The sequence below is a fragment of the Electrophorus electricus genome, chromosome 1 (genome assembly GCF_013358815.1).
Source record: "Electrophorus electricus isolate fEleEle1 chromosome 1, fEleEle1.pri, whole genome shotgun sequence".
NCBI lineage: Eukaryota > Metazoa > Chordata > Actinopteri > Gymnotiformes > Gymnotidae > Electrophorus > Electrophorus electricus.
This window is the reverse complement of record NC_049535.1, coordinates 24206191-24346756: the sequence shown is the minus strand read 5'-3', so window position 1 is coordinate 24346756 and position 140566 is coordinate 24206191. Positions and strand designations below refer to the sequence as shown.

Genomic DNA, 140566 nt, shown 5'->3' with positions numbered 1-140566 from the left:
TCTCTCTCTCTATCTCTGTGTCTCCCGCTCTGTCTCTCTCTTTTGCACACTCTCTCTGTCTCGCTCGCGCTCTCTCGCTCTGGCTACATGATTTATTCACCAGCCCGTCTCCATCTCCAACCCCCCAACATACACATACATGCGCACACTCACTCACACGCGCGCGCACACACACCATACCCTGGGGAAGCACACTAGCGCACACACACACACACACACACACACACACACACACACACACACACACACACGCAGAGCCAGTCCAGGGTGTTTCCCCCCCCACAGCAGCCAGGCACACATCACGTCACATGCTTTCTCAGCTTTGGCTTCAGGGTTTTCATTAGCCAGTCTGGAGAATACATGCGTCCGCACATACTTGTGCACACACAGGCTGGATCTGCCTAACCAGAGCCAAACAAACCCACACGTGCACACGTGCACTGTGTCATATCATATACACACCCCTACACACATGTCACAAGTGGCTATATCTGGGATATGTACTGTTTGCATCTCATTATTGTAAATTGGCGTTTCAGGTCTGCGCACTCACACACGCTCACACATTCGCAGATGCAGGAGTGCACGCAGGCATGTCATTGCCACGTGCGACCATGCTGACGAGCTGCTTTGCGTGTCATTTGCCTGAGTGTGTGGGGCGGCCTCCACGCCCCTGAGCCTCTCCTCTCCGCTGGGAGACTCTCTCGCCATGCTTGCGTTTCCTCGTCTGTCCTGTCTCGGGGTGAATCCCGTGGATGGTGGCACATGGCACGGTTCCCAGTCCTCCGCTGAGTGGCCACGCTCCCGACGCTGTGATCGCACACTGGCACTGGGATAAGCCACTGCAACACTGCTCATGTGACGCACCGTACACTCACGGCTGGACATTTTTCGAGACTGGGTCCTATAGGGTCGATTTTTTACACATATTATTTGGAACTTTGTACGTTGTGGGCTTAAAATATGCAGGTCATTCGAGTCTATGTTAGCAGCTGGAGAGTGAAGGGTCTTATGGTGGATTCATTTCTTTTGACCTTCAGTAGAGTGGGGCAGACACAGTGGGCCTTCAGTAAGGTGGGCTGGTCTTCCTCACTCCTCAGGGGGAGAGCATGTTTCCTGCCTCCACACCAAATAAGAAATCTTTCAAAATACCGTTACATGACAATTTCTTTTCTGGTTGAAGAGGAACACCGTCTATACCGTGCGACTTTCTGTTAAGTTATTACATGAAAAACGATTACTATCTCTCTCACTTGCTCTCTTTCTCTCTCGCTCACAAATGCACACTTAACACACTGAACATCTCTGCCAATCCAGCATCTGTGGGCGCTCAGATATGTGACAGTAATGAATGGAGACATTTCCTGATGTTGCCCCCAGTGACAGGGATCTTGCCACAGCCTGAAGGAAGGGCGTATATATTTGAACACACAAAGCCCCCTTCCCTCGCTTCACACGCTCTCTTTTGAAAATGCCATCACACTTCAGTCAAAGTGAACACACCCTTTGATGGGAATAATGACAGCTGCAGAATCTGACTGACACATGCTCAGAAGATTGTGTGGGTGTTCCTTTTCAACTTGATGCATTCTTAACACTTACGTTTTTGAAAGCAATCGAAGCCTGCCCTGATTTTCTCAGTTATGGTTCATTGTTCACATTTAAACTGAGAGTTTGAAGAAACGTGCGCTGGCTCTGTCATATATGGTCATGCTAATACCTCTACTGTCCTCTCCTCATGCTAGATTTAAATCAGATAAGAAACATCTGACTATACAGTGGAGTAGAACCTCAAGCATGTTTAATAGAGGTTCTAATAGCTGTTAGCACAGAGCCTGCTGGCAACATCCTTCGGTCAGACCATGGCATCTCTGGAACGTGACTCTTCAGGGAAATGGCCAGGGATGATGTGTGGAGAGCAGTGTCAGTACAGAGCGACTAGTGGAGCAGAACATGGGAGTGGGGAGCTGTTGTGGAGCAGAGAGATGCACTGGGCTGCATCAGGTGATGGATGTGTCTACACAGTCAGGGATGTACTGGATGCAGGTCCAGTGTCCTGAAGTCCTCAGGATGAGACGATCCACTGGCATCATTGGTGTATGGGCACACACGTGTGTGTGTGTGTGTGTGTGTGTGTGTGTGTGAGTGTGTGTGTGTGTGTGTGTGTGTGTGTGTGTGTGTGTGTGTGTGAGTGTGTGTGTGTGTGTGTGTGTGTGTGTGTGTGAGTGTGAGTGTGTGTGTGTGTGTGTGTGTGTGTGTGTGTGTGTATGTGTGTGTGTGTGTGTGTGTGTGTGTGTATGTGTGTGTGTGTGTGTGTGTGTGTGTGTGTATGTGTGTGTGTGTGTGCTTGACTGTGAGTGTGTGTGTTGTAGCTGATTTTTGCTTGGGCAGTGTCTCTTCTGAGAGAGCATTTAGAGCATAAACATTATGGATTGTCCACAAGTGTCAGTCCCAGGACCAGGCTGAGAGTGGCCAGGGGGTGCCGTAGACCTCCTCAGCTCCTACCCCCTCTCCCCAGGCGCTGTGCCTGCATTGATCTGTGGTCTGCAAATAGACCACGATCAATATTTGGATTGGAGGGAGAGTATGTCTAGCCATTTCAGCGGTAGCCTGTCTCAGATGGAAACCTTATCACCAAACTCCTGTCCAGTGACCAGCACAGGATAGCAGATAGCAGAGAACACACAGTGGAACGTGTTTGTGTGTGTGTGTGTGTGTGTGTGAGTGTGTGTGTGTGTGTGTGTGTGTGTGTGTGTGTGTGTGTGTGTGTGTATAAAATATGTTAAATCTGTGTAAACAGTGACTGCTTTCATAGGAATCATATTATGAAGAAGACTGTCGTCTGCTCCCTTTGTCATTGCCTCTGGACTCTGTTATATGTCTACTGGCTGGAACAGTAAGTGAACACACACACACACACACACACACACACACACACACATTTTGCTTCTACTCGTTTAGCTCCCTCCATGCTTCACTATATCTACATACCCAGTGTAATTGACATTTTCCATTTGGCAGGTTCTATATCTCCTGCCTGCCGTTGCCGTGGTAACAATCTCTGGGTCTCAGCTGGTGAGTTCGAGCTGCCCCGTGGGCTGCCTGTCTCGTCACTCCTCCCTGCGAGCATGACAGCCGCCTTTTAAGGGCTATTTAATAAGGCAAATAATAAGGCTTGCCTGCATTAAATAAGGTGGCTTAATGATGAGCCAGGATCTAATTACTGTCCAGCCAATATCATGGTGCTGATATGGTACATTTATTATGCTCTGGTCTAGATAGACACTTGATATAATAGGTGTTTGGAGAGCCATAGAAGGAGCTTGAGCTACGTAGGTCTCAGATGAATGTGTTTTCTGGTGGACATAATCAGGCCAAAACACTGATAGTTAAACTGACATTTCAGTGTCAAAATCTGTACCTTTCTGATTTATTAGCACTTTGTGTAATCAAGTGAGTTTAGTTCAGTTCAGTCAATTTGTGTAGCAGTTTATATATATATATATATATATATATATATATATATATATATATATATATATATATATATAAAATACACACAAAGTTCTTGCACATATTGGGAATAAATAATCTATATATCAGTGTACAGGCACCACTTTCCATTTTCCTGCTTTGAGACTTCAATCAGGATTTGCTACAATTTTCCATTTACATGCTAACTTTTAAATAGTAATAGAAAAGCTCAAATATGCACTACTCTCTGTTTGGTAAACACAGGTAATATGGTTATGGCTGTTGCTGATATGAAAACATAGCTGATTATTCATTTCCAGTACCATTTCTCTTGGTATCGTCTTTGATATTAGCTGAATATTTCCTCCTATAAGAATGTATAGGTTATTCAGGAATAAGAAAAATATTTCAATTATTTTTACTAATGAAAATTCACTGAAATGAGTGTATCACGTCGGCTTTGAACCTGAAGAACTGTTTTACCTGCTCAAAAACAAGGGGCTGTGGATCTGCTGTTTGTACTGAGCACAGCCACAGATGAAGACTTAGGGCCGACATAAGAGCCTGTGAGTGAACAGCATCCTGCTTTCAGTCTGAGAGAAGATGATAAGTCATGATAAGTCTCTCTCTCTCTCTCTCTCTCTCTTCCCCCTCCTCCTTCTTTCTTTCACCCTTCTCTCCTTTCTCTCTCTCTTTCTGTCCAACGCTATAAGACTCCTTCTCTCTGAGTGAAGTCTCAGCGCTTCTCTCATAATTGTGTCCAAATTACTCTGAGCAGCCGCTAACCGATGAGACGGGCGTTGTCACGGTGACCTAATGTCTCTGTGGGTCTTCTCCACGGGACGGCTTTGACACGCAAATATAAAGGTCAGGGTTATAATTCATTTCTCCGAGACGAGGCGTGGCACACTGGGGTGAGGACAGGGCGAGGTCCTGCTACCTCGCCAGTCTGCCCGGCCCAGTCCGTGTGCCACGTCCTGCGCAGGGCGTGGCTTTCAGCACACCTGCACTCGGGAGTGAGATCATGCATGGTTGCTTCCTCACTGGCTCACTCGCTCAAACCAAGGGACCCATGTCCTCATGTCACCTGCCTGCGCCTCTGCTGTTCTGCCTGCTGGGGCTTTTCTTTTCTTTCTTTTTTTTTTGCGGTTGCCCTGGAACTCAGAAGTCAGAGCTGTGAGTAAAATAAACGCTGACTTACAAAGATGATTGAAGTGCTGACGGAACAAATTGCAAATGATCCATATTCTCAAACCTCATTTCTGCAGATTTGAGTAAGATCCAGATTTGAGTAAGATCCGATTGTCCTGCTTGGACACTTTTGTTCACATGCTTCACAAGAGCTTCATCTGCCAAGTTGTTGTCCAGACATTCTGCCCCTGTAATTACACACATTAAGACCTCATTGCTTTGCCAGAGGGCATTTCATTCAGGACACCCAAGTGGAGAAGGGCACCTCTTATTTTGTGAGTGATCACAATGAGAGAGCCTTTGCATGAAAATCTAACGTTACAGGGCACTCACTTTGTAAGTAATTTTGAATAGCACAGTAGATATTATTATTATTATTATTATTATTATTATTATTGCTCTAAGAAGCTAATGCTTTGCAGAAATATGGAGTGTTGGAGAGTGTTGGAAAATATGGAGCGTGGGATTCAACTGTAGGCACTAAAGAGCTTTGTGCATTTTTAATGGAGAAGAATTAGGAAGTCCTAAAGGTTTGTGCCTAGAGAAATGTCTTAAAATTAGGAGAAAATGCATGCAGTTCCAGAGCCCAGCCTTCTCTCCACACTGCCCCACCAGGGTTTGTCAGTACGTGCCTTCACCAACACCTTTCCACCCAACCTCCTACCTACATTATTATGACTGCTGCACTACTGACGGCCACATAACACGGCTGCAATCCGACACCCGCGTTAGTGCGCTGGCACCCGGACAGCTGTGCCGGAGCCCACTGTGGAATCTCAGCATTCGGAGTGGCCAGCGAGCCCTTGCCGGGGGCGTGTCTTTGGCGGACGTTGCCTGCCTGTCTGCGTCCTCTGCTGCCTCGCTCCGTACCCGGTAATTGGATAACATGCTTCACGATTGCTGAGGCATGAACTGCACAGTAGAGATAGAGGGAGAGAGAGAGAGAGAGAGAGAGAGAGAGAGAGAGAGAGAGAGAGAGAGGGAGAGAGCCAGTCAGACAGAGAGAGAGGCACAGGGAGCTAGTGGAGCTTCACTGCACTGGGTTTGTGGATAAAAATGGCTCCTCATTAGCTGGGGGCCTGCCCCAGCAGTCTGCTGTGGGTTTGCGAGTCCTCAAAGAGCCTTCTCTCTCCCGCCTTCTCTCCCTCCTTCTCTTCTCTCCTCTCTCTCCCCCTCCCTCTCTCTTTCTCTCTGTCTCTCTCTGTCTCTCTCTCTCTCTCTCTCTCTGTGAGTGTGTGTAACAGAGTTAGAGGAGAGGCACAGGAGGAAGCTGGCACTGGCCCCGAGGCTTTGCTGCGGCCATGTGCAATTATGGGCCGGAGTGCTCATCAGACGCGCAGCCCCTCTGTCAGGCTGCCCTCTGTAATAGTCACTTCTTTTTATGCAGCACCACCCCCCACTACCACCACCACCCGACAGTTCCTCCCAATGAAGACATCAAAGGTGGGGGACAGAGAAAAACAGACTCACACGGCCATGTGGGTATAGAGAGCCAGAAGCAGAGGAGAAAGTGTGTCCAGGTGAAAGTAAGAAAGGGGGCCATGGAAATAAGGGCTATTTGCAAATCGGTGCCACAGAGGTTGATGGTACTTATTTTCCTTCGGCCTCAGCGCTGGGAGAAGTTGCCTGTGAGCCACCTTCTCTTCTTTTAATCGTGGCTTTCGTTTCCAGGAGGTCAAGACGTTCGGCGAGGTCTCGCTCTAGGTCCCTTCCCCGTGGTTACCTTCGCCATCCTTTCCAGGGGAAGCGCCTGCAGAAGAGATGCAGGACACACAGAAGAGACGCGGGACATGCGGAAGAGACATGGTACACGCAGAGGAGACGCGGGACATGCAGAAGAGAGGTCGGACACGTGGAGGAGACGCGGTACACGTGGAAGTGATGCACGACATGCGGAAGAGACGCGGCACACACAGGAGTGATGTTGGGACATGCGGAAGAGTATGAAACCCGCCAAACTCCTGCTGCCCCTGTGACTCAGCCGCTTGCCTTTGCAAGTTGCGTTTGCAATATTTTTGAGGCCACACGCAGATAAACATTGGCTCGGCGACACTAGAGCTGTAAGCTCCTCCACCTCTGGCCCTCCACCCTGCCATGCTAATTAGACATGCACAAAAAAAAAGTCAAAAGCTGCATGACCTAATTGATTTTTTTTTTCGATCTTGTAATTACAGCGTTGTTCTAAAGCACGTTGACCCAGTGAAGAAACACAGATATGGAGTGAGTAGAAGGATGGAGTAGGTGGTGTAGTGGGAAGAGAGTGTGTGTTTGGGTGGGGGAGGGTGGGGGAGGGGGCAGGAGTCATTCTTATGCTGTTAAATTAAGCAAATTAAGGTCTAATTGCTTTGTCAGAAGGTTTCTCTTTCAGGCTGTGTTGTGTGTCTTCATTACGGAAGGGACGTCATACCCTTCCTCATCGGTTTTCTACTCAGATTAGAGCATTACAGGGCACTCAGTTTTAAGTATTGAATAACATTGTTATTATAACATTATTATCACATATGTAAAAGAGATCTGTTCTTTGCAGAAACTTTGAGACTTTTTACATATTTGATTACATACAGTGTTATCAGACATTAAGTGACACCCAGACTTACTCACAGTCTCACACACACACACACACACACACACACACACACACACACACACGTACACACACACGTACACACACACACACACACACACACACACACACACACACGTACACACACACACACACACACACACACACACACACACACATACACACACACACACACACACACACACACACACACACACACACACACACACACACACACAGGCACATACATAATTCCTCTGACACAGCACAAGTTGAACCAACACTGGTCTTTCTGTCAGAATTGTAGGCCTGCATGCCATAAAGGATCTGTTAATTAATAGTGTATGTTGTTGGTTTTGTATGTGTATAAACAACCGACAAACAAACAGCATATTGGAGGCTAAGGATGATGGAAGAATACAAGAAAGAAAGAAAGAAAGAAAGAGCTGAAGGAGAAAAGGCTGATAATCACTAACCCCCCCCCCAGTGCATTATTAGGTCAAATGAAGGCCAAAATTGAGCACTGACGTTAATCACCCTTTGCTCTCTGATATCTCTCTCTACTTCTCTCTCTCCCTTTATCCTTCTCAGTCTCCATTTATCTCACTCTCACTTACTCTTTCTCTCCCTCTTGTTCCCTACCTTCCTTTCTTGTTGTGTCTTTGTCCCTGTTTCCTCTCTCTCTCTCTCTCTCTCTCTCTCTCTCTCTCTCTCTCTCTCTTTCTCTCTCTCTCTCTTTCTCTCTCTCTCTCTCTCTCTCTCTCTCCCTGTTTCGTTTCTCTTCTTCCCTTCTTTTCCTCTTTCACCTCCATCACCTCGTTGCTAGACAACCAGTCCCTCCTCAGCCTCCCAATCAGTGTCTCTAGCACAGAAGCAGCATGGCCCTGCATGCTGAAATGGGACTTCATCAAGGCAACACACCCGCAGACACACACACACACACACACACACACACACACACACACACACACACATACCCCCACAGATAAACATACACGCACACAGGCACCCATACGCACACACATACACACACTCTCTTTGTCTTCCAAACCATGAGCCCTTTTTCTTTCTGAGAATGACTCACGTTACTGTCCTCTTCACCACCAAGGGAATCTGGGAGCTAATTAAAGCAAATGGGGCTTTAGCACAAATCTTTTTCTGGCTGAATTTTAAAGTTCAGCACTGAAACCAAAAGGCACAGAATCTCTGAAATGCATTACTATATAATCTAATGTAAAAAGATTTGCATTGTCAGAAGCATGGATCTCTCTCTCTCTCTATCTCTCTCTCTCTCTCTTTTTCACCCTCAGCTCCACCCTTCTCCTTCTATCTAATTTTTAGGTTATTAAGCTCTCTTGGCATCCTCTCAGCCTAAAAAGAATCATTGCCTAACCCCTCCTGATTGAGCCTTTAAAGGTTTAAAGCAAAGATCCAGGCAGAGGTGTGTGGGAGGAGGTTGTTCAGGCTCAGTGATACCCAGCTGGAAGGTTGGGCTTTTAATGACGCCTCTAATGAAGTGTGGAGGTACAAAGCCGCCCTGGGCGTCTTCTGGAAAGCACCAGGCTTTACCACTCAGTCCCACTGGATCAGCACACGGAACAAGGGCACATGTTTCCTCCAGCTCCAGTTCGTGCAGTGTGTCAGAGCAGCTCTTAACATGAAGCGTTAACACTTCAACTCTCACAAAACAGAATCAGCTGCCAGTGAAGAAAAAAATGTAGATTTTAAATTTAGATGCGAAAATGGTTGCCACACATATGTTTAGTCTCCATTATAAGCATGGGTCCCCACCATTAAGTATTCTCTCTAGGGAGTGTGTGTGTGTGTGTGTGTGTGTGTGTGTGTGTGTGTGTGTGTGTGTGTGTGTGCATGCACATGTGCTCATGCTGTTTCCCAGGGGTAGGATGATTGTGAGACTTTCCGCTAGGTCCCCAGAGTAAGCTGGTGGGCCGTTCACTTTCCTTACACACCTGAGCAGATGAGCTTTTTGTTGACTCTGCAGTGTAAGGTGTTTAGTGAAGAGACGCGTTTCAGGACAGAACTGGATCAGTGGTCTGCTATGAAGCTGACAGAAAGGCTGACAGAGAGGATGTGGTGTGTGTGTGTGTGTGTGTTTCCATGTGCATGCATGGGGAGGACTTGCTGTCTATTCTTCTTAATAACTGCAGGCAGAAAGTAAAAACACACACGCGCGCACGTACACACACATACGAATGCATGCACTCGCCCACACACATCCACACATACTTGCACGTATGCGCTTGCAAATGCACAGCAAACGCACAAACCCCACTTACCAGCAGTTCTCTCTCCCACTCTCTGCCTTTGTTTCATTTTCTCCTATCATGTTCTGTCACTCTCCATTTTCCATCTCTCTCCATCGCTTTCCATCTCTCCCTCCATCCCCCTCCCTCTCTCTCTCTCTCTCTCCTTCTCTCCCTCTCTCTGTGTGTCTGTGACGTTGGGCTGGCTCTTGAGGGAATGCTTTGCATGATTCATTGTGCTCCGTAGAACATGTGCCCTGCCTAAGCAAGCAGCAGCGCGGGAGACGACAAGCACCGTTACTGCCACGCCAGACCCGGAACATAGCAGAGATACTGGACCTGTCTCCAGTACACACACAGTACACACACACACACACACACACACACACACACACACACACACACACACACATGTGCCTACCCATTTCACAAGCATGAATTTCTCTTTCTGGCTTGTACTTAGTCCTTCTCTTGGTCCGTTGCCACTGAGTCACATTCTAGCTGGCTTAAAGTGCCTTGTACTGCTGCACTACCCTGTCTGTTCCATTAACTGTAGATCAGTCTGTCTCTCTGGTTTCTGCCTCTCTTCAGCCCTCTGCCTCCTCTGATGTGGTCTCCTCACGCTTCACTGCCATTGCATTGTTTTGGGCTTGGTTTGGTTTTTCCCTTCCCCCACTGTGATCACTGTGATAATAGGCAGTTCACGTGATGCTGTACTATTTAAAAATATTTTTATGGTCTAAAGAAGTTCTGATATTTCAGAAAAAAACAGGACTACAATTCAGAGAAAACTGCTGTCTTTAAAACCACTTCTGACATCTTACATTGTAATAATTTTTAGGAGATTACCAGAAAAATGCACATTTTCAGTCTAAATCTTGGTGTGGGGGTATGGGACTTTGTTACCAACATTTTGTTAATTTATTAATACAATAACTAAAGATATAGAGTAATTGCAATATGGAAATGGAAAATTAAATACAAATACAAACTTTGCATAAAACATTTTATTTTTGAAACCTTGTTGTTGTTGCTGTCACCTCTCTAAGATATCAATTAGCACAACTGTATCAAATTAAATACGACTGGTTTTATTGAAATATTTGCTGTGTCACTCAGTCACGAAGTATAACATGAAGTACTGCTCCTGGGTAGGTGTGTATAGGACAGTGCACTGAAGCAGGTAAATCACAGCGTGCAGTATGTGGACAGTGAGAATTTGTTACTTTAACTCTTTGTATTCTGTCACATTTCTGTCACATGCTGACTAGGTAAAGAAAATCTGCTTTTATTTATGGATATTTATATCTACATCGAGTAATCGATATGGGAATGTGCAGCTTTTTTATACATTATTGTGCTATTTTAAGGGAGCTTCAGAAAATTGGCAAATGAACACTTTGATTTGATGACTGAATTCAGCAGCTGCTGGTATTTCCCTGCAACGCTCTGCCAGGCCGGAGAGACAGCTTTTCCCAGGTGCTGTTTGTTTCAGAGGCTGTTTGCCTTCGGTCTGGTCTTCAGTAAGTAAGATACACACTCAGTGGGATTCAGGCCAGGTGATGGACTTGGTCCAGTGAATTAAATTTTTTGGCTCTCAAAAGCCCATATTTGCTTTTGCAGTATGTTTGGGGTCATTTTCCTGCTGTAAAATAAAACACTGCCCACTGGGGTTTGAGGCCTTGGGTTGGATATGTGCAATTAAGATGTTTTTGTTGTTATTGTTGTTGTTACACTTAAGAATTCAGCATTCTGCTGCCATCGTCGGTTCCATTGTGAATAAAGCCATAGCAGTCGGCACTGCCACGCCCACGTGCCCCTGGCACCATGTTTCACACGCCTCTGAGTTGGTTTATTACGGGCTTCTGTGATCCACCAGGCTGCTTGCTTTTGCTAAAGTCATAAGAGCGCTGTTACTTCTTAATGGCAAGTCACACGGTTGGTCTTGGTATGCCCAGCATTATGGCACTGTTTCTGTTCAGGTGTTCTGTTTTTCTCCTTCATGATGACCTGCTGTTCTGGCATTCTCACTTCTTTGGTCGTCATGTTGAGAGACAACAGGAAGAGACTTCACATGGGAAGGCCTTATCCAGAGTTCAAGCCGGTCTGTGGGTGAATTACCAGTGCAGTGACACACCACCAATAAGTACCCAATTATCCAGTGTTCCTAAAGTGAGACTCCTATATCTAAAAAGGTTAAATTCTTATAGTGTTCTCCCAGTATTGACATACACACATTCATATCAAAGCAGATAGTCTACAAGTTCAAGTTCAAGTTCAAGTTCAAGTTTGGTTTATTTGTCACATACATAGTCATACACAGTACAACACGCAGTGAAATGGTGGAGAGTGCTCTGTCCAAACTGAGGAAGAGAACCAGGGGTGCATAGAGAAAAAAAAATATATACAGATAAATATATATTCTATGTATGTACAAAAATATATTAACAATGTATGTACAACATATGTATATTATGATTATATACACAATGTACAATGTATATGGTTGAGTATATATGTACACAATCTACAGAATGTACAGATCCATTGTATAGTACCATATCTACAGTTGTTGTAACAGGTTAATTGAGTATAAATCTAAATCTATATATACAGATGTACAGATATACAGTCATGTTACGTGGTGGTGGTGGTGGTCCCCACAGTTTATCAGTTTCCCTGATTCAGGGCCCGAATGGCCTGTGGGAAGAAGCTCCTCTTCAGCCTCTCTGTCTTGGCCTTCAGGGAGCGGAAGCGCCTCCCTGACCTCAACAGAGAGAAGAGTCTATTGTTGGGATGGGTGGGGTCGTTCACAATTTTCCTGGCCTTGGTTTGGCACCGCTTGTAGTAGGTGGTCTGCAGGTCAGGAAGTTCCGAGTGAGTGATGCGCTCTGCTGAACGCACTACCCTTTGGAGTGCTTGTCTGTCCTGCTTGGTGCTATTTCCAAACCAGACTGTGATGTTCCCCGTGAGGATGCTCTCGATAGTGCAGGTGTAGAAGTTCCGCAGTACCTTGGAGGGCAGTCTGAAGTCCCTTAGGCGTCTGAGGTGGTAAAGACGCTGACGAGCCTTCTTTGCCAGGGAGCTGGTATGGCGGGACCAGGACAGGTCCTGCGAGATGTGAACACCAAGGTACCTGAAACTATCTACTCTCTCCACCGTGGTTCCACTGATCCTCACAGGTTGGTAGTGCCGCTCCTGCTTCTTGCTGCAATCCACGATCAGCTCCTTTGTCTTACTGACGTTTAGGAGGAGATTATTTTCCTGGCACCAGTTTTCCAGGTGTTTAATCTCCTCCAGGTAGGCCCTCTCATTGTTGTCCGAGATCAGGCCCATGACAACGGTGTCGTCAGCAAACTTGACAATGATGGTGGAGCTGGAAGTGGCTGTGCAGTTGTAGGTGTACAGTGAGTAGAGCAGGGGGCTTAGGACACAACCCTGAGGAGCTCCAGTGCTGAGGGTGAGGGTGGATGAGGCGCAGTTGCCCACCCGTACCGATTGTGGTCTGTCTGTTAGGAAGTTGGAGATCCAGTCGCACAGGGATGTATGCAGTCCTAGATCCTCCAACTTAGTAGTGAGTAGGGAGGGAATGATAGTGTTAAATGCTGAACTGTAGTCCCATAGTCATTGTTTTATTTAATTCCAAATCTGGAATAGAATAGAATCACTTTATTCACATTAAAAATACAATGAAATACAACATAATAGACCACAGAGCCAAAATAATGTATTTCTGAACAAAATACAAATGGACTATACCACATATAAACAGTCACACACACACACACACACACACACACACACACACACACACACACATACACACACGTGTATACCACATGTGTATACACCTATATACTTCTTGGCTGCTGAACAGAATTCTGTATGACATGCCATTTGAATCTGAGCACCTTTTGTTGAATTGTTTGCACTGTATGATGTGGTAGTGAAGCTGGTTAAGATGCCTGTGGCATAGTGGAAAAGGTGTGGATGGCTATGTGAATATATGGATGTGCTGGAGTCTCTGTCCCCATGCTTTGCTCCACCCTTCCCCCTTTGCCCTTCTTGTAGTCTCATGGCCATCTCCACCCTCCCTCCACCCCCTCTAGCTACAGTTTGCCGGATTCCTCCAGTCTGTAAGGGTCGGATGATTTTCACCTTCTGTTTCACCTTTGAAAATGGCTTCATATCAGCCCCAACCCCTTTCCCATCTTCCCCAACCATCTGTGCCACTGTGTGTGTGTGTGTGTGTGTGTGTGTGTGTGTGTGTGAGTGCACGCACACATTTCGTTTTGTCCACTGGTGAAGTTTAATAAATGTGCTGTCACTCACAGTGAAGTGTGTCAGATTGGCTGACTTGCTGTATGTGACAGAGGGAAAGAGTTCTGAATGATGCATCTCTGTAAGAGCAATGGGGAGAAGAACCCATAGCTGAGAAACTCATTTGTATGGCACTTACTGATCCATTTTTCTTTTAAATTCACATTGCATTTTACAATATACTGAATATTATGGTGTATGTGTGCATGTGTGCATGTGTGCATTTGTGTTTGTGTGGGGCTGACACCCACCCTCATCTCCTGTCCTCTACCCCATTCCACCCCTCAAACACACCCACCTTTCAGCCCCGGCCAGTTGCATTAGAAGCCGGTGTGATTACATTTGAGATGAGAGTGGGTGAGGTTGAGGGCATATGACTGCAGGTAGTGAATTATGCTGCCGTTACCCGCGCAGGCTGCAGCGGCTGTGTTCTGATCTGCGCCGCTGACCCAGGGGTCATGCAGTGGAAGAGCACATTTATCACTGTGATGCTGCAGGGAACAGAGGGGTAGGCCATGGCTGTTCGCACCACTAATCTACGCAGCTTCCTCCCTGAGCTCCTCCCTGAGTTCTTGCATCTCTGTGGTTTTTTTTCTCCTAAAATTATTACGTCATAACTAAGAGCTGTTGAAAACATCCCTGTGGGTGTCTATTGATACTCACCCTCCTCCATCACTGCATTTTTAGTCTCAGTTCCCTTTCTCTCTCTCTCTCTCTCTCTCTCTCTCTCGTTCATACCTTTGTGTGAGCCACGCTCTTCATCTTCATACACCTTCATCAGTCCAGACTAATGAATAAGAAATGGGGAGAAGAGGGACATTCAGACCACCTCGTCTCCCCTGGCAGCATATGAGACTATTGATTACAAGAATCAACACTGCACCCTCTCCGTCTGTCTGCAGTCTACCGCTAACATGGAATTATTGCCAGCGTACCTCCTCGAGTCGTTAAAACAGCAACGATGACAACGACGGACGAGCCCAGAAGGGGAGGGAGCGGTCGAGATCTGCGAGCACGAGCGAATGTGCTCGCGCACATGAGCCCAGACGTGTCCTGCGAGGTCGCCCACTCATGCTCTGCCGTGTTCCAGCACACAGTGCCTTTGCTGCAAGGCGGCGTGGGCTTTGGCCGACTTGCCTCTGAGCCAGGCTGCTGTCCCGTGAGATGGAGTGTGGGACGCGAGTGTGGGACGCGAGTGTAGGCGCTATGTGTATCTGGACGGCATTGCCTTAATACAGTAGGGCTGCCCACGTGTGCACACGCACACAGCTTTCACATTTGTTCAAACACTTTATGCCTCTTTGGGGAATAAAGATTTCAGCAGGAGATATTAGTCGGCCCTCTCATATGTCCATCTCCCTGGCCACCACTGTGATATTATGGTTTTCAAGTCTGAATTCAAACAGACAAAAACAAACCCCTCTTTTTCTATGCATGTGATGGGGAAGTGTTCAAAGCAGCAAGGGGTGCATCAGTGTTTGTAGTCAACTAAAATATGAATCAATATAAATAACATATTTAATTCCCATTACTAAGAGCTCTCTTGGCATTGATGACGTAAAGATTATATTTCTCTGAAAACGTAAATAGAGCAGTCAGAGGTTTATGATGCTACATATTGCTCTTTGCCTCCAGGGATCTGTGTGAATTTGAAAGAGGCAACTTCTCTCTTCAAGTGTACAGCAATTTAAGTGTTTTTGATTTAAAATGACATTATGCAGGCTACCTTTCACATGGCTCCACCTTTCCGATAATCATGGTATTCTTCCTCAGAGGAAGTTGAATTGTTTTCTTGAGAGCATGTTGCCACATTCCACCCTTGATTAACATGGTGCTGATGCTATGGGCAGTGAAATCAATCAGTGATTCTCATTTAATTTAACCGCAAAATGATATCATAGCACACCTCATATCGTCTGAATGAAGAATGGAAAGGTGCTTGTATGCACTTTCTCTTCAGTGGATTAAAAAGGCAGTTCTGATTGCCTCTATGGGGTTCTTATCTCCACTATTATACAAGCTCACTCACAGGGTTTTGATGAGAGGCAAACACTGGCTGTTACAGTTAATTGCTCATTTGAATCCGTAAAGGCAACCAATTATGCTTATGCGCATTGCAAATCTGATTAACCTCTCTGTACTGCTCCCCAAACACAATGAAGACCACAATGGTCTAATGCTTTCTTAACAAGCATACATACCAAGTGTGTGTGTGTTTCTGTGTGTATGGGTCTGTTTGTGTGTATGTGTGTGAACACATCAAAATCAAAGAAAAAAGAGATTGACAGAATAATACTGCTGTTGCATCTCTGATTCTTCATTTGATAGGGGAAGAATGATGAAGTATGGTAACTAATTGCATTGGTTCGATTTGTTCACACAATCAGCTTTGACAGATTCAGCTAAGAGATTAATCTTTCTCATCCTAGAGATTCATTTGCAGTGCATGTTTACAAAAGGCATTAGGGTTCATTTGAATTTCAGTAGCATATGACTATATGTGCAATGTAAATATTTTCCATGGTCTCCAGTAAAACATGCTTCCTTTTGCTTATTTTTATTATTTGACATGGCATGAGAATAGTCCTATGAGAACAGGAAACAGCGTGTCCAGTGGGGTGGAGTTTGTTGTTGTTGTTGTTGTTGTTGTTGGGTTGTTGTTGTTGGTGGTGGTGGTGGTGATGTTGTCTTTGGTGATTTGCCCCACTCCCTTTCCCAGGCAGCTCTTTCCTTCAGCCTCTGGGGAAATTAATCCAGGCCAGAGATGCCCAAGCCATTACGCTGATCTGCCACTCATAACACACAGACACACGCACGTACACACGCACGTACACACGCACGCATGCACACAACTAAATCACTGCCTCGGTGCGTGTCCGCTCCCTGGCCCAGTCGCTGTTGGCCTTTCCAATAAAAATCCTTCACGGACTGCTTAATGCCAGTGAATGATTTACTGTTGTGTTCCCAGTCCAGCCTTCACTTTCAGAATGAAAACTAAACCTCTATAGAATGTCATGTTCCTAAGGTAGATTTTTTTCAGCAAACTATGCAATTGCTGTTTGCTATATTTCGTACTCAAAATACACACACACACACACACACACACACACACACACACACACACACACACACACACACACACACACATACACACACACACCACCTTTTTTAACAGAAATTTCATCCTGAGCCATGCCTTTCCCCAGACGTTGATACAAGTCTAATTATGGTGAGCTTGGGTGACCTCTGACCTTATGCCTCCAGGCCAAACATTATGAGCTCTTGTCTTCACAGACAGATCCCATGCAGCACCCCTTTTACTCCTTTCAGGCCTGCTGCTGACCTTTGTCAGCAGTGAGATTCCCCACTCAAGCTGGTGCGTGTGGAGGCTGCACCTCTCGCTCTTCCTGTCTCTCACGGCGTCGTTTAAGCGCCGCTGCCCCATTGCGGCTCACGCCTCCGAGCTGCAGATGCAATAGCGATGAATTATGGATCTGAATCACCACGACAGGCAAGATTAATTACCATAAACCATGATTAGCCCTCCTTCACAGGGGGCACGGTGCATCTGTACGTATGCCATCGCCGCACGCGCTGAGTAATTGTGTTTTGCCGCTGTCGTTTTAATGCTTATCCATATGCAGATGTCATAGGGGCAGAGTGTTACTTAATTGGCCTCCTGAAGACCTGTCATCGGCTTCTTATCTGCAAGGCCTTGTCCTTAAACTACCCAGAAACAATGCGGCATGCTTTCTCACACATCAGGTCAAATACAGCAGCCTGGCAGCCTGGCTGTCACTAGCAGGCGAGTGCTAATGAGAAAGAGTGATAATTCTTTAGTGACATCAGGTTTTGATACATTGCTTTTTTTAAATACTCGGCCTGAGCACAGTTCATATTTGTTTTGTTTTTTCCATGCAGTGTTAATGCTGCAAGCCATGGACATGGAGAACATAAAATTAAAACCTCCCAGAAATACTGAGTTGTGAGGGTAGGTATTGATTTTCAGATTCGAATGCATTACTGTAACCTGAATACACCACCACCGCCTAAATAACATCTCTAAACTGCATGATCCCAGCTACTTTGTTTACTTTCAAGTGACTCTAATTTTAGACTATGTGCTTGGGGAATTTAGATATTTGTATTCTGTACTCTTAAAATAGTCTCCACAAACTCAAACCCTAACACAGAAAATGTACATATTAAAAACATGTTTTAATTTGCAATTATTACTTGTTTGGAGACCATTGACAAATGATAGGCCTATGGGCCTAGTGCCAGCATAAAAAAGTATTGGGTGCCTTTGTTTGTGGCACATGATATAAATCCCCGAATAATCTAAGTTTTGACAGCAAACAAACGAACTAAAAGGTCATATTGAAATTTTATGAATTTTTGCATTTCAGTTGACATTGGAGGTGCAGTTGTCGAAAAAATGAATGCTGCACTTTGAAAAAGCTTACAGTATATTTCATTTGTCTCCTTTTCCATATACACACAAAATTTAAAGTTTTAAAATGTAATTTAATGTACTATATAGGCCTATCTGTAAATCATTAATAAAAAAAAAAACAGTAAAGGTGTAATGACTTTGGGTACATTTAAAATTTTTGAACCTAATATGCCTACACATTACATATTCCTTTGTGCTTTCAAGTTTTTTTCTGAAAAAAAAATCAACTCAAAAATATTAATTTTTAACATAGATTAAGAAATCTTAGCAAACCTGTTATGCCAAATTTTAGATATCAGATTTATGGATCTTAATTAATATTCATGTTTACATTTTTATGCATTTTTAGAATGTATTATTATTATTATTGTTTACATTTTTATGCCTTTTTAAAATTATTATTATTATTACTGTTGTTAAACAATATGGTCTTTGCTTTAACACTCCAGCGTTAACATTTGGAGGACTACATAATAATCAATGCGGAAAAATTGTAATTGCAAATTTGGTGGGTCCTAAAATGAACCCATTGATTTGTTTTACTTGTGCCCCCTGTTGGTGAATACATGTAAATTAAATATTTAAAAAAACAAGACACTGTAAACTGTAGTTGATACACTCCAAAACGAGTCAACGGCGTTTCATCTAAGGAAAACATATGCCGTTGTGACTGTCAACAAGTTAAAAGACAGGGGAGAGAGAGAGAGAGAGAGAGAGAGAGAGAGAGAGAGAGAGAGAGAGAGAGAGAGAGAGGTATCTAAAGGACTCGGTGCTGGTGGACTCCGCTACCATAGCAACGGTAAGGCGGAGCAAATGATTTTTAAGGCTTGTTTGTTAGTTAGGGTCACGTGACACGCCGCTGGGGAATGGGGCACTTCCTGTTTGCTGCTGAGACGTGAGCTGGTGTTGTCAGTTTCAACAAAATGGCTGCTGGAGCGCCGTAAACGAAAGCCCAGTAAACGCTTAACGTCAATGCAGAGTCATTTAAATGGACGCCTTGGAACTTCTTTCGCCTCAGAGTATCGGACGTCTGCTCGTGTGGACTGGTTTACATGTGTGTTAGGGAGCTGAACGCATGCTGAGAACGTTTCCATTTTTGCACTTTACAGCGAGCCGCGGTGGCATCGACTTTTTCGACATGAACACGTCATTCAAAAAGCTCAAACTGCCTGGTGTGTGTCAGTGTGGCTGACTAGCTGTATAGCTACACAAGCAAAACCCAAATGCTTTAGGCGATCCACAATATTCGTTTGCGCGCTCAAAAGCAAGCTGTCGTCTCCTTTCTTTGCACTGTTTATTTGTTTATTGTTTTATTTTATTGTCGGATGGTTTCACTTGCCTGCAAATGTCGAGGTAAATTCCTGAACTGGAAAGTCAAGCTAGCTATTGTATTGCAGTGCAAGCCCACTGCAAGCCAGTGTTTCAATCTGACTGCACCGTGAACTGCGTCCGAATATCTGATCTGTCTGTACGGGTATCGAGAACATCTCCGGGCAACAAATGCATCAGTGTGAACATAATATTGCCATTGAAAAATAAGGTAAGTTGTAAACTCCTAAAAACCTTTTGATGGGCGGGCTTTGGGCTTTAGAAGCCGCCAACCTGAACTGGAATGCGTCGTTTCTGAATTGTGTTGCGCTCCGATGTGTTTTTGCAGTCATCCACATTCTCAAATCGTAAAAAAAAAAAACCCTGCTATTTAACTGGCAGAAGTGTTTTTATTTAAAATGCATTCACACGTTTTATCCCTTTTGAACACAACTCTTTTTGGTAGAATAGTAAATCAACATTTCCTCTGTACATAGCTGTGTATCCTAAGGTAATCTTGATGCCTTCTTAATGACGGTAATATTAATATTTAGGTCTTCATTAGCTAAAAGGTCTAGTTTCCAACATTTTTCCTGTGTTTACCCCCTGAAATATTTGAGAATATCATGTGTCCCATGTGCTAACGAAACTGGCTGCACAGACCGATGTTCTGGTTGAATCTGTGTGAAAGAACCATGCTCCATTACCTTTCGGCATGGCACCACCACCCGAGTGTTCAGTGCTAAATCCAGGTACCTCTACTATTGTTAACTGAATGCATTTTTTTAAATGTCATACACTCGTAGCTCTGCCATGTTGCAGATTTTTTTTTTAATTTTTGTTTTACGGTCCCAAACGGATGGTGATTTTTTCAACCGGTTGGTTGCATGCTTCTAGGACGGCGCGTCGTTGCGGGGGGCACCCGTCGTTAAATAACAGGAGTGTTTCACGCCGAAGTGACTGCTGCTTATTCTTTAAGCCTGATGACATCTATCTCCTCACGTACCCGTTTGAAAGCAGAGTCGGATGGGCTAAAGGGGATTTCCATGGCTGCAAGGCACCGTTATTTGCGATCTTTGGGCCTCTCGTGCAAAGGAGGTTAGAATAAAAGGCGCAAATTTATTTGTGTATGTATGTATATATATGTGTGTGTGTGTATATGTATGTATGTGTGTGTGTGTATATATATATATATATATATATATATATATATATATATATATATATATATATATATATACACACACACACACACACACACATTTATCTATCTATTTATTTATTTATTTAACCCACAGCAAAAAATAAAAATCCCCGCTGGTAAAATGAGGATTCTGTGCACAGGTTCAGTCTGCTCATCTGAACTGTAGACTAATTTATGCGTCAGTGTATCCGTCTTCAGTACTGGCCGTAACCGATGTACAGATGCGCGATCATTTCGATATCTTTCAGTACTTGTAAATAAATGCTTAAAGCGACACTATACGTACTAGCAGAATATAGACCGTGACATCATCATATAGTAAAATGAAATTTGCATTTATAATTCAGATTAGCAGACCTGCTTGTGCGTGCGCACAAAACACCTTTTAATCACTAGATAAACTTAAGGTACATTGCAGAGAAGATGCATTACTTTTTATTGCAAAAACTCTTAAAACTATTTTCTCCATTAATCAAATTGATAGCTGTCTAATACTACATGCATGCGAGTATTGATTATCATTTTTTCTCCAGTATAGGCATTGCAGAGCATCACTAGTAACAGTTGGCTAATGTTGTGTTGAGATGTTGTCGGTGCCAGTCGCTTCCCTCTTACTCCCTTTTGTTAATTCTGACCTTATGTGGGAGTAACCAATGCTCATGGAAAGCCTTTTGTGATGTGCAGGATTGCTAATGTGCTTGCTTAGTGTTGAGTCTCCTGGCCTGGCGGTAAATTTGGCTCCCCTTGCTGGATCAGGGGCCCCCTGTTTGTGCCCCACCTTGTGAAAGAAACTGCATGTACTTTGAGACTGAAAGAGGCTATCGGGGACCTGAGAATGGGAGGCCGCATAATGCACAGATTTCCATGGTACTCTCTTTTGCTGTTCATGGCCTTGCAAGCTTTACTGTGGTCGCGTGTACCATGCAGCCAAATGCGTTTGAATGTGGCAGTGTGTTGAAGAGCAATGGATACTGTTGTCAAATCCAGCTAAAAAGAATGTAAAGCGTCATTGTAAGAATGCTTTTATTTAAATGTATTACCATTCTGTACTAATGGCTTTGTTTTATTTAATTACTGATCAGTAATTTATAATCAGTTTTCACATTAAAATATGAAGTTAAAGTTTTTCTGATTTGTAGGGCTTTTTTTTAAACTTGGCCGATTGGGTTAATGTGACGCTGATGACTATTGCGCTAACCCTTAACTGTTGTATGACAAATCATGTCAGTTTGGATCATACAGAAAGATGGTATTCCTATAATGTTTTACATTTACAGCATTTAGCTGTTGCTTTTATCCAAAAAAACCTTTTATGACTCAAAACAACTTAAGCAATTAAGGGCCTTGCTCAGGGGCCCAGCAGTGACAGTCTGGCAGTGGTGGGGCTTGAACTAGCAACCTAGTTCTAGTCAACTGCCTTAACCACTTGTCTACCACTGCCCTTTTTATGATAATTATAATGTTTGCAAAGCTTTGTCTAGTGACCAAACAGACCTTTACAGTCTATATTTTATACCAATAGAATCACATAGAGGTTATCCACATGATTGCAAAACATTTGCTACTTGCAGGCTCTACCCCATTATCTTAAGATATGCAAGTCATTCAGAAAAAGCAAGGTGTAGGCTAATGAGATGCTGTACATTACTGGAGTGTGCCTTGTCACATTGATTAACTAGGCTACTGAGCAATTATTTGCCAAAAATTACAAGTAAAAATATTAAGACATCAAATATAACAACTTAAAAAGTGTTGAGACATAAGCAGCACTTCTTTAGGCAGCTAGCACCTTTGCATTTTCAAGAAGAATACCACTTCAATCATATCTAAACACTGGCTGAAACTTACTCCTCTGACTTGAGAGTTCAGTTGACTGATGTTATAGAATCTATCCATTGGTGCATGTGATATAAACACATGGCAGATTTTCCCTAACTATAATGCAGACTATAAATTACATTTAACTATAAATTAGCTTGGACTGATATAAACAATTAAAAAAAAACCATGTGGGTGTGTACTCATGGTCTACTACATTAGATTTTTTTTTTTTTTTGGATATATGCTGTTTTGTAAAATGTCAGTTACAGATGCATGTAGTGAATCCAGAATACTGTTGAAGCTAAAAAGTCTGTCCTTTTGTACCTGTTAGGTTTGGCCCTTTTTTCCCCAATTCTTGCTCTGTTTTATTGGAACTTGAAGGAGTTGCTGAAATGAATGTGCTCTAAGGAAGATCAAATCCTTCACCTCCTCATGGACTAATCTCATGCTGAAGGAATGCCCTGACTCCATTAACCTTCATAGAAAGGCCTGTTTCAGTTTTTATATCGTCAGTCCCATTCACAGTTCACCTGCGAGTCCGCCCAGACGTGTCCTTTTTGGAACACGGCCTTTATCTCCGTTTCCTTATACAGCTCAGCCTCGCCGTCCCTCTGGCGCTTGAGCAGGGCTCGTCCTCATACATTTTAAATGACAGTGAGAAAAGACAGAACCCCACACCGCTAGTGTCAGAGATTAACATGTGCTCTTATTTTAGGGCAATTGTATCAGTGACATTGTAAATCTTCTGTAGAAGTGCCACCTGTGTCATCACCCATTTCCAACCTATAGTGGTTATTTGGCAAAACTGATGATTGCCATGAGATGTTTTAGAAGTAAATGAACATAACTTGGGACTTTACAAGAGAAAGCTACAGAAAAATGTCCAGTCTGCTCACCTTTTTTAAGATGTTTTGGTAATACAGAGAAATTCCAGCAGTCTGAAAGAGCAGGAATTTTCATGTGTCTTCTTCAACACGTACAACAATTATAGTGTGCTTCTTAATATAATTAAAATGCATTATTACCTAGATAGGCGCACATTTTTTTCAGAGTGTACAATTGCTTGGAGATTGCATGCTTTATTGTCATGTAGATTTTGCCTTCTTCACACGAGTTTGTTTTTGCTAAGTCCAGAGGCCTATGATATGTGAGTATGACAGGAGTCTTTATGGAGCATTTGTGTTTGTGTGATCTATTAAAGCAATAAGTTGTCGGCAAAGCTTGTGGAAGTGCTTTCATTAGCGGCTGCTGGAAGATTAAAGTCGGTGGGGCTGCTATGATGGTGAATCAATCAACATATGCTATTTTTAGCAGCTGACCGTATGAAAAAAATAAACATTGCTTGTTGGTTGTTGTCCTTCCATTTTACTGAACATGTAAATACTTAGCATAAAAGACTTGGCCATAAATACTTATCTAAATATAAATTCTTGTGCAATCTGTCATATTAATGGAATTCCAGACCCTTAAGTTCTTGCTTTGTTCTGCATCTTGCCCTTGCCTGTTTTCCTACCCTTCATGGTGTTTATGGGTGGTGAGGTAGGCAGAGAAGGGTTTGGGTCAGCCGAGGTTCCCTAGTCCGTCAGCTTCAGTCTTCTCAAATGGCTTGGGAGCAATGGCTTCCTAATGTGTATTGGTGTCGGATGGAGGGAAGAGTTCTTCCTGCGAGCGCTGTGCTTGCTAGTCCCCAGGCTCCCCAGGGTTCTCTGCAGTCTTGTTTGTATTGCAGCGCTGGCATTTTTGGCTTTGTGCCCAGAGAGTGTCTGCCCAATCCCCCCCGCCCACCTCGCCTCCATCTCGTGTGCTTACACAGTGCCCCTCCTCCCCTCTTCAGTCTCCACCCCTCACTAGTGGATGCGCTGCCGGTAGGAGGCTCCGCCCTTCTCTAATGTACGCACTGCTAGAAAGAATTCTGTTGAATGAAATAACTAAATAAATATATATTAAATAAATATATATATATATATATATATATATATATATATATATAATTAATTAATTAATTAATTAACTAAGTAATTAATTAATTAATTAATTAATTAATTAATTAATTATACACACTTCCAGGAAAATACCTAAGTAGGAGAAACCAGGAAATTCATTACTGTCCACAATAAAATTCTTTTTGGGCAGCCCTGAAGCTTTGGAGCTGCACATGTATGCGGCATGGAGATGGTTGCATGACTTTCGCAGCGCCATCTGCACATGGCCTGCGCAGCAAATCAAATAATTATTTTGGCCTCTGCAATTAGTTAATTGTGAAGGGCTCCAGTTAATGCCTTTAATTTACTAGTATCCTGCTGTATTAGAATCAAGCCTTGTTTGTTCCACACAGCACTATTCGTCAAATTGGTGTTCTTAAAAAAGTAATTTACATTGTGTGCTTACCAACCATTCAGCCACTGGGTTCCATTCAGTGTCCTGTAAGTGTTCATTCAGCCCAAACAGGTATTGGAGTTGTTTTCATAAATGGCGTAAATAAAAATTAAGTTTAGCTAAACCACTAATGTTTTCTCCCTAAGGGCACTGTGTTCTGTTTTTGACTGTTCCCTAGTTCACTGGCGACAAATCATCCGTCCATTCCGTTGCATGTCATCATAGCAACTATGCCATATGTTACAAATGAAACGGGCAATTTATTTGAATGCATAAGTGCACACATTCACGCTGCATGTGCCTTCTACAGAGTGCTTTCACCTTTTATCCAGCATTGATCAGATCAGTTCTTTCTGGTCCATGTGTGTGGCACGCAGGTTCATGTGTGTGACAGGCTGGTGCTGTGTGTACACAGTAGATTTTGTGTTTTGCAGATCAGACTGTGCAGGATTGGTTTAGGGTATATAGAGAGTAAAGGTGCACATACATGACTTTCACTGCATCTGCTCTTTTAATTCTCACTATTGCTGAAGTGTGGTCATTTCCAAATCACCAAGCCAAATGCTCCCCACTGCCCAGAGGTTCAGCCAAGATCCTAGGGCATTAGAACAATCATGTTTGAGTATGTGACTAATTTACTTGTGTGCAGTTTTTATCCGTTACCAAGTCAGCCAATGCAAGTTTTGATGACTGGACATTGTCGTCTGCTATGTGTATATGTATCAAATAAGATTTGGTTTGTTTCATTTGTTTCACAATAGTTGGCTCTGGAAAAAAAAAATTTCACTTGACCTCAGTATCCTGTTAATTTGTGGCTGACAGAATAAGAGATGTGGCCTGTTTGGTCTTAGGGTGGTTTCGAACAGACTTGTGGTTTTCTGTTTGGACTTTGGACTATATCGGCCATTTTCGCCATCTCTCATGAGTCCACTAGGAGCTGTTGCTTAGGCTAACCTTTTGATTTCTCATTGGTGACTATAGACTAACTTGTTCTGCTGTCTTCTCTCTTTAGTGCTGTGTTTTGGCTCTAGTCAAATATGTTTAGGCTTGTTTTTTGTTTTGTTTTTTTGCTGCTTTTGTTTGCAACATTGTGTCTCACTTTTCGGAGCTCTTAAAGGCTTCTTTCAAATAACATATGCTATAATGGCTGAAGTTCTGAAAGTGTCAGATGGGGTTAACAGGCTTAACAACCTTTTGTGTTTGTCCTTTTATGGCTGTGACTGGAAACGCTCCACATCCTGAAATCCTAAAGGCACGCCTAGGTCTCTTGCCAAGGGCTTCCTAAAGAGGGGCCAGGTATTCAGGGCTGGGAGGAGCACACCCTTGGCCAGACTGACATTGTGAACAGGACAGTCGTGGGGTGCTGGTGGGGATGACTGGACCGTGCACTTAAAGCCGGCTGATGCTGAAGGAACAGATCCAGGCTTTGCCAGTCATGTGAGCTTGGCATTCTTGCAAGTGACTAGTTAACTTCAATTCATATGTTTTCTATGTTTTGTGCATGCAGGCATGTGTGCGTGCATACTTTTATGTACTCTGTAGGCAGAGGTGTTTTGATGGTGGTGCAGAGGTTTTCTGCTCTATGATGGCCCGTTTCTCTGTACAAGACTGTCCTCTCGGAGCTCAGTCCGTTTCTCTTTATAATATAATATTGCAAAAAAAACAATCAAAAAACAAGTGGGCTTGGGTTTTTCTTACAAGCAATAGTTTGCTCTAAAAACGCTCTGAAATGTCTACTGATGATTACATTTCCTGCTAATAATGTCCTCTTAATTACTTTAACAAGTCATGTTAATTTCACTAATTTCTTGAAAACAGAACTGAACAACCTTTTAAGAATTCTAGTAGATTTTCAGTTTGGCAAATAATGCAGGATAATGGCAAACTAATGTCAGTGCTTCTTTCTTTCAGAAGTGGTGTAGAATAGGGCTTATTGGCCTGTTTTTATATCGATTGATGTAAATGATCATCACAGATCTGTACATTCTGCCCGCTGAATTTAAACCAGTCCACTCGTGAGTGCAGCATGTAGATGGGGAGGTGGGAGTACTGTGCTCTGTCCATCCCATAATGCTCATCGGCACAAAAAAGCTTAAAACAACGCTAATTACAGTAATTACTGTGTTGCCCATCATTCAATTAATGTAGTTATCCTCAGAAATATGTGACTACTATTGCAACCCAGGCTGTAATTCTAAATGCTTCAGGGTAAATATAGGCTATAATCTAAGCGTCCACTGTGCCTGGACATATTTAACCTGAACTTTCACAGTGATGATATTGTTTAGTTTTGCAGACGATCATTTTTAAGCTGGTTGTTATTTTGTTAAAATCATGCCATCGCCCAGGCTTGGTGTCCTGAGACAGAATTCCAATTTGTGTTATTGTTTTTCCCTCAGCCGAGAGACGAAGCAAGAAACACAAGAAGAGAACCATTTGATGGAAGAAAAGAAAAAGAAAAAGCAAGAAGAAAAGAAAAAAAAGGAAGCTGCTCAAAAAAAGGTGAGTAGTGTTTTCTTTTGACCCGGGCACCACTCCAGAACATTCTTCTCTTACCCTTCAGGGGAATTCCAGGCACCATTTCTAAGGCTGGTCCAGCTTATTACATGCCCAAGTAACCTTTATAATGAAAGGACTTGGTCTGAGCGAGGGAAATCGCCGAGCTGAAGGCAGTAAAGTGACCCCAAACGCTCCTAACTCCCTGTCAAAGACGTCTCCTAATTTGCTGTCAGCGTAGGTGAGAACACTGCCAGAAGGAAACTGGCTAACTGTACAGCACATGTTTGCAAATGGCGAAATGATGCTATTGTTAATGCTATTGCTTGTTTAATTTTTACATTGGACTGTTTATAGAATACCTCAGCCCGTTTTGATAAATTAATCAAATAAGACTTTTGCAAGGTTGTATTAATAGATTGACCTACATACACCGCCCTCATAATTTGTGAAATTCTAGTGGCTTGTTCTTTTTATGATTGTTTAGCAGGGTATTTAATATCCGGCTTCGCTGCAGCTGTAGTATATTGCATTTGTAGTCTATTGCAGGACACAAGCTGTATTTAATATAAAACAAGCTGTGTGAAACAAATGATATAAACTAAGTCTAATGATCACAATCTGCTGACACTGAAGGTCTCCAGCAGTATGGGCGTACCCTGCTGAGGGCTGGAGCTTGGTGAGGGAGTGTACTTGGTACATGTCCCGCCATGTGCAGTGAGTGTGTGCTATGACCGACAGATGGGGCATTTTCAGTATATGGGTACAAATGGAAACCTAGATACAGGCTACAAAAATGAGACAATACCTATACTCACCAAATACATAGAACTATAAATATAACCCCAGTTAATAAAAACACAACAACATTATCTACAATAACAAGCAGTAGTTGGATGTGTTTAATGTATCACATGTATTCGGATGGGCTGAAAATGCACTGCATGATTCCATGGAAACGGCCCTTTTGGCTTAAGTGGCGGAATCTTTGAAAGCAGCACCTTCACACCTGTTTGAACTTTTAACAAGTGAGAGCAGAAATGTAAATTAACAGAAATTATGTAGAACTTATTTGTTAAACATAAAATGATGTTATAATTGCTGCTTTCTATGCATAGTTGGCCATAGGTGCACAGCACTCATTGACCCTCCACTATATCTGACAGCATACAAATAAATAAATGACTGGTTCCATCAGCACCCCTTCAAATTGTAGATTCTCTGAGTGTTTGTGTGTTTTTTGTTTTTTTTCCTTCTTAGACTGTGTACTTACACTATGGCGGATGATTGTGTTGTGGTAAATGCCTCTAAATAGACAGTGATTTGTGATTGGTGCCCAGCCCGCTAATCTTCTTCTAATCTCTTTCTTCCCAGGCTGCTGAACAGAAAACCAAAGGTGAGTTATGGGCCTCGTGTCTAAACTCGTCACTGAATGGAACTCAAGTTTATTATGAATGCACAATGTTTTCATACAAGTAGACAAACAATTTTGGTGCAGTCAGTTGTATTACACCTCATTATTGCGAGTATGATTTAAGTCTATCTGCATCATGTTTATGGCTCATACACCTCCATTTGTGCAGCCAGCCTCTTGTCTGCCTTATGAACTTGGATACAACTACATTACCTAGTCATTAAGCAGTGTGTCTAACAGGACTTGGCAAAACAAACAGCCATTGCCCAAGGTCTGCTAGATGTTATTTGCAATGTATATAAAAATGACCCATCACTGCCACCTGGGCATCCCCACACCAGAGTAACACGTTAAGAGAATAAAAGGATTCACTGATTAAGCAAGAACCTTTTTCACATCTCAAATGGTTCAATCACCAGGGATGTCAGTCACCAGGGTACCGCCATCAGTAAGCCTTGCAAAGTGAAAGCAGTGCTGATACAAACTTGGGAGTTTGGTAATACAGGTTTTGCTATAAAGTTTCTTAGAATTTTGCCAGAAATACATTATGAGCAATGCCATAATGTGTGGTTGAAACTAGTTCCCGATCAGTCTGTATGAATTAGGTTACAGTCCTGTAGCCTCTTCCATATCATTGGAATTCTTGAACTTCGTTGTCATCACTGCAGGATCTCCTGTCCTGCAGTAACAGACTACAAAGTTCAAAGTTTATTTGTCACGTACATAGTCATACATGGTATAACTGGCAGTGAAATGCTTTTTGTAACACAAGGGTCAACAGGGTTAAGTTTAATGTTCACGCCGAAGGCTTTAATAAAACATATAGAACATTGACATTGCAGGCTCTTATGATCCTATATGGCCATTTGAGAACAGTTGATAGCTGCAGTTATACATAAGCATTCTATAATGTTTGCATATGATATCAAGCATGTATGAGTACTTTTTGTGTAATGGTTATAAAATAGAGACTTCAAACTAAAGTTTCTAACCTCTGACCTTGAAATTCATCCCCAGCGCTTCTCAGCTGGTGACTTTCTCACAAAGTCGGTACAAGTTGGTGGCGTGATGAGTAGGTGTAGGGATGTTTGGGAGGTCAGGTGTTGGAGGCAGCCTGTTGGTGGTTCTTATCTGGAGCATGGGACATCAAGCCCATCTGCTCTTCTCTCCCATGCACCCCAGCCCCCACCCATCAAGTGGGCGGAGCTCTTTTAAGAGTGCTGAGCACTTCCAGCCTGCACACTCATCTAATTGGGGCCTTGAAGAGCAGCAGCTCTCTGCCCTTCTCTCTGTCCCTGCATTTATCAACATATGATTCGGTGCAAAGAATTACAAGTGACTTTTGCTCGGGATGCATCTGGGGAATTGGCAGAATGAGGCCTAATCTGGTTTCACTTTGTTACTGTTCCTCAGGCCACACACAGACTGAGATGTTCATGATCAGGATTGGTTACTATTTCCACAATGTAATATATGTTTTTTGGGGGTTTTCCCTCTTTCTCTAGACTCTACAAACTGGGCACTGTTTGAATCTTTGATTAGTGCCTTGAGGACTTGAGAACTGCAATAACAGTTAACAAATCTCAGTCAGAGGGAGTATGTAGGCTGAGAGAAACAGAAGTAATTGCATCTGCATGCATACATCTGTGTGTGCGTGCTCACAGTCAGACTGGAAAGCAGGGTTGATAAGGCAGTGGGACTGTGCACTGCAGCAGTTTGATAGTGTAAGCCTACCCATCTCTCTTCTCCAGGGTGTCTTACAGGCCACACACACACACACAGAGCCTGCAATGAGTGCAGTTGGGATTTCACTAGGAAGTGTTTATGGCAACCCAGGAGGGTCTGTTGGTTGAGCAAGGGGGAAACCCCAGATGTGGATGGAAAGAGCCTGTAGGTGTGTGGGGCTGTGTAAACGGAGGGAGAGGGAGCGAGAGGCGGGTGTGGAGAACGAGGGTGTACCCGGCCTTCCTGTCTGCTTCATCTCACAGTTTTGGCAACCGCACTGCTCAAGGGGCCTTGTGCCACCTTCCTCTCATTCATCTCTTCTTTGTCTCTGTCTCATTTTCTCTTGCTTTCCTATTTCTAGCTTTTTTCCCCCCTCTTACTTTGTGTATCGGCTATGATGTTGAGCTTTCCATCTACCTTTTCTTGCTCATTCACCAAGCATTCAAGCTAGTTCAATACATTGCCTAGTTATTAATAGTAGAGATCTGAGAGATATAGTTTTCTGAGTGCTGGTAATGGAATAGCATCATATTCAGCTGCCATTTATGTAAGCGCACACATGAACACACACACACACACACACACACACACACACACATATGTCAAATGGATGCTCTGTAGTAGCTCTCCCTGTTGCATGCTTGGATGGCTGAAGTGACTTATCCAGTCAGTGCTATAATCTGGCCTTCTCTAGTGTTGATTAGACATCAGCAGAACCACATCTGGATTGTGCTTACTGCAGCTGTTTTTGTTTTTTGTATGCCAAGCCATAAGGAGCTCACAACACACCTTTTTTCTTTTTCCTTTGCTTTTTATTTTTGTTGGCTCATTGCAACATTTCCAGTTGAAGATTAGGCTACAGAGAAGGCTAGTGCACAAATGCACACAACCAACATTCTCTGACGGCAGTGGAGAGAGGGAGAGAGACACACACAGACAGCCTGGTGGCACTGAACACGAGGTGCCGGTACTTTGCTGTCGCCCCTTGGCAGGCAGGTTAGAGGCCGTCCCCTGGGAGCCCCGCCCAGCCGGGGCTCTGGCGCACCTGTGCTAGCCCCTCCTACCCCTGCTCCACAGCCAAAAGCTGTGGCTAAATAAATTGGACACACAATGTTCAAGTAACCACTGAAAGCATCAATACCAAAATATAATGTGATTATGTTAGTAATACTCATAAGTGACAAGTGGGGACTCAGTGAATGTGTGCATAAAGTGTAAAGCTTTACTATTAAATCATTATTATAATGATTATAGATGTCCAGACTTGCCTGTCTGTTCCTCTTTGCCTGCCTTCTTTGTCTTCTGGAGGCTTTTAATAAAGTGTGCAGTCAGTCACAAAACCAGGAGCCACCATCAAATATCATCCATTGTCAAAAATGGCCATGAACCACTCCATGTCAAAACTGGCAGCACAAAGCAGCCAAAGGTAATGGTGCTGGTCGCATGATGATGACTGTTAAATACAGAAGGTAAAAAGCAGCTTGAATGATATGATAAATGCATGTGCAATTCTTCTTTCTGTGCTCGAGTTTCATATGCACTCATGAATGGGTTATTTACACACGCAAAATAATAAAACTTGCAGATTTATTTTTAACATAAAAGTGACCCCATACATTTGTTTGCCTGTGAACACCTGACAATGCTGTGAACAATGCTTCCTGTCCACAGCGCCCAGCCAGCTCCTCGCGTACCACACAGATCTTCTCTTGGAGTCCGGTTGTTCTTTAGTGTGACAGGGTGGAGCAGTTGCCTCCTCGCTTGTCCAGGGCACGGTAGCAGGTCGAGGCCTGAGGGGATTGGCCCTGGTGCTACGGCAATGCGTCAGCTTTGTGGCGTCAGCCCGGACTTTGGAAAGCTCAGCCTCTTTCAGCTCCTCTCTGGGAGCCCAACAGCCCTATCCTGCTTCCCATCCTGCCTGCACTGGCTCACCTGATTTGACTCTCCAAGGTTCTGCTAACAAGCAGGGTCGGGGCCTCTAGACCCGGTGCAGGGCGGTGGGGCCCTGTGTAGTAGACTGAAAGTGAAGACCTGAAAAACACGATCAGTTTGATTCTGTGCAGAGGCAATAAACCTTGTATGTACACACACCATACACATACGTTGCATATGATATCCATTTCCTGAGAGAGAGAGGGAGGTTCGTACATCCATCGGCATCCTCTCATAAAGAGGGTTATAAAAGATTACGCTGTTTCAGAGCTGCACCACTGTGATTTTAATAACGGATTAATTTGCCTTTTCACATGCGGTTAATTACACCAAGCGGTTTGCAGTGGCTCTCATAAATTGTGGCCCAATCGGAGGAGATTTATCTGCCTGTGCCAGTAGGACTGCAGATGAAGAATCTTTTCTACATTTTACACCAAGTCCCTGCTTCTCTTCTTCCACCCAGCTGTGTAGGCTGCCTTTGTTTCAGCAGAACAGTCAGAACAGTATGAGAACAGGACTTGCACATCAGTAGCCCAGTTTAAGTATAGGTTTGTATGATCTCCCATACTGTTTACCTTGCTGACTTTGGCTACTTTTTGATATCTTATGGTTTTGACTTTTTTTTTTTTTTTTTTTTTTTTTTTTTTTTTTTTTATATTTACTGTTATTTTGTCATTTGACATTTTTGTTTTGTGTGCTTGCTGGTGTGATTTGGATTATGGATTCATTTTGGAGGAGTCCAGGCAATTTTAACACTAGCCAAACTGTTGAGTTGCCCGTAGCTTAGCATTAGCATACTATTGGCATACCTAGCCAGTTGAAAACTCTGGGGAGTGGTCTAGCTTGTCCGACCTCAATACTATCTGTGCATTCGTCATGGAAATGTGTCTTTAGGGCAGTGAGGTCATGAGTCGTATAGAAGCATTAGAGTTAAGCTAGTAAGGCGGTTAAGCATGTGTATATTTGGTACAGCGATTTTGTCTGTGTGTAAGCAGCAGGAGATGACGTGGGAGGACTGACACTATGTGGATTAGTATAACCACCTTTATTCCATGCAGTCTGTGTGTCTGCTTGGTGTTCTGGGCGTGCACGTGTGTATGCGTGTTTATTAGCATCTCTGGGCAGAGAGGCAGAGTTACCATCTTTCATCTCTCACCTAACGTCAGCGGTTTCCTGTGGACTGCGCTCGTGTGCAAGGGAACCCTGCTCACCGACAAGCCCTCAGCTCCCATCAGCAAAACAGCCAAAGGAGAAAGCTGGTATATTTAGCCCATTTCCCTATAAAGTCCTATGAGCTAGTGGAATGGGAAGGAGAGAGAGAGGCAGGCATTGTGCCCAGCAAAGCAGGGCATGCGAGCACAGGGAAGGTGGAATCTGCTTCTGTCAGCACGCTCTCTCGTCTTACTCATCTGCCCAGTTTGTCCTCCTCAGAGCCAGCCTGGGCTAAGTCCCCCTTCTGAGCATCAGACCTGCCCTAGCTCACAGCATGGCATGCCTGCTTCAGCTCTCTGGCCCAAATTCGAGGCTTATGTAAGATATTCAAGCCACTGTGCTGTGGCCTTGCTTTACATGTAGGTCACATTGAATGTAGTTTGAAAGTCATGAAATGATGGTGTGTACGGCTGCGTTTAATGGTTTACCATGGTTACGCTAAATGCTAGCATGTCAGTTGGCCACTAAAATGTGCTGAAATTTATTGCTGTAACGTTTTTTTAGTGAATGGAAACAGAATCTGAGAAACGCATTCTTCAGTGTATCAACAAATATTCAGAAGGGGGAGTTAATGGAGGGCTGCTGTGATGAGAATCTCACGCATTACTCCCACGAGTGCTCCCATGAGGCCACTCCCCTCTGCTGCTCCAATTTCACATTGAGAGCTGGTTCCTGTCTGGGGCCCTTTCATCTCTCTTTCTGTCTCTCTTTCTCCCACTCCCCACCTCTGCTGCACACCCCCGAGAAACGTCAGCCTTTAAATACAGCCGCGTATTTAAGCTGCGCTAATTAAGTGCTTCACTCATCTCATCCCTCTGAGGCTCAAGCTGAAGCTGGAAAGGCTGTGTGCATGAGGGGGAAATCCTTGCAACTCTTGCCCACGAAGGCCACTTCCAAAATGGGATCAGGAAGCCATGGAGTCTGGCCAATAGTAGTGCGTCGATCTCGGATGTGCGCACACCCCAGAGGCGGGTTTCATGACTCAGACCTCGGGACCACTGAGCATACACACACCTGCATGGCGACTTCTGTACCTGCAGATGGACGAGCCGAGGCCGTTCGGCAGTGTAGCTTTGGCCACTGCTGCTTTCGTATGTGGTTGATTTTAGTAATGGAAAGCTCTAGGATAAATCTGAGCATCTGGGACGTGGGTCCTCATACTCCAGGGGTATGCTGATGGCCACTGGGTCATGCCAGAGATTCTCTGCTTGCCGTGCAAAGATGAATACAGGTGTGAGGCGCACTGGGTCTGTTCACATTGAGGAAACTCTTATCTTAGAAAATGAGGTACAGCATGCCCATGGGTCCTTAAAAAGTCTTCATTTGTCTGAAATTGTACAAACTTTAAGGCATTAATAAGTCTTAAATTGTCTTAACTTTGAAATTGCGTGGTTTAAATTTTTTTTTTTTGCTTTAGACATGCATTTTTGCGCTCGAAAATTTGCCCATTCAAATTGCTAAAACTAAATTCCTGTGACTAACACAGTAGTGTCAGGTGTCCAATCAATGATTGTAAATCTGAAAACTGGCTATTGAAAATGACAAATGACAATCTACATTTTGATATAATAAGAGATTTGTGGCGCAAGTTTTGTTTCTGTACTTGTTGGTGAATAAAAAAAAATCCCATGCGCTTTGCTGCAGCCGGAGAAGATGCATGAAATTGATCGTGTGTCCAGCTAGTACATCACCAGTAGAGAGGTTTACTCAGTCAACTGACATTGCTAAGACATTTTAAAAACCACAACTTATTACCATGACTTATTAATATTTCTACATTGGAAACATGACATTTTTGTTAAAGACTTTGGATATATTGTCAAAGTCTAACAAAAAGTATCTGTTCCTCAGTGGCTATGTTTATAATATTTATTTAAGAGCTATTGAATTTTAATCAAATTGATTTTGAATCACTGCAAATTTGATCTTAAGTTACATGTGAAGTAACATTTAAAAAAAGACTTGGGGATGCCTGCAGGCACCCTGATGGTTTCTATTTCTGTTGCTGCGCAGTACGGAGCAGTAATGTGTCAGTGATGTGTCAGTGATCTGACAGTTGGATGTGGTAAATGGATCTTTTTTTCTGTACTGTCTGTTATAGTGTGGACTGGTACAGCTGGGGAGTAATTAGACATGTGGGAAAGACTTTTAAATGATCATTTTAACCTCTCGGCTGCCTCTGTGAATTTTAAATTCACAGGAGATCCAGAAATTGTTGTATGGATAAATTATTGTAACTGTTGCTGTTAACGAAAGAAATCCTGTTGAAATAGTTGAGTTCTAAGTTAATTGGACCCAAAGACCAAGAGTTCTTCCAGTTTCCTAAGTAATAAAAGCTAAAATTAACTGTCAGATGAATGTCGGGTAGAATCAGATTACTCATAAATCAAGCACTCTTGTGTTGTTGTTTTTTTTGTTTTGTTTTGTTTTTTTTGGTCGGTCCTGCATTATATTGTATTCCTAAGCCAAAATGTTTTTCCCCCTTCTGTCATGTTATTACTCCATAATGTTACATTGCATTAGCTCAAATATGTGTGTGCAGTGACAAGCGGGTCTGTTTGGTGATGTGTTTATGTTCCAAGCAAGTGGCAGATGCTCAACTCTGATGAGCTTTGGGAGATCTGTAAGTGGAGAAGGAAAACAACAACAAAAGGCTGCAGGCTTGTATGCATCTCCATAGCAACAGGCGTAATGTGGGACCCAGGGAAGCAGAAGGCACTGGTGTAAGTGGCACTCTAAGGGATACATTCACACTGTGGCTGGTGGTTGCAGGCCCATTAGCGTCACTGCACACAGGTTTGCTGGTGGGATCCTTGGAACGTATGCATATATTTCTGAGAATGTGGTTGGATTTTTGATAAATATTGATGTGATATTAGTTAAGTTATAGACTAGATGGGCTAGAAGAGAGCGCAGTATATCATTATTATTTTAAAGCTCTGCCCTGGATGGCAATGACGGCCTTTGCTCAGGACGGCTGGATTTCTTTTTCCTATTTGAAATGAAGGAATTTTTGTTTGTATGGGTGGGTAGGATGTAGTCATTTGCTGTATAAAACCACTGTAAGGTGCTTCTCTTGCTGTACACTGCAAACTCACTTTCTTACCTCTCAAACCGCTTAAATCGGCTTGGGCTGAGCTAATCGTTATCAGTTGTCCAGTCTGAAACGTAACGGCGTGATCTGGGCCATGCTGCTGGCCGTCTGAGACAGCCCTGACGTAGCCCTGACAAAGTGCTTCTTAAATTAGATGCAGTCTGCCACCCATTTTCCCCGTGCCCCCCCCCACCCTTTTTTTTTAAACACTCCCGCTTATTTCATTATTTATTTTTTCCTTCAACATTTTCATTTAATGTTTGTCCATGTCGGTTTTCTACAGACTCCGAAGAAGACACAGGCTTTCAGCACACCCCGCTCTTTAGTGCCTCCAGCACTTGGCTTTCCTTTTTTTTTTTTTTTTTTTTTGCAGCTCTCCCTGCCTGTCTGTGCAAATCATGTCAGTGTCTGTAGGATCGCGCCACGCTCAGCTCCATCGCGCTCAGCACGCCCTCCTCTCCAGATCAGCCCATTAAAGAGTGCCTTGATTTTCTCAGCTCTTAACTTGCAGACAGGAGCCCTGTTCTTTGCAAGAAACGGCATTTAAAAATAAACCTCAGCAATTAAAGTGTTTCTATCTGAATGGTTCTAATAATAGCATAATTGTTAGGGAATTTGTTTTGTGTGTTTATATTTGGGCATTTGTGTGCGTGCGCATGTGCAGCTGGATTCACACACACCCCCTCTTCAAGGATTTAGCGCTTCCCCCTCAAACCTCCCCCCACTAATGCTGCCCTGTGATTGGCGGAGCACACATGCCACGCAAGCTTCTCGAAGGTTCTTGGTAGGAAATCTCGGGTTTGTTAGCGCTGCGCCAGCACAGCCTGCGCAGAAGTGGGAGAGGGAGAGGGGAGGGCTCCATTAGACACACAGAGAATCAGGCCAGTATTAAGGCATTAAGGACGCTTTCTGCTTCCTGTAACTCATCCATAATCAACAGGAACAATGGACCCACTGAGACAGATGAATGTAAGGGAGAGACAGAGACAGACACAGAGAGAGAGGGGGAGAGAGAGAAACCCTGTGTCTGCAGGACGCCCCTCCCTCAGCTGGCTTCCCTATGACTGTGGCAGGCAGCCTGAGCTGGAATTAATGTGCGATTGTCGTCACTGCCTCTAGCTTGTGCTGAGACAGCCTGCGCAGAGAATCCGCCATGCTGAAGGCAAAGGGGCCATGATTAGGGGAAGACTGCGTGCGTGTGCGGGCATGCATGCGTGTGCGAGAGGGAGAGAGGGGGATAGAGAGCAAGCGAGTGCACGCAAGAAGGAGGGAGAAAGGCAGAGTTCATGTTCGTGCATGAATCCATAAGATCCATCTGGAGGTGACTGCTCCAGAGTGGGCCCCTCTGCTGTTATATAACCGAGCTACTCATCGTCTCTCGTCGGCCAATGAGAGCGCGCCATGGGCTTCTGGATGGAAGGGTGCCTGTTATTAGTGCAGACCCACTGAGCTACTGTAAGTGTTCTGCTGGAGACGTCCCCTCGCCACTGTGTGGACTGCTCCATTGCTTAAATCCTTTTGTGATCATCTTCACCTTCCAACATCGTCACTTAGCTGGAATGTCTCCTTTTTGTCCCATCAGACACAAAATCATATAAGGTTCCCTTATAAAAATGAGACATGGCAACTTTCCTTTGGATGTGTGTGACCGAAAGAAAAAAAAGCCTTCCTAAATGTAAGTAAATCTCTGAAAAGAAGGCATGGACCCAGGGTCTCAAACACGCAGTTTGCATGGCACACCATTTCTCCAGCTTGAGGGGCATGACCCCGATATGTGTATTATATACTAGTTGATGCCCCAGGGCTCAGCAGGCAGGTCAGACACACCTTCATGTCTAATAATGTGATAGAAATGGTTCTATGACGCACTTGTGCCGTTTTTGGTTTCTGACAAAAGGGACTCCCATGAGCCTCCGTCATGCGAAGTTCTCAAGTGGGGGGGGGGGGGGGGAATTACTGCCTGCCGAAGGGGTGGTGTGGTTTCACCTGGGTGCAGCTGTGTGAGGGTCGGCCTTTACCATCCTCATTCCTCTACGGGCGGCGAGTGGCATGAGGCAAGGCTGTGGGGGCAGAGCAGACCTTCACCACCGTCCGTCTGCTGCTCTCTGCTGGTGTCCGAAATGCCTCTTTTCACCTGAGCTGAACCAGGTACGGGGAGGTTCTGGACTAGTAGGCAAGACATCTGTAAAGAGCTACTCCTCCATCCCCAGCCTTGCGCTCACGTGTTTTGTGCTTCACTTCCAGCCAAACCTTGACGATCTTTCTGTCTCCCTCCCCTTCTGACGTCTTCGTTCCGCAGTGCCAGACTCTGCCAAGCCCGGCCCCGCCCCTCCTCCCCCTGCCAACCCCAGCACCACCAACCCACCAGTGCCCTCCGCCAGCGGCAATGGCAGACGCGCCCCGTCCAGCACCCAGCAGCAGCAGCAGCAGCAGCAGCCGCCGCCGGCAGCCCCGCGCTACCCGCCCCGAGAGGTGCCCCCGCGTTTCCGTCAGCACGAGCACAAGCAGCTGCTGAAGAGAGGCCAGCCCCTGCCCGCCGGGAGCCTCACCGTGGCGCAGCCTTCGCCGGCCAGCCCCACGCCACAACCCTGCGCCAGCCAGACACACCCAGGTCAGCTTCCCCGCTCTTTCTTTCTCATGCACACGAGCGCGCACACACCGCTCAGACACACACCACGCACGCGCACACGCATGCCCTGGGTCCTTGGCAGCTTCCGCCAGCTGTGACGAGTTCAGCGTTCATGAAAGACACTGAGTTATCGTCACTGCATTTGTCCGCAACGGTGGTCTGCTTTTTTGCAGACTTCATTCAGATTGATGGTAGTTTCATGCCATTTTCCAGGCTGTTGCTCTACTGGCTGCAGTAATCTCGGGTATAAAAGAGGAGGTTTTGTTGTTGTACAGCCGCCTGTCTTGTTGGAATATTCAAAGCTTGTGTTTTCTGAGTGTAACTGGCCTCGAACATGAGACTAAGCGTGCTATAGCTGACTATAACTATACGTGAGCTAGCACGCTAAGTGTGAGCTTACATATGCAGCTTGCAATTACAGATCCTCCGTGGGCCTGGGCTGAGGAGAGATGCAGCCATGTACAACTCTACTGTTGCCCAAGTGAACTGTCAGGCATGTGCTCTCAGGCATGCCTGCCCATGTACTGTCCCCTGCCCATTTCTTTCTTTATTTTTATTGGTCCCTGGCTCGCCTCAGCAAGTGGACCATCCCACTGGAGGAGGGGCAGGGCTCGTTATGCACCTCTTCACTTCGCCCTAATGAGTGGCGCGTGTGTGACGGGAGGGTAGCATGAGCGCACTCAGCTGGCAGCGTTTGGTCCGCCCCCTTCACTTCACTCACCCTCTCTCTGCTGGTCAGAGTTTGCCTGGATACTGTGTTGTGATGCAGCACGTGTGCTGAGCTGTGATTCTGCTGGATATTACTTAACCGGCATCGGGTCCAGCATGTAACAAGAGCTCGCCACCAGCTGCGCGTGTTCCTTTTACAGAATGACACTGGAATCCAGCCCACAGTCCAGCCCACAGTCCAGCCCACAGTCCAGCCCACAGTCCAGCCCACAAACCTCATTCATTGTGGTAGCACACCCGTTCTCATGCTTGATCTCATGGTCTCTTCCTCTTTTTCTGTCATTTTCTTTGCATTTCTGTCTCTCACTTCTCTTCTCTTTTCATCGCATGGTTGCCCCAGTGCAGACCATGTCTAAGGTGAACCCTTGCTGACAATTCGCCACCATTCTGCTGCTCTGTTCTGACAGGAGATATTGTTTTTTAATTTTTTTTTTTGAGTACTCATAGCTAGGCTCAGTGTAAACAGTGTGTGCTCATTGAGATGCATCTCTCTATTCAGGAAGCGGAGTGTCTGTGTGTGTTTACACAGTCGTTTTGCTGAGCATGGCCTCTAGCACAGTGGAAAGTGCTGGGGCCCTTGGCTGGCTCTAGCGTGGGGATTATCACCTTATTATGGAGCCTCTGAGTAGCAGAGTCAAGACCTCGGTGCCGCAAACAGACAGGGGCACATTGCCTGCCAGCACACCCACATCCACGCTCTCGCTCGCCACTGCACACCCACATCCACGCTCTCGCTCGCCACTGCACACCCACATCCACGCTCTCGCTCGCCACTGCACACCCACATCCACGCTCTCACTCGCCCTTATACCCTTGCCCACCATGCACACCCATGCATGGCCTGCTGTGGCAGGACTGACACCGGTCTGACCACTGGGCTGGAGCTAGATGACAGGACGTTTTGTGCTGGTCATCTGCATAAAACGTGAACTTGCAACTCCAGAACCTGCGAGGGCGTTAATGTTTTATTTGTTTATTGGAAGCATACAAACTTTCAAGCCCAGAGAACTGCGGCGATCCACAGGGTGCCCCTGAGGTGAGCTGACTGTTTGCATGTGGTCAAAGGATGTAGCTCGCGGCACCGACTTGGCTCTGTAGAGGGGGAGATTTGATTTCACATTTGCTTCATCCAGCCTTTCACCCACCGCCAGTCAGAATCTGTACAGCTGCCGGCACTTTGGTTGGTGACAAACAAAGCATCCTTTGTTTCATGTCCTTTCACAGTCCGCACAGAGAAACGGAGCTGTTTAAGCGTGGGGGCGTGAGTTCGAGGTGCAGTGTGAGGTGTTGTGTTCTATTTAGAGCTTGCTCCTGACCCGGCGTGCTTCCACAGGAGACGCAGCCTTCCTCTGGAAATGCAGACAGTGTGCACACACCGCCGTGGCCTACTCACTGGTGAGGAGGATGTATACATAATCCTTCTCTGTGCCTTTAGTCCAGGGACCTGTCCATGGCGCCCCCTGCTGTTGGCTGCTAGTCCTGGCATCCGTATGGGCTGATGGACGTCATTTTCTGTGCCAGAGGGGCCTAGAGTCAGTGTGGTGCTAAACCATGAGCCAGAGGGTGGTTGTATAAGCCTTTCTATCCCACTGTTGCTGCTCCCTGGCCCCTCCTTCTTCACCCTAGCCCTGCTGAAACCACCAAACACCAGCATCAGGAGACCTCCTGCCCCTTCACACAGTGCTGCTATTGTGCTGTGCACCACTGTGTGGGGATGTGTGCACGCTCTGTGGGGCGGGTGATAGGGGAGTCTTGGTGTAGCAGGTGGTAAGGTGCAGTTCTCCAGGGCAGAGCTGCAGCCTCCTTAGGCAGCATAACTGAAGAGCGTGTTGGGCACAGCCAGATTTCAAATTAGCATGCCTAATGTTCCATGCAGATCTGAGCTCTTTGTCTAATCTCGTTGACAGGGGAAGTCAGCCAGGTTCTTAATCTTAACCTGTCCATACTTGCTGCTAATTTATTCTATATTGTTGTTTAATTTCTGCATTGCAGATGAGGTCATTTGCAATGCAGAATGCATAGGGACCACGATTGCAATAGGTCTTTGTGTTCTCCCTGTTTGTTTCTGTTTTTATTATAGCCACTGTATCTTATGAAGTGTTGGAATAATGTTTTATTAAAAAATACAACACCACTTTGGTCCAATAAAATCAGTCAGTCTTTGCAAACATTGAAACTGAGGATAAAAAGAAAATACTTTTTTTTTTTTCATTGCAAGGAACTGGATTTGGACAGATTTATTCTATTGCATTTTCATATTCTCTAAAAATATTATTGCATGATTTATTTTTTTTTTTTTTAAGATTTTTTTTTTAACGAACATATTGTAAAACCATGGTGCATGGCTGAAACTTTACCAGCACACAGCTGAGTGGTGTATGGCCCTTTCAGATATGTAAATTATTAGGACACTCAAAATGCAATATTTAAAGGAAGAGTTCATCCCCCCCCAGTTAAGAGGGTCCTCACCCTTTTGTCATATTCACCCCATTCTAAGATCTTATTGGATAATTTATAGATGCTTTAACCAGTTTTTACATCAACTAATTAAAATAAAACTACTACCCCATACCCAGTGAACTCCTTTTGGTGAAAAAAAAACATACAACACATTTATATTTACCCACACACCTTGCCTGACTGGGAGAGTAATGCTTCTCGTTATTACTTGATCAAGACCTTTTCAGAAAAAGTCTTCTATAATGCGAGTTTTTAGTTGTCTATCTTAGTAGTCAGTGTAGAACCAGGTGCTAACATAACCAAGGTCATGGGCTTGACTCCCATGGGAGAGCACACACCACCATTACTGCCACACTGATAAGTGTGTAAGCCAATCTAGATAAGAGTGTCTGCCAAATCATGCAAATGTAATGCTTGTGTCTTCTGCCTTGGCACTCAAGTGAATGACTATTATTGCAATAGTCATCTGTACGGTGACTACTTCTTGGATGTTTTCGTGCCCACAAAGCAAGTAACATTTACAAAGTTGCTATGTCAACATAGAAATACATTTGCTGAAGAGTGCGAATGTGAGGTAGATTCTGCTGTCACTTGCTTTGAGCTTGTGCCTTCCCTTTGACAAGTTATTCAGGGTTCCATACTGTACAGAGCACAGCTCGTCATTTGATTGAGAAGAATGAAAATAAACCCAACCAGCAGTGGTACCTTATGTTGCTGATCTCTGAACGAGCCAGCAACAGTAACTAAAAATGCCGGCACACATGTTTTACCAATGTGTTTTCCTGTTTTCAGACCACTCAAAAACTGTACCAGTTTGTCCCACCTCCAGCAAGCCTAAACTGTGATTCACTGAAAAGAGAAATGAGGGAATCGCAACAGGAGTATGTGGACCATTGGAAGGAGAAATAGACTGTTGTTGTTGTTGTTGTTGTTGTTGTTTTAATGGTCTTTTCTTGAAATATATGTTCTGAGGAAAATGACAAATCAATTGGCAAATAATTAGTGTAGATACAGGAATAAATGCAGCTGATTATGTTTCTCATCTTGAAATGGCATATATTGATTCTAGAATTGATATATAGAAAATGCCTATGATGCATCCAACAGGTATCAGATGTGATTTTGGTTGAACGTCCCTTTTAATGATGGTTCTCCAAATCATGGTCATCAGTACAAAGGGATATCTCAGTTACCAATGGGTTTCAAGTAGGGTCGTTAGTTATCCAATGAGAAAAAGGTACTGCGAGTCACCATGCAGCATGCTGTGCTCTCCTGAATCCAAGTCTTTTCTAGCTAAAATATGGAATTCAAGTTAATTAAGGCTGGTGAGAAAGCAGGTGTTAAAGTGCTATAAATCAGGGTGTCAAAAATAAATGAACCCCACTAGGTTTGGCTGGAGGAAACATGCTGATGGACAGCCACTTGGCACTTGGTAAATGAACTCTGTGCTTATTTCTGCACCGCTTGTTCAAAAACAACCTGCCCTGTAGCAGCAGCAAAAGTGAAAGTGGTGAAGCCTATCTATGCAGGAAAAGCTCTCAGGCTCAGAAATGTGCACTGCTTTGACCCTGGGACGTTCTGCCTGTACTATCTCGCCAGCTATGTGGAGCGGCCAGGGAACGGCGCCCCCATCTGGCAGCAGCTTGGAGCTGCCCCAGGGCAGCCCGCTGAGACCTGCTTTTGGGGATCACCGTGCCCCTCCACTCCCCTCCGTGGGGCAGACTCTGTCTGATGAGCCAGTGGGTCAGATTTTTTATTTTTTTTTTTCATTAAAGGTTTTGGGAAAAGGAAGAATGTGTTTAAATGGATAACTATGACTGTAAAGCTAGCTTTTATCTATGAGCACTACATTACTTGGACCTGAAATTAAAAGCTTACTGGGGGAAAAGGGCACTCTGGGTGTGTACAACACAATTTGTGCAACACAACTTTAACAAGAAATTTAAGTCCGTGTATATGATTTTTTAAAAAAAGAAAAGATTTTTGTCATTGGCTATTCATTGTTCACCATTAGAAATTTATTGAAAATAAAATCTGACCTGTTATATAGGAATTAAACTATTCTGCCAAAATCTGAGGCCAATAATTCCAATAAGTTATACAGGGCAATGGCTGTTATTAAAATAAAAATTAATAAATAAAACTAGATATCGCCATGTCTGCAGTAGGAAAGCAGTTAAAGCACCTGGAGACATGGTGAACCTGCCAAGAAGGGCCAGCAGGAAACTACTATGGAGGTTTTCACACCAGCCAGTTCACATCATGGTGAAATAATGATTACAAGTATTTGTCCTTGTAAATGCAGGCATTATGGAAGGCAAACAATAATACAATCAGTGCTGAGTAACCGAGTTTACTCCCTGTTCTTAATCCTGCCTTCTTATTATCCCATTTCCTCAGCATGTCAGAAAATATGTTAACAAAAATGCATCACCAGCTGCCGCACATTATGAAAATGTATTTTTTTCCTCTTTGAATAAATATGCTAAAATTGTAATGGTGTGTGGACAGTGGATAGATGCCTGATTGGACGAGAGGTCGAGAAGGCAGACTCTTGGTATTGGACATGTTTGGAATGGAGTCAACCTTCTTTTGCAAGTGAAAAAAAGAGAGAAACTGGAGCTGAGGTAATTTTAGTTTGCCGTCCATGTATTGAACCGTAGCAGTGCCCCTGATTTTAATCACTAATGGCTTTGATTACATCATTGCATCATGTTTGGGCAGAGAAAAGCTGCCATTGAGTTGGTGTATAATAAGGGCCTGTTTTCTGTGGATCTCAGCGTAGTGTGTGTATGAGTAGCTGGGATCATTTGTAAACAAAGCCATCCTTGATGTCTTGATGTTTGTGTTTTGTTTTGTTTTTTGTTTTTTAGGACACCCCATGTCCCCCCCACCCACCCCCCCCACACACACACAGAAGCTTGTGTGCTCCACAGAGACGTTTAGCTTTTGGCCACCTGCCCACATCCATGTGAGGCTCATTTAGTGTGTTTATCCTGTTTCCCATGTAAGCCCTGAAGTGTTCTTTCCTTTTTGAGGGTGGGGGGTGGGGGCGACAATTTTGTGAAATATGAATAAGAGAGTATGTTAGAGGCAAGGGAGGAAGGCAGAGCAGAATGAGCGTGTGCGCACGCAAGCATGTGCATGTGCTCGGGCATTCACATGTGTGAGCACATGCGTGTGCGTGTGCGTGCGTGCGTGCGCGCTGGGGGGGGGGGGGGGGGGGGGGGGGTGGTGTGTTTCTCATTCCAGTGCAGCCCAGCCCAGCCCACACTCCGAGACCGGGCTGCTTTTGTCTTTGTTCTTCTATTCATGGGGCTCCATTGTGTGTCGGAGTGCTAATTGCAGCTCGAGTGGTCTCGCCTAAACATCCAGTGACAGTCTGAAAGCATGAAAGGGCAGAGGAGCAGGGCTGGAAGAATTTTTCCCCCTCCGGTTTGTAGTCTCTCCTGCACTCTCTACTTCACCCGACACGCTCTCCATGCGCGCCTCCGCCTCCACCGCCGCCGCCTCACTGCTTCAGGAGCCCAGCAGGCTCTGGAGAAGGCAGGAGCGGGGGAACAGGGGTCAGACCCTGCTGGAGCCACATGGGGGGGAGCAGGGCGGGCGCTGGCACGCTCGGCTGCAGTTTCTTGGCAGCAGTTCAAAAGTGAGCGTCGCGTTGCCTTGCAAGCAGCAGACATATTGTATCAGGGATGGCTAGCACTCTACACGCAACCTAGATCTTCTGGGAGGATGGTCGGGCAGCTTCTGTCTTCAGGTACTTTTCCACTTCTTCGTCATCACCCCCTCCCACCCCAACCCCCGACAATAAGCTGCTTGTCGTTCCCTCTCTTCGCGCTGTGAGGCTGTTTCTGTTTATTTTGTACTCGAGGTATTCTGGCAACTGCAAATAAAATGCAAATCCAGGCGGTGGACTGGGTCGCATTGGGGGTTAAGGACATGGGTTTCCCGGGCTCTTTGATAAGTGCGTGTGAGAGAAGGACTGAGATGTTGATGGCAGCTTGGAGCTTTTTTGGCTTCGGTTCAGGTTTGATAAAATGGCGTCCTTTGCTGCGCAGCCATGCTCCAGAAGGACGGTGTTTGTGTAGGAAGCATGCTACCCTTCTCTCTCTCTCGCTCACTCTCTCCTTCTCTCGCACTCTTCGCTTGCTCTCGCCTGCGCTCCGTCTCTGGTTTTGTCTGATAGCTGGTTGAAAGTGGTTTCTGCAGCCTGGAGACTGCCTGCCAGGAGTGTAGGAAAGCTGTCGTTCTGCTCAAATCCGACACATCCTGAAGTGCGTCTGCGCATGCAAAGGTGCACAGAAACAAAAACAACAGCAGCGCCAGACACCGAGCTGGACCCATGCCAGTCAAGCTGGGCGGCCCTCGCCAAGTAATTAACATCCCTGAATCAGGGGCTCCATATGGGGCATTTATAATGCACCATTTCATTGCAAAATGTAACATTGAAATATTTCTTTGAATGGTATATTTTCTGGTCCCTCAGGCCAGCACAGAGGTAAAGCTCTGTGGTGATAGCAGTGGCTGCATCAGAACCAGCACTTAGAACCAGTAGTGCATTAGGACCTAGATGCCTTTTCTAAAGGCAACATACTACTAAATCATTTGGACATCATTGTTATAACAGTAAAGCAACTTTTTAAAATCTGTTTATTTTTTAGGTGTTTGATTACATTTGAAAAAGGTATAAAGTGATTGGCTGTGTGTATAACACCAATTTTGCATATCCTTTTCTATAAAAAAAAAAATACTGCAGATATCTTTTTAAATGATAGTATTTTTGTAATGCATGGTTCCTGACATGTAACTATGAGCAAAAAAAAAAGGGTCTACCAAATTCCTGAACATTTTATTCTATAATGACCTGAATAATAAAATAAAATTATTGACATCTTCAAAGAACGTAGAGTCATAATATGCACTGCCTGGCCAAAAAAAAAGGTCACACACACTAATATTTCGTTGGACCGCCTTTAGCTTTGATTACAGCATGCATTCGCTGTGGTAGCATTTCCACAAGCTTCTGCAATGTCACAACATTTATTTCTGTCTAGAGTTGCATTAATTTTTCCCCAAGATCTTCTATTGATGATGGGAGATTTGGACCACTGCACAAAGTCTTCTCCAGCACATCCCAAAGATTCTCAATGGGGTTCAGGTCTGGACACTTTTGTGGCCAATCCATGTGTGAAAATGATGTCTCACGCTCCCTGAACCACTCTTTCACAATTTGAGCCTGATGAATCCTGGCATTGTCATCTTGGAATATGCCCTTGCCATCAAGGAAGAAAAAATCCATTGATGGAATAACCTGGTTGTTCAGTATATTCAGGTAGTCAGCTGACCTCATTCTTCGGGCACATAACGTTGCTGAACCTAGACCTGACCAACTGCAGCATCCCCAGATCATAGCACTGCCTTGTATGGTAGGCACTAGGCATGATGGGTGCATCAGTTCAGCTGCCTCTCTTCTTAGCCTGATGCTCTCATCACTCTGGAACAGGGTAAATCTGGGCTCATCAGACCACATGACCTTCTTCCATTGCTCCAGAGTCCAATCTTTATGCTCCTTACTAAATTGAAGCTGTTTTTGCTGGTTAGCCTCACTGACAAGTGGTTTTCTTAACACAGTTGTTTAGACCCAATCCCTTAAGTTCCCTTCACATTGTATGTGTGGAAATGTTCTTACTTTCACTATTAAACATATACCTCTGTTCTACTGTTGTTTTTCTACGATTTGATTTCACCACACATTTAAGTGATCGCTGATCACGATCATACAAGATTTTTTTCCAACAACATTCCTTCCTCGAAGATGATGTTTCCCCACTGTCCTTCCACTTTTTAATAATGCGTTGGACAGTTCTTAACCTGATTTTAGTAGTTTCAGCAATCTCCTTAGATGTTTTCTCTGCTTGATGCATACCAATAATTTGACCCTTCTGAAACAGATTAACATATTTTCCACGACCACAGGATGTGCCTTTCGACATGGTTGTTTAACAAATAAGAAGCTACACACTGCATCAGTTAGGGTTAAATTACTTGTTGCCAGCTGAAACATAATCACCCATGCAGTAATTATCCAATGGGAGGCTCTTACCTATTTTCTTAGTTAAATCCAGGTGGTGACCTTTTTTTTTTTTTTTTTTGGCCAGGCAGTGTATATCCGATTATGTTTCACTCTTGTTTTAATGGGATGTGAGCTCCAGTTTTTATAAAATAATTTTTTTTTATTGTGTATAAAGAGCATGAATGCTTAAAAAAACAGCATTATGTTTCTTATTCCTTAAAATAGCACTGTTCTTCCAATTTTTTTCCATTTTGTCCTCCTCACTCTGTCTCTGTCTCTTCTCTCTTTACAGACCTGTCCCTACAGAGTGGCCAGGCAGTGCAGTATGAGAATTCCCACTGGGGGCATACACCCACCAATCGCAGTGCCACTATAGTCACAACCAGCAGCGGCTGGGATCCACTGATCATAGACGGAAGTGATACTGAGGCGTGGCCTTCCATTTCTCGCAACGAAAGCCACACCCCTGCAGGATGCCCCTCGGACACTGATAGTGTTGGTGACATCAGCAGCAGCACAAACAGCATGAGTATGGCCACAGGGGCCGGCCAGCAAGGCCACTTCCCCGCCAATCATCCAAGTAAAGCCAATACCAGCCACTCAGGAGGCCTCCTCTCCAGCCAGAGTGTGGTCAACAGAGGCTGGGGCTCTAGCCCATCTCCTGCCACAGGTGGAGAAGGGAAAAGTGATGGCAGTAATGTACCAATGGGAGCCAGGGCTTGGGGCTCCTCCAATTTTAACTTGAACTTGAATCCCAACGCCAACCCCTCAGCCTGGCCAGTCCTAGGACATGAAGGGACCGGCGTAGGTGGCAGCTCTGGAGGACCCAACCCCCCTCCTCCTAATCTTTGTAGCCCACCAGGTGCTCCACCCACCGGCACCAGCAGCAGTGGTAATATGGGTGGTGCCAATGGAACCTCTGTCAGTAACAATGGTAGTGGTGGCAGTGGCAGTGCGTGGGGGGGCATGGTCCCCGCTGACACCTCTGAGCCACACTCCTCCTCGTCCACGAACGTGTCTTTTAGCTCCGAACAGACCCTTAACACTGATGGACCAAATCACACTAAACAGGAGCCCGTGAGCCCTGGCCATGGCCTGCCTAACTGGAGCGTCACCCCTGTGGCCATGGGCTCCTTTGGCCAACCCTCAGCAGGAACTTCACAGGTCAATGGGGAGGAGGGATCCGTTTGGGGCAACGGAGATGCCAAGTCTGCCAGTGCCTCCAAGGACTCAGGTTGGGACTCGGGGAACAGCTGGGGGCAAGGAGCAGCTTCAGGCACTGCTGGCTGGGGACAGGCCTCATCCAGTTCGGACTGGGGCAAGCATTCTGGCAATGAGCCTAAGTGTTGGGAGTCTGCAGGCTCTCCAACTCAAGAGCAGCAGCTGAACTCCTGGGGCAGTGGGGCCAATGCCCCAGCCAGTGAAGGAAGCAGCGACAGCATGGATGGACATCCTCACAGAAGGGACCGCTCCTCAAGGGACATGGCCCCTCCTCTTCTGCCTGCCCAGGACATGGACCCGAGGGTCCTCTGCAACACTGGATGGGGGCAGACCCCTGTGCGTCAGCACACTGCTTGGGAGACGGAGGAAGCTGCTCGTTCGAACCGCAAGAATGATATTGGGACAGAAGCCTGGAGCTCATCCTCAAATGCACCTACAATGGGACCACCGCCCACTCCCAGCAATGCCAACCCAAATTCTGGCACTGCGTCCAGGCCCGATTCTGGGGGCAAGAGTGAGGGTCCCTGCCCTGCAGCTGCAGCTACATCAGGCTGGGGGACAGCCATGCCTGCATCCTCACAAACTGGGTCTGGATGGGGGGATACCACTAGCACCAAGAAAGTCCCCTCTGGTGGTGGGGGATGGGGTAACCCCCCCGCCTGGAGGCCATAGTGGCAACCTCCAAAAAGGTGGACAGTCCTGGGGCTCTGAAGAGAAGTCTCCCACCTGGGAAGATTCCCATTCCAAGGCTAAACCTCAGGGTTGGGGTGAGGGGCCTAAGCCATCCCATGGATGGGGGAGTGGAGCTGGAGGAGATGGTGGGGCTGGCAGTGAATGGGGTGATTCTGGAGAAGGGAAGAAGAATGGGCCATCCAGCTCATCTTGGGAAGGAGAGGGACCGGGCTGGAAAGAGGGCCACCGTGGTTGGGGAAATTCCACCTCAGGAGTCGGAGGAAACTGGGGAGATACACAGCGCTCCAGTGCCCCAGCACAGGGATGGAGCAACAAGCCTCAGGAGGGTGGCAGTGGCAATAGTGCAGGTGGGAGCATGGGTTCATGGGGAGGAGCTGGCTCCGTTAAACAGAGTGGCTCTGGCTGGACTGGAGGTAATGGGGGAGGAGCTAAGCATAATCACGTTGCAGAGCCCACAGGTTGGGAGGAGCCCTCCCCAACCTCCATCCGGCGCAAGATGGAAATTGACGATGGCACGTCAGCTTGGGGTGATCCAAACAGCTATAACAAGACTGTCAACCTCTGGGATAGGAACAATCCTGGAATGCAGAGTAAAACAGGCCCTGCAAATGCCAACAATCCTCCCAACAACCATCACCACCACACCCACCATAATCAGCCTCCTATGCCAGGCCACAGCCATGGAGGTCCAAATGCAGCCAATAACCACATCTCCCCTGACAATACAAGCCCACATCAAACTGTGACCACTCATAGCAGAGCCCCCATCATGAATCCGGGTAAGGGAATTGCTTTGTTTTCCATCCTGTACTAATTAGGCCTTTTGGAGCTCATTTGTGGAAAGGTTTTTCCTAATTTTACAATACAAGCTATTGAAGGGAAGTGGAGACAATGAGGGCAGATACAAACAGATTTTTGTGTCATCCAAGTAAACGATCTCACCACCTGTTTTCCCAAATCAACAGCATATTGGTACGGACGTCCGCAGACCACAAATAATCTGAGACAAAACCGATTGTAGAGATCTTGACTTTCTTTTTTAGCATTCCCTAAGCCCTGTTAACAGAAATTCTTATACCTGCTTTTGATTTGCACTATGACAAAAGCTATTTACCAAATGTTCCTCTTTCCCCATATGGAAAGCGATCCGTCCTTGTTCTCCCAGCAGTATATGTATGCATGTCTGACAGAGGTGTTTTATTATGGGTCGAATCAAAAATGCTGTTTACATATTCTCTACAAGAACAGTCATACATGGTGTGTTTGAGATGGAAGGAAGTGTGTAATTAGAGTTGGGTCGCCATCTGCGAGCAGTTACATAGAGCCTCAGCAGGGTGCTGGATAAGGTCCGACGCCCTCTGCTGTCTCCTGATCTTCAGCAACTCTGCCAAGCCAGACTGGACCTGGCATCCTGAGGGCTGCCTTTTAGGCCAGCTGGTGCCAAAAATTAAACAGGCATCATCTGCCGTATGCTTGGACTGCACTCGGCACTTTCTGCTGACAGTTCCATTTAAGCAGTAAGGTTTAGAGAAGGAATTTCTGAATAGTATACTCTACATCTTTGCAGGCCTAATGCTTTTAACTTGTTTCCTTTCAGAATTATTGATTTTGTCCTGTGACTTTAGAATGATTGGTTTTAATTATTGTGTGTTTGCATAAATGTAAGTAACCGTGAAACAAATCTAAAGGTTTTAACATTAAAAAACTTTTTGCGGGTCTGTTTGCATGTTGCAGGTTTCTGTGATGGCAGTGTTGAGTTAATGATTAAATAAAACAGTACATTGTTCTGCTTTTGTCACATGCCTCATGCAAAATACTGCCATCGTTGTCGGCCCACTGATCCAGAGTTCCGCTGTCTCTGTGCAGGATGGGGAGAGATGCCTAATGTCCACTCCAAGCCTGAGCCTTCGTGGGGAGAGCAGGCACCCCCTGCAGCCAATGTTGACAATGGAACATCAGCCTGGGGTAAACCCCTTGGAAGCTGTGGGGGCTGGGGTGAGAGCAGCCCTGAGGGCTATGGCCGGGGCAATGGGCCACCAGGACCTGCCCCCTGCAAGCCAGGTTTGCTTACATTGCCCGGCATGCTCACATGCTGTTTCAGCTGGTTTCTCACTACCTGATATTTACATGAATTTAGAAGTTTTATTGTACAATAGCTTAAATGGATACTGCCTATTTTGTAGTAGTAAGATATAAAAATGAACAAAGTTCATATGTCAGCATTTCTTGTCTTAAACCAGTCCTCTTCAATACTGTACAGTCAGCCCATTTCATTAGGCAGATAGGGTTCTACATTTTTTTAAATATACTGGCCTCTGCTGTTGAAGTGACAGTACTGCATGGTCTTACATTGCATTACTTTCTTGAACACAGATCTGGGTGAACCCTCACGTAACTCAAACATGATTCAAGTTGTTTACCTGAAAGGTTGCATCATTCTGAATCATGTTTGTTTAACTGTTTCTCTAGCCCCTAAATCTATGCAAGACGGCTGGGGAGGCGGTGAGGAAATAGGCCTGTCGGCTGGGCAGTGGGAGCAAGAGGAGGGCGACATGTGGAACAGCACTGCCTCTCAGGAGAGCAACTCATCCTGCAGCTCTTGGGGCAACCCGCCTAAGAAGGGCCCACAGAAGGTCAGTCGGAAGCCAGGAGAAGTGGTCGTCCTTCTGCATTCGCCACCTTTTGATGCCTGTTCTCGACTGTTCTTAACTGCCCTGTCTGTTCTCTTTTGCAGGGCAAGGTTCCTAACAAACAGGATGACGCCTGGGTGATGAACCGTCTCATCAAGCAACTCACAGACATGGGCTTCCCTGTGTGTATATCCCTTATTAAACGGTTCTAGTTTTTGTTTTCCTTCATCAACTGTAATGTTAGTAATGTACGAAGTAGGCTTTAGGATTGTCCTGTGTTAATCGTGGTTGACAAATTGTCATGGTGTGCAATTAATCGATCCTGGTGTTTGTTTCTTTGTTCTATGCGCACGTTGCTGTGTAGAGAGACCCTGCGGAGGAGGCTCTGAAGAGCAACAACATGAACCTGGACCAGGCCATGAGTATGTTCTACCACATTCAGCTCACAGCTGGGCTAGAATGAAGTTCCTGACCACTGGGAAGTGTAGTATGAAACTTTGCATTCGTTTCCATTGCAGGCGCCCTACTAGAGAAGAAGACCGAACTGGATAAGCGGGGGATGGGAATGTCTGACTACAACAACGGCCTCGTCAACAAACCGATGGGCTGCAGACCTTCGGTCATCTCCAAAGAATCCCCCTCAGACCGCCCCCCCCTTCCTGGATAAGGTAGTTGAAACATCTGCTTCTGCAGTGTTTGAGAATTAAATCTGACGCAGAGCTTTACATCAAACAGCTTGTTGAGCCTGTGAATCCTTCCTTGTCTTTTGTAGGATGGAGGACTAGCGGAAGATGCCCAAACCTCACCGTTTATGCCTTCTCCCAGCCTGAAGCTCCCACTGGGCGGAGCTGCCCTCCCTGGGCAGGGCCTCGGGGTCGCCATGCAAAACTTGAACAACAGACAGGTGGGTCAGGCAAAGGAGCAGTGGTAGCCATCTTGAAAAACATCTCCATTTCCATGGTGTGGGCCCACACCCACTTTGAATTGCCACGATATCTGAATAGTTCTATACAAATAAACTTACTTTGCCTCTCCTGTGTGTGCGTGTAGATGCAGAGTGGAATGTTTGGCAGTAGCGGAGCAGCACAAACCCGAGCCCTGCAGCAGCAGCCACCTCCTCAGCCGACAGTGCCGCCTCTCAACTCCTCCCAGCCTAGTCTACGCACTCAAGTGCCTCAGTTTCTCTCCCCTCAGGTGCCACACACACGCACGGGCAAACGCATGCACCAGCCCTTCCTTCCTGCAGCGTTCAGCTCAAACCTTTATCTAACACAACTGATTCCACTAGAAAATGCCTTCTCGGCTGCATGATTGGCTGGATCGTGTGCCAGATAAGGCAAGAATTGAACTTGCCGTGAACTTGGCAGTGAACAAAGAGTGTGTGATGACTGCTCCGGCACACCTGCTGACAAGTCCATTAAAAAAAAAAAAAAATCAGATACAATTTTTCAAGAATATCCTTCCTTCCATACACAAAGTATCTATACATATTTGCTGATTTATTTATTTTTTTTCTTGTATGTTAATACAGCATACATTATTCATCCTGAAATGACTAATTAAAACGTTTTACCATTAAAGGATGCATTGTGTGAACAGAACTCCCCCTGTTTTGCCTCCAGGTTCAAGCACAGCTCTTACAGTTTGCAGCAAAAAACATTGGTCTCAACCCTGCACTTTTAACCTCACCAATAAACCCTCAGCATATGACCCTGTTGAACCAACTCTACCAGCTGCAACTGGTGAGTTCCAGCAGGTGGCGGTACTGTACCCTCATGTCACTGCTATCTAACGTTAAGATCAGACAAGCAAGCTTCATATAACTGAGATACTTCCCCTCTCTTGCGGCTGACTGCAGTCTAGCGCTTCGTCAGCCTGGCCTTAGAGAGAGTTGCCTCTGATGTGGCCTTTTTTGTACGTGTTTGTGCAGGCGTACCAGCGTTTACAAATTCAGCAGCAAATGCTGCAGGCGCAGCGCAATGTTTCCGGCCCCATTCGACAACAGGAGCAGCAGGTGAGCTCATGTTCCGGCCCGTTCCTACTGGGCATGTACCCCGACACCCTGATGCATGATCCTTTGTGGCAATATTTATGTATAATGGTGGAACCATTTCAAGAAAATTACTGTACTTTTTAAAAAAAAAATGTACTCATTCAATGTCTGAACATTAGCAATGGCATCTAAGGGATGAGTTGTGTAGGAGCTAATGCTGTTCTCTAAATGCCATCTGGACACTCGCATGGTCCTGTCCTGCCTTGACGCTGTGTGTCTCTCTGCATAATTTGTGCTGGTCAGGTTGCACGTACAATCAATAACATGCAGCAGCAGATCCAGCAGCACCAGAGGCAGCTGGCCCAGGCCCTGCTCATGAAACAGCAGCAGCAGCAGCAGCAACAGGCCCCACCCCCCTCGCACCCCAGCCTGCACCCCGGCGCCGGCAAATCAGCCCTGGACACTTTCCCCACCCACCAACAGCCATCGGGCCTCTCCGTCTCCGACCTGCAGACCAAAGAGCCGCAGTCTTCACCCAACTCGTTCACCCCTTATGCTCTCGGTGAGTGCTGTCTCTGCCTCTCTCTCTCTCTCTCTTTCTCTCTCTCTTTTTCTCTCTCTCTCTCTCTCTCAATTTTTTTTATTTGTCCTGAGAGCTTCTCGCTGTTTGCCTGCCTAGCTGGACTGAACCCCAACATGAATGTAAGCTGCATGGAGGTGGGTGGCCTGTCCATGAAGGACTCTCCTCAGCCTCAGTCACGCCTGTCACAGTGGACGCACCCCAACTCCATGGAGAACCTCTCTGGCAACTCCTCCCCAATGGAGCCCAGCCTCAGCAAGCATGGTACAGCCATGTGCACGTTTTCCTTTTCTTGCCAAAGTATTGTTGCAAAGTCATCAAATGTGGTGCAGTTCAGCTGGCGCTGAGTGCCCTGACACAAAACGCATGATCCACGCTTGGCCCCATGCCTCAATACAAATTTTCTTGTGTGCCTCTCTCCATGTGCCATCCCTACAGGGCCTACCCTCGCACCCCCAGGTAAGCCCCCTCTAGACGACTCCTACAGCCCCTATAACCTGATCCCCAGCTCAGAGTCTCCTGCCAGTCCCCTTGTGCCATTGGACAACTGGGGCCAGGGAAAGAGCGCCAATGACAAGATCTCCAATGGGACCAACATCAACTGGCCGCCAGGTCAGTACCTGCTGCACGCAGTGGCCCTCAGCACCACCGGACACGTCTGAACTACGCCTGCTCGTGTTGTCCCAGGCGCTCTCTTCACTCTTTAATATGCCCACTTGTGAAACCCAACAGAGTTCTGCCCGGGAGTGCCCTGGAAAGGACTGCAGAACATCGACCCTGAAACGGACCCCAATGTGACCCCAGGAAGTGTTCCCAGCGGCCCAACCATCAACACCAACATTCAGGACGTGAACCGCTACCTGCTCCGGGACAGGAGCGGAGGTATGAGAACTCCTACATGCATGTCTTTCAACTGTACAACTGATACTGCCTTGAGGGATTTTGCCCACTTTTTAAAATTTTTATTTTGTATTAGTTTATATTAATTAGTAGTAATGCTAATAGCTAGGTTTGATTTTCTTCTGTGTAATAAAAGCTTTTATTATAAGCAGAATGAAGATATTATTTTGACTGAGCCAGTTTGGTTTCACTTATATTTTTGCTCCAGGGGAGGTTTTGCTGAGATTGTTTTGCGACATTTTTTTGTTCAACAGAGAAGTAATACTAGAAACCCTACACCGCACATTATGAAATATTTTTAAAAAACAGTCATCAGCATCACGTTTTTCATTTATTGCCGTCTTTTCCGTTTCTCCTCCCTGCCCCCACTCGTATTCTTGCCTGCTTTGTTTTGGAACATGTCCCAGGCTTCTCCCCAACTTCCTGTATGAGTGAGACTGTGCCTTCCCCCAGTGATTGGCCAGTCAGTGGTTTCAGTAGGTCTTTTAGTCTGTCTTCCCCTGAGATGGACGACACAGCTCCCAGAATCCCCCACCCCGCCCTTTTCCTTAGTTACTAGCCCCACCTCCCCTTCACCTCTACCAGAAGTGAGCCTGTTCCATGCACTGTATCAAAGTAATTACCTTCAGCTGAGTGTGGCCCCTCTCCTGCTTTACATTCTCACCCCTAACGTTTCCCAGTGTTAGTGACACAGACTCCCGATGTGTGGCGTGGTAACCAGCACGCTGTGTGTGCAGTTGGATAGGTGAGGGTCGAGGGGAATTCTGTATTCAGTCACATCGGACCTTGTGTGCATTCCGGCCCTGGTAACTTCCTTCCTTGTTTATCACTTTGCTGTGAGATCGCCTTCACAAGTTACTGTGTATAGTTTCCGGAGTTTTGTTAAACCCACTCCACTACAGCGCTACATCACTCCGCGTTCACATGGATGTAGTGAGATGTATTCACACTCAGTCACCCACTCCACAGGCAAGTTGTCGGACATGAAGTCCACTTGGTCCCCTGGGCCCATTGCCCACACCCAGGCCTCTCTGTCCCACGACCTGTGGAAGGTGCCTCAGGGGCCGAGGAGCACGACAGCACCCAGCCGCCCTCCACCAGGCCTGACCAACACCAAGCCCTCCTCCACATGGGGGGGCAGCAGCCTGGGTCTGGTCCCCGGCTGGAGCAGCTCCTACTCCTCAGGTACTGCCGGGTGGAACTACTGCCCTGTGTGTCTCATCAGGTTTTTCTTTTGGTACCTGTGTGTGTCTGTGTGGGGTCGTGTTTTGTCTCACTCTGATGTGGAACATGTCTCTGTTTCCCTTATCTGTCTTGGAGTGGTGTGATATTGGATGATCTTTCTGGTAGCATTGGTCTTAATCCCTCTGATAAACCACATAGAAAATGGCACAGAAATGCTTCATTAAGCAGATTAAAACAGTCTTTCTCATTTCAGCAGCAAATTAACACATTTCAGCAGAACTGTTAGTTATCCGATTGGACCTTAGGAGATCTGATCGACAGTGTTATTGGTTGTTCAGTCTCCTTGCTAGCCTGGTGTTAAATGAAATCAACTCTCCAACCTATAGATTTAAGAAACCCTTTACCTTGTTAGTCCAAGTGTCAACATCCTAGCCATAGCTATTAAGCATTGCTTTACTGGCTAATGACTTCACCATCAACTAATGCCTACTACCTAATGCCAACAGATTCACCCAATCCATAGGCTAAACAGTACAGTAGGCTAAAGCTTTATGAAGCAGTGATTCTGATTCTTGATGTAGCGGCCAGACTGACAGGAGGGTCTTTATTGCTTTTTATTTATATCGTTAAATGGGTATCAAAGCCCTTGCACTTTGTGTGCTGCACTTTTATTTTAGCGTTGGCTTTTAATTCACTATTCAATCTAATTTTCATTGATTTTTACTTGAATGGATCTTATTCCAGTGTTCTTACCTATTTATTACCTTTCATTTTATCATTCTCTCTTACATAAAGCACTTTTTATACCTATGAGTATGTACTAAACAAATTAATCTGTCTTGCCTTACATGTCCGTCAACCTTTTGCTTATTTGTAAAATAGGTACCACATGGAGTACAGATAGCTCCACTAGGACCAGTAGCTGGCTGGTACTGAGGAACCTTACACCTCAGGTACAGGATTAACATACAAGTGCATAATAGAATAATAATTAACCTTCACATCTTTAAAAAGTGTGTGTGTCTGTGTGTGTTTGTCTAGATTGATGGTTCTACACTGCGGACGCTGTGTATGCAGCATGGACCGCTCATCACATTCCACCTGAACCTGACACAAGGCAACGCTGTGGTGCGCTACAGCTCCAAGGACGAGGCTGCCAAGGCCCAGAAGTCTCTGCACATGTGCGTGCTGCCCTGTTCTCTCTTACCCAGCTACTCTATGGTTGACCTGAGCAGCAAGCCAGCCTACTTGTAGCTAGTGATTTGGCTGTCTGTGTTTATATACGTAGATGCACAGATGAGTGAGAGTGACTGCTCACCTGCCTGATTTCACCCCAACGTTGTATTGCAGGTGCGTTCTGGGCAACACCACTATCCTCGCGGAATTTGCCGGAGAGGAGGAGGTGAACCGCTTCTTTGCACAGGGTCAGTCCCTCACGCCCACCACCAGCTGGCAGGCCAACCCTGGCACCAATCAGACACGGCTGGGGGGCGGAGCAGCTGCGACTTCGCACCCCATTAGCCACTGGAACAGCAGCAATCTGGCAGCAGGAGGCGGAGCTGGGGGCGGAGCGAAGGCGGGCAGTGAGCTGCTGTGGGGAGGCGTGCAGCAGTACTCCAGCCTGTGGGGACCGCCCAGCTCAGAAGATGGCAGAGTTGTGGGCAGCCCCACCCCAATCAATACGCTGCTTCCTGGAGACCTGCTGAGTGGAGAGTCCATGTAGTAGTGCAGAGCACTAAAGACAGACTAACCCTGGGGAAAGTTATGAATATTACAAATGAAAACAGGAATAAAAAAAACAACAACAACAACAAACTTGATAAAGAAAAAAGATTTAACACAGGAGCAAAACCAAGCAAATCATGTGGTGATAATCAGCATTAGTGGAGCTGTGAACCCAGAGACAGGAGGCCAGAGCAACGCCTTCCTCTTCTCCTTTTTATTTTGCATCATTTCATTGAACTTTTGTGTTACTTTTTTTGTGCCGCTTTGGTTGCAGTATTCTGTAAGACTTTTGGAGAAGAGAGAAGAATCCAGTGACTAAACAAAGGAAAGAAAACCTTTACTAATGAGCTTTCTCTTATAACTCCAAACTGTGCAAAAGTGTATTTTACTACAACTGAGACTAGCTGCCATTTTTACGAGTCCCCTGTCACTAGCCCCTGGTTCACACCCCAGCTACGCCAGGCGAGCTCCTCCCCTTCCCTGCCCCAAAGAAACAGATCATTCCACGCTGGCCCTTCCCTTTAGACTGCTCGCCATCTGTCTGTTGGAGCGGCGGGTTTGTTTTGCAGCACTAAACTAGCCTTAACCGCGTCCCGGGCCCGTCTCCCGGCCCAGCCTCCAGACACCGCCCTGGGCTTTGTAAAGACAAGTGTCCGGGAGATACGCAGCTTCCCGTGTCTGAGCCAATGGAGGGGGGAGGGGGGCGGCAACGTCCCGCGTTCGGCCCCGCGCACGTGCTCGCCGCTTCTTCCAGACCTCAGCCACCATCCCTGCACGCACGCCATGCCGTCGGAGAGAAGGGTGCCCGTTGGCACTCACTGAGGAGGCCAAGCGAGAGGCTGCGTCAACCACTGTCTTCAGATATTTGTAAAGAAACACTTGGGAATGTGCTGTGCAGAACAGACGGTCAAAAGAGCCCGCTTCCTTCATTCGTCCCATCAGCTTCGTGAGTGACCTCTAATCTTTTCGTGACCCCAATGGCTCCCTGGGGGAGTGGGGAGGAGGACGTCCTCCTCATGTTTGTCTGACGTGCAATATGCCACAGACTCTTCCGTCCATCGTTACACAGTGCTTATGCTGGTGACGTTCTCTTTTGTTTGTATGAGCTTGCTGGGAGAGGTGGGGGCGTAACTCAAAAACTGCTCTCCTCCCACATCCACTGAGTGCAAGACTAAGAGAAGGAGCTTCTCGTGGTGTGTAAGCACTTAGTGAAACGGTCACTAGCACTTCCTCAAAACACACGTGCGCACACACGTATACACACACACACACACACACACACACACACACACACACACAGAAGCATGCACGCAGAGTGGACACAAGGGGACACGGGCTTCAAACCAAATAAGATGTGTTTCTTGTAACCCAGTAGACAAGGTGCATTTTATGTTGTATTTGGTACAAAAGAACAGAACAAAGAGACGGGGTGGTTTATCATAGCACTTAGCGAGAGCATCAGGCTCTGACTTAAATGCCAACAAATCACATGGAGAGCCCAAACTGAAAAAAGCAAAGATAAAGCAATCTACACAGCTCTCCATGCTCTGTTTAAAACTCTAAGTGGATTTTTTTATTTGTCCCTCCATAGTCTGTGGACTTGGATGGACTTCATTAATGGTAGCAAATGAAGGGTAGTTTAAATGGAAAAAAAAACAACAAAAAAAAACAAAAAAAAAACCAAGACCGACCGATTTTGAAGCATTCACGTGTTTTCTTTGAACTATATATCAAAGTAAATATCACTGTTACAGTACTCCAGAATTGTTAGCCTTTTGGTGTGGAGAACAGTAGGCGTGTCCTGTCGTAACCTGGTAACGGATCCTGCGGGGCCCGTGCCTGGCCGCCCCGCCTTCCTGGAGAAGTGTGGCCGCTGAGTGCCTATCTGCTGGGGTGCCCCAGGTGCCCATGCTGACTCTGGCTCCGCCTCTAACGCCGCTGTGCCAGGCGGGGGCGCCAGTTGCCAGAGCAGATCAGGAACTGCCCGGCGCAGCGCGGCAGCTCCTCCGGAACTGGCCCATCAGTACTACTGCGCCAGCACTCGACCTCGTCTCAACTTCACTCTTAAAACTCTCTCTCTCCTCATGCAAAGATCACTTTAGCTGGAAGTGGACAAGATCGTCATTTTTATTGTTGGATGGATTTTGTTTTTCTTTTCATTGTTCTATTTTTTCCTCTGGAATTGCCAGTGTTGTTACTTTTATCAACATTGCTGTTGTTAATGATGTCGTTTGATGATATTTTGTGTTATTTTTTTTGTGTGTGCGTGTGTGCGCGCGTGCGTGTGTGTGGGTGTGTGTGTGTGTGTGTGTGGGTGCGCGCGCGTGTCCGCATGTGCGTGTCCATGCAGTGGTCTTTACGGTAGCTGCTCTCACCAGCCCCTTTCACTGCACATATGCAGAAACACTCGGAAGATGAGGTGCATCTACGCTTACATTGCATCAGCTCACGTTGCTATGCCACATCAGCTGCTCATGCTGATCCAGAATGACAGAAACTTTGTGATTATGAATGGACTGAGTTTAGGGGCAAACCGTACTGGAGTGGGGAACTGTAAGTGGAAGTGTCAGACATGCTCAGCCTGCCTCCTCCCTCTCCAACGCCCCCATCCCCCTTTTCTCTCCCACTCCATCCCTCCTCTGTCTCTCCCTCCCCCCGTTCCATTCTCTCTCTCCTCCCCGCATCCATCTCTGAACATGCACGTTCAGCCACTGTCCGGTGAGCAAGGCTGTAATTTCACTGATACAGAAGACAAAGGGCCGATAGCATAACTCTCTCTGCCACCTCTCGTCGCCCCAGTAATAAAAGCAAAAGGTAATGGACACTCAGCTCTCTTCTTCTATGCAAAGACTGACCGAGAGGTGCATGTTCATAGCAACTGAGTACGACCCACCATTTCCTCCTCTGCTTTCCTGCTTTTTGATCGAGCTCACCAGTTTCACCAGCTTCTTGTTACCGTGGCCTCCAATGTTCAAAGCGAGTTCATAACTGTCCAGCATGCCTGACCGCTTTCCTCATCAGGACCTTGTTTACTCTCTGAATGATCTCTTACACTATGTACATGCAATCTCAGGGCAGGCTCAGAGACATTATAGCTTACTTCATCTTTAGGAGGAGAGGGTTCACATCTTGATGTTTTAATGTTGAATGTCACTTGCTAATATTGAGAGATTTTAGAGTCCATGAAAGGCGTGCAGAGGGGTGGAGAGTTGTATTTCTTTTGCTGTGCATTTTTGGCTTTCTACTCTACTGTAACCTGTAATGCTCCACATACTACTTTTAAATGTTAAACACAAAAAAATCCACCCACTCGTTATTCATTAAGAAAGGAACAGATGTGCATGGTGATGGGGAGGTAGAATGCAGGCTGGCATCAAGCTATAGAGGTAGCACCTTGTCCCAGGTATGAGAAATTCACCTGGAAAGACTGCTGAGATCTAAACAGGGATTCCAGAACACTTGGGTGCACTGTAGATGGTTCATGTTGGGTACATCATCGTTTAAACCAAAAAAAAGAAGAAAAGAGAAAAAAAAATCATGTCTTTTTAATTTGTCTTGTATTTCTTAAAAGAATAGAACGTATAGTGCACTCCTGGCTGCAGCGTGCTTCTTTCTGTAAGCCTTTGATACCCCAAAGCAGTAGAAGGGTGACTGATGCTGTGCAGTTTTATCCTGACCCAGGTACAGGGTGCTAGAACAGAATAGTCTACAGGTCCAGGTCCAGAAGGGCAGGGGCATAAAAGTTGGTACATTTACATCATTTGGCAGACGTATTTGAATATTTATGAGTATGTGACTATGCTCAGTGAGAAACGCACCCGTGACATTGGTGTTGCTAGCACCTTGCTCTACCTGCATTACCAGGTGAGCTACAGGAGGAGTTGGTACCAAGTCTTAATAGGGACAAGGCCCTGAAAACACTTTTTTGTTTTCCTCAAACTCAAGCGACACTAGTAACAATCACTATTGCCTGCCTGTTTTTATTTGTTTTTAACACCCCTCTTAACTGCCTTGCTTTAAGATGTATGCGAAGCTACCAGAACACCAACCCAGCAGATCCCTCCACAGAAAGGCTCTCTTCCTGTGGCTTACCAACACGTGTCCTGTCCACCATGGACGGCCTGGGGTGTTTTAGGACTAAAGCTTCCTCTACCCAGCTTTCTCTGTAAGAAAGGTTATAATGTTACTTAAAAGTAGAAACAGACGGCTTCTCAATCATGTGTAAGAATGCAGTTCTTAGTTTGGGGTGGGGAGTGCAAAGAAAATCCAATCCTTTCAAAGGTCCTGGGTAGAATATGCACATGCTGGTTGATATACATGCACATGCCTATGTATGTATATAACTGGTTATCTCTCTTTCCACTTACCTTAAGTTACTCTTCCAGACCTGAATTTAAACCCCAACTCCTATGTCTTTCTCTGTGTACCCAGATAAAAAGTATAAACATATCAAAATTATACAAAATGAAAGAAATACAAATACTTGAATGATAAGAAGCGCCAATAATGTAATGTGAAACTTTTTGTAATAATTGTTTGTCATTCATACACTTCCAAGCTTTTTGATAACATCAGTTCAGAATGAACTATAAACAGTTGTTTGAGAAAAAAACAAAAAAAACAAACAAAAAAAACGCAAAGTGACATCTATTGTATGTGAGTGTTTGCACAAGACTGCGTGTACTGTATGATGGATGGATGACTGGGTTTGTTAATCTGTCTATGAGTGGGCAACTGTTGAAACAGGTATGTGTGTGGATACAGCGGGTTAGTTCCCACCTTTTGGTTTAATTCAGTATATGGAGTTTTTCTTTTCTTTTTTCTTTTTGCAAGTCAGTAGTGAGAAGTTATTAGCTTCTAGCGTTGCACTGAGTGTCTGCCTCCCCTCTTTCAGCTAATCGTACAACATAAAATACTGAGGGATAAGGTGACAATTCATGTGTTAATGTTTACTCAAGGATTTATTGAGGAAAAAATAATTTTATTTTTTTTCTTTTTCTAAATATGTAATATGATTATCTACCTTATAGTGGCTTTTATTGTGGAATAATCCATGAAAAAAGAAAAGGATTACTATGAGTATTGCACCATTTTTCCAGATTATAAACAGGAAAAAAAAAATGCAAAACACAAAAAATAATAATAATAACAATAATAAATAAATAAATAAATAAATAAAGTAGAAAAACAATGAAAACTGTGGCCATAGAGTGGTGTAGAGGGACTTGTAATCTTGTAAATGGAAAGACATCTAGAGAAGAATTTGTTACAAGAGGTGCCTACCTTTTTGGTTAAATTGCTTTTTTTATTTAGTTTTATTCTATATCTGTATCTTTTCTTTGAAAGGCCACCAACAGTTTACAAGCATTTCATTTTTTTTCTGAAGTTCGAGGAAAAGGTAATTACTGTGGGAATGTTTAAAAAGAAAAAAAGAAAAAAAAACACGAAGGACAAATACTTCCATCATGAATAACAAACACACTTTACAGAATGAAGATTATTGTGCTACTTGCAGAACTCTGGGATCGATCAGTGTTGTCATGTTGTTTTTCACTTTTTTCTATGTTGTCAATGTTGATTTCATGGACTATTGAAGCCTGTATGTTTTTCCTTTTTGAGAAAAAAAAACATATAATTGCTCACTATCTTGCACACATGTGAAAAAGTGGATTATGTCTCAGGAAGGCAAGGGTTCCAGAGTACCAACTCCACGCCATTGTAATGTTCATTTTTATGAGGGGGAAAAAAAGGATTAAGAAAATTAAGCACTGAAGGTTATGGATTTCAGAAGAAGAAACGTACCTTTGTTTCTAAATCCGTAGCAGTTACATATTTACCAAATAATGGACTCTAAATGAACTTTAAAAAATGGAGTGCTTTATATATAAATCTATATATTAAAATTGCTTTACATTTTAAACAAAATGATCAATGATTTTGATTGTTCAGAAGACAGTGAAATAACATACAAATGCTGTATGTTTTAATCTTTATTGTATTTTCTTACATGAGGTCCCTTCCTGTTGGAATCAGGAGCATTGTGCATTACTATTTCTTTCCTTTCTGTCATTCTCTCTCTTGTGGCAGGTATTACGCAAGGAAAATGTATACAAGCATTTCTGCATCAATTTGAAGGATTGAAAGATAGCTGGTTTTGTGAGGATCATGATCTATGCACAAGTGGGGTGTAAGGGTGTGTAAAACCTGTGACCCATGTCTCATGGGCTGTGGGAAGTTATTTTTGGGGTGTCCTTCCATTGTACTCTTAAATTTGTTGCCTCCTTCCCCCACCTGCCCCATACCTATTCCTATCTCCATTTTTTAATTAATCTTATATTACAGTACTTTGCCATGCTGTGTATTCCTAAACCAATGAGCGTCTCATTCTAAAGCACTGTGGGTTTTTTGTAGCCCGTGACGGGGGTCTCTGTGTTTTATCTTTTGTGTGTGTTTGTATGTTAGGGTGAGGGTGGGAAGAGGGATGGGATTGCTTTTGCCTTTTGATTTACAATATTAAGGAAAATGCCTGTACTGAGATTTTAAAATGTCAGTGGCTTTTAATGTGTTTTTTTTTTTTTCCTCTTTCTCTCTCCTCATACTAGAATGTGATTGTTGATGACATGCACCGAAAAAAATGTTTCATGAACTATGGAGCTTCTTTCAAACTATTAAATTGCTTTTTTTCTTGGCTGTAAGAAGTTGGTTGTGGACGTGTTAAGAGGTTCTTAATTACACAGTTTATAGAATTTGAAGTTATATTTAAATGCTTTGAAGACAAAGTATTTAGATGGTCTCAAAAGGTTATTTTGTGTATTTTAGTAACTCCAAAAGCATTAACAGAAGATAAATAATTAAACTCTTGAAATGACAAAAGACCATCTGTACATTTAAGCATATTTAAAGTTACATGCATACATATACAGAATTTTATAAATCCTTTTAATTAAAATATATATCATTTTTTTAATATAATGGACAATACTATTGTATTAATCTTTAACAATCAAAACAGTTAATTTACAGAGTTTGGTGCTGGCAGGCCTCTTTAAAGTCCTTTAAAATACCTACAAAGGAAATAACAAGGATTCTGAGTAAACTTACAAGGTAGAGCAGGCATTCTGATTTAACCCTTGCTGATGTGCATCTGAATTTGACTTTATTTTTCTAGGAACTGTATATAATGAATCAGATGTTTCACTAGAAACAGTAAACAGGATTCTTTGCTGGTAGATGGACCAGGGTCCACAGGATGCATTTTTAAATATGAAAAGCCATTTAGGGTTCAGTGACGTAGAAATGCTCCATCATTTCCAAAGTCCAATATAATCTGGCACAAACATTCACTTTTTAAAATTATAGCAAGGGAGCTAGCCCTACTCTTATTCACCAGAGTAAGACTGGAATTGAACTGTACTGTACGATCCAGGTGGACATCCCTGGTTTAAAGTTTATTACCTGATCTACCGCAGAAAGGCAGGAGAATAGGACCACTGCTGCTGGGATGGTTTAAATCAGTGAGGAATGGCGGAAGCATGAGCAGTGCCCATCTGTATCTGGAAGAGGTTCATCTCAAAGATTTATAGCAAATTAAAGTTGGCCTTCGGACAAGATAAGTAACGAAAAAACCATACAGATTATATACAGTTGTGTTCAAAAATAATAGTAGGGTGTTTAAAAAAGTAAAGCTCAAAATTCTTATAATAGCTTTTATTTTCATACACACAAATGCATTGAGAACATTGCACATTCTATTCCAAATCAAAACATGAATTAAAATTCATCAAATGTTATTACTTTACAGAAAGTGAAGAAAGGGGAATATTAGGCTGTTCAAAAAAATAGCCGTGTCTGCATTTTACAAACTCACACGTTTACTGTACAAACTGAAAAATGCTTGAATAGTAAGTTTTCCTGTGAATCACTAAACTAATATTTAGTTGTATAACCACTGTTTCTGAGAACTGTTTCACATCTGTGTTGCATGGAGTCTACCAACTTCTGGCCCATGTGAACATGTATTCCAACTCAGGACGACTGGACTACATTCCACAATTTATCTGCATTGCTTGGTTTTGCCAAGCATTTTTGATGTTACCCCACAAGTTTTCTATCAGATTAAGGTCCGGAGATTGGGATGACCACTCCGTAAAGTTAATCTTCTTGGTCTGGAACCAAGATGAAATGCTTAAGGGCATTTCATCTTCAGCATGATTTAACAAGAATATGCAATAAATAGGCCTGACACCATAGTATGAGAAACACCCTCGCTTCATGATGCTTGCCATGCTTCACCATGCTTCACTGTCTTCACAGTGTACTTTGGCTTGAATTCAGTGTCTGTGGGTGATCTGACAAACTGTCGGTGGCCCCTAGAACCAAAAAGAACAATCTTGCTTTCATCAGTCCCCAAAATGTTGCGCCATTTCTCTTTAGGCCAGTCGATGTGGTGTTTGGCAAATTGTAACCTCTTCAGCACGTCGTTTTTGCAGCAATGGGACTTTGTGGGGGCTTCTTGCCGATAGCTTGGCATCACATAGGCATCTTCTAATTGTTACAGTATTCACAGATAATTTTAGACCTTCTTTGATCTCCCTTATCATTTTCTGCACTTATTTATATGCTTTCCCCTCTCCAATCAACTTTTTAATCAAAGTACAGTTCTTCTGAAGAATATCTGGAACAGCTCGTTTTACTTTTAGAGAGAAATGCACTATAACCAGTATGCACAACATCTGCTGCTTTCATCCTATAATAGGGGCCACCTGTTTTTTCACAGAATGAACACACTGCTATTATTTTTGAACATGCCCCTTTTAGTTAATTATTCAGTTACACAGAATCAGCAGCATACATGTCATGACTGCTGGGTCTGTTGGTTTTTTATTACTCTACCACACCTACTAGTATATTTTTTGCCATATAGAAATATAATTTCTACCAAAAACAGTGATTGATCTAGTTAGTGATGTTGGGCTGTTATTATTTTTGAACACAACTGTACAATTCCTTTTTTTTTTTTTTTTTCCATTCTTTAATTGGCATGATCAGTAACCAGTTTCACTTGCGGTTAGTGCCAAATATTTTGGACTCCACATATCTAATCTGATAATGAAGAAAAATAAAACAAAACAAAAACCTTAATTAAATCCTACCATTAATTTTCCTGAGCGGAAGACACATTTTGGAATGACTGGGTGTCATAGTGATTAATTCAGAATTATACAGGCCAGTATTAGTACATTTTGGGATTAGAAATATAATGGTTATTGAATATGAATTCAAGTCACCCAGGAATGTTAATGGGTCCCATGATTTCAGGAGTTACATTTTGGTCCTCAGTTACAGAAACCACATCCTTATCACCTGCCAGATCAGATTTTTGATAGAGGTAGAAGGCAATTGGCCTAGCCTTTCCTAGGTTCAGCTCATATTGGATGGTTACTGATGGCTCTTCTATGCCTTGAACATACAGAATTTCATTAAATATTAGTTCAAAGTTTTAATGTATTTTTAAAGAATTACATTTTCTAAAATGAAAAAAAAACAAAACATAAACAAACTTTAAGCAAAAAGCAGCCATGTTTGAGTGTTGTATACACAATGTTCCATACAGTTTCCACAAAATCTTTGTCTTATACCAAAACTAAACCTCCATGGCCAGTTATTCCTTTTTTTTTTCCTTCAGTTGAATACTCATTTTTAATTGCTTATTATAGTAGGGAATTTAAAAATTCCAAAACATTTGTAGCTAGTTACTGCATATAACCAATCAGTATTTGAGAGAAGCTTCTTGAAACCATTTTTTGTTTGTTTACTCCACATAAAAAAACAAGTCTATAATCACTTATTTCACTTTAAGGGGCTAATCCTTGGTAATCCCAGGAATAAGTAATCATAAGTGAATTCAAAATGTAAAACTTTAGATGAAAGTGAAAATCATATAAATTATCAAATAACCCTTTTAGGATTTCAGTTTGAAGGTCAAGAAAGTCAGTGTGCTGCAATAAACCAACTTTTGACCAACAATTGAACCAATACACCCTTGGTCAAATAAATCCAATTGCATTCAGGCAAATATTTTCCTTCAAAAGTTGAGAGAACTCAAAAGGCTGCTCAGTCACCTTAACTTTTAAGCTGCTGTGACAATTATATGTTGAAGAACTCTAAGTTCATAAAATGTCATTTTCAAACATGTAGGCAACCGACAAGTTCCAAATTCTTGGTGAAAGTATTAACATACCTTAATGTTTGCTCCAGTAAAATCCAAATAAGGTGGTAAAGCAACATTGTGCTGTCAAATGTCCGTGAGGCCAAACCAAATGAACTTTTAACACAGTGAAGTTCACTGTGAGCAAGGAATGTGTATATTTGGGTTAAGTTACTCATGACAGCATTGGCAGTTACGTGGAACTTGGAAAACTCCAGTCACAGTGGGTACATTTGAAATAAAGATAAGCAAAAACAGACAAAACAAACGCAATGTAATTTTTTGGTGCACTTTATTGCATTTGTAGAGGAAATCTGTAATTTGTGGTGCCCTCTACTGGTGATGCATTCACAATCATCAAAATATGACTACTTATTTCATGCTTAACTATAGATGTTATATAGCCAACTCCAAAGAAAGTGATTCAGGCACCACTAAAGAAAGAAGGATGGAATGTAGTCAAGATAGCTTCATTAATACCAATCAGTTTGCTACATGTTCACATTGACATCCGCACTGGATATATTTTGAACATTTTAAGCCCTTTCTGAAAGATCAAAACCAGTATCAAGACTTTATGCAGTTCTAGATATTCCTAATTATGTGATTGTCTAAGCAGTACTCCAATCAGCTATGTATCAATATTTACTTTATGTTGACAATGCTTGACAATCTAAAATTAATATTTGTAATTCTAGATGACATTGCATGAAAATTAAGATGGGTAATTAAAAAACAACCAAGTCTAAAGTCCCCAGAGTTCCTCTGAGCATGAACTTTGGCCTTATGTAATAGCAAGAAAAATAGTTAATAGTTTTTATTTAAAAGAAAATACAAATTTAGAGTCTGCACACAATGGGAGTAGCAAAACCAGTTCCATATGACTGTTTAATTGCCCTACACTGTACCATCGCTAGAACATGCTGAATGTCTGTTTCTGGATCCAGTCCTTAGGATCCTCGAAACAGTCCACATTTCTTCTCCCTCTTCGCTCCTAGTATGCTTGAACTTAGCAATTAAGAATACTGAACACCTGGTACATGCTCACTGGGAGCCTGGTTGGAGTAAAAATGCAGTGCACTTTCAATAGTTTGTGAAACTCTGTGGTACATCATGTAGCAACCACAATGGCCATTTCTTTCCACTTCCCCAGTCGTTAGTCAATCATGTGTCAAACACTGCTGAAGTGCAGAGTCCAACAGGAGCTGTACTTACCTAATACTTAGGGGAGAGTGTAATCCTATAACAACTCAAAAACTTGGTGTTAATTAAACTAAGAGACATATTGCATATACATTTCTCTGTGATGAAATTATATATACACAGTACATACAACTTCTATGCACTTAATGGGCTCCAAAGTAGTACCTTATGTATTTACATGTGTCCATCATTTCACCTTCTTAAGAATGAAGAAAGAAAATAACAGACATTTGCCAGTGCAAGTAATTAACTATTCACCAAAATATTGACACAGACCTTTGTGTACTTACCATTGCACCTACAGTTGTGTTCAAAATAATAGCAATCCAATATGACTAACCAGATCAATCATTGTTTTTGGTAGAAATTATATTACTACATGGCAAATAATTTACCAGTAGGTGTAGTAGAGTCATAGAAAACCATCAGACCCAACATTCATGACATGCATGCTCCTGGGTTTGTGTAACTGAATAATTAATTGAAACAGGTTTGTTCAAAATATTAGCAGTGTGGAGTTCAATTAGTGAGGTCATTCATTTTGTGAAAAAACAGATGTCAATCAGGTGGCCCTTATTTAAGGATGAAGCCAACACCTGTGGTACATGCATTTCTCTCTGAAAACCTGAGAAAAATGGCTCCTTCCAGACATTGTTCAGAATAACAGCGTACTTTGATTAAAACATTGATTGGAGAGGGGAAAACGTATAAAGAAGTGCAGAAAATAATAGGCTGCTGGGATAAAATTATCTCCAATGCTTTAAAATAAGCAAAACCAGAGACCAAGGAGAAAATGGAAGACTACCATTTGAATGGAACGAAGAATAGACGGTAGAGGAATCACACAGTCTGAAGTTACCTGTGAGTACTGTGACAATTAGAAGACACCTGTGTGAAGCTAATCCATCAGCAAGAAGCCCCCACAAAGTCCCACTGTTTAAAAAAAAAAAAGACTTGTGCTGAAGAGGTTACAATTTGCCAAAGAACACATGGACTGGCCTAAAGAGAAATGGAGAAATGGAGAAACATTTTGTGGACTGATGAAAGTAAGACTGTTCTTTTTGGATCCAAGGGCCGCAGACCCCAAACACTGAATTCAAGCCACAGTACATTCGGAGGACAGTGAAGCATGGTGGTGCAGGCATCATGATATGGGAATGTTTCTCTTACTATGGTGTCAGGCCTATTTATCGCATACCAGGAATCATGGATCAGTCTGCATCTCTCAAAACACTTGAACAGGTCACATTTCCTTATGCTGAAGAGGAAATGCCCTTGAAATGGGTGTTTCAACAACGACCCCAAAAACACCAGTAAGCGAGCAGCATCTTGGTTCCAGACCAACAAAATTAAAGTTATGGAGTGGCCAGACCAATCCCCGGTCCTTAATCCGAGAGAAAGCTTGTGGGAGGGACATCAAAATGCTGTTTCTGAGGCAAAACCAAGAAATGCAGAGGAATTGTGGAAAGCTGTCAAATCATCCTGGGCTGGAATACCTGTTCACAGGTGCCAGAAGTTGGTCGACTCCATGCAACACAGATGTGAAGCAGTTCTCAAACAGTGGTTATACAACTAAATATTAGTTTAGTGATTCACAGCAATGCTAAATCCTAAATATCTTTCAGTTTATACAGTAAATATTTGAGTTTGTTAAGAAAAATTGTGAAAAAATGTTTTAAACAGCCCAATATTCATTTTTCTTCATTTTCTGTAAAGTAATTAAGAAATTTATATTTTTATTCATGTTTTGATTTAGAATATAATGTGCAGTGTTCCCAATGCATGGAAATAAAAACTATTATAAGGATTCTGAGCTTTACTCACGTTTTTAAACACACTGCTCTTATTTTGAACACAACTGTATGTGTGTAACTAACCTATCAAAACTCAAGACCACCTCTAACATTATCTGCCAAAAATAACCGAAAAGTTTAATATTGGGTTACCAAGCATTTGCAGCCCATATCAGGGGTGTATGAAACAAATGTGTTACAGTGGTAATTTAGCACTGAAGTGTTCTCTTGAACATGACTTGAACCCAAAAGCTAATACGTTATAAGCAAGGGAGGGAACAGCAAAAAGTGTGTAGTGACTCTCATAGCATACACTTTTACTAGTTATGTTCATTACCAAAGTAACTGATGGCACTCAAGCAAGACCTATCGCACTGACCTAACAAAAGCATTTGATGCAATTAAAAAAAGAATAAAGAGAATAAAGACTAAGGTGAAACCTGTGACAGCAGTGCTACTTAATACATCATGCTGATTTAATTAGAAGCTGAAAGAACAGCTAACAAACAGAATAAAAATGAAATGTTTCCTATTAAGTTACTGAACAAGCTGCAAGAATGTTTTAACGAACCAGCTAAGTGTCTGTTGGTGAAAGAATTTGTAAAAGGTGACCACCAAAATTATTCCAGTTTACTAAAATCGGATGAATGCAATCTGTTCTAGAATACCATTATGCAACTCCTGCTCAGAGATCAGCACTGGGCAGCCTTTGTTTTCTGACCAACTGAGAAGATACCTACTTCAAATACAGCTACTGTGTATTTGAACCTTGAAGCCTAAAACCGACAGCCATCTCTGAGAAAAAGACAATTCCATACAGTACATTTGACAATATGCACACTGTAGTGCTGTTACTCCTTGGAAACAAACGCAGAATAGGTTAGTTATAGAACTTCCCTAAAGTGAATATGAACAGGGGCCATCACCAAACTTGCTACAAGTTTGGGGACATTGGAATCCAACAGCCATAAAGGCTGTGAGGGCCCCCTGTATGGAATTAAAGAGAGAAAATTGGAGACTTGCCTCAGCCTGTACAGGGCACCAGTGAGACTCTACCTCAGCCGGTCCCATGGCATCGCTACAGGGAGAAGAGAGATCCTCAGTTTAGCACAACACGCACAGTCACTTACAGCCAAAGCACTGCTGTTTCAAATGACACCCCATTTTTCTCCACAGCCAAGTCAAACTCAACACTGTTAGATGGAATCTCACTGTGATTATGCACAAGGGTTTTCCCCTCTTCTCTAATGAATGTAGCTTTAGTAGTTTAGAGAAATTTCTCTTCAGTAACCACAGTAACATTGACTTTAATGGTGATAGGAGCCATCAAAATTCCAAAATGTCCTCTTTGACCTTGAATTTCTCCCTCCTTAAAATTAGGTTGTTTTCACAAGAAACCATTCACGGGGGCAGTGTATAACGAATGTGGCTGAATAGGTGAAGGTAGTAACAGAACTTCTGTTAACCTCTCCTGCAACACGGTATCACATCTATGACAAAATATACCTTGGAAACTGCATAGATCACTGCAATCATGCACTGGTTTTCAGTACAAACCTTTTTGGAGAGAGGTCCTTCCCTCTGTCATGAAGAAACAGTCTTAAGTTTTCAACATAGTTTATTACAATTTGCATAATCACAATACAGAGATGGTTCACATAACCTATTTGTGAGATTTCCTATGCAGATGACGATAAGCAGGCAAACAAAAACAGTGCTTGCTAACTGAAGCCCTCACCAAGCAAAGCTGGGGACATGAAGTCCAACAGCACCTAAAGGTGCTGTGAAGGCCTCACTCGTTTAGTACAGTAGTATATTTACAAAGACTTGCCTTGATAAAAGGTGCTGTACTGTTCACGTTACTCCAGCCGCTTCAAATTATTACGAACCATACTTACTAAACTTCACTTCTAAAAACCTAAACGGAACATAAGGGGAGGAAAAAAAGCCACACTGTATAACCGGCAACATCTCACAGGTCCAAATAAAAACCCTTATCCAAAATCGAAAGTCCCATGCGTAAACGAGTTGTTTTTTTCGTTTCCTCATTAGACGAGCTGAATAAAATTATTCTTAATGATTTGGCTTTTTTTAACAACACCACTAGATGAGAAAATGGTTGAATCACCAAACCTATTGAAGACCAGCAGTGGAGCTTCAATATCGGCCTCCCTGGGACATTACAGGAGGTCTCATGGCCATTGGTGGCCTTGGAGGGGCTCCCTGGTAAGGAGGAACCATAGGGGGGCCTTGGCCATATGGAGGCATCCCACCTGGCACATATCCAGGTACTGCTTGTGGTGGGGCGCCATATGGCCCTGAGAAAAAGAGCACAATCAGACAAGTATATCACATAGAACAAATGCTGACCAATATTCATCTTTTTTTTCTGATGAGATGAATGAATGATGAGGACTGAAAAAGTTGAGGCACTGTACCATGCACGGAATGCCTGACTGCTGGCTGCTGTGATGGAACGCCTTGCTGAGGTGGCACCACAGCACCCAGTGTTCCGACGGCAGGGGCGCTGATGTGGGCTTGCCCTGTACTCGCTAGCTTACACTGATAGCGAGAGAGCTGAGCGCGTAGCTCCTCCTAACACACACACACGCGCACACACGCACACACAACAGCGCAGACACAAAGAGCAGTTAGACATAACAGTGATTTTACCTCACTGTATATACACACTATCATTTAAGTTGAATATTGATAGTAACAATTTGTGACTGGTTACAGATAATATCAGATATACTTTGATTTGCGTTAAACAACAAAGAAAAAAATTCCACCAACACTTTAGTAGACAAAAATAAGCTCAGCATCACACTTACAACACACCTTAGCAACTATCCCAACAATTGCATTCTGGCCTTATTACTTACTTCAGAAGAACAGATTTTTACATCTGTGTACTTACCAGAGATATATCCTCATCAGGGTGCATCAACTTACTGCTTGCACTGGTAGTGGTGAGGGTGGCAGGCTTACTTGTGACAGGGGTGGCAGGTTTGGCCACGGTGCTGCCAGTGTTGGCAGCAGGGGCCGTGGGCTGGCTGTAGGCTGGGAATGTGGCTTTGGGAGCAGCAGAGGACGGGGCAGAAGGGCCCGCTACTGCCCCCGACACACCCTGCTGAGCCTGGACACATGCAGGATTCCAAATGAGCCATAAACATTGTGTGCAGAGCCACAAAGGCTTTGTTTTAACCCACTTATAATACTATAGCATTTTTGTCAATAAAATTAGGAAAGTCAACATATACTGTAGACATGCAGTCTCAAGCAACACAAATAAGGCAAGCATAGGCCCATCTTTCAGTGCCAATTATTTACACCAGTTACTCAATCTGGCTTTGGAGGGTCACACTGACCAACTGATAATTACTTTAGTTCATTGACAAGTTTCATTGCAGAAATAACACTCATTATGCAGTGCTGTGACCCTCTAGGACAGCACTTCAGTAGCTGGGATGTACAGCCTTACTGGGCATTCACTAATAAACAGCTTCAGAAAATACAGGCATGAGCACTACATTATGAGTGCTTCTCACTTATGACTGTAGAGGCATGTGAGAAAATTTAAACAACTCAGGAGCATATGCATCAGGTCAATGAAATGCTTGAAAGATTTTAAATTTGGAATGAGATCAACGCTTTAAAAGCCTTTAAACAAACACACACACACACACACACACACACACACACACACACACACACACACACACACACACATATATATATACACATATACATACATACATACATATATATATATATATATTCCCCCTGAAATTCAAATGGACCAGCTGAGAATATTTGCTGCATGCCATTAATAGTTTTGCAAAAAGCCTAGTTTCACTAGGTCAGCAGGCTGCTGCGTACTTGCGACAGCGGTTTAGAGGGTGCTGACAAAGTGTCCACACCGGAGGAGGCTGAGCTAGTGCTGGGAGCTCGAGTCCCCATCTGCAGCACGGAGAGAGAGAGCAAAGAGCAAAGTCCCTCAGCACAGCTCCATCATACACTCCACTGAGCTGCTCACTCCTACAAATCAGGTTATGCTTACAATATATAACCTTATGCGCTTTAAAAGTGGCCCTAGAAATATTAGCGATCAGTCAATACGTTAATCTTACACTGTAAGTCTCAGCGGTTTTCATCGCAAATTTAGATGACAAGCTAACTAAACAATTCATCTAATAAAATAACGTACTGTAATCTTGCAATAACCCATGATAGACTAATGTGGGTGCCATTAATATCAGATTGCTAGGGTGGTTTAACGTGAAGGACAGGAAGGGCCACGCGCACCTGTCCTGCACTGGGGAACAAGGGCTTGGTTACAGCAGGCTGTGGGGTGGCCACTGTGGCTGCAGGTGTGGCTGCTCGGGGCATTATGCCTGGGGCTGTGGCTGCAGGAGCCTGAGGCAGGTGGTTCACCCCCGGACGATGACCCATAGGAGGAGGCATGCCTGTCAGAGGCAGCAAATGATTAGCTGCATCTTCCACAACCGGTAAATTCATGTACACACTATACAATGGTCAATGGTGAGGCTGCTTTACCTGGTGGCATGCCTGGCATCATCGGAGGCATTCCTGGTCCAGGCGGCATCATCCCACCCATTGCCATCATACTGTGTTTAAACAGCAATAGCATCAGTACTTCACATTACATGACACAGCCATGGGCAACTATAGTAGGGCCTCAAAATTCTCACCCGGGTGGCATTCCAGGCATGACCGGTGGCATCCCTGGCATCATAGGAGGCACGCCAGGCATCATCGGAGGCATTCCTGAAAGGAAAAAAAAAAGAAAAAAAAAGACTGAACCATGTCAAAGGCATGTATTAAAATCTTTCTAACGTTTATTTAAAATTAACTTTTCTGAATTACTTGTATAATGCATCACATGATAAAATGTTGCAAATAAATACAAGAGATAATGGTTTAACTACATTTAGCCATGTGTGATTCCTCAACTTTGAAAATCACTTCAGTGAATCATAACTTCTGTCAACCAGTTTAAATTACAGCTCACCCGAGTAGGTCCCAGGTGGTATCCCTGGTGCTGGAACTGGGGCCATACCAGGCTGTGTCATTGGAGCATAAGCAGCCTGGGGTTGTGCTGCTGGCTGCTGGAATGAGGGCCCTGCCTCTTCATCATCCTCCTCCTCATCTGAATCATCCTGGTTCTGCTTTTTTTTCTGGTTTTCTGTGACAAAAGAACAGTGTTGGGAAATTTCTCTTAACCAGAGAAATAGCGCAAAATATAAAAGGTGAGGAAGTCACTACAACAGACACTGAAATACCCTGTGTTTTTTGCTCAAGCACACGTCTCCTTTCTTCCATATCCTTCTCTGGAATACCCTCCATTCCATAAATTTCCAGTTCTATGTCTGTTCTCCCAGGTATTGCGTTGGGAACACCATCAATAGTTTCTTTGTGAACCTACGCACACACTCACACTCTTAAGATCAAGTCACTCAACCAATATGGAATGCACGGTTATAAAAAATGATCAAATCTCTCACCTGCATACAATGGATGGCCAGGCCTGGACCAGTGTACAGCTTCTTATGACATATGTGACATTTGAAGTGTTTCGCTTTTTGATGCTGAATGAGAATCTTTTCATCATCAAAATCCCTATTACAATACCTGTACATAGTAATTAAGGTTACGTTCGCTTGAAGCAAGATGGGCTAATTTAAGTTAGATCTGATAAGAGATTTATTAGGAAAAATGTGATCTTGTAGCTAGCTAATTACAATGTGCGGTGGCAAGAGTGTTAGGTATCGTATGAAGTACCTAGCAAGCAAACAAGCCAGCCATTTGATAGATATAAACTCTGTTAATTTCCGTGACAGAAAAAGCACGACTTGCCTTGCGTTAGTTAGCGTCAGTCCAGCAAGGTAAATAATCTCTCATAAAGCGAACACTGCTTTACTTTTTAGTTCTCCTAAAAATAACATTATTGTAGCTATATAATAAGAATAACACGCAATCTTATTGCGTAACTCGTACGGTAAATAAATTCATAATACTATCTAGCCAGCTGGAATTAGATTAGAATATTAGTGGCTAGCTAGCTAGCAAGTTATTAACCATTGTTGACAAGATTGTTAGCTTAGCTAACTAGTTAGCCCGCTAATACGACAAAACAAACATTTTCACTTAAAATACTGGAACAAAGATTAGTACTCTATTATTAAAGGATACCAACACCATGGCTTCATTTGCTTCTTCTTTTTCCTTCCCATGATTAAGCAGAGTACGTTTAAGTCTCAAAATCACCGAGAAGTAACTAACCTACTAGGTCAGTTAAACATTGACAACAGAAAATGGCGTAAATGTGAAACGCTGGCGTCGCTCATCCTGGAAATAGCTAGCTAACTAGCCAAGAGATGCAATACTGCCTCTAACAGGACCGGAGCATGTAGTGAAGAATTTACGGGGAAAAAAGTTTTAATTACCAACAGCATCTGAAACCTCCATATAAAATATATTTAAGATCTTTATTGTTGTTGTTGTTTTTAACTTTTCTACAGTACGTGTTTCTGTAACGTTCCTACATTTTGTCTACGTCGTGGTTGGAGATTAATATGTAGAACAGCATTTGTGTAAAGAAATTTACAGCAAGGATTTGGCCTAACCATAAACTGTGGACCTACACATATTTGCAGAAAAAGCTAAACGGTAGATTATGTATGCCACCATAGTTCTGTGATTCACACCCATCCCTTTACCCTGATTATATATATATATATATATATATATATATATATATATATATATATATATATATATATATATATATATATATATATATTTTAATATATCATGCAATTGCAGGTTTGATAACTTATTACAGCTCAAAAATGCTAAATCACCACCACATTGATAGGTACACAACTGAATATTATGTACATCGTCAGTGCATGTGTGTGTGTGCGCTTAGTACTATCTTAAATTCTTAATAGCACATGGCTCTTAAATACAGCACCACTACAAAGCATCCTACTCTTAGTGCCTTAATTCAGACAAGATAAAAAAACATTATTTATTTGTTTTTATTAAGGCAAGCTTTCACAAACTTGCAAACGTTACGACCCTGTCTAGGTTGGGAAGTCGTAACGTAGGGTTTGAGTGCAAGAGTGGTAATAATGAATAATGGGATGCAAACCAGACAAACAGGTTGACAGCCAAGGTCAAGTGTATTTATAAGTTTTGGTGTTCAGATACAGAAATATACAAGAAACTGGTGCAATAGCTTCAGGAGTGGCCCAGGCCAACACAATAAAGAAAACCACACTAGTAACAAAAAGACAAGTGACTAAGCTAACAAAAAGAAACACACACTGACTACACTGGTATAAACAGAGATAAATCCGCAGCCACTACCCACCTCCAATGTGTAACTACTATATACAGGACAATATATACAAGACACAAATTAACCAGCAACCAAACCAATAAGGGACAAAACAAACCATAAATCAAGAGGAGAATCCAAGCAATCACAATAGACGAAGGGGGAGAGAAGAGAAGAAGAAGAAGAAGAAGAAGAAGAAGAAGAAGAAGAAGAGGGGACGAAAAACAAAACAAAACACCAATCTCTTCTCTAATTAACACTAAAATGAGCTGTCTTCCCTTCCTCTACCTTTTACATGGGCCCCAGCTCACTGGAAAACCTGGTACGGATCAGAATGGGGAAAACAAGAAAGTCAGAGGCAAAACCTGGAACACAGGGAAGACAAACACACATACAGTTGGATATAACACAAATTACCCAAAGCTTTTGCATTCAGTAATATTTACATATTGCAAAATACATATTTATAAAATATGTATAAATTACATTTTCTAAATTTTATTTTACACATCATTATGGGTTTACTACTACTCTACATGAAATTTACTCTACGTTCTATCATATCTTCCACAATTTTATCTTCTCTCAGGTCTGTTCCTCTTTTGCCTACATTTATGGTTTGATACAGAAATATAAAGCAAACAGATGAATATTCATAGTTCCAAGGCATGTAGACAATCACATGCTTCCATTGCTGATCTAAAATTTTATAGCTGCTGTAATTGAATTTTCTAAGTTTTTGCTAACTTTAACTGAGGGAATATTTGTAACCTCCAAATATTTGCTTTGATACTTTTTTAATGAGACATTTTTAATGATACATTTTACATACTGTATTAGGCCAATGTATGAAACCCATTCGTTGTGGTATAGTCCTTCTTTCACAAGGCCACTAGGTATTATGGAACCTTACTGATGTCACATTAGCACTTTTAACTCATTTTCACAGAGATTAATGTGCACACAGCACACAGAATGATAACATTCATTAATCTCATACAACCCTCCATAAAGGGCTATTCATTTCTATTCTCACACAGCATGCCACATATGAATAGCAGATTGAGAACACGAAATGTATAGTCTGTTTGCAAAAGTGCAGAAGACTTATTCAAATTTCCATAAAAACATAATTGTCAGGCAAGGACAAGTTTAATACGATATTAAAGAAGCAAGTCTCTGATCATTTAAAATTACATTAGTTGAGTGTATTCAAATGGTTTGTAACCTTTGAGTTACTATTAGAACAGACATAAGTTTGTGCAACATTTTCAGCATTAACCACAATCAGCATAAATGTATGCAAATGTATTTACTCTCTAGTAAACAATCCTAACAGCATTAGCTAACTGCTCAATGCCATATCATTTTAAAGCTAAACAATGTACCTCCAAAAGAACTGAGAACCACAAGATGAAACTTAAGACAAACAAAACAGGGAGGTAAAAATGTTTAAGGTCACTAAAGTTAACTTTTTTGTTGAAATTGCAAACCAATTATTTGTTTGACCCAGAGAATTTGTTTTTCCTGTAGGCTCCTTTAGATATCTTTAAAACACATATTAAGCATAGAAAAATACTTTGCAGAAACAAGTTACAATTTGTACATTCACATAACAAACACAAATCAGGAACTTCAATCTTCACATAAGAGTTTAAGTCTCATTCAGCAGAAATGTTTGGACAGTGGGTGTTTGTTTCATTTTATATAAGGTTTCAGCAGGCTTTGGGCACCCCCCCCCAATGAAAAAAAAATCTCTGTAAGGGTGATGTATGATAGAATAATCACACAAGAAATACACGGTTACATGTACATGTACAACATAGGGGAAATGCACATACAGTTAGAGAAAACTGTTTTAATAAACAGATATTGCAGGTAATTGGGAAATTTTTTTTTTAATGTAGCTGCCAATATCAAAGGAATTTTCTCTTAATAAATACTTCCACACTTCCATTAAAACCAAACTGACTCCATCTATTCCACTGTAATATAAAACCAGAAAAGCACAGTATGCAATGTGGATTTGCTTTCCATTCTTTGAGTACTTTTCGATAACTACATTGCTCAGGGATCCTCTTTGTTTGTTCCAAAGGCTTTACCAAACCTACTTGGCTTATTCTTTATATGAGAAGTAGGTTTCTAAGGTCTGCCCCATTTCTTCCTTCTTCTCACAGTTCCTGGCTGCTGTGTCTGTTAGCCCACTCCCAGAGCTTTCTTCATATTTTCATAGACTACATAGGAGATGCTGACAGCAGGAATGACCTTAAGGAAGTTGGGGGCAATGCCACGGTAGAGACCTGGTACACCCTCATGGGAGACTATATACTTGAACTGACCCAACATGGACAGCTGTGGAGCACCCTCTATGGAGGCTGGGGAGTATCAAGTACATAATGAGAACCTGGTTAATCACCAATGATGCATTTTTCATACTTAAAGATCCAATCCAGGTCAATATTATGCTGAAACACACAAGAAGATAAAAATAACAGTATTGTACAAATGATTTTTCATTACATAAAATCAGTCATCCATCAGTATTGTCCAACTTTCTGGCCCTTACTCACCCTGGGCTTGCATACGAGTGCGGATGAGGGACAGTGGATAACTGGCTAGCTGACCACAGGTGCTTGACACAGTGCCACAGGCGAGCAGCACCAAAACCCCAGGGTCAGCTGAACCTGTACAGTACTGCTGCAACCATGCATTCTTCAGAGTCTGGGCAGAGAAAGAGAGAGAGAGAAAGAGAGTGCGAGAGAGAGAGAGAGAGAGAGAGAGAGAGAGAGAGAGAGAGAAAGGGGAAGGAAAAAAGCGATAGAAAGATACTTATCAGCTGGCAATTGAAAGAGACTAAATGGCACAGACGCAAATACTCATGCACTGACCCAGTACCCACTCCAAAAGGCAATTAGCAGAAAAAACATGAGATAACATCTCCTAACAATGTTTTAAAGACATTTTCACACATAGACAGCTAGATCGATACCTCATAGACAGCTAGATCGATGCCAGCATAAGGAATGATGCCCAGTGTGTTGGGCACATAGCCTCTATAGAAGGCCAGAACCCCTTCTTTACGCAGCATCTGCCTGGCGCAGTCTATTGTCCCTGAGTACTGCCCTGTCTTGCGTAGAGTAAGACGCGTCTTCAGCACCTAGGAGAGTAGAACGGATAGCAGGCAGAAAGAGTTCGGCAGCAAAAGCAATATGCAAAGGAACAAAAAGAGTGTGGGGGGGAAAAAAAGCAAATATTTCAGTCAGTCAGGAGAGGAGAAAATGGAAGGATAGTAAATAAATGAGAGAAGAGGAAAGCAAGCAGATGAGAGACTGCAAAGGTGGAACAGGATGCTAATTTGGAACAAAGGAAATAACGTCCTGCTGCTCTTAACATCTCTAAATGAATGGCCTTGATTGTGATTATATCTCACTGCTCCACTGCTGCACCACAAGAAGTTCATTTTCACCACACAGACTGACAGGTACCAGAGAGTGAGTCTGCCCCTTGTGAATCAAATAAAACTCCTCAAGATTCACAGGAGCTACCAGAAACTCCCAGATCTTCACTAACTGCTAATCAAACAGCTCTATGTACCTGACAGTAAGCTCTTACTGTTAAAGTTTAAATAAAGTCTTAAATCTTGAAATAGAAAATAGATTTTAAAAATTAAGTTGTTTTCATGGTGGCCAAGATGACTTTCTAAGCTCAAACCTAAGGTGCAGTTTGATGACCAGTTCATGCTTTGGGGGAGCATGAGATGCTTCCTGAAGGTAGCAGATGTTTTCACAGCTAGAAACTAATGATATCTGTTTCATATGTGTGAGACCATTAACTGAAACCCTTAAGGGGGAAAGGGGCAAAAATAAAAACCTAATCAAGCAAATGTGCATTTTTTATATTCTGGTATGGCATTCCAGTTGCTAGTCACAAGTACATTTGATTAAGTTTTTTTAAAACTGCAAATTTGTCTTGGTTATTCTTGCTGCATAAAGTATGTTAACATGTGTATTGATTGAGCACTGTAGGACAATTAAAATACATGGCTCCATGTATTTTATCCATGTATAAAACGCCATAATACACCAATACATTATTGAAAAACAATAACCTAACCCTACATTCTCACTCTCACCTCCATGGGGTAGATGATGGTTTGAGCAGTGGCTCCAGCCAGTGAGCCAGCAACAAACCTCTCCTGCACCCTCAGTGTGCCCCCTTCTTTACAGCCTCGAATCACCCACTTTATCTGCAGACATGAGGTGGACAAGAAATGGATATGACATGGAGGTGAGGACAGTAGTGGAGATGGAAAGTAGCACCTTATGTCAAAAAGAAATGTCCACCCACTGGTGTACCTAATTTTTAGGTGCTAAGCTAACTCCTAAAGGGGAGGAGTTCACTGCACACCACTGCGTGCTGTGCAGGTCAGGTGAAATGAAGGAGCTAGGTACAGACATGAGTAGAGTGAGTTGTCTTACCTGTTCATAGGCCATGAACTTTATGGCAGACTCGGGAGCGATTTTTAATACATTTATGCCATTGCCTCTCCATAAGGACCTGACGCCGCCTTCCCGCACCATTCCACGCAGTCCAGTCCATAAGCTAAAACCACCCGAGCCATGAACCTGCAGGAACAAGGCAGGGCCAGGTTTTCCAAAAGTACTGGAACAAAGGTCACTGAATTGGTAGAGTAAGTATCAGACTGAACACTCTCTCTGTCTCACACACATTTAAGATGATTGTAGCATTACAATGGAAAACCTGGCCCAGTTCAATACTCTTTTATTCAAATACAATAGCGCTCTCTCGACTGAACACGAGCGCAAGTGAAACATTTTTATTGGCAAACTCTCCAAACCATCAGTAAAAATGATAGGACTGTGACCATATGGTCTGACTATACCTGAAGAAAAACCTTGAGTCTATCTAGCGGGGCAGTTCCTGTTCTGGACACAACTCCCGCTATTGCTCCAGCAACCAGCTGCCTCCAGACCAACCCTGTCCTCCGCTCCCACTCAGAAAACTCATCCGGCACAGTCAGCTGTTCTCCAATATCAAGCATCTACAGCAACATTCATCGCAGTATAATAATGGGGTTCTCTTCACCCTGAAGATTCAAATAACAAGACTGTCCTTGAATTTCAGAAACTGACCAATGAGTGCTTCCAGTAGTGGGCGATGTCCTCCATTTTGTGGAAAGGGTTAAACAGGAAATGGTCTCGCCATTCATTCCAGTCAATTGTCATGGTGCCATCCCTGTCTATACTGGATAATAGCAGAGCAAATAAAGGGTGAATAATGTCTTGCCCACTTTATATGAAAACCTTATCTTGATGAAAAAAATAGAAAAAGGCCAAATTAACAAAAGTTAAAAGGCTTTATGTGCCTCCTCTCTCTGATGACTAACCTTTGCAGTATCCTACAGGCCTCCTCAAAAGATACCTTCACACCTAAGGTGTACAAGGACTGCTGGATTTCCCCCACATCTATGTGACCTGAATTATCATAAAATATACTGAAAGTTCTGCATAAAAGTTGATAAAATTGACAAAGTACTAAAGAACAAAATACAGATCCCAACCCAGCATTTGAACTGCTCCATAAGTGGATAACAAAAATACAGCTAGTAGAAAGCATTCATTATTTTATTGATTTTGCAGGTATGCATGTGAGTACATTTTTAAAATATATGGTGGATATTGATTTGTTCAGAGAGAAATCCAGAAAACAGGGTGCCTTATAATGTTAAATATGGGGTGCCTTATAATGTTAAATAAACCTATGCTGTGGTTTAGAATTATGGCTTGTTCTATCAGTCTCATCACAGAGTACCATTATTTAGTGAGAGCAGACTGATATGTGTGCAGACAGTGCACAGACCATCGTTGTTACGGTCCAAGCTGCAGAACATGTGCCTCAGCTCCTTCTCATGGTTGCGCAGATACCGGCTGAATTCCTCAAAGTCCAGCTGTCCATCTCGATTGGTATCACTCACACGCACTATCTGAAGAAATGAGAGCCAGGTGAGACAGGAGTTAGAAGCAGTGAATGCTGTGAAACTGGAGAAATAAGCAGTGAAGCCCTGGATAAGTATTAAAGACTGTGAGACAAGAGTGAGAAACAGTGAAGGCTTGGAGACAAGAGTGAGAAGCAGTGAAGGATGGGAGACTGGAGGGAGAAACAGTGTATTCTATTAGACATTACATATTTCATATGAAATTCATTTTAATTATTTTTTTTTGCATGTGTTCACAGTATATTTTTCTTCTATAGGTTAAAGTATCCAAATGCATGATAACCGTCACAATCAATGTATCATTAGATTCTTCATTCATCAGTTTGAGTTTTTAATCAATGAACCGGGTCTTTGTTATCAGGGTGCACACTTCTGTTTCTGCATGTTACCTGTAATAACAGATAGCCTGGAACAGTCATGTCAATGTTTACCTCAATCATTTTAGCAATGCTTAGAATTTAAGCATTTAAGTTTTAGAATTTAATAACTGAATTTCAGGTTCCTGAAAGCCTCTGTGCTGTGTGCCTGTAAGGCCTCTTCACTGTATTCCTGTAAGGTCTCTGTGCTGTGTGCCTGTAAGGCCTCTTCACTGTATTCCTGTAAGGTCTCTGTGCTGTGTGCCTGTAAGGCCTCTTCACTGTATTCCTGTAAGGTCTCTGTGTTCTGTGCCTGTAAGGCCTCTTCACTGTATTCCTGTAAGGTCTCTGTGTTCTGTGCCGTATATGTCGCTATACTGTTTGAGTGTGAGATTGTTAAAAAAAGGAAAAGAGAGTGAATGTGAGGAAAGTAGAGACAGTGTCAGACTGGAGTGATTCTATTAATAGCCCGTAGTGTTTAGGAAGTGACCCTATAGTGTAAGATGCTAAATCAAAAATCTTTTTTTTTTAAAAAGAAAAGGTTGCTTAAGGAATAAGTAGCTTCCTCAGAAGATTTTAAAAACAGATCAACAGCCTCCAAACTCCAGTAAAATTTGCATGGCAGTGGCAGTCAGTGAAACTGCAAAACAGGATATAAGGTGAAGCCTGAATAGCTTTAGTCTCTAAAACATTAGGACACCTCTGAATTATTAAGACAGGTCAATTACCTGATTTAGAATAAAACATCAGGTAGCGTTCCCACGGAAGTTGCACTTTCAGAAATGACGTAAAACTTGTTAACGTGATACTGAAACATGTGCTCTCCTCCCTATGTGACATTTAAAATAGCACTGGGGTCACATGATAAGGCTGCGGGTAGCCTACATCGCGACACAAACTGTGTCAAGAAGAGTTGCCACTTTAATAACCCCTAAAAGGAAGACATCATCACCACCACCACCACCCCAAAAAAAGAAGGACATACGAGGTACGGAGGTACGGAGATATAACACTACAACACACAAAATTAAAACCATAAGTTAATTAGCTAGCTAATATTGCTGACGAATCTGATCTTGAAATCCGTCATATAAATTCATATTTTACTCACTAAACTTACCACTTACTTACATTGTTTAAGTCTAGCAGTGTAGAGAAGGCATGAAATTCATATTTTCTACTCTTTGAAAGGAAAGGATGTGCTGACCACTGACAACCAATGAAATACAAATATTTGTTTCGGCATGTATGTGAACATACTGACAATGTAAAGTAATATTAATCAATGGAAAACAACTACTGGTTCACTACAAAAGTAACGTTATGACAAACAGGTGTCAGTCCAGGCGTTCCATCGAACGGAGGACAGCGAGCTGAACCACCGGACTGTCCGGCCTAAAACCGGACGTCTAGTGTCAACTAATAAAAGGCCTAATTACATATGGATTACTTGTCATTGATAACCTTTAGACCCCCTTTGACTTTCATTTGACGTTCTCGATGGACTAATACAGTTTTGAGATTGGATCTAGACACTGATAATGGTGATCACGAACCAAAGATCTTTTTTTTTCTTCTTCTTTTCCTTTTTGAGCTTGAGTTCTAATGACGTATTGATGCAGCCCTTTTCTACAAGTATAAATGATAACTGGGATTATGTAATGTAGTATTCTTACGGATCTGCATTGCTTACCTCCTCTACGTCACTTTGAACGACACCCCAAGCATCCAGTCCAGCACGAAGTTCGTTTATGTCTATTCTACCATCTTTATTTAAATCCAGTTGATCGAACAGTTCGGCCCATCGTTTTTCTCGCTCTGGTTCAGACACGTCGTTATCTTGACAGCGAGCTCGGGTCCATTCAAAAGGGAAGCGAGAGCCTGCTTCACCCATGTGAAAACGGGAGTTCCACAAGTTATGCTACAAACGGGCAATATCACTTTTCACGAATCGAGGCTGGTACAGTCTATTAAACTAAGCGGGACGGTGTCATGCCACCTCAACTCACCTCAAGAGGATTTACGTTTGGGTTCCGTCACCAACGATTGCGCACTTCACCTGTCAGCGTTCCCTTATAATATTCCTCGGAAGTGCACCAACTAAAATCCAGTACAGTGACCTGCCGCAGAGAAATTGCACTGCTGAGATCTTTAATCCTGTTGGCATGGGCAAAACTCTGTGCCAGTGTAAATGTGCGCCTCTATGTGTAATATTAATGCCTGTATCCGTTACAGCGACTCTTGCCGAAGATGCTTAATATCCTATTTTTAATTCCTAGGAGTTATCTTCGTCCTGTCGTTGCTTGCGTGTGTATCCAGAACGAGCACAAGGACTATGCCCCGTTTACCACGTATCGTGCATGGATAAATCATCACCTGTGCTTATAGGAGAGGTGGGGGGGGGGGGGTAACCTACTCAGTCATGCACAATTTCAGGAACCTGTTTGACTGGACACTTCACCTATGAGTACACGCTACCCTGTAAGCGTTCTATTTCCCTTAGCTCTGCATCATGCCGGCTTGAAATAACTGTAATTGAGAGTTTGGATAAATTCTGTAAATACGTTTTGTTTAAAATGAGGATTATTTCCAATTATTTCAAAAAGCTCAAAGAGTTGTCATTAGGCTATACTAATCACAAATTCAATTCGAGGTGGGCGCATTTCCACTGGGTTATAGTGAAGTGCATTACAGGCCTACTGAATAAGTTTCTCTCATATCACCATTAATGTGTATTCAAATATATGAAAGCTAACCCAATATCACCTAGCCTCCAGAAACTGTATACACTTTATAACTTTATAATATGTATTTGAAGGTAAATCTTTAATTCTGTCTCCTAATACACAATTAGGAGACACAATAAAGTGGCGAGTGGTAATTTATGGGTTAATCAAAAGCAACAATGCCCGCTTTGATACTAGCGCATTAGTTATTATTAGAATGGACTATATATGACGTAGATCCACTGTGCAGTGATGAAACGACTGGAAACTAATGAATCAGCACTTGTAGGATTGGACAAGATTAAGGACGAGGGATTTTGCTATGACCCTTCACAACCCATCTAAAGCAGTCAAATAATCATATTTTTACGGAGATAATTAAAATCTGACTAAGATGTGTAAGTTTAAGACTTTTAAGGTAAGCATGTTAGCACCTTATTTTGTTAACAAGTGGGATTTACTATGCTATGCTATATATATATATATATATATATATATATATATATATATATATATATATATATATACACACACACACACACACACACACACACACACACACACACACACACACACACACACTGTATATAAAATACAATATTCTGGCAACCCAGAAATCTTTACAGAACTCAGTGAGGCAGGAAAGATGTCAATTTCATTTGCTTTTTGCTTTTTGAAGACAACACTGAAAATAAGCATGAATTGAACATGGCATTACAGATGGTGTTACGGATCTTGTAGAGCATCTTGCAGATGCCTTTGGGTTGCAGACTTCAGTCATTTTATATATGTATGTATGTATGTGTGTATATAAATTATATATATATATTTATATTTTTTTTAAAATCATTTTGGAATATAGACATTTTAGTTCCCTGAAATGGTTCTCTTCATATAAAAAGGGCTGGTATATAAGCCATCATAATATGGCTTATATACCATCAAATTAAAGCAATTTGAAATTTAACCTAATTTTCTTATTTCGTCTCAGGTACAGCATGTTCATGTACAGAACCAACAAATCAAAGACTTCATCATAATCTGTCATTCACACCCAGTCTGAAGTTCTGTTCTTAAAAGTCAAATCAAAGTCTTCATCAGCATTGTGTTTTGTAACAGTCAATCATTACCATTCTCTCTATTGTCTACATTTATCTCGATTATTTACCTATGCTCTTGTCCAAACATTCCTGTTATTTTTGACAGGGAAAAAACTCATATAGATATGCCGGTTTATTAGCCTGCTCGGAAGAACTTATACTATAATGGTTAAACAAGGCACAAAGAATGTCTTATGTCAAGTCCCCTGAAGCCCTGCCATAAATAGTAATAGAACAAAGTAAATGGCAGGGGATCAATGCCACTGCTAGTCTTGCAGCTCTGTCGAGTTATCGCTCAGGCAACTCAGCATTACACCACTCCAAAATGCAGCCTCCTCAAAAGCATAAAAGCATGATTTTACTACAGGACTTTGGCCAGGACTGTAAGCATGCTCAGTTCTGAGAAAGGGCAGAAAGACACAGCTGAGACCTTGAGTGGCTGCCAGGCAATGAAAGACAAATCTACTGAAGGTTTTGGCATATCACAAAAGACTTGGAGCAGAGTAATTTTGGGTGTCACATTCAATGTTAGATAATTGATTGTGCTACATGGAGCTGGCAGTAGTGAGAAAGACAAGCTTGGAGAAGCCTGTCATGTTTTATGTAGTGGGTTGTACCTGCAGGAATGGAAAACACCACTGTAAAGATACAATCCTTTGCCATTTTCTAATAGAAGGGTCAACAAGAATATTGAAGGGAGGGAGTTTTTGATGACATGAGTTAATCGGTATGTTTATGTCTTTGTCAGAACCAGCTCACACCTAAACAGCCTTTACAGTCTTACTTTTTTTTTTTTTTAATGTTAATATGAATTAGCTTAGATTTAACAATTTGCATGTTGAAGAAACCTCAAGAACCTCTAAAACAAATCATATTTCGTCTTCAGTGCTGTTAATTTCTCACCTATTTGATCTCTCTTTTGGACCACTGCTGTCTGATGTTGTCATGGTTACACTCTCAACACTTGCTGATAGATTGTTCATGGCACAGAAGGCAGCACTGCATAGTCGGCATTAATATGCCAAGACACACAAGGCGTAAAACCATCCCATGGTGTTACACAGAGGTGGCCAACTACTATGCAGTGCATTGTATTTGACTTCAGTGTATGCACAAGCAATCCCGGCTGGCACACCATATCAATAATTTTGAGCAGACAAGAAAAAAAAACTTGAACAGAGAACTGTCTGTATAAACATTCTTAAAATCTGACTACTTGCTATTAGAAAGTTTTTTGTTTTTCAGAAGCTAAGCAGGCAATTCTTCAAATATTGCACTGCACATGTATTCTTAAAAAGTTCGCAAGTTTTTAAAAATGACAATAACATGTCCTTTCTCCATGTAATTGGTGGGGAGCAGTTCCATTAATGAGCCTTATGTCCATGGTTTCAACATGTTGACTTAATGTAGTTGAACTGTGCCTAGATTTAGGTCAGTTTGGCCTAGTTCATTTTTTATTTGAATTCTATGTTTTTAATATGAATTCTATGTTTTCATTAGGAATTCTATGATTTACATAGTATTTCTCTTAACCCACATGAAGTCAGTCAACTACGACATGTTTGGTGTACAAATCTGGTTTCTTTAGGGTTGTATTTGAGCTATGAGGATAATGTAGACAAGTAAGGTATTCTTATGCTTAAGACTTAGTATTATGTAAACTGCAGACCAAAACTGCACTACCCTTTAAAGTACATATAGCTTGAAAAATGTAAAACAAATTCTTGTGGAGAAATGTCACCTCAAGGCTCATATAGTCTCATCAGCCTCTGACACAAAGTACTGTATTTCATTTTTTCATATTGCTGTCATAGAAAAATGATTAGAACCTTCCCTGTTAATGGAATAAGAAAAACTGAACAATTTGAAATGATGTTTATTTTTGACATAAATGTATATCACAGGCATAACAGTGTGATCTGGAAAAATATCAAACTGTTCACTAAGTACATTCCACAATGAAATGTATTCCTAAACATGATCATATGTCAAAAATAGGCACTCTGGATTTCTTGTGACCCATGTTGGTAGATCCCTGAGTTCATTGCTGTGCAGATAAAATCAGCTCTCCTTTCTCCCGTCAGCTCTCCCAATTTGGGGAAACACAACTCAGTGATTTCAACACAACTAAGACAACTCAGTCTTACATGGCCAAAGAAGAACCGAGGCAGAATTGATTTCTGCAAATCATACCTGTTTGCCTGCAGTCATACTCATTGCACTAAATCCCAGTGTGTTAAAGTGTGTAAAAATCCCAGTGTTTAAAAAATCAGGCAGTCTCATATGAAATTGTCAAGCCTCGGAGTTGTGCAATATTTTGACAAAATAGTGGAGTGGACGACTGTGGGGGCAGTTGTTCTCAGAGAACACTACATATAGCAGATCTGGAGCAAAGCAAGGAGTATTAATAGATACAGTCAAAATAGAACATTATATATATATATATATATATATATATAGATATAGATAGATAGATAGATAGATAGATAGATAGATGGATAGATAGATAGATAGATAGATAGATGATAGATAGATAGATAGATAGATAGATAGATAGATAGATAGATAGATAGATAGATAGATAGATAGATAGATAGATAGATAGATAGATAGATAGATAGATAGATAGATAGATAGAAAGAAAGAAAGAACCAGAACCTCAACAGAGATGCAATGATGCAAAGTATAGAACAGTCCAAGCAACTTTAAGTGGCTTACCTGCTACTTACACGTTTCACAGTGCTGTCTTGAATCTGGGGCTTGGAAGCAACAACCTGGCAATGATGAATACAGAGGACTGTGGTCAGACATGTATAAACACTATAACATGCTGAGAACAGTATTGCTAATTTGGTACCAGTGGTAAGGTGAGGGGGTCCAAAACCAGCCATTTCTCTGTTACTGTGTGGGACTGTGGTCCACCCAACGGCTCCCGAATCCTTACCCGCACCTCAAGGTGTCCTCCTGAAGGAGTTCGCCGTTTGAACACCTAATTAAAACAGAATAAAACATGAAACAAAAAACAATCATGTTTCCTATATCCTGACATCTCTTTATGTTCCCCTTTTCTATTAAATTAAAAGCATGAGTAACAAAATAATGGTGTAATTTTTATCAGACATAACCTCTACTAGCTGTCTGATCGCACACTCGCTCTCTAGGGAGTCCAACTTCAGCTCAGCAGAGCCAACCACTTTATCAGTCCTAAACAGAGTTCTATATATAAAAGGAGAGAGATAATTCCAAGTTTTAGTAATTTAATTTAGTGATTCAAAAGAACATTTTAATTGCAATTTGAACAAATATTTAAGACTGTAAATTTATTTCTAAAGTTAATAGGCTCATACAAAAATGAGGGACAAAAGAGCAGAACCCTCTTTAAAAACTTGAAGTAGACTTAATCTTTAACTATAAATCTGTGACACTAATGTTTGAATTTGGGCAATGTGGACTATAAAGATAAGGTTGGCAGTAAGAATTAGCTCCTTGCTACCTGAGTATGGATTTAACATGGGATGGATGCTCACCCTTTCTGAATGATCTCAAACTTGATGCCTTTAGACAGGACTCTCTTGAAGCCTCGGTGGCCACGCTTAATCTGAAGCACAAACTGCTCTCCAAAATCTTACGAAAGTACACAATGAGCAGCAAAAGGCATTTCATAGTCCTTCACACCCTACTTCACACAGTCTTAAGACAATGTTACATATAAGTGTCATCATACCCAAAATATTAATTTTAGTAGGTACATTCAATCATATCATCAGTCAAATGTCATTTGGCATTATAATGAATTATATTCTCATTTGGGCTCTTATGGGAATTACCTGGACTGCTGGAGCTTTTTACTGAATGAGTCTGATCCCTTTGAGCCTCCTCCTTTTGATGCATAGGTCACAACAGTTATCATATCCACTAAATCATATGAATATGAACTGAACAGTAACAGTAAAGGGAAAAACATACCAAACTAGGAAAAGCAAACTCGAAGCGCACACTGGTCTCTAAATCATTTAGGGAAATACCTGTTAAAATCAAATTGATTACAAATGACACACTTGTCAGAAAAAAAAAATCATTAAAACCAAAGTAACTGAGCAAGCAGACAAGTAATTGGCCTTAGTACCTCCAGGAACAGGTAAATTGATCCCTCTCACTATGGTCAACAGCATTTCACTTCTACTCAGCTCTGGTATAATCCTTTTGAAAAGGAAAATTAGAACCAGTTCAAGTCTGGTGGTTCCCACATCTCATGAACACAGCTAATTTTGTATTATTCTGCACTCTCTGTCTCTATCTATCTATCTATCTGTCTGTCTGTCTGTCTGTCTGTGCGTATGTGTGTGTGCGCGCATGCGTGTGTGTCTTTGATCCAGGGCAGATGAGAGAACTGAGGATGAGTCTCAGGATGGTAGCCTAGATGCACATTAGTCAAAGTCCACTTCTGTCAACCAGGCTCCACGATAACTGACTCATAGTTTTACATTTCTAACTGGCCATTCATATTAACACGTTAGTAATTTCTAATAAATAGCCAGTAATTTCTTATGAAAGTCATCATCTCCAAACATACTGGCACAACAAATCTATTCAAAACTATTTATGTTTCATACAGCTTAACTATGATGTATTTAAAACATTACCTAACTAAATGTAGAGAATTTGTCTAATTTAATCTCACTAATTGCATACAATTTATAAACTTTGTAATGTTTCTAAAAAATTTATGATCGCCATTGTCAGGTAGCTACAGACAACATATCCACAATACAGGTAAGCAAATCACATGCTTCCTGCTGATATGAACACAGTGTTGACAGCTGTCATGGAGACAGAACGTTACTAGATAATCTGGCCACAAGGGGGAAGCCAACACACTGGTACAGTGGCTTGGTTTCACCATGAGTAATGAATTTCTTTTTTTTGTTTTTTTTATCTTAAGACTGAGTCTATGTGTATCTTTGGTGTGTTGGCTTGTGTGTTGAACTTCTTACTTGAAGGTATTAAAGGCACGATCTTCCATATGAAACTTTGGGACTGGATATCCCTTGACCAGTGCTAACTTCAAAGCTTCAACATGACAGACACACTCTTCTGCAAGACTCTCAAATCTGAAAGAGAACGGCACACACTTTTAGATACTGGATATTTTAAAAAATATATCAAATTATGTACCTGCAATATACATTTACAGATCAGGATGAATGTTACTGACTTGGCTGTCTCTGTGATGTTACCCATATGGCTAAACTGCTGGCAGTATCGTCTGCACTTCTGTAGAGAAAGAACCAGATAACATCATTTTAGTTTAAAAAAGCTTAAAACGGTTCAAAAACCTTAAAAGACACAGCACTGCATAGATATTGTCATACTTGAATATATTTATTTTTAAATCTTTTAAACTACCCCTGACCCTGAAAATACTATAATTTGCAAATGTCTACACATTTTAAATCTAAATCTCGACCATGTGATATGGGCCTAAGAAATGTGCTTCTTGCGACCTCCTCTTGTTGGCGAAGAAACTCTATCAGCTGTTTGTACTGATGACTGGTGTCAAGGCAAAGAGAAGAGCTTTGTAAGGGTTCAGAAGGAAGTACACATTCCATGTCCAGATTGCAGGAGTTCTGAGAATACAGACAGAAATACACAGAAACATTGGCAAGGATAGACTGACTGTAAGTGGAATGCACTATGAGGTTCAGATTTATGCTATCTCAGATGCTATTTCTAGGTAACTGATATTCAAAAATGAAATTCATCTCATTTTATTCTACCAAATTACAAATCAGGCATGACCAGTGAGCTGTCCTTCCTAATAAACTTGTGACAACTGGAACAACATAAGACCCTATTAACAAACTGTTAGAACGCAAGTGCAGAAGCACTGTACATGTTGACATATGGATATCTAATTCATGTATCAGCCATCTTAATGCACTTTTAAAAAACAATGCTGTGAAATAATTTAGAGTTTATAGAGGGGTTTGAAAAGTATGACTAGTTTTCTATCCAAATTAAACTATTTATGTCTTCACAGTTGTCTATTTCCCAATGGAGATAGCTTATCATTGTTAATGTTTTTCCAGTCTTCAAAACATAATAGGATCAGCATGTATTGCCTCCTGGTCCGAGACAGTGGTGTGGTTTACTTGAAGTTCATCGCCAAATGAATCTGCAAAAGCCAGAGGAGTATGTAAAACAAGATGTTAATGTAACTGAGTCTTAATCATTAGGACAGGAGATGGAAAGCACATAAGTGTTTAATGGCCATAGTATATAAGGAGAAGACTAGTAGATAAAGAGGGGAGGAGAAACCATTTGCTCTTTACCGCTGTTTTTGGTCACAGCACGGAGCTCATCAGTGGACTGCAGGGAGTCATTCTGTTCTTCATCCAGCACACCCTCTGAAGGAGGGAAAAAATCAAAAAGGCCTGAAGGAGACAGAGAGCAATGTGGAGCATCAGGAAGGAAATGGAGAGCCGCTGGTCTCCATGCTGCTGCATTTCCCTCATACCGCTTTCTTTATTAGCTGCCCTCTGCCCTCCATGTTCCTCTGAGCACCCCACAGAGACCCTGTTCTAACTTCAAACATACTCAAAGTCCCTTTGCATAGAACTTCCCCTCGAGCTTAACACTTTGGTAATGTCAAGTGTGACCTTTACAGCTGTTGATACAGATACAACTGCCGATCAGGCCACCTACTGCAGGACTAAGGGCATAGCTTGCAAGCCATCTAAGAAACACCTGGATTTCTGTGAATCATATCAAAACCTTGATAGACATTTTTAATCACTTGATTTTGTATGTATAAGTAATTGCTAAGTCTTACCAGGAGGGGGCAGAAAGGAACGGACATCTTCAAATTCACTGTGCTTGGAAGCTTCCACAGTGGACTCTAATTTCTGAGAATGCTAAGAGAGAAACCAAGACCAGACAGACCATTAACTTGACTTATGACCTTCATTATTGACTTCATTGTTTTGCATGCCACTACAGTAATCCATCAGCAGTGCATGCTGCCTGGCTTTGCTGTGTCTGCTGAAGTTACGATGGCTGTTTGGCCTGATGGACCTCACAGGATTAACGGCTTTGACCCATATCCATGGCCCACTGCCTGGGGCGGGGACAGATGCACCAAGACGCCTGTTCAGTTCTCATGCCAAGTTGTATGTGTGCATGTTTGTGTTTGTGGGAAAAAGAAAAGGATAAAGAATACATGTGTGTTTGAGAGAGAAAGAAGAAGAGAGATGTACACAGGTGATACCTTCGCCATCATGCAGTAATGCTTGACCTGCTCTATGTCTCCTGTCTGTTTGGCTTGGACATCAGCCAACTTGTATTCCTTCTGTCTACTCAGCACCATCAGTGTGGTTTCTGAAGAACACAACCATACAAAAGTGTCCACTCAGTATTCATCTAGATTTGCTAACATAAATCTAAAAATGCCAAGACAATTAAATCTATATTACAGACTAATAAGTAACAACAAAATAAAAGGTAGAACTTGAGCACAGAACACTGTCATATACATCATCCATTCATTAACACTAATAAGAAACTGTAATTTACTTTGACCAGCATCATCTTCACACTTCACAAACCTTGCTCTGCACTATATGACTCAGCCAGCAGATCAATAGCTAATTCACTCCCAGCCTTTGGAAATGTGTAATCTATAGCCAACTATAAATCAACACCGACCAAAAGACATCACATTTACAGAGCTTCCCAATACATTTCATTACCAAACATACAATTAATCATTATAAGCTGTACTTTTCCATTTATGGGAATGAACAGTGGCATTCACTATAGTAAGGATTTTGTTACATGCACTTTGACATAAACTGGATTTATCCAAGAAGGCCCCTTGATTTCCCACAGGGATCTCCCCCACTCTTTTGAAGAGGGAGGGACATGTTACAAATACAAAAGAATTTTCTCTTCCATGCTGCACAATGGGTCTTCCTGCTCTCAATCTAATTTTTCTTTGTCTCTAATGGTAAACACTGATACACAGATTAAAATAAGACATTCTGTTTTTGCAAAGGTTTATTCATTCAATGTGGTAGAAGGCAAACAGGAGTTGAACAAACTGATCACAATGCCTGCACTCCTACCTGAGCATCCAAAGGTTGATTGAGAGGTTGCTGAATTAGGAATCGACAAAACATTGTGCTGATGTAGCTCATTTGTGTAGGAGGCTTCTGGTGATGGAGGTGTAGTCTCTCTGACAGCTAGGAAAACTAGCTCTGCTGGGTCACTTAGATGATCAAGTCCATTCTCTCCTGGAACCTCACACTCTTCTACCTGACAGTACAGTCACCTCTGAATAATAAACCAACCCCAAAACAGGTAGGAGGCTTATAGCTTATAGTATTTTTTGACATCTATTGTGGTTTTCATATGATTTCATTGCTGTCTCGTTCATCCTCCTATAACTGAAATGTCTTCCATACATAGAGATAATAACATAATATACATAGTGAAGAGTTTATTTACTAATAAACAAATTTATATTTGTTTATTTACAAATTTATAACATGACAAACGTACATCTGACCATATTCAGAGTTTGCCCCTAAGAAAAATGCATGGACCTCATTACCTTCAGTGTAGGCAGTGTATACTTAAATGGTGATTTAATTAAAATCATGAAAAAGAAGGTACCCCTAATCTTACCTCATTTAGTTTTATAATACAAGACTCATACATTGACATATGTATCAATGTATATCAATTTACTAATGCCTTTTTCAAAATATAAGGAGATTTAGTGCTTTGAATAGCCATTCATTTATTACAGAGTACATTTCTACACGAAACATATACACTTTCACAGTTTTATAGTACTTAAATCCACTGGCAGGCCAGTTTTTAGTACTGAAGTAACAAAGACAATATCTTCACTCCTGATAAAATGTATATCTATTATTACCATGCTGTATGATAGTAAATTCAGAGGTGGCCCAGGATAGTTTTGCCGCAGTTTCAGCAGTTCTTATTGTGCCTTTACCTCATCTGAGTAACTATAAAGTTTTGCAGTGCAGACAGCAGCCTCAGTACAGTCTAAAAATAGTCACAGGTTCAAAAATAAAACAATGCCTGAACAGCTAATCAAGTTCAGCATCTTCACGATTCACACTTCTAATCTCTATTCTTTATCTCAAGATGAAGGTTAGCTTTACACAACATGTAATTTTCTCTGGGGGAGAACATGCCAGCTCTTCCTTCCCTGCTATGAAAGACGTGAACGGTTTAATTTCCCTCATAATGATAGATGTAGGTGACATAGACAGCAGAGCTCTTGACATAAAAAGGCTTTACAGTAACAGAGATATTCTGTTAGATTCACCCGCAGGTAAACACCTGTACTGCTTATAACAGTGTTTAATCTTACAGCTGGCTATGCCACCTCAAAGCAGGAAGAGGAAGAATACAACACAAAGACATTATCGGGATGTGCAGAAAGCCAAACCATAAGGCTTCACGGCAAATTATCGGTGACACTGAAACTATTATGTAAATAAAGGAGATCATTATACGGGTTTAGATTCGATGTGAATTTAAAAACAATAACAATAGCTACGCAGTATTTTCTATCAGACATTATGCCTCATATTACCTGGTTGTCTTGAGATGATATCTCGATGAGGGGGCACCTAGATGAATCTTTACTCTCTGTCATGAAGCTTTCCTCAGAGAATTTTCAGATTTAGAATCAAGAGAAGTTAGGTTTACATGTAGTTCATTCATATTACATATATCCAACTAAAAATCGAAATTCGCCATGAGTAAATTATTTAAATTGAAGCTTGTTAGCGACCTTAAAATTAGGCAAATTCTGTGAGTGAAGTAATGGAACAACAGATAAGATAAACGAGACACCGCCGTGTATAGCTAAATTGTTTGCATTGTGGGGGGAAAAAAAATCTATTTTTACATACGTTTATGTTTTGGTATTATTCTTCTGTCAAGTCGATGTTCTCTTCCTGATTCCCGCTTTCTGTCGCCCAAGGTAACGGTAGCTGAGCGCGCATGACGCGACAAATTGCGTGGTCCAGAGGCCAAGTAGGCCAAGGTGAGATATGCTACTCATTAACATTATTATTGAAAGGTTTCATTATGTTTGTTGATGGTGCCGAAGACCTTTCTGGTATACCGTATATGAATATAGACCTATAATATATGTATATATACACAAAATAACGTATTAAAAATACAGTATTTTGATGCAATGCACATTATTGCATGAGGCTATATAACCTAGACTACTATATCTTTTTTGGCCTGTTCTGGAACGCTTGACATTGACCATATTGTATTCCCAGCTTAAATACACATCGTGTTAAGATAAAATAAAAATCACCAAATAAATATAGCCTTCAAATGCGGTTATGCTTGTTCTCTTCGAGCCTCTTTGTGCCTTTTTGCGTGCAGTGAAAGCAACTATTTATCAACATTCCTTGAGAAGATATCGTATCCGTCATTCAGAGTAACATGAGTTTTACCCCATTCTTAATTCTAAAACTACACTTGGACTCTATCTTATTTTAGCAGTTTCAGCCTAATAAAATTTTTTTTTTTTACAGTGTAAAAATCCCGTTGAAAACCAAGTCAAAACAGAATACTAAAAATGACATTTTGTAGATTGTGTATATGGGCAGAGGTGTCAAAGCAATAAATCAATAAGCTTGAAACAATAATAATTATACTAAATGACATTTTTTAGTGAAAATAGTACTACCAACTGCATATAAAACCAATTTCTGATGTTTACAATTGAAAATTACTAAAATAAAATTAACATTCATGTATTAATTTTTTACTATTTTTAAAATGTTAGTTCATAATTCACTAAGCTATGTATCCCCAACCAATAACCTAACTGAGGTCTTTATTTCTGTTCCATGTTCAGCTATTCAGAAAATGTGATTCCCCCCCTGCCCCCTTTCTGATTTCTGATTATGGAGTTTACATTAGCCTGTAGTATCAGAAACAAATGGAGAGAACTGTTGTTGATATGTACTTTCCAGCCATGTGTTTTTTTCCCCCCTTTGTTCACTCTCTGTCAGCATTGTTTTATGTTCAGATGACCTCTAGTAGTATGGCTATGGGAAGAGTTATGACTGTGTGCCTGCCATGCCAAAGGTCCTGCTTCCTTGTGTGTGTTCAAAGCCTTTCCTTTCTGTCTCATTGGTCAATAAAAACTGCCAATCATTTGCTGACTTTTAATGTACATGCTAATGAGTGGTTTGTGTGCTATATGTTCAAGATTTTGATGTGTTATAAAACCCTTGTAAAAATGGAGCCCAGGACCTCTAAACATTTCCTGCATCTCCATTTCATTTAAAAAAAACTCTGCTACTTGGATAGTAATGTCTGTAGAGTGACAAGCTTAACTTTTATCTGCTGTCTCTCTCGGAGTCTCTAGGCTTGTGTGCTGCTCAGTCCCTGTTAAATCTTGTCATCTTTGTTTATTGTTTTCAAGCTTTTCTGCTGCTGCCTGGAGTAGAAGGAATGGTTCTAATTTTAGGCGGTCACTGACATATGTGTCTATATGGGGTAGTAGGGAGGATTAGTGGTTAGAATATGCAGGAGGCTTACATTCCAAGAGTATGGTTTCCTCACTGCTCTGCTTGGTGGTTCACTCAAGCTGGCAAAGACCCAACACAACACACTACTGACCGGAGGTAGCATGAATGCTTTGTGCTGCAGCTAAAAAAAACCTTAGATATTTATCAGTTTGTTTTCACAGATTATGTTGCTCTAATGATTGGTCTAGGAACTTTGTTAGGTTTAAAGGTAAGGGGTGGACGGAAAGAGACCTTGGGATTCTTTGATTCTTTGTAAACTGCTGTGTTTACAAAAGTGGCCTGTAAAATCTGCAAGAATCACATCAGCCATTTGCAAACAAATTATGGTATAAAACTGGCACTTACATTCGTGCTCATGCTACTCTTATAATGTGTTATTTTGAGTGATGTGATCAGTGTCCCCCCCATAGTTGAAATAAAACCAACACCACTGTTTAGAGTATACATGGTACTTCATATTAAAAATAGATGTTCTAAATCAGTTTAAATGTGTAAGTTGTGTGAAAGGGACAATATATAAAAATGTTACCTTGTTTGAATTGTGGAATAAAATGGGCCATAATAAAAAAAATCTTTAAAGAACTTCATCCTTACATGCCCTAGTTGCTCATTGTGGAGACCCTACAACATTTCTGTAGGTTTTTCCCAGAGTCTTCATGAAGGAGAGAAAAAATGGATGGAGTGGAGGTCTGAATGATTTATGTATGATGCAAATGAATGGAGTGAGCTGACTAAATGTGAGAAAAGAGAGAAACTTTCAGAGATGGGGGGATTGTCTTTGAGAGGCAGACATATAGAAAGAGAAAGAGAGAATCTCTGGAAAATGGAGAGACAAATTGAGTGAGAAGTAACATAAATCAGTAACAGAGATTAAGGAAATGAAGATAAACTTGAGAAATGAAAATAACAAGAACATTGGAATGTGGGGTCTTAAAAGGCAATGCAAGAGTTGTGGCAAGATATGTAGCTTAAGCTCTATAAGAGTGAGGTTATTATGTGTTTGTAGCATAGACCTTGTCTCGGTCTAATGATGAACAGGGTTACTGAAAAAAGCTCTGTGTCCGTCTCTCACCACAAATTATGGAGCAGTCTTCAGTCAGGGCACATATCCCCTTCCCCTAAATCAGTCTCTTTTAGCATGTTTTGCCCCACCTTAGCTCCAATCAGGTCAATCCATTTGTTTAAGTCAGCCTGTAATTGGCTGATGACCCCACTGGCTGTTATGGCACATGGAAGATAATGAAGTTGGTTAAAGACTTTACCCTCTCGAAGGCAGGACAGACTCTAGGTCTATTTTAGCTCAATTCATGCACACTGCTAAACAACTGTAGATATTGTGATACTGCAATGAGCACTATGAATGTGGTTATTCTATTAATATAGCCATTGTGTTGGTAATTGGCTGAGGGTTCTGATTTCTTCCTTTTGTTCTTGCCATTCTCTAGTGGCTTGCACCTACTCACCATGTTGAAGACATTGCAAGCAGCTTGTTTGCAGTGTGGGAACAGCCCCTGTCACAGAGCCCCAAGACATGCCTCTTCATTCATTAAACGTGCTCCATATCTGTAGGCCTGCTTGCAGCTCATCCTCTCCACACCAAGGGGACCCTCAAGTGTTCCTCTAATTAGTTCCAGCATTCATTGCTTATTCGCTCAATCGGGTGTTACTGAATGCGTCTTAAGGTCCTGTTCTAGTTACACGCAACACTTGCTGGATCTTGTTTAGCAGTGCTTGCACCTCCTCAACTCCCCACGAATATGCACACATACATACACATACAGCCTGAGGAAGGGACACATTCTTGTAACTAATGTTTACTCTCCTGCTCTCTGTCTCTGAAGATCAGACAGATCGGTATGACAGATCGATTGGTATTGTTGGTTCCCGGGGTCAGCTTGTGGAACTACAGAATCAAATGTAATATATATGAACAATATCTCTGTGCACAAGGAACTGAGCCTTGTTTGCAGAAACCACAACATACGCAGTGAAAAAAAAAAAAGACAACGAAAAGCATTCAAAGTTCTAATTTAGATTTCTCATTTATTGACCTACTTTGATGCATATAGATTGAAACACATTTCAAATAATGAAAGAATACAAATGAATTGTAATTCCCAAGCACATGGGCTATTACAGCAGGCGATGAGCCATAACAGAAGACCACATTTCTCATTCATTGTTCGGCGAGTCAGCCTGATAAAACCCACCGACAGCAATGAATGTGAATCGGGACTCTGAGCTATGGGAATGGATGAAGTGTCTTTGGCTCCACTGGCAGTGGTGATGCCATTGGAGGCATTCCAGCGGCCATCTTGGCCAGCTCAGCGGCTAAGGGATTTTGCACATGTAATTGCTACAGCACGTGAAGCTGGGGTGGTAGGCGTGAGCTCGAGAGGCAGGGTACACTCAACACTCGATGGTTTCTCTCACTTCAAAACTCACCGACAGCGTTGAATGTTCACTGTGACTCGCCTGTGGCTGTTTTTTTTTTAAATATAGAAACTCAAACAAGCATGGGTAACCCAACAAAACGCAGGTTTAAATACAATTACTCACTCAAGCTCATCTTCAAGATGTGCAATTAAATTAAATGTCCATATTGTCACGTCACCTAGGACTAACATTGTCACAAAATTGATGTTGTGCAAAATTCAGTAGATGATGCTTAACTCTTGTGCACTAAACACAGGGTCCATGGCACTATTCTTTCATAGCATATCGAGTATTTACTCAATGTTTTTTCCAGTGCTGTACACCCGATCCTGCCTTGAGGCTGGAAGCTGTCGCCGCATGGTCGTATGTAAAGGGGCCCGAGCACGAAAATGTAGCATAAGCACTGTGGGGCCTATTATCTGATAGTGGGGGATGGGAGCGTGGGGGCAAGGGTGAGCAGGAATGGGAAGGGGGCATGCTGCTCTCTGCGGAGAAAGAGAAAAATGGAAGGGGGTGGAGGGAAGGAGGGCGGGAATGAGTGAGTCCAAAGGAGTGGAGGTGGAGAGTGCATGTCTGGGCGGGTGTGGGGGTGGGGGTACAGGGTGGTGTTGATCGATTCCAGGCTCTGCATTTCCAGACAGACTGAATGGCAAAGGTCAAAGGGCCTCATTTCCTATGAAAGAGGGGCTGTCTGGCAGTGACGCTTGTCCGTTTGTCTGTCTGCAGGATCAAAATGCGCACACGCACGCGCACGCACACACACACACACACACACGTGGACACACATATTGTTTATAAGAAACCTGAATCATTTAGCATGTATACACCCAAAGCAAGAACAGGTATTGCTGACGATTATATTGTCACTTATTATGCATGCAGTCGATCTGCATGAGGCTGATAAGTTACTCCTGACACCTTTGCTTTAAATGCCAGTGTGAGTTGTGGGCTAAGGGAGAGAAGTAACATGGAATTTCTGTTCTCATCCTTTGGCCTGGAGTAGACATGTTTGAGCTGCTCAATGTGCATGTATATCTCCAGCCGTTGCTGTAGTGGCTGAGCATAAGAGGGACAGGGGGACGGGGGAAGGGTCTCTCAGGAAGAATAAGACTACCGAGACAGTCCTCCCCCTCCACCTGGGACTTGAACTCATGACCCTCTGGTGAATAAGTTCAAGGGAGACACAGTCGTTTTGGAGGACTGCTGCTCTAACAGAGTGCAGTTTTGTCTGTGCATGTATTTCGGCCCTAGAAACATCCAGAATGCGCATTTTTATAAAAGTGTCTTTTGTGCTACGCACACATACATTTGTATATGTGTGTTCATATATGCAATTTTTTCCCAAGGATAACCTAGAGATCTGATAGTGTTACAAATGATTTTCTATATGTATCACTATACCTTTACATATCAAAGCTATATAACATTAATTAACTCGCAATTACTACCATACCTATGAATAAATTCTAAACTTGCATTTCATTGCCACTGAAAGAAGCAGGTCTGCACCGATGTACTGTGAATATGGAGGATAAAACAAAGCCTTGTGTGTGTTATATTTGGTCATTTTAAACCAAATATTTAATTTAAAATATTTGGTCATTTCTAATGAGGGCAGAGGCCTCCAATTGCTGGTCTTTGCTGGTCCTTTAGCTCTGGGTGAGAGACAGTTATTGATGAAGCTGTCTATGGTCATGTGAGTGGTGATGGCCCTCCCCCCTGTCTGGGCAACTGGGTCTATGTCTACCTGGTCCAGACTGGATCAATACTTTAATCTAATTGCTATTCACTCCCATAGAGATTGATACCACCTGGTAATCCCACATATATATAAGAACACATACACAAACATGCACACAATACGCACGTGCCTAATTCATAGTGAGGGAACCTCTGTATTTGTAATTACACCTCAGAAATGTAAACTGAATGTTATAATTCATGGAGAACTACAGAGAGTAAAGCTAAGTCCTATATACTTCCCAGGCGTTAACTATCATAGGAACACATGCAGATAGAAGGCTCATGCATGCCTTCATGGATAACATCACATTAGCTTCCTCCTGCACTCATGTCCAACCACATAAGCAACACTTGCCACAAATGTCAAATCAAATTTGAATCATGTTGGGAAAGCTGTCTCTTGGCATGACAATGGCTCCGAATACAAAATCTTTTGCAACCCTTAGTACAGGCATTATGTACCAAATACATGTCAGGCATATAAATTTCAGGAAAGCAGTGAGAAGAAGAAACACAAAAAGAAGACATCAAGAAAAATGTAGCAGGTAGAATGCACTTACCCCAGCCCCGGTGAGAGAGCTCAGATGTATACACCCAGTCTGACTCCTACTCCGTCTTTCTCTGCCCCCTCTATATGTGGAGCTGTGCTGTTCCAACCCTGCATTCCTCCATCTCAGCATATTCCTCCCTTTGCCCTCTCTCCCCTACTCCCTCTTTCACCTATTTTCAAATGCTCCCCCCTCTTTTCTTCTGTCCTCACTTTTGCCCAGGTCACAGCGTTTTCCCAACCGCGTGCCTCTCGCAGTCGCTTCTCGTTTTTGACCTCTCTGTCTCCCCCCCTCCATTTTTCCGAATCCGTCCTCCTGCTGTAAACTTAGCTGCAGACTGTCTGGTGTTTCCGTACGTGTGCGGAACGACTGTGTGTGTGGAACGACTGTGTGTAAAAGAGAGAGAGGGAAGTGCAAACCAGGACACGCAGGCTGTGTCAGTTTGAATGAAAATTGTGAATGCTCTGTTTCTCCCTCCTCCCCCTCTCTTTGGTTTCTTCCCTCCCCCTTCTTCGACACCCTTATCCCCACCCTTCCTTCTGTCTCTCTCTCTCTCTCTCTCTCTCTCTCTCTCCCTCTCTCGCTCTCTGCCTTGTGTGTAAGCTCTGCCTCCTCTCCCATCGTCAAAAATTTTCACACACCAGACAGACATTTTTATTTATACCTTCAGTTCTTACTAACTGTCCCTTCTGCTCTTACAGACATACACGCTTTACTCCCACAGTGTGCTCGACATTTAACCCTTTCATTTCTGGGAGCCACTACCCTAAATGTAGATAAAAATGGCTACTGCAAAGTGGCTTGTTAACAATGTAACAATCAGGTTTGCTTGTTAAAACTACTTTTCTCTGTCACTTGGTAACCATTTTTTCTTTGAAGAGGCCTTTGTTTAATGCCAATGGTGCACCGAATGCTACACTAAACAGTCCTTGTTTAACACTAGGAATGTTTTCAGGGATGCAATGTTGGTTTGAGGGCTTGCGTTTCAAGACAGCTGTAAAAAGAAAACATACAATATTTTCATCCTCATTTAGACTGTTCTCTACCCTTAACCCATACTGATGAGACATGCTATATATGGATGTAGAGTTATGGTCACTGAGGTCAGACGCATGGCCAGAAACCCCCTCACTCACTCCACTTTATACCCGATGACCCTTGGCTCCATCCCCCCCCCGGCACACCCCACTCCCATGTCCACCCCCAGCCCCAGCGTCTGGGCTATGCTGACCAGTTCTTAGATTCTACCTCTGCTGCAGTTACCACATCCATCTGACACTGGTCACAGCAACATATTTGACAGGGTGGTGGTCAACAGGAGAAAGGAGAAAGAGTGTACAGGGTGGGGGACACAGTGTGGTAAAATAAAGCAGAATGGAAGAATGAACAGAGGATAGAGAATACAAACAAAAAACAAATGAAGCTGGAAGTCACAGACAGCCCTGGAGTTATTTTGAATGGAAAATTTTACTAAAAGTCTAAATAAAAAACATTTGGGGATATATATATATATACACACACACACACACACACACACACACACACATACATACACACACCACATTTCTCACACATGTAAGAAGATAAAGTGATGCTAAAAAAAGAAAAAAGTGCACCGAAAACTTTTCACATGAGTATGGCTATCAGGAAGCTTCAGGTTGGGTTTCTTTCCCATTGCTATTGCTCATCTGACATCAGTCATCTTATAGGAAATTAAGGTGTTAGGGACAGCAGTAAAGAGCTGGGGTCAGTGCAGTGTGCTGTACAGGGAGGTGCAGACAGTGTGAACAGGCCTGTCCATTTCTGTGTCCCTGTGGACCATCTGATGGACAGGGCAAGTGTTTAAGTGCATTACGAGGATGAAGGGGCATCAGATACCACTGCCAGAGGCTAGTGACTTCCTGTGCCATGCTAAAAAATTTTTTGTGATTGAATAATAGCTGTGTGATCAGACTGAATGACCATTCTAATGTCCAGTATTGCAGAGTAATTTGGGAAGGGTGCAATAATTTAATAACACATCCAACTCATTCCTTTGACTAAAGCAAGTTACAGATTTCAACACTTAATGTTCTCTAGGTGACATATGATAGTTCAGAAGGACAGTTTGAAAATGTGTATTTAATGACATCACTGATTCACCTTTGACCCCATTACAGCAAGTTTTTTCCCCCATTCCCAAGTGGGGTATAGTTACAAGCAGATAAGGAAAAACCTTTAGGGTTGTGCAGCATGCAGAGGGGGTGCTCTGCCAAGAAAGGAAACCTCAGAGGCAGTAATGGAGGCTCCATAGGGCTTCAACGACATCACACACAGCAAACAGCATCATTAAAGAATACCATGTTTAGTGTGCCTACTTCAATTAACACTTTAGCTAAGGTTACTAGACTATTCAAATACATTTTCATGAGTCTTTCATTTTGCTTCCATTGCACCCCCATGGTTTAATGCAGTGGTTGTCTGTTTCCTTCCATGGACCTTCGAAGTATTAGTATTCACACACTGAATACTGTTTAAGATGGCACACTTCTCCCCCACCCTCCCTACCCTCGCATTCTTTACTGCAGGGTCAGGATGAACGACCCTCTCCAGGAGATCGGATACTGATCACAAACAAGAGCCTATGGAGCTTGGAGAACCACAAGATCAATACCAACGATCTCAGAACGTGCATGTGCGCATGTGTGGAGCAGAGAAAACCGAAATTTGCAGCATGAAGATTTCTCCTGGAAATGAAACATGTCACTCAAATGGTATCTGATTAAAAATATAATTAACCTGTGTCTTTAGCCAAAGAAAAAAAAAGTGGTGACCACCATTATGAAGGCGCAGAAAGAAAACAGTCTTTCCCTCTGAGGACAAGACCACACCTATGTCTGTTTCAGCTGGAGACAATTTCCATTCATCTGTTGTTAAGATCTAGTTACCTGTGTAATTTTGTCACTTGACAGCAACAGTGTAATGCAGAAAATCTAAAAGAAGCCCTGCATTTAAAGAAAGTTACGATGCTATGATCTTAAAATGACTAAAAGAAACATCTCAGCTTCATGCCCATGCTTCAAAACAAATAGTGCATTCCATTCCATATTTCATCAAAGATCATAAAAATATTTGAGACGACTTACTGTTTTGTCCTAGTACTTTAATAACTATTAATAAATGAGTTATTGTGCAGAAACACACTGTACCCTTTCAGGCTGGAGCACAAATTTATCTGATCATAAACGACAAGTCTCCATTTCACGTCAGTGGCTGCACAGTCTTTTATAACATCATATAATTGCTAGTGCATTTCTCGTCTTATGCACTGTTCTCCTTCATTTCCCTTGTTTCTGCTCCCTCTTTCCCTATAACATCCACAGCATCCATCATCACTAGTGGCTTCCACGATTTTTCATGCAGACTCTCGTTTCTCTCTGTCTCCTGTGCCGAGGGGGGTGCTGTGGCGACCAAGGCAGGGGTGAGATGCTTGAACTCCTCCTCATTGATGTCGTAGTCCTTCATCTTCTGATCCATCAGCCACCAGCGGCTGGCGAAGCCCACGTCCAACAAGCGTTTGGGAAACTCCACCCAGGGCACGGACAGGGCAGTGCAGCGAGCCTCATACAGGTTACAGGCAGGGTCATAGTCCACCACGTAGGCCAGCGAGGCGATGCCCAGACTGATGTGGCGCAAGCGGCCCTCATTGTGCAGCTTTACTAGGCTCTGAACGTGCCCATCCGATGTGCCACTGCGTATCCATGGAGACAGCAGTGCTAGCTTGTTGGAAGTCTCTAGTATGTTAGCCTGGAAAGAGGCACTGTCTGGATTAGTGCGGTAGCAGGCATATGCTCCTCCCAGCAGGGCCACATAAATAGTTGCTTTGAGAGGACGCTCCCGTGTTCCAACAACCACCTCACGACATGCCTCCTTGTAGTCGCTCAGAAGACTGCGGCACCACGCTCCTGCCAAACAGTTAATTTCAATAGCTTTTAGTTGCATCAAAGACAATGGCGAATTTTCCAATGTCAGAAAACAAATTAGGGTGCAAGTTTGGGGATAACAATTACACGCTCTGTTCTGGTATCCTGTAATCGGAACTTTTGAGGACGGTTAAAAAAGACGAACATTTCACTTTGGAAAGTGAAAGGGTAGATTATAGACCATCTTTTATCTAGACACAATTTGTGTTATTCATCCTCATGAACGATCTGTTATTGACCACAATGCCATTGCTGGCTGCATATTTTTTGTGTACATGTGAAAGTATTTCTATTGAAGGGGCCGCTGATGGTATGGCGCGTGGTAATAACCAGTCCAATGGGAAGTGGAAAAATACGGGGCACCAAGATGTACAAAAGAAAAAACACATTAAAAACTACGCACCTGCACGAGTATTCAGCAATCTTTCCCACCTCGTGCCCTTGCTAGATGCCATAGCTGCTGTGGCGCACCCCCTCCAAAGTACCAACGAGGTAGCCATGTTAAGAACCGGACCACATGACACAAATGCTTCACGGTTCATCGTTTAAAAGCAACCGGAAAACCAAACAACAGCACACCGATTTTCCAATTGGCCCGCCGATAAAACAAGCCAAAGTATGATACTGAAGAGCCGTAATGGCGAATGCCTCGGTACTGTTAAGTGTTATTGTTCCGATAGGGAAACAAGCATTTATTTTTTAGGTTCCACTATGAAAATTTATTTTATTGTATACACGTTATTCGACCAAGTGTTAAATGTATTTAACAAATAGATATTCTCTGGCTATGTTGCTTAATAAGAATGCAAGAAATTTGTAGTTTAAGGTCTCCCCTTAAGACGTGTATATTCATAAATTAATTAGTTAAAAACACTACAAAAGTTTTCATTTTACTTTATCCTGTTTAAAGATAGTTTACGTGAAGTTCAAACAATTTTCAAATAAGAGCCCTTACTATATTTTTCCCGACTTTGGTCCGGTCACGTGACCTTATATTGACATGAACAGGAACTGTCTCGCTCAATAGGTGACGTGGAGCATGGGCAAGATCAATTTAGAATTCTGTGTCATTAGTTGTATTCAGTTTCTAAAGCCAGTTTGTACCATATAGAGCGTATTTTTTCCCCCCCATTATTCACGGTTGTACACGATAGTTATAATAGCAACTAGCTAGCTAACGAGCTGGCCAGCTAAGCCAGCTTTATGGTGTGCTTACAAGAGGGCTGATCGTGTGCTCCGTTTGTCAGGTTGGTAGGACGTTTGACTCGTTCAGATTACTCAGTAATTAAATTTGAGGTTATGATAAAGTTATGGTAGATTTCTTTCATTCACATTTAGAAAACAACAGGGAGGCTAAACAACGCTAGCTTGCTAGTATTTCATTCTGTTTATTTGTTCATTTTCCCATGCTTTTTCTCTAGTCCTTGCACGAGTTCCCCTGTCATCTCAAAGCATGGCAAGTCCCGATGATTTAAAGTTTCAAGGTGGGTTATCTGTTAATTGCAGAGCAGTGTCCATATGCTCTTGCCCATCTATCCCTGGTTCAGTTTATTTTGTAAACCTCTGCAGAGTTTGAGGAGGCTGCAGATCTGCTGTCTGCTGACCCTGGGGCTTCCACACTGAGCATCTCCCACCCCAGTGTTGCCACTGCTTCTGCGTCCACGGGAGACATCAAATTGGACCTGTCAGATGATGAGGACAACCAGCAGGAGCGTTCTGAGGTGCCATGTCCAAGCACAGTACACCCCTGTATTGTTGTTATGGAAATCCTGAATCACTGATCAAACCTTAAGCTTTATCCACAACAATGTGGATGAACTTCACTGTGTCATCTTTCAATTACAGTTGCTGGGAGGTGAAAAGCAAAGCATTGGCTTCTGGACATTTGAATACTATCAGTCTTTTTTCAACGTGGATACAGTGCAGGTATGGAATTTGCAGTCCTGATATAGTGAGATGGACCCCAAACATATCTGTAGAACACCAACTACACTATGGCTCTTAAGATAGATGGCAGAGACTTTGGGTAGTTCCCTGGAACTGTGTGTCTCAGCATAGTGGAACACTGATTTACTAAAGTTGAAGAAGCAATCAGACATGCCCTTTCTCAACTTCAGGTGTTGGATAGGATCAAAGGATCAGTTATGCCTATACCAGGAAGGAACTTCATCAAGCATCACATTCGAAGTAACCCAGATTTATATGGTAAGGAACCCCCACCCCCTTCCAGTATCACTCATTCAATAATTTCTGGACATTTTATTCTAATGTGTAGGTGTTTATTGCACATGTGGCATCTTTCCTTTGATTCTAGGGCCATTTTGGATATGTGTGACACTGGTGTTTTCGGTGGCTATCAGTGGAAACCTCTCTACGTTTCTGAGTCAGATGGGTGACCCTCACTACCACTACAGACCACAGTTCCACAGAGGTCAGAAGGCTATCAGATACAAAGTAGATGTTTCCCCACTTATCTTATTCGTGGCATATTTGTCCAAATAATATACTTTTATTAGCTCACAATCGAGGTCTAAAAATGAGATGCTAAATATCTAGAACAATTTGGGACAAAATAGACTAATAGTATAGTACTATCTGTACCTAAAGTGGCAGTTTTTGTCCTTGGTTTGTTCTGACAGTGACCATTGCAGCACTTGCTGTGTTCCTCTACGCATGGCTAGTACCACTGGGAGTGTGGGGCTTTATGACATGGCGGCGGAGCACCGAGAGACAGACAAGTGCCTACTCCTTTCTAGAGACAGTGTGTCTCTATGGCTACTCCCTTTTCATTTATATTCCTACCTCGGTGAGTTTCCTAAGATCAGTGGCTGCGTGCATCTCTGGACACACATTACAGCATACAGGACTGCAACTCACAGGCCCTTTTCTTTTCAAGATATTATGGCTCATTCCCTTTGAATGGCTCCAGTGGCTCTTGATTCTGGTCGCTATGGTGATCTCTGGCTCAGTGCTGGTCATCACTTTCTGGCCAGCTGTCCGTGACGACACCAAAACAGCTGCTTTCGTCACCATGGTGGTCATAGTGCTGCTCCACGCCCTGCTGGCCATTGGCTGCAAGGTGACTCACTGTAACAATAGCTTCACATGACACAAACCAGTCAAATGTGTATTCTTTCCTAACTCAGGTTTTAGCACATCAGATCTGGTTCAGCTCGTCATTAAAATATAAATGCTTGTAGGTACCTGTCTTCGTTTTATAACAGATCTGTTCTCCTCTATTTCAGCTCTACTTCTTCCAATCTGCAGTGCAAACCGTGTCACCAGGCTCTCCACTGACTGCTGCTCCCTTAAATCACACAGCATTGACTAGAATAAGCAAACCTCAGTGACAAGCAGCAAAAGATGCTTTGGGGTTTGAATAAGGGAAAATGTAGATATAACCGAATAGCCATATTGTACCCTGATTAGTATGCTACTGGTTTAGCTGTGCACACACATTTGAAGAAGGCGGTCACTTCATCTGCTGTAGACTTGAGTTACCAGTCTGAGTTGATGAAATTGCATGCTGCAGAGTAAAGTAATTTATATATATATATATGTTGGGGTGTCAATGACCTTAGTATATCCAAACTGTCAAATTAACAAACACTGGAAAATATTCTATGCCCTTAAAGAAATAAAAAGTTTGGCTTTCTCCAGGGCATTAGCTGGTCTTCTGACATACTCTGAAAATTTATTGGATGTTTCTAGACAAATGAGTCCCTTTATTTTGCACATGGTTGGCAGAAACCAGTCCTTGTATTAATGCCAATTGCAGTTTCTTAAGGGTGAGGTGGTGTATGACGTGAGACTTGCTTAGCAATTTCTAATCATTTCCGCCAAACCAGAAAATGTCACTCTTAGACGAAGTTTTTCTTTTTGCCATTTCCTCTTTTCTTGAAACTAAGAGAAAGTGCTAAAGCTATTTATTTGCGTTTGTTCTGGCCAGGTTTGTTTTGACTGCTCGCTGTTAAGTCATTTCAGTCAGGCTGTGTGGATAATTAGAAAATTAATTTTCTTTGCAGAGTTTTTTCACCCAGTAACATTAAATATTGATAAGGGGGGGAAATATTAAAACTTTCTACTGTGTCATGAAATGTACATTAAAACATGTTGGAGACAGAACATTTTTTTCCTTCCATAACCAGAAAGGAATGATCTGACCTTGCTTGACTCCATGTTCGATTTAGAACTGAATAAAAAGTGAGTCATGAACCAAGACTTTCAGTGGACACATGATTGACAGTCAGGCTGAACAGTACACTGGTAAGTGTTCTCATACTTGCCCTTCCAATACTGAAACTACAGAAAGCTGCAGTATCAGCGGAAGGCTGCTGCGCTGATCTTGAACACTCACAGGTGCTCCAGATGAGAATTCACCAGACGTTTCTACAAAGGCTGGCATTGCAGCGATACAATACACATGCATGACTATGATCGAAACAATGTAGGCAAATCGAACCACATCAACGGTTTGTGTTCATAAATTTCAAGTTGTATTGCAACAGGGCAGCCCTACTGACAGCATATTTTCACCCAAGGATTGGGTTTTAGAGTCTTAATTACAGCACCCACAAGTGTGTCTTAAACGAATGGAAGCTCTAGCCACTTAATGCAAAACTTAGATGTATTAGCATGCATGCCATGTAAAAATGCAGGGCTAATTTCTGACCTCTAGTGGTTAGCCACTTTCACTGTCAACTTCACGTTAAAAATGCACCATAATGGGGTGGAGCCAGTGACTCACTCATGTTAGTGTTGAATGTTGTAGTGTTGATGGTAGCAGAGCAAGCTGCTCTTACATCAGCACAATAGACCAGAGGTTAACAGGCTACCGTGCAACTTTCTTGCCAACACTACAGCAATTTATAGTATCCAATTTATAGAATGGGAATTGAACTTGAAGTCTTGCTGCATGCAGATGGAGCACAGAAAATGCAAAAGCATACGTTTTCTTCTACCGAAAAAGCCTTTATGAAGATAGGTTTTTCCATGCCAATTGCACAATAACCTATAATAAAATAGGACCCATCATGATTTCTCATTTAAAATAGCATCACTAACAGAGCTGGCTACATAGTCTGTCTGAACAGGCTGTTTTGTCTTCTTTTTCTAGTCACCCACCACCCCTCACGGCAAGTGCCATGCCAAGCCGACTCCTTGGAGAAAAACAGAAATCCCAAGATGTAGGGTGGTCTTTCACAAGGCAAGGTTCAACTAATTATTGCTGGGAATTATTGCTGTGAATGATCTATACCAGATCACATTCCTTACATCCTAAGAGTAGCATTAACAAAACCCATAAACATTACTGGTTTTCTGAGCATTCAAAAACAAACAAACAAACAAAAAAAAGGGGGGGGCATGCAGGAGGGAGAAACAACTGAAACTGGAAGGTGCAGCTACACTTTAATCTGTGTGTGAAACTGCACAGTGATTACACAAATTTAAAACAAACATTCAACTTGTGGCTTCCATTACATCAGCAGCTGAACCTCTGAAATGAGAGGTCAGATGAAGCCAGACTTTATAGGGACGTCTCCACCAACATTTAATTTGCATGTTTTTTTTTGTCTGTTGATTTTTGTGAAAGAAAGGGGGAAAAAAAGTTAATTCTACAAACTAGCAAGCGGTTTCTTCACTGAAAGTTTCTAAATCAAAACAAATGAAAAAAAAAAAAAAAAGACTGGAAGCAATTCATACACTTTCAAAGTCCGTGTGTGGGCTCTGACGCGCCCAGAGTGGAGAAGGTAGGAGAGGCAGGAGCAGAAGGGCCAAGGGATGCTCAGATCTCGATAAGGGAGGGCTGACAAGGGCCTCAATCCTCCAGTTACCTAAACAACAGTCTCAACACACACACACACACACACAGGTCAAAAGGAAGGGTGTGGGGATGTAAACTAGGACACAGCTGATTCAAACTATTATCCTGCTGCAGTGGCCAACGAATATGTCCACAGACACCACCGCCTGGCTCATCCATCTGTCTGATTAAACTAATTCCTCACTTCTGCGCAGACTGCAAGGCTCATCATCCCACATGGCAATCTGCAGTTAGGGGTTGGGTGAGTGGAGCTGGTGGGGGAGTGGAGGGCAGGTCTCTGGAACAGCCAGGTCCTCCAACGCTCAGTAACTAAACAGGCCATCAATAAAATCCAGAAAGGAGGCAGGTTGTGTGTTACCGGTGGTGTTGGGCGGGGCTTGACTGACGCGGTCTTGCTGACCCTGCTTGTGAATCTCTCAAGTGAACATGTAGCCACACACATCTGGGACAGCACGACATTAAGAAGAGACGGGATGAGCACACACTGATACGGAAAGAACTACAAGGAGGAACTTATCTACACATGGTTCTCTACAGGAAGGTTTGACGGTCGGTGCACTAGTTGCCTTGATAGGCTGGGTGCCTACAGCATAAACTGTACATGAGTTCATGATCCTGGGAGGCATAGGGAATCCAGATGTGTTGCAGATGTTTAGACAGGTAAAGGTGAAGATTTCATACCAAGAGTTAAGTGTGGAGAGAGAGAGAGAGAGAGAGAGAGAGAGAGAGAGAAAACAGCTTCATCCTAATCTCATCAACGATCCATCATGTCTAGTGTGAATGCCTGTCTGCATATATATAATTTTTTTTTTTTTTTGGGAACTGTCCCGCAGTCAACATCCCGTACAATTGAGTCCTTGTCCGATGGATCTCAACGATCATGTCAGTTTGTGCTCTTCAGTCTATAGACAACCAAGTGCTGCCTCCCTGTGGCTCGTCCTGGAACTGTTCGGCAGCCACACCGCACTGCTGTGGAGGACAGCAACAGCGGCATACCTCAGACTGGCTGGCTGGCTGATTGAGAGAAAGAGTGAATGCTGGCATTGCAGGTTGTGAGGGATGGACATGTGAGAACAAACACCACAGAAAGATAGTGAGAGAGAAAATATATATATATACTACTATATAACATATCAAGATGATAGAGGAGAGATGAAGCCCAGAGACTGCAGCACTGGATTTGGTATTCTGGTTTTGGCTGTGGTCAGTTTGGGAGGCTGAACATGCAGGGGGCCTAGGAGGGGCCTTAGCTCCCGTAATGCATGGTGTTGCTGGGGATAGCCATGGGGGAGGCCATGGAGATCGCAGGGCCACCCATGGTGAACTGGTTGGTGACAGGGTAGTGTGTGCTGCTGCTGCTGGGACCCTGCTGACCCGTAGTGGCTCCTGGCAGGAGAATGAGACACAGGACAGACAAGACAAGTCAACAACCAGGACAAAGGGGAGAGGGTGGGGGGAGAAAGAGAGAGAATACATAACTAAAATTTGTGCAATTTCAGTTTGGCAGGAGAGTGCTGTGGTTTGAATTACAAAAATAGCCACAAGTTCTCATGAATAGAAGAGCCAGCAATTAATTGTTATAGTATTAAGTACATGTACTGCAATACCCTTATTCCACTCATTCTCTTGTCCAATGCTAAATCCTCTCGTTTGGGTCTTTTCCTAAATCTGGTATGAACCACTGTACTAAACTTGGGTCATGCAATGTTCACACTACATTGTGACACTACTATTTAAATTAAGGCAATGCATTCCATGTATGATTTTTTTGTTTCTAACAAATTGTAATTAAAGCAGGAGTTGCACTATATGCCTCCCATCAGATCCAGTTCACACAGCACGGGCTAGATCAGCAAACAGAGGCAATAAAAGCACACCAAAAACAGACGCGTGACATTCCATGACACACGAGTAGAAGATTTGCATACACAACACCGATGCCTAGACAACCTAGTAGCCACAAGCATTTGCATAGATATACATGGAGCTGGGCAAACAACAGAGGCCCTGTTTAAAATGGCTATCGCTATCAGATCTGACCCAGGGAGACAGAGCAGAGAGACAGACCACACAGAGAGAAGGGAAGGAGGTGGGTCCAAACGTACCCTGGACAATTCCCGTGCTCATGATGGAGCCCATTCTGGAGTGAGTATGATTCACAATCCCCGTGTTCACTGGAAAGAGACACAGGTAATGGTAATGTTCTCCATTTCACTACCAATGGAAAAAGCTTATGTTTATTTAAAATAAAGAACTACTGTCAAACTCCTATGCCAATACCTTACCATAACTAATACTACATTTATATCATTTACCATAGAAATATTTAATATTAAAAACACAAAAAAAACCCCAACATTTTTCTTCTACATTTCAGTGTACGCGCGTGTATGTCTGCATCCATATGCGTACGTGCATGCGTGTCTGTACCAAGGGGAATGAGGTTGTTGTGGGAAACTGTAGAGCCACTGCCACCAATGACAGTGCTGAGGTCATAAGCTGCTGGCATCCCTGCCAAAAAGCAAGGGAGAGAGAGGGAGAGGGGGAGAGAAGAGACAGGAACGAGAGCAGGTGAAGGACTAGCCATCCAAAACTCACCTCGCTTCTCCTCCCAGAAAGAAGCTGAGTGCGGACAACGTGGCTGGTTTACAGACGCCGACTGCTGCCATCAGTAGCTGGCACCGTTGTAATATGGGATTCAAACCCCACGCAAGAACCTTGCCTCCAGCTCGCGAAGAGCTCTCATAGCCCCTTTTGACCAAAATAACTAGTTCTTAAACGGCTTCCGTTCAGGCTTCTTACAACCTTAGTGTTATTCAGAGAACAAGCCTGAATTTGCACCAGTTTTTACTGGAACCAAGGATGCGTCATCAATGGAGGATGTTGCACAGCGGAAGAACAGTAGTAACAAAAGGTGGCAGAGCCCACAGTTTACCTGTGAGCATTTGTGCTGTTTCAAACGTTTTTTTTAATCCAAAATCCAAGCATGGATCAACTATTGGTGATAAATATAATTTAATCATGGGCAAAGATTGTGCAAAAAAAAAAAAAAAAGGAGAAAGAAACTCAAGTCTCTAACTGAAGAGTTTAATGAACAAATTATAAAACGAATTATACTAAATTATTAAAATGTTCTACAAATAATAAACGTGAATATAATGTATATAACAATATTAAATAGTTATTTAAATAAATCCATCACGGCTCACACTTAAAAACCTAATATTCTTTGGTTCCAGCTGGACATGAACTTTTTGGGCTCCAGAACCAATTTATTTTTTGTGAAAATGCTTCAAATGCTTGAAAATTAAGTGCGCAAAATGGAACAGAACATGCCCCACATTGGTCGAAAAGGGCTATTTGAGATCTCCGTGGAATATTTCAGTATTTACTGGTAAAAAAGGTGTAGGGGTGTGGGTGTGTGAGTGAGTGAGTGAGTGTGAGAGAGTGTACCTGACACAGCCATGCCTTGGCTCATACTATAGGCTCCCCCAGAGTTCCACATGTTCTCAGAAGGGGAGGTGTAGTGTGAGCCTGGAGGAGGGTTAGGGGTGGTGCCTGTGTACCTGCAGAAACATGCAAGGATGAGAGGGGCTTCCCATAAGTCCCATCATCATTACACCAACAGCAGAGTGCAACACAAAGTTACCTGAAAAAGGGGTTCTTCAGATCCAGGAGGTTGCTAGACTTGGAGCCTGTCTGATCCACTTGAGCAACAATACTTATGTCATAGCTTTGCCTGAAAGATGCCGACATTTCAGAAGACATAACGGTTAATGAAACATTAAAACAAAATGATCCGGGATGAGGTGCATAGGGGAGAGGGCCAGGAAGAGTTGAGGGTGTGCGGAGCACACCTCTTGTTGGCGATGAGTAGGGCGGTGCCTGACATGGTGTCTCCTGCCTTGGCGAAGAGGGGTGACTGCAGCAGACAGCGCACCTGGTACCAGTGAGTCAGGGGCTCTGTAGGGGCTGTGGAGAGCCACACAGTCATCCTTTACAGAGACACGTGGGTAGATGGAGAGAGTGCAACAGAGAAGGGTTAGTTCAGCATTGCTGTAGGAATCACACAGTGGACAGACTATGTGAAAGCGCTTCCAGGTTCATGCTTATTCAAGAGCCTTAAACAGCTGTGGGTTTTAAATTCCCCTAAACAAAAAGTCCTGGAGGCCACTGGCATGACAGAACACCAGTGCATGCTGTGCATCTGTGAGGAGCGAAAGCTTTTACAGACTACACAGATCCTTCAAGACGCTACAGACCAGCAGGTTTCAGAGGCGTTCCTGCACCTCGATGTCTAATGAACAACTAAATCACTGTGCACTGACAGGATGAGATGCAGAGATTTCTCGACGTTGGCACAGCATTTCTCTCACGAGTTCCATGTCTTCAAATGTGAGATCAAATAAGACTCATGACTCACAAAGATAAAAAAACTCTTAAACTGGATCATTGCAGAGCACCATGACAGAGCATTATGAGCCAACTCTCTGCACTTACACAGATCCCATGAATGCCACGTCAAACCAGAAAGCCAGGCCGTGCACCAGGCCGGAGTGCATCATGTGGAACTTGAAGGGGATCTCTAACCTGAGAGAGAGAGAGAGAAAAAATAATTAAAAAAAACAACCAATGGTCGACAAGTTTGCTAAACAAAGGACATGCAAGCTAATAAATGTACTGTAGTACAGCCACGGAATTTACAACAAGGATGAAAATTCTGAAAGTCAATGAAAAAGAACAGCCTACTTATAAAGGTCTTCCTCTTTAGCTTCTAGAAAGTTGACTGTGTATTTTACCGATTTGGCCATCAGGATTCGGATATCAAATGTGTCCTGAAAAACAGGATTAAGAAACCATGAAAATTTGAACAGTAAATTAGGAAACGGCCAAAGCTTTACTTTGTCCAATAACATGAATAAATAAGGGATGGTAATGCAGGGATATGAAAATCAAAGTAAATATTTGGGAGGTTGTGTAAGGCCTCCTGTCGAGTGCTGAGCCCAAGTGAGGAGCGATCCAGCTCTCGCTCAGAGGGACTCTGCATCAGCACTTCATGAGAAGTGAAGAAGCACCACAGCAGCGCAAGTGCATCACTGTCCCAGCAGTGTAACACTGCCTCAGGTATGACGAAGACCTGCACAGCTGACTACTGCTGGACACACACACGTGCACACATTCACTGGCATGCATGCAGACACAGCCACCCACGACTTCATATTTTAATTCAGGTAAAAACCATGCCACTTCAAATCTAAGTTAAAGTGAATAACTTGTTATAGGTATATTATAATATATCAATCATAACTCAATGAAATTGTTTCATTTCTCATCCCCCACATATTCACATGCTACCATTAATACAAACAGTGCTATCAGAAACAGGCATTTTTCATGGACATAGTATAATTCACATTAATGCAAATCAATACAGATTCTCTCTAAACCACTTTCCACATGCTAAATAAACTCAAACAAATAAGTCCCTACATAGTCTATCATCTAAAAGCCAAGAACCTCTCGCTGTTCTCGCATGGTTATGTGGAGTACTAACATACTATAAAGCCAATGTAACAATCCTGTCTAAACTGCTGTCTCACCCTCAGCACCCATACATGACGGGCAGTAACAGGGCCTCCACTCAGCACTCCAGTTCCGCTCACACATTCTACAACCATGTAACAAGCTTTTGCACGCACACGCACACACCTCAAGCCATGTTTAGAGCCAAGACATGCACACAACGGCTAGTAACCATGAGTGCCTACACACCCCCACTGACCCAACACTGTTTTCTTACCACAATAGGCTGTCTGAAATACTCATCCACAGCAGCTCCCCTTAGCGCAGACAGATCCACCCCATGGAAAGAAGGCTGGTACCTGAAGCATGCACACAATAAGCAGGCATAAGTGTGTTAAAATCGACACACCAACCTCTTCTCATCCTCTCCCATCAACACCAAGCCCTATGCTGAAGACCCTCACCAGAAGTTGGCCTTGGTAAACTGCTCCATGTAGAGCTGCTCATCTGTGAAGGGTGCAAGATGGACGTCGCCGATGGTGGGGAACATTTTACCTACAAACACAAACCATGAAAAACCACCAGTTTATAGTAAACAGCAAGACATGCTGAGTGAGTGAGTGAGTGAGTGAGTGAGTGAGTGAGTGTCTCCAACACTCACCATTAGGTTTTAGGAACTTCTTGGCATGCAGGTAACTCTCCAGCATTCTTTCATTAAACAGCATATAGCCCATGGGCTCTGAGATGATGATGTCCACCTGCTCAGGGACGGTGACCTCCTCCACCTTCCCAGGAATCACTACCACACGATCGGTCAGCCTGTTGCTGTTCACCAGAACCTGCACACACACACGCAACAGATAATGACTCTCTTTTACCAAGCCACAGCCGAACAGGAAGTTACTGAGCTGAATGTAAATCCTGGAACATAGCTCTCACAGGAAGCTAGAAGGTATGGGTTGTGGGTGTGCGTTTATGGAGGTCTCTGCCACTTTTGCCCATTAGGTTGGATAAAAGCAGTCCACGAGTGCCTGATGCTGTGCGGTGGTAAAGGGCACAGCAAGGAGCGGGCGGGTTGGGGTCAGGAGGCTTACCTCTGCATGCTGAGCCATGGTGCTGGCCTCCACAGCATATACCTTCCTCGCACCAGCCTGAGCTGCAAAGAATGAGAGGATCCCCGAGCCACAGCCCACGTCCAACACCACCTGAAGAGTGAGGAGACAGAGGGTGAGGAGAGGCCATGTTCACCCTTCTGACAGGGCCCTGCTCAGAACATATTTCACCACCTCTGCAGACACAACAGACATGTCTGTCCTACAGGACTTTTTTTTTTTTTGGTCTGCCATTTACATTACTTGACTCAGAAGTAAATAAAATGAATAAATCTGAGTCAAGTTAGCAATTTAGGGACTAGTGTCACATGCTGTGAGGACTCAAGTCCCATAATTTATGGCCACCACATCAAATACTACACAGAAAGCTCATTCATCACCACATATTCACAGTATTGGCATCCGAGCACAAAAATAACATCACCTGAGCTATGATGGGGAAATTCTGCTGCACCTCACCAACACACCTAAGTCAGTCAGCAATTCCCAAGTAGAAACATGGCTGCTACTCCACAAAGTGGGTGAGTGGGGGTATGTCAAGCAAAGGCTACATGTAGCACACACAGGGAGGCATGAAGAACATAGGTCAATACCTTGTCTTTGAAGTCAGTGTGGTTCTGGAGAATGGCACGTTGATAAGTTCCAGTTCGAACGTAATCCTGCATCATGTTTTGTTGCTGAGAGAGGTAACCATAAAACTGAGGTATACAACAGTAAGGAACAGAGAGAAAGAAAAGAATACTGAATGAGTCTTTGTTTTTAAAAAACAGTTACCTACTGAAAAAAGGCCATAAACAAATGAAAAATATTCCTATTAGTAGAGTGGTGCATATCTTTATCAGTCAAACTTGAGCTGTGTGAGACAGTAATGGAAAAGTCATTATATCAGGAGTCACAGGCCACATGCAATGCCTGGGAGGCAGGGGGGAGAGTGTAGATTCCCAACTAGACACACCTGAAAGTACTGCACGGCCGACGACTCCTCTGTCCGCTCACTGAACACTGAGTGCTCATTTAGGTGGCCACGGCAGTTCTTCAGGAGGTTGTAGAAGGAGGAAAAGTCTGGGGGGGGGGGGGGGGAGGGAGGAGAAGCGGCACCCAGCAGCAGGTTAGCATGCATCAGGTAGACAGACCATTCCTGATGGCTTTATGAAGTAGATACTCTGCAGCTATGGATGCTTTCACTGTGTGACCAACATGCTGTTCACTTTCTGCACAGGAGTTTCTAATGAGCCGTTTTCTCTTGAAAGGCTTTACAAACAGGCGACGTGTGGTGGATGTGGGCTGAGAGGTGAGAGGTGCGGTTACCTGTGGGGGAGGCAAACTGCAAGAGCACACTGTTACAGCCCAATGTGATGATGAAGGACTGCTTCCCCACGCGACTGCACTCCGTCTCCCGCGACAACGAACACTTAAACACACACGCCTGCTCATCTGTAGGAGGAACACAAGTTAGCTCAGGGACACTGCCTGCAAACCAGACCTGCACAACAGAGACAAAAAGGTTGTGATTGATATTACACCTTTAAATATTTTTAGAAATACACATGGTTGGCATTTTGACATGCATAAAAATTGGCTGCCAATACCGGGACCAAAATCTCTTTATACACTTTTGGTGAATCATGGCATTTGTGAAACCTAAACAGCGAATAAATACTTCAGAAAAACACCTGAGGTTGGTCAGAGTACCCACAGGATGACAAACAACCCCACAAAAATAGTGCGCCTGCGCAAATAGTGGTTTTAATAACTATTTTTAGTGCAGAGACCAATACTGCAACAATAGTTGACAAATGACCGATTATGTGGCCTTAGTTCATGCCATAGTTGCTAACTGGAAAGCTATACTTGAACTAACACTGCCAGAACACCTGTCATTGCCAATGATGAGCTCCAGTATTGCTCAGTTCCACTAGATTATTCAGTATGAATAGAGCTGAAAGCATCAAGCACCTTTTAATTTATTTTTTTCACAATCCATTCATTTCTGTATGTATAGGAATCGTGAAAATTTCGCTGATTCATTCATTCAGTTGTTGCAGGCTAAGTAAACGCCAATAAGGATTATCAAGGCAAGATAAGTTCATATAAATGATGCCACTCATACTATGCCTAAAAAATAGTTATTTTTTAAAAGTACTGGACTCTAAAAGCTCCAAGTGGATGCATGTTAGTCTGGGCATCCCAACAGCTATGGGTGGATGCATTTTCTAACAGCTTTTTAAAATCTTTTTGTTCCTTACAAAAAGTCCTCCATATTAAATAATTGTGTCCACCTGTTTCCATCTTCCCTCATGACAGGCTTTACTGATACTTGAGAAACACACCCCCACACACTCCCACATTCAAATGAGTTTTGGAGAGGTTATGCTTAATAGACAAGTCAATACTGCACATTTATTAAGAGTACAAAACATGAAAGTAAAAAAAAAAAAAAAAAAAAAAAGAAGCATGAGAAACAAATTACACATAGCAACACCTTTTTCTGCCACTTCCACATTTGGCAGAGTTCGAAAATGACAGAATGTATATCATTTCTCCACACTACCAGCAGCAGACAATTCATTCATGGAATAACAAACACATGTATGCATGCCTTAGACTGCAAAGTACTGAGAGCAAAGCCACTCTTAGAATTAAGTTTATGTTATTCTGCAGTGAAACAAAGATTAGCGCCTTACAAAAGCCCCCATTACGCTATTTATACTGAAAAGCTGCTTCCAAAAAGCAAATCACTACTACGTAACTCAAAACAGGCGCAATAAAGTGACATGGGGTCTAGATACACAAATAACTATCAACAACAACAAAAATAAAAATATAGTTATAGCTTCCAACATCTTATATTATACATTTTCCAAAAACTAAGCATTATGAACAGTGTCTATATTTTTCAAGTCAATCTGTCTATAAAGCATGCTTTTTTCCTTCCCTAAATGCCTTAGCTGTCTACAAGACTGACAACTTTAAACTCCTATATGCTGGTACAGAGCGTTAGGAGATGTATGCTTTTTGTTTTGATATCATCTTGTAAACCAGCTAATATTAGTTATGAGAATTTTTTTTGCTTGTGTCAAATATTAGCTAAATTAACAATAAAGTTAATTGAAAATCAATCACTGCCTTCAGATATTAAAATGTCTACTGGCTAAATTGGTGAAATACATTCAATGCCATAATCTTTTTCCAAAATGCCCAGAATAAGGCTTCTGTTCTATTACATATTAAAAAGCCAAACAATAACTTTAGGCACAGTGGGAGTTGCACTATTGTCAATGGTAATTGGTGCCTTGCCAATCAGCAAAAAAACCCAAAACAAAACATTTTGACTACATACAAACATCTTCAAGAACGTAAGTACTGGCTTCACAGCCAGGATTACCAGATTTGGTACCCATAATTGCGCACTGGTTTTATGAAGATTCAAAAGGTATTATTAAAACATTCATCACACAGAACCAGCAAAAGTTAGTCATTACATCACTGGTTCGGGCAATTGGAACACTTTCTCTTAATACTGGGAAGGAACCTAACCTGGCCTTCATCCTTTTTAGGAAATGCAGAATCGATGCTAACACTTTGGTCAGTAATAGCATGACAAATTCCTCTTTAAACAACAAACATTAGTGCGTAATTCGCCAATACTTTATTCATCTTACGACGCGGATAGTAAACCAGATAGTGTTCCACAGATATCGCTAACATAGAAAAATAACATGTTTCACGTTGTTTTATTTTAAGATTTATCCCTGCTCTAACAAAACCCGGGACCACTGAACAGGCGGGCAACTAGAGAGAGGAGGGGGAACTCGCTATTGTTTCATGCCGAACAAAGATGAATGCCTAAGCAGTGCTGGTTTAAAAAAATTACAAGGCGTTATGGACACAACTCATTCCAAGTTATAAGGCTAACTGTGTGAATATTTGGCAAAAAAAAAAAATCTATAAACGAGAATCAGACAACAACTAGCGCCCAATGCTGTGCTGGGACTGCGCGCAATCAATCAAGTCAGCTCACAGTGATCTTAAAAACAAAAACACTTCATCTCCCCATGCCAGATGGCAAACGGAAGGATTAGCTAGTGCGGTTTTACTCAATACAAATACAAAGCCCAATGTAAACGCAAAGTCTGACTCTTTAGAAGGGGAGTTACGTTTTCTGGTTAACTGAATATGAGATTATACAATACCAAAAGAACCACAAGCTAGCTAGCTAGATAACTTTCCGTCTAGGCGCCAACCAACATCAAAAAGCTAGTTAGCTAGTGTTAGCTAACTACCACTTTAGCCAACATGCGTGATTATCGGTTAGACACAAGTGATCCTGGGTATTGTTCTTCTAAATACATGATTAATTTTGATTTGAAAATAAACGGAGACTTTATTAGTAAACTATAATTAAACTGCAGCTACTTTGCCTGCTAGCTAGCTAACTATACACAAATAGCTAAGCATTTGCTAAAAGCGAACTATAAGCGTATCAAGCGAGGTTAGCTAAGATAACTTCGCTAACTACCATCAGCTCACTCCAGTATCTACAATACAAATGCATCGTGGGGGACGAGCTAAGACGCCACTTTCACTGCATACAAAACAAACAGAACTGCGCCTGATTACTTTTGTGCATATAGATCGTTTACATTTGCACTATATACTCCAAATAATAGGTCAATATCGGTTTAAAGATAAAACTCTTCATTTGTCGGCGTCTAGTCAGGTCACCAAATACACATGTAACTAGCTTAGCTTGGTGATAAGAAGCATGCATAGCTAACTAGCCATGCTAGCTACCAACTCAGTGCAGCTAAGGCCGGTACGAATACAAAAGATTAAAAGCTACTCTGTACTCACTGTTCGAAAGGCTTATGAGGGCCGCATCTTGGGTGGTTTTCACCTCTAGACGCAAAGGTTGCTGCTCGGAATGTCGCTGTATGTCTCCGTTCGCGTCCCCGATGGAGAGGAGCCGCACGCCGGAGAACACGGACACCGCCATCTTCGGTCTTGAGGAGAGACAGCTCGCAGCGACGCGCACATCCAGTCGCTCGGAACTAACGTGGACTCAGTGGATAACACAGGCCCGACTTATTACTGCCCCCATATGTTCTACGTTGTACCCCCAGTCCACATTGAGTACTTAACACCTCCCTGTGCTAAAGATAATAACAATGAAATAACAATGCACGAAAATTTAATTGTGAAATAACTTTATTGTGCATGTGCATCCACAATGCACATAACAGTTGAGAGAATATTATAAAGTACCAAAAAGGATTAAAAGGATGGCAATTTATTACATTAAAAAAAGAAGAAAGAACTGTATAAAATCTGTTCAATAATCAAATATGATAACAGGAGTAATAATGTTCATACTTCATATAAATACTTCTGAATGTAAGAATTACATGGGCACAAACTTCATAAAGACCTGCACAATATATAATTACTAGGCCATGTTACTTTTTGTGGTTCTCCTGAAAACTCAGTCTTTAGATACATTTGGGAGTTGTTGTTTTTTTTTGGCTTAGCAGGGCTCTTTAGGCTAGGAATGCGTGACTTTGATGCAACAGTCCTTCTGGAATGATTCCACTGGGAATGTGTTATACTGCTGTCTTTTAAAAAGCCACACTGCAAAAGCCACATTGCCATATTGTTAATAATATTCAATAAAAATGACCTAATATTCAATAAAATGTTTACACACCAGTAAAGGCTTTAGTGTACAGTATGTGAGTGTATGATGTGGCTGACTAACATTTCAAGTAGGTGTGCAGTATTCATGTATTAAATGTCACAAAAAACCTTTAGAGAGGTATTGTTTTTCAGGAATTACATAAATTATGTAATTAAGTAAGTGCTATGTTTCAATAGCATATTACACTTTTTAGCACAGATTCATGTACTTTTATCTGAGTGTTTTTTCCCTTCCAAGCTTGGCACTACATGTAGCAAACACCAAATAATACAGTAATATGAACCAACAACAGTAATATGATTCAAAACTGTACCTCCTTCAGTATTCAGAGTAATTGAATACAATAAAAGGCAGTGAACTTGATCTCAAAGGACCTAAGATTAAAGATCTCCTCTGCCATTGCAACAGAATATATAATTCATTCTGTTTTATCAACAAGTATGACATTCCAATAAATGTTATATTATTGATAATTTAAATTATTGACTCTGCTCATGTGGTCAGTGTGCTGTCCATAATTGTCACAAAATCCACTACAGGTTTGTTGCACCTTGATGAATATGGCATAAAACTGGCTTTCCTGCAATCTGTTTACAACCAACTAGCAATGGTGAACTATGCCAGTTAAAGATCCAAATTTGATCTACTAAAACCCATTTAACCATCTGACATTGATTTAAGATGACTTGGAAAACTCTTTAAAAATTTACATACAGTGTAATAGTGTCCAATTGGTTGCCATCTATCCAATGATTTTGAATGTTTTGCAAAGTAAATATAAAACAAGAGAGTAACAACATTTAAGAAAAAAGGAGGCAAGAAAGTTAGGTGTTTACATTGAGGGTCTGAGAATTCTTACATGGAATATCATCAGTGTCTTTTTTCCTGGCACTAATGAGACTCCGTGCAGGCTGTTGAATCTTTTATGCCTGCATGCACCCTCATTTCTTCAGTAAATTACTGTATTCAAAGCCATATCTCCTTAAGGTTTAAATGAATGCAGACAATATGAGAATATCATGAAGTTAAAACCAAACCTGAAGTAGGTTCTCACACAATAGGCCATTGTAAATCTAAGCATAGTGTTGATCCAGCTGTGAGGGTGTAGGAAGCGCAAATGAAAAAAGTGTTTTTAAGTCCTTCATTTCTTCTTCCTCAGTCCTTTAGACAGAGACAAACATAGTGATTAGAGAGAAAATGTGGGGAAAGCATTACGTGGAAACAGCTGAATAATATCCAAGTTATGGTTAAACAAAAGAGGGTTATTTTCAAATACAGCACTGAACAATATGTTCCTATATACCTCAGAAGAGCGCACAGGATTTTGGGGGTCGAAAGGGGTTATCACTAGATGGAACGCCTACAAGCAGTGGGTCCTTAGAGGCATTTTGCAAGCAAAAGGTCTTCAGATCAGCAGCAGCTTGGGAAACCTAACAATTAAAACGTCAAAAGAGCAATTTTTAAAGACTTTATAAAACTATAACTTAACACACTCAGTTAGCAAAACTATGAGTGTGGTCCATGGTTCGCAATTAGGGTTTGGTCTGTAGCAGCCGACAACCGTCCTACTGTCACATGGTTACAATCAACAAAAAGGCGCTCTGTTCCCTACCGGCGCAGGGAAATACCCGGATGTTCCGCTTTCGCCTGTCAGTAACATCTAAATGTTATGAGTGTGTGCGGCAACAGCGCATAGCAGACACACTGAATGGAAACAATTCTCAATGTAGCTGTATGTGCGTTTGGTGATGGAAAATTGTGGTGTCACAGGAAAACACAGGGCCTCCCTAAAACTGGTGTAAACGCGAATTCACTAGTTTAAAAGTTAATTTATCAGGGGGCCGGTAATCTTTACGGTTAATAAAACAATATAGCTAGCTAACCTAACGCTAGTGAATGTAATTTAACAGGTGTAGCTAACAAGATACGTAATGTTAGACTAGAAGAACCTAGGTTAACCTACGTTTCGCTTTAATCCCGTTTCGACCATCAGTAACACAGCTACAACCAAACATTAATTTATGTATGTAATTGAAGTATGTTGACTTCAAGAATATCCGCTTCTAGAAAAAATAGTTCTAAATCAACAGAACGACATAAACAGATATAAAATATCTTAAATATCGCCAAGGCTGGTACCGTTAAACTAGCTCTAGCTAGCTAGCCGAGAAACAAGTTTGTCAAGTCACACCCTTGTAGCGCATTCCTGATGATTCCCATTCTTAGCTAGATAAGTAAGTTACATTTTTCGCGCCTACCTTTACCCGGCGAATGCTCGCCTCAAGCCGTAGTTGTTTTACGGCTTTTTGGGCAATAACCAGGTTACTGCTGTTGGCACTGTTGTTTGACATGTCATCCGACAGCGAGGGAGACAGAGTTCCGAGTTAAACAGTGATTAAAAAAAGAAACGGACTTGGGCAATAAAGTGACGCAAGTGCGCCCCCTTTGAACAGCCACGTAACACTACGATTTCCATCCTCTGAATGTACAAAAATATCTAAATTATAGAATAATAAATAAATACATACACGAGTTGCACGGATTCTTACTAAGCATTTTTTTTAGCTATTTGTATTAAAGCAACACAATAAAATAATCAGTAATAGTGATTGTAAATAGTCTCGAACAAATATATGACTAAAGTTAGATGTCCGTCAGTGACTTAATGCTTTTCTCATTGGCAGGAAACTGTTTCTTTTCAGTTTTGATTCCCAGATTAAAGCAATATCACGGTAGCAGGATTAACGTTCACAATCTAACATTGCAGTCTTTTTGCTCGTGTTAAAGGTTGGCATGTAGTACGAAAGATAATTTTATTTAGATAACAAGTAAAACTAAAGTTAACATCAGTTAAAAAAAGACGTTTACATGAAGACTGCTCTGTACATTTATAGCATCTCATGACTCCACACACGTCTCACACAAGGCTTTACAACATTACACTACGTTCAACAATTGCTATTCAATACGTGGTTATGAAACTGGTTTTACAAATGTTAACAAAATGGTAGGAAATTCTAAAGCAGACACTTCATCACTATAAGTAAAGTAATCCATGGCAGAAATTAAGGGTATATAGTTTTGTAGCGTGTCGTCTGACAAGCAGCTAATATAAGTTACTTTTCATATCGTAGTTTCAACAACAACTTAATTGCTCCATGATACCATCTAGCGGCCAAAATATTTCGTTCACATGATAATACAACTATAGGTCAAGGGAAAATTACATCCGGGGTAAGTAGTTAGGTCAGCGTGGATCATACTTTATAGTCAGGATCAGTAACATGTTATTACGAGTAAGTAAAATGCTTTTACCCCCGCCGATACTTTTGGCGATGAATTTTGAATTTGTTAAAATCCACAGTAATCAGTTGTCAAGCTTAGCTAGGTGCTATCTAGTTTATGTAAGACGTATCCTGCATTGAAAAGACCACAAACATCGGTGTTGGAAATTGGTTGAGTTGCTAATTTGCAAAGCTACTCGAAGAAATGGCTCTAAAATATCGTTATATAATATATTTAAATTTAGTTTCTTAATTCCTAAATTGCTGTCTTTTTCCAGAGAGTGTTACAGAGTGGTGTGTCTGCACTGAAGGGCAAACGTATTCATCAGAGCGCGGCATGGAGACACCCTCTCATACCCATCGTTGTTGAACAGACGGTAAGACTGAAGTTCAGAGATTTAACGTTACCTTGTTTCTGATGATAATAGCTCGTGTAAACGTGTTCAGGTTGCATAGCACGGATCGACTGTAGATGATTAAAGATTACCTGTTACAGTCCTTTTGCTATGTACTACTAATGTTTTCTCTTAGAAAATTCAAGAAGATGATTCTTTGTTTCTCAGGGACGTGGGGAGCGAGCTTATGACATTTACTCCAGGCTATTGAGGGAGAGAATCATCTGTGTTATGGGTCCTGTAAGTATGTCAACAATAGACTGAGGGTGCTGTAGCAAATGTGCGGAAAATTCACATTACCCCTGGTTCTTTCTGTATTTAGATTGATGACTCCGTGGCAAGTCTGGTGATTGCCCAACTTCTGTTCCTGCAGTCAGAGAGCAACAACAAACCCATTCACATGTACATCAACAGTCCTGGTGAGAGAGTCTCAAAAATAGGGTTTTTTGGAGAGTATGCCACATTTCCTTCCCTATTGTGCCAGTGTGCATGGAATAAATCACATCATTGCCAAATGACCTGTTGGTGAAAGAGAGAGCCAAAAAAGTGGACCTGGTGAACTGAATATCTGGCTGTAATCAAAACTAGGTTTCAGTGCCACATTTGTCCCCATTTCTTTTAGCTTCTCTACAACAGAATTCTGAAGGCATGACTCACTCTCTCTGCCTCTCATCTCTTGTTGCTTTCCTGTAGGTGGCGTGGTTACTGCTGGGCTGGCTATCTATGACACTATGCAATATATCCTCAACCCAATCTCTACATGGTGTGTGGGCCAGGCAGCCAGCATGGGCAGTTTGCTGTTAGCTGCTGGCACAGCTGGTATGAGGCACTCCCTCCCCAATGCACGCATCATGGTGCACCAGCTTTCGGGAGGCGCCAGGGTAAGAGTGGCATTGGAGAGGGGCCATGCTGCAGTGTATGTATTGCAACTTCTTGGATGCGGAATTTACCATATCTGTCTTTGCAGGGCCAGGCGACGGACATCGCTATCCAGGCCGAGGAGATTCTCAAACTGAAAAGACAGATTAACAACATCTATTGTAAACATACAGGCCAGCCTCTGGAAACCATAGGTAGAGTTTTTAAAATTAGTCTCACTAACGTTCTAATTACTTTTGCCATTGGCATTATTGTATATTGAAGACCTAAAAAACAGCATTATTAATTAACCTCACCAAGGTTAAATTTAGAATTTGGGGTGTATGGGCATGTTAGATTTATCGGATAGTGTTTGGTATTTGTTCCTTCCCCAGAGAGTGTAATGGAGCGGGACAGATACATGAGCCCCATGGAAGCTCAAGACTTTGGGATTATAGACAAGGTGCTGGTCCACCCTCCCCAGGCTGGCCAGGATGAGCCAGAGCTGGTCCAGAAGGAGCCTGCAGCTTCTGCCAACCCATCAACTACCTCTGAACCAGGAGCCTCGGAGTTAGCACAATCTGGGGCTAGCCCTCCCTCCTCTTGTAAACCAGAACCCTGAGCTGGACACATGGAAGGAGGGTCAATAACAACCCTAGCTACTCTTAGGGGGGATGTTCAAGAGGAAGACTACCGCTTTCCTTTTATATTCCAATCTGGGCTTTTGTTTTTCACACTTGTAATGAAAGTCCATGCAGAGCAAATCTGGTTATGGGACAGTGAAGACTGGCAATGTGAAGTGAACAACTAACAGAAAAAGTGACTGTATCAACCTTATTTGTGTTCTATAAACTAATTAAGTTCCTTATCATAATCTGAAAAAAAAATAAATATTGATGTTTACAGTATTTCATTTTTTTCAAAATTTAATTTATAAATATTTTACCAGTCTCACCCACAGTATAAGGCAGCATAATTATGTTTGATTATTACATAGACAATTTTTTTTATATATCTTGCTGGGTTAGGTAACTAAATTCTACAAATGTGCCTATTTATTTTTATCCATTGAAACACTGTAAACCAAGGAAATGTTTTGAGATTAAATGTACATAAATGTATACAATCAATACCAATATTGTCCCCAACATGAAATATGAAGCACAAATAAGTACATAAAATATTTTATACATTTTTTTAGGGGTCATTTCAGGAAAAAAGTTCAGATACTTATGTATTCAGTGTATGTATATAAATATATCACAGCAAAAAAAAAATGCAATAGTTCTCTAACAACAACCATAATGATGTAATTATGTTAATATAAAAAAACCTTTCAAACTAATGTCCTTTCGAAGCAGTGAAATCTAGTGGAGTAGTGTGGGGGTGGGGGTGGGGGGGAGGGGGAAGAGAAGCAATTCCTCATTACAACCATTGTCTAATGAACACAAACAAGATGGCCCCTTTTACAATGCCATTCAAAAACACTAATTGAGCACGTGTGGCTTTTATTTCTTGCATGCTTTTGTGTTTGGATGGGTTTTTTATTTGTTTGTTTTTCTTTTTTGCATGGCTAGTTTCCTTCTCTTGACCAACTGTTAAGTGAGCCCTTGTTATGAAAACTCTTCACCAAAGCCAAACATAAGTCAGCCCTCACATCACACTGCATACTCCCCAGCTCTTCTTTTTGGCTGAGGTGGCCCACCGTAGCCAGCTGAGGTTGCTTTCCGTGTAGGGCGGGTAGCGCAACATGCTAATGCGCTCGAGCCCCCAGCCCCGCAGCATACAGCCACGCCTGTGGCTGAACGTCTCGAAGGTCCAGCGGCCGTGGTAACTGCCCATTCCGCTGGCCCCTGGTCAGAATGCAGGGGCAGCTTTCAACACGTGACTTGCCTTCTCACAAACTTATTCAGCATGTGATTCTTGTGGTAAGTACAGCTTTGTTAAAACGTGGGGACATCCCATGGCACTCAATAATGCACTCACCCACTCCTCCAAAAGGCAAACCGGGAAGCGTCATGTGAACTATTCCATCATTAGAGCAGAACCCTCCACTGCTGGTTCTCTCCAGCACCATATTCACAACCTGAAGAAGAAACACACTCCATCACCTTATGTTGTCAGCAGATAGAAGGCTACGGGAAGAATGGAGGGCAGCTCTTTCCTCGACTGGCACACCATGGCCTCCTACCTGAGATTCGTCAGAAAAGACGTAAAGAGCCAAGGGCTTTTCCCTCTGGTTGATGAAGGTAATACCCTGCTCTAGAGACTCTATGGTGAGAATAGGCATAATGGGGCCAAAAATCTCCTCCTGCATCAGGGCATCTGATCCATCCAAATCAACGACCACAGTAGGAGCTGGACCCGTTAGAAAGAACAGCAGACAGAATTATAACAAGATGATACAGGATTTTGCCTTCACTGTCATTTCCATGCGACTGTACAGAATAAATTAAATGCCCCCCATTTTCACTCACCAAAGTACTTGTCCTCTTTCGAACCCTCTCCTCCCATAACCACTCTCCCTTGGGTCTTGCCCAGGAGGGCCATGAGCCTGTCCCAGTGCCTGTCCGTCACGATACGGCTAAAATCCTCACTCTGCTTCGGCTGAGACCCGTAGAAGATGGACAAAGCCTTGGCAATAGCAGGAAGCAGCTCTTCCCGCATCTCCGGTGTGCACAGAACATAGTCTGGGGCCACGCAGCTCTGTCCAGCATTGAAGAACTTGGACCACACCAGCCTTTTGGCTGCGGCCAACATGTCCAGCCGGCCGTAGATCAGGCATGGACACTTGCCGCCCAGCTCTAGAGTGACAGGGGTGAGGTGCACTGCTGCCGCCTGGAGGATGGAGCGTGCCACAGCTTGGGAGCCTGACAGGAGATACAATGGAGGATTCAGGCACAGTGCACAATGCTAACAATTAAATAATTATGCATGAACGCAGTCTGAACATTATCTGTTGTGCTATGGCTAACACACTTGGGGAAACCTACCTGTGTAAAAGATATGATCAAATCTGTTCTCTAATAATGATTTGGTTTCTTCTGCTCCTCCACAAATAACAGCAAAGCACTCCTGTAATTCCAATCACAGAACCTGACTGAGATTTAAGCAATAAGCAAAACAAGCAGTAACATGCAATAAAGAGATTTATTGAATTAGTGCACATATAATAGTGTTTCAAAATGAAATGAAAAAACTTTGTTTTGCCATATATGCATAAAAAGGGTCCAAGTAGGTTTAACCATTCTAGAAGAAAAAATTAAATTAATTACTTTTTGTGTACTTTATTAAAGCTTTATTAAATCTTAAACCTTAGTAGTTGATGCATTCTAAAAATGGGTGACAGGTTTTGGGAAAGCTAAAGAACCTTGAGGCCACTCTCTGGAGTCACTATAGCCTGCACTATGAAAAGCTTTCAAATAACAGAAGACTGCTCCCTGTTAGGAAGTGCTAGGGACTGTTTCAGCAATTCCTCACTTGTGGTTTAAAGGAAGCAAACAAAAAACAAACATAAAAAGGAACATAGTCATAAGAAGTCTTAGAGACTAGCCATATATTACCTGAGACAGGTACTTCGGTATGAGCTGTGCGAGAAGTCTCTCTGTCGCCCGGCTTATCTCAGATGGCTTCAGAATGGCACAGTTGCCTGTGCAATGATATAGGATCAGGTCCAAATACAGTGCTTTGCAAAAGTATCTATCACAGACCTGGGCTGTATATATGCAAGTGCTCATGTTGGACTTTGAGAGGTGGTGTGAAGGCAGTCAGACTTACCTGCAGCAATAGCACCAATTAGTGGTGCCAGAATGAGCTGCAGCGGATAATTCCATGCTCCAATGATCAAAACGACTCCTAACGGCTCTCTACGGACAAAGCAGTCATCAAGCTTTGTGGCCTAAATGTGATGCAAGAGGAAGAAACACAAACGTTTCCAAAAATTTGTCACTACTTCTCTGCAGTACTGCAGCAGTTGGCATGTCTCCAATTTGGTCAGAAGAAAAGTGTTTCGCAATTTGCTCACCACTGCAGTTTGAATCATTTCTCGTATTGTTTTTGAGGTTAAGCTCACAGTCCAAAATAGACAAATATTGAAATAAAATGAAAATCTGACAGATAAAAACATTCTACGTGAGCCTTACCAAGTTTTTGCCCACATAGCTGGGTTGTATCCAGGTGGGCAAGCTATTGATGGTATAGCAAAGATCATTTACCACCATGTCAATCTCGGACAGCACTGCTTCAAACTTGGGCTATAGGAAAGATAGGAAGGAAGAAAGGAAGAGGGTCATTTGTGGACCAAGACAACATCTGGCACTTTCAGGTGCGTTTGTGTGTGCACCTTGGCGAGGTCTTTCTGCAATGCCTCCAAGATCTGTGGCTCATTGTCCTCAAGCAGGGAAAGAAGAGACTTCAGCTGAGTCAGACGGAACTGAAGGGGTGCTGTCACACCTGACTGGAATGCAGCCCGAAGTCTCTCGATTATCTGCCTCTGGCTTTCCATTTCAAACACTTTTGACAAAGAAGAGAGGCAGAGAGAGAGAGAGAGAGAGGCAGAGAGAGAGAGAGAGAGAGAGAGAGAGAGAGAGAGAGAGAGAGAGAGAGAGAGAGAGAGAGAGAGAGAGAGAGAGAGAGAGAGAGAGAGAGAGAGAGAGAGAGAGAGAGAGAGAGAGAGAGAGAGAGAGATATTCCAGCACTGTTTTGTAATTTGAGTGCATTCTATGAGTGGCCACTCTAATAACCCCCAAAGGAGGACATATAGGAAATGGGGATATGACACTACAACACTCTAAATTAGGAACATAGCTGCAACATACCTTAGTTATAGCCTAAAAGAGCTGACGATAGAAATATATAATGTAGTTATGTTTTACTCACCAAGACTTGCACCTACTTACAGTATTTAAGTCTGGCATAGTGTACAGAAGGCATTAAATTAATATTTTCTCCTCTAATAAAGGAAAGGATGTGCTTAACACTGAGATCTTTACTCGTTTTTCTTTTTTGTATATTCACACCATTGCAAAGGTCTGCAATGTCTACATCATGTACATTCTTGTAATACAATACGACGTATTTATAAGGATTATAAGTCACGCCCAAATTATTTCCGTCCTTAACTCCGTCCTCAGTTTAAAAAAAGAAGCGACTTCATAAAGTACTTCCCCGCCACACCACGCTAATGTTAGCTATGTAACCAACAATAAACATGCCTTAAAATAAAGCAAGCGAAAATAAGGATTGCATTTAGACTCTAGATTAAATAAATAGTTGTAAATCAAATATACAGGTAGCTAACTAATCAACTTCAGCTAAACTCCGACAATGAAATCACGTCAGTAAGTAAAAACAATTCATGATACGGGACAATAATGATGATAATATTTTACCTAGTTTTTAGTGAAGACTTCAGGAAATCTGTTCTCCTATGTCACCGATTGTCCAATGGCAAAGATTAGAGGTAGTTCCGGGTGTTAGTTCAGCAGTAGGCTAAAAAATCAAGTTTGTCGAGTTTAGCGATGCACCTCAAGGGAAAAGCTTTTCATGTCTATTGTACAAAACAAACAAACAAACAAACTGTAAAACATTTAAGGCAAATTAAAACGAGTTTGATGTGTTTCCCAACACGTACATGCTAGGCCTTGAGGAACGGGAGCATAATAAAAAACAAACAATCAATCAATCAATCAAACAAACAAACAAACAAACAAACAAAAAACCGAGATAATCTCGGTGAACCGGATATCTTAGGTATTTTATCCTGCAAACGTCCAAAGTGATGTCTAACAGAAAGCATCACACCACACACGTCACAATAAAACGTTGCTCATCGTTCATTGAACCCCACTGCTGGTATGTGGAGCAAAACAGTTGCTCTTCAGATGCTAAATCTTAAGGCACTTTGATAATGTGACTGTTGGTGTAATATGCTTTAATATGATACACTTTTCATGTTGAGGAATTTGTCCCACGCTTGCTCTTCAATCAATAGCATGTTTTTCGTAGAGGAAAGCTTCTATCAGTCTGATGCAGTTCTTTCTAGCACATAAGTTACACTTGTTTTCAAGCATGCTGAATTTACATGTAATGTCTGCTCTAAAGAGTCACTACAGATTACCTATATAAAACAACGTTTATTGAAATTGCCGTTTGGACTGACCTGCTCTTTCAGGTTGTGTTTTCTAAGTATATCTCTACCGCTGATGCGTCCGGGTTTACGTCTGTGAAAATAACCATTTATATCTACCGTCTACAGGCACGCGACTAGACAGAATTTATCATGTTATTGGCAATGAGAAAGCTTATGTGATATCCTTTCTTACTTTATAAAATGTGTGCAAAAGTTTTACATTGCTCGTTATTTATTCCGCTGTGCTGTATATTGATGTATATAAACAGATTTATGATTCATTTGAAATTCAAAAAAGTATGCTACCACATTGCTGGACTATGAAGAAGAGTAGTGCAGTAAAAGGTACTCATGTGAATACTCTACTCTAATAATATTAATTAAGTTCCAATTAAAATGTAATCAGCACTCAAATGCATAAAATAACTATTTGCCCTTTATTTGGCCTAGTAATCGTATTTAAATTCATTCATTCACATGGGAATATAGTGGCCAGCTGTAACAGATTTGATTAACAAAACAAAAATGTTAATTGCTTGAGAGGCATGCTTTCTGCTCTGATAATTTCTGCTTGGGTAAGAATAGATTAGAAAGTACGAGTATGGAAGTTACCTATGAGGATTTGCATTTTGGCTGTAATCTGTTTTCAGGCAGTATGAAACTCATTTGCACAGGGCACCTGGTTGTTGTCTCATTACCACAATATACACAAGAATGATAAAATATTACCATTTTTATAGAGAGGTAAGTATTTTAGTTTCACTGACAAGTGTTATTGTGACACATTACATGCATGGCTCATTATATCATGATTCTGCAAGTGCTATGAAATGTGCTCTGTAGTGTGAACAGTGTGCTATTTGTTGTGAAAAATGTATTATTAAAATTGATCTGCAAATTCAAGTGAATATGAACAGTTCAACAGCAGTACTAAGACATTTCCACAGAGATCGGGGATAAATAATAAAGGAAATAATAAATAAATCAACAATAAAAAAATAGAAAAATAAATAAA

At 42.4% G+C, this 140566-nt stretch overlaps 11 protein-coding genes and 1 long non-coding RNA gene across 20 annotated transcripts; 3 read left to right on the top strand and 9 right to left on the bottom strand.

Annotated features, from left to right (window-relative positions):
• Positions 1–26246: 26246 nt before the first annotated feature.
• tnrc6c1 (trinucleotide repeat containing adaptor 6C1) lies at positions 26247–66369 on the top strand. The gene is given in 24 exon segments (XM_027005249.2): positions 26247–26414; positions 27377–27479; positions 28848–28869; positions 39150–39461; positions 49037–50618; positions 50620–51437; positions 52525–52719; positions 53128–53291; positions 53393–53470; positions 53653–53710; positions 53807–53937; positions 53939–53956; positions 54061–54192; positions 54339–54482; positions 54911–55030; positions 55219–55302; positions 55585–55843; positions 55961–56125; positions 56300–56473; positions 56594–56743; positions 57731–57946; positions 58829–58899; positions 58988–59127; positions 59297–66369. Coding segments are annotated over 24 exon segments (5544 nt in total). The 5' UTR covers positions 26247–26379; the 3' UTR covers positions 59670–66369.
• An 8105-nt stretch (positions 66370–74474) lies between these two features.
• znf207a (zinc finger protein 207, a) lies at positions 74475–79233 on the bottom strand. 2 transcript variants are annotated; one of them, XM_027005219.2, is made up of 11 exons: positions 79091–79233; positions 78403–78529; positions 78181–78319; positions 77910–78083; positions 77590–77665; positions 77435–77505; positions 77183–77343; positions 76757–76837; positions 75795–76013; positions 75313–75469; positions 74475–75192 (listed from the first exon to the last, which is right to left on the bottom strand). In XM_027005219.2, exons 1-11 carry the CDS (start codon positions 79129–79131, stop codon positions 75032–75034), a joined length of 1407 nt encoding a protein of 468 aa, XP_026861020.2. In that variant the 5' UTR covers positions 79132–79233; the 3' UTR covers positions 74475–75031. The 2 variants fall into 2 exon arrangements, with proteins under 2 accessions (XP_026861020.2, XP_026861023.2); XM_027005222.2 differs by lacking the exon at positions 76757–76837.
• Positions 79234–80745: 1512 nt separating this feature from the next.
• On the bottom strand, positions 80746–88943 carry slc25a23b (solute carrier family 25 member 23b). 5 transcript variants are annotated; one of them, XM_027005198.2, is made up of 10 exons: positions 88309–88943; positions 86124–86247; positions 85626–85738; positions 85397–85543; positions 85147–85305; positions 84722–84868; positions 84376–84489; positions 83233–83400; positions 82814–82964; positions 80746–82618 (listed from the first exon to the last, which is right to left on the bottom strand). In XM_027005198.2, exons 1-10 carry the CDS (start codon positions 88507–88509, stop codon positions 82440–82442), a joined length of 1503 nt encoding a protein of 500 aa, XP_026860999.2. In that variant the 5' UTR covers positions 88510–88943; the 3' UTR covers positions 80746–82439. The 5 variants fall into 5 exon arrangements, with proteins under 5 accessions (XP_026860999.2, XP_026860995.2, XP_026860997.2 ...); XM_027005194.2 differs by having other exon boundaries at positions 85397–85508; positions 85651–85738; XM_027005195.2 differs by having other exon boundaries at positions 82535–82708; positions 85397–85508; positions 85651–85738.
• A 3423-nt stretch (positions 88944–92366) lies between these two features.
• On the bottom strand, positions 92367–94707 carry LOC113574378 (coiled-coil and C2 domain-containing protein 1A-like). The gene is made up of 8 exons (XM_035531815.1): positions 94568–94707; positions 94408–94466; positions 94269–94320; positions 93969–94065; positions 93567–93657; positions 93299–93430; positions 93160–93215; positions 92367–92825 (listed from the first exon to the last, which is right to left on the bottom strand). The coding sequence occupies exons 1-8, from the start codon at positions 94611–94613 to the stop codon at positions 92801–92803; spliced, it is 558 nt and encodes a 185-aa protein (XP_035387708.1). The 5' UTR covers positions 94614–94707; the 3' UTR covers positions 92367–92800.
• A 1818-nt stretch (positions 94708–96525) lies between these two features.
• On the bottom strand, positions 96526–100144 carry LOC113574318 (coiled-coil and C2 domain-containing protein 1B-like). The gene is made up of 5 exons (XM_027005143.2): positions 100070–100144; positions 97709–97818; positions 97274–97355; positions 96774–96848; positions 96526–96616 (listed from the first exon to the last, which is right to left on the bottom strand). The coding sequence occupies exons 2-5, from the start codon at positions 97805–97807 to the stop codon at positions 96534–96536; spliced, it is 339 nt and encodes a 112-aa protein (XP_026860944.2). The 5' UTR covers positions 97808–97818; positions 100070–100144; the 3' UTR covers positions 96526–96533.
• Positions 100145–104057: 3913 nt separating this feature from the next.
• Positions 104058–107195, bottom strand: LOC118242002. The gene is made up of 2 exons (XR_004776486.1): positions 106781–107195; positions 104058–105197 (listed from the first exon to the last, which is right to left on the bottom strand). It is a non-coding gene; the product is annotated as an uncharacterized LOC118242002 (long non-coding RNA).
• A 1678-nt stretch (positions 107196–108873) lies between these two features.
• Positions 108874–111344, bottom strand: timm29 (translocase of inner mitochondrial membrane 29). The gene is made up of 2 exons (XM_027005137.2): positions 111134–111344; positions 108874–110712 (listed from the first exon to the last, which is right to left on the bottom strand). The coding sequence occupies exons 1-2, from the start codon at positions 111270–111272 to the stop codon at positions 110069–110071; spliced, it is 783 nt and encodes a 260-aa protein (XP_026860938.2). The 5' UTR covers positions 111273–111344; the 3' UTR covers positions 108874–110068.
• A 381-nt stretch (positions 111345–111725) lies between these two features.
• yipf2 (Yip1 domain family, member 2) lies at positions 111726–114949 on the top strand. The gene is made up of 9 exons (XM_035533141.1): positions 111726–111977; positions 112152–112214; positions 112300–112451; positions 112576–112656; positions 112848–112935; positions 113045–113161; positions 113370–113536; positions 113627–113809; positions 113976–114949. The coding sequence occupies exons 2-9, from the start codon at positions 112184–112186 to the stop codon at positions 114078–114080; spliced, it is 924 nt and encodes a 307-aa protein (XP_035389034.1). The 5' UTR covers positions 111726–111977; positions 112152–112183; the 3' UTR covers positions 114081–114949.
• Positions 114950–116120: 1171 nt separating this feature from the next.
• carm1 (coactivator-associated arginine methyltransferase 1) lies at positions 116121–128252 on the bottom strand. 2 transcript variants are annotated; one of them, XM_027005200.2, is made up of 16 exons: positions 128044–128252; positions 124498–124623; positions 124145–124251; positions 123783–123887; positions 123172–123282; positions 122739–122916; positions 122542–122632; positions 122355–122436; positions 121304–121389; positions 121055–121144; positions 120412–120549; positions 120204–120293; positions 120008–120120; positions 118985–119065; positions 118660–118728; positions 116121–117940 (listed from the first exon to the last, which is right to left on the bottom strand). In XM_027005200.2, the coding sequence occupies exons 1-16, from the start codon at positions 128183–128185 to the stop codon at positions 117801–117803; spliced, it is 1749 nt and encodes a 582-aa protein (XP_026861001.1). In that variant the 5' UTR covers positions 128186–128252; the 3' UTR covers positions 116121–117800. The 2 variants fall into 2 exon arrangements, with proteins under 2 accessions (XP_026861001.1, XP_026861000.1); XM_027005199.2 differs by having other exon boundaries at positions 118967–119065; positions 128044–128251.
• Positions 128253–128701: 449 nt separating this feature from the next.
• Positions 128702–131311, bottom strand: si:dkey-204f11.64 (uncharacterized protein LOC100537752 homolog). The gene is made up of 3 exons (XM_027005207.2): positions 131143–131311; positions 130188–130314; positions 128702–130045 (listed from the first exon to the last, which is right to left on the bottom strand). The coding sequence occupies exons 1-2, from the start codon at positions 131233–131235 to the stop codon at positions 130189–130191; spliced, it is 219 nt and encodes a 72-aa protein (XP_026861008.1). The 5' UTR covers positions 131236–131311; the 3' UTR covers positions 128702–130045; position 130188.
• A 747-nt stretch (positions 131312–132058) lies between these two features.
• clpp (caseinolytic mitochondrial matrix peptidase proteolytic subunit) lies at positions 132059–134766 on the top strand. The gene is made up of 7 exons (XM_027005206.2): positions 132059–132180; positions 132447–132545; positions 132732–132803; positions 132886–132982; positions 133257–133444; positions 133531–133636; positions 133817–134766. The coding sequence occupies exons 1-7, from the start codon at positions 132169–132171 to the stop codon at positions 134041–134043; spliced, it is 801 nt and encodes a 266-aa protein (XP_026861007.2). The 5' UTR covers positions 132059–132168; the 3' UTR covers positions 134044–134766.
• Positions 134767–134811: 45 nt separating this feature from the next.
• aldh3b1 (aldehyde dehydrogenase 3 family, member B1) lies at positions 134812–139238 on the bottom strand. 3 transcript variants are annotated; one of them, XM_027005202.2, is made up of 11 exons: positions 139054–139238; positions 138812–138911; positions 137764–137933; positions 137564–137674; positions 137199–137319; positions 136985–137070; positions 136415–136496; positions 135899–136291; positions 135613–135779; positions 135408–135507; positions 134812–135274 (listed from the first exon to the last, which is right to left on the bottom strand). In XM_027005202.2, the coding sequence occupies exons 3-11, from the start codon at positions 137923–137925 to the stop codon at positions 135075–135077; spliced, it is 1422 nt and encodes a 473-aa protein (XP_026861003.1). In that variant the 5' UTR covers positions 137926–137933; positions 138812–138911; positions 139054–139238; the 3' UTR covers positions 134812–135074. The 3 variants fall into 3 exon arrangements, with proteins under 3 accessions (XP_026861003.1, XP_026861006.1, XP_026861002.1); XM_027005205.2 differs by lacking the exons at positions 138812–138911; positions 139054–139238 and adding an exon at positions 138300–138459; XM_027005201.2 differs by lacking the exons at positions 138812–138911; positions 139054–139238 and adding an exon at positions 138320–138459.
• Between the last annotated feature and the right edge of the window lie 1328 nt (positions 139239–140566).

What these genes read in the sequence shown, in the direction of transcription:
- znf207a (XM_027005219.2), bottom strand. Translation starts at nt 79,131, where the DNA reads ATGGGAAGGAAAAAGAAGAAGCAAATGAAGCCATGGTGTTG. An exon ending in CAAATGAAGCCATGGTGTTG is followed by an intron (nt 78,530 to 79,090) that starts GTATCCTTTAAT and finishes TACTATGTACAG; the next exon opens with GTATTGTAATAGGGATTTTG. An exon ending in GATGCCAGGCATGCCACCAG is followed by an intron (nt 77,344 to 77,434) that starts GTAAAGCAGCCT and finishes TGCCTCTGACAG; the next exon opens with GCATGCCTCCTCCTATGGGT.
- slc25a23b (XM_027005198.2), bottom strand. Translation starts at nt 88,509, where the DNA reads ATGGGTGAAGCAGGCTCTCGCTTCCCTTTTGAATGGACCCGAGCTCGC. An exon ending in CTTGGACCGTAACAACGATG is followed by an intron (nt 85,739 to 86,123) that starts GTCTGTGCACTG and finishes ATGATAATTCAG; the next exon opens with GTCACATAGATGTGGGGGAA. An exon ending in TCGATCTAGCTGTCTATGAG is followed by an intron (nt 82,965 to 83,232) that starts GTATCGATCTAG and finishes TTCTCTGCCCAG; the next exon opens with ACTCTGAAGAATGCATGGTT.
- LOC113574378 (XM_035531815.1), bottom strand. Translation starts at nt 94,613, where the DNA reads ATGCTGTTGACCATAGTGAGAGGGATCAATTTACCTGTTCCTGGAG. An exon ending in AAAAAGCTCCAGCAGTCCAG is followed by an intron (nt 94,066 to 94,268) that starts GTAATTCCCATA and finishes TACTTTCGTAAG; the next exon opens with ATTTTGGAGAGCAGTTTGTG. An exon ending in ACCCCCTCACCTTACCACTG is followed by an intron (nt 93,216 to 93,298) that starts GTACCAAATTAG and finishes CATCATTGCCAG; the next exon opens with GTTGTTGCTTCCAAGCCCCA.
- LOC113574318 (XM_027005143.2), bottom strand. Translation starts at nt 97,807, where the DNA reads ATGGTGCTGAGTAGACAGAAGGAATACAAGTTGGCTGATGTCCAAGCC. An exon ending in ATTACTGCATGATGGCGAAG is followed by an intron (nt 97,356 to 97,708) that starts GTATCACCTGTG and finishes TTTCTCTCTTAG; the next exon opens with CATTCTCAGAAATTAGAGTC. An exon ending in TGCTGTGACCAAAAACAGCG is followed by an intron (nt 96,617 to 96,773) that starts GTAAAGAGCAAA and finishes TGGCTTTTGCAG; the next exon opens with ATTCATTTGGCGATGAACTT.
- timm29 (XM_027005137.2), bottom strand. Translation starts at nt 111,272, where the DNA reads ATGAACCGTGAAGCATTTGTGTCATGTGGTCCGGTTCTTAACATGGCT. An exon ending in ATTGCTGAATACTCGTGCAG is followed by an intron (nt 110,713 to 111,133) that starts GTGCGTAGTTTT and finishes ACTGTTTGGCAG; the next exon opens with GAGCGTGGTGCCGCAGTCTT.
- yipf2 (XM_035533141.1), top strand. Translation starts at nt 112,184, where the DNA reads ATGGCAAGTCCCGATGATTTAAAGTTTCAAG. An exon ending in CGATGATTTAAAGTTTCAAG is followed by an intron (nt 112,215 to 112,299) that starts GTGGGTTATCTG and finishes AAACCTCTGCAG; the next exon opens with AGTTTGAGGAGGCTGCAGAT. An exon ending in TCATTTATATTCCTACCTCG is followed by an intron (nt 113,537 to 113,626) that starts GTGAGTTTCCTA and finishes TTTCTTTTCAAG; the next exon opens with ATATTATGGCTCATTCCCTT.
- carm1 (XM_027005199.2), bottom strand. Translation starts at nt 128,185, where the DNA reads ATGGCGGTGTCCGTGTTCTCCGGCGTGCGGCTCCTCTCCATCGGGGAC. An exon ending in TTTACCAAGGCCAACTTCTG is followed by an intron (nt 122,437 to 122,541) that starts GTGAGGGTCTTC and finishes TGCATGCTTCAG; the next exon opens with GTACCAGCCTTCTTTCCATG. An exon ending in AAAGAGGAAGACCTTTATAA is followed by an intron (nt 121,145 to 121,303) that starts GTAGGCTGTTCT and finishes TCTCTCTCTCAG; the next exon opens with GTTAGAGATCCCCTTCAAGT.
- si:dkey-204f11.64 (XM_027005207.2), bottom strand. Translation starts at nt 131,235, where the DNA reads ATGTCAAACAACAGTGCCAACAGCAGTAACCTGGTTATTGCCCAAAAA. An exon ending in CGAGCATTCGCCGGGTAAAG is followed by an intron (nt 130,315 to 131,142) that starts GTAGGCGCGAAA and finishes TTTAATTGTTAG; the next exon opens with GTTTCCCAAGCTGCTGCTGA.
- clpp (XM_027005206.2), top strand. An exon ending in CCATCGTTGTTGAACAGACG is followed by an intron (nt 132,546 to 132,731) that starts GTAAGACTGAAG and finishes TTTGTTTCTCAG; the next exon opens with GGACGTGGGGAGCGAGCTTA. An exon ending in CATGTACATCAACAGTCCTG is followed by an intron (nt 132,983 to 133,256) that starts GTGAGAGAGTCT and finishes GCTTTCCTGTAG; the next exon opens with GTGGCGTGGTTACTGCTGGG.
- aldh3b1 (XM_027005201.2), bottom strand. Translation starts at nt 138,353, where the DNA reads ATGCCTTCTGTACACTATGCCAGACTTAAATACT. An exon ending in TCTTTTCTGACGAATCTCAG is followed by an intron (nt 135,508 to 135,612) that starts GTAGGAGGCCAT and finishes TTTCTTCTTCAG; the next exon opens with GTTGTGAATATGGTGCTGGA. An exon ending in TTTGCCTTTTGGAGGAGTGG is followed by an intron (nt 135,275 to 135,407) that starts GTGAGTGCATTA and finishes CATTCTGACCAG; the next exon opens with GGGCCAGCGGAATGGGCAGT.